We start from the raw sequence: 129,019 nt of genomic DNA, 5'->3' as shown, positions 1-129,019 counted from the left end.
ATGTAAACATCAACAAAAATAACTTAAAAAATCAGAAACAATTAAAAAAGAAATAATAATCATGACTAAATATATGTAAATGAAATGATTGGGAAAGAAATTAGGGAAAACCATAAAAGGAGTTCCATTGTTCATTTTCTTTCCTCTTTTGCCTATGACATCCAGATTAGAAGGAACCTAAGGAAATCCTTAAGGAAGAACACACAGAGCCCTTGGGATATGACATCAGGGCTCAGTCATCCTGTGGACCTATTGTCATATACTAGAGACCCAAGCCTTTTTTGACCTGTCCTTACATCAGCAACAGAAGGCAAGTCCAATTGGAATTTCTTTCAAAATAAAGTTTTAAAAATTTAATCTATTTGAGAGGCAAGCACCTTGAAAAAGAGATGTCCTGTCAGCTGGCACATTCCCCCACAACAGCCAGGGCTGAGCCAGGTAAAAGGTTAAAGACAGGAGCCAGCAATTCAATCCAAGTCTCCCACATGGTGGCAGGGACTCAGTCACGTCAGCCACACCATTGTCTCCCAGGGTGTACATCAGCAAGTAGCTAAAGGCAGAAGCAAGGGCCAAGGATTGAACTCGGGCATTCTGATAAAATCCAGGAATGACGGAAACACGCAAGGCCATTTGGGAAGATCTTACCACCCACCCTCTTCTCAATTCATAAACAATTTTCCTTTTTTATTTTTTATATTTATTGGAAAGGCAGATTTCCAGAGAAGGAGAGACAGAGAGAAATCTCTTTCATCCACTGGTTCATTCCCCAAATAGTCAAAATGGCTGGAGTTGAACCAATGCTCAGCCAGGAACCAGGAGCTTCTTCTGAGTCTCCTACATGGGTGCAGAGTTCCAAGGACTTGAACCACGCCTGCTCTTTTCCATTAGTAGGGGAAGCAGAACAGCCAGGACACAAACCCGGTGCCCATATGGGGATCCCAGTGCTTGCATGGGGATGATTAGCCAACTGAGTCATTGTGCCAGGTCCAAACCAACTGTCTTGCCATCAGTGTTATGTAGAAAAACTGCCTCAGGTGTCTCTCATGGCCTGCTTCCCTCTGGTTACCATAGGAGCAGCCCCAACTTCTGCTGCACTCTTGGGAACACAAACCAAGAATAAGAAAACTCACCTTATCCTTGGTTATCTTGCCTCGGCCTATGTAATCTCTCATAAGGAAGACCAATGAAGACACATCAGATTTTATCAGATCTTCATCAATCTCTGTCATTAGTACCCTATAAAACAGAGAAGTTTCTTGGGTAAATTCAGACAGCAGTCTTCCTGAGAACTCCAACAGCCCATGCCTCCTCCAAGCTAAAAACTAATGAAGAGAGATTAGTTCTTTGCCCTTCTAATGCACTAGTGCCCCACCCCCCTAAGCAGAAAGCCTAGATCACCCCCAGAAAGACATCTTAAGGAGACTTAAAAAGAAAGTTCATTCTTTCCTCCATGTCGAACAGGAAATGACACCTCAGTTTCTAATTAACAACTCTAAAAACACCTCCGAGAATGGAAACTTCTCTGAACATCCCCAGTTTCCCCAAAGGTTACAGAGAAATGAGCTGAGAACCCAAATGACTAACATGAAAGACAGAAATAGAATTCAGAGTAGCCTTGTTTTCTGGTTTTAATGAGCTCGCAGGTGATGTGGGCTCCAGGGACCAAACCTTGAGCTGCAAAACTCTAAAGCAAAGAGACACTTTGGAACACAGGGAGTGAGGCATCCGGGTCATGATGATTCTGGCCTTAGACTCGCAGAATCTTGAGGATGGATGATTACTCCTCTATTTGCCCTACAGCTGACCCAAACACCTGGCACATGCCAAAACACTTGAGAGCCCTGATGAACAGGCGAATCTAGCCTGGCCTCCATCCAGAGGGCCTATAGAATGATCTTGGCTCATCACAAGAGGAAAGAGGAAATCGAGAGAGGACCCTCCTTCTTTACTATCATCCTGCCAGTGCCTCCCCAAATGCTGGACAATTACTGATCTGTGATGAAAACTGAACAGGTGCAAGATTGATAAAAAGATGGACTACCAATGAAACAGTTAACTACATCTTGACAATGGGATGCTGGACTCTGCTATTGTCCATATCTGCTATGATGGACATATGACTGTTTATGAAGAACTATACTATAGTAATAATATAGGGGAACTCAGTTGGGGTTAGGGGACTTCAGGTGAGGGCAGGGGAAATTCCAAGGCCTATGGAACTGTATCATAAAATGATCATAATAATTTTAAAATAATTAATTAAAAAGAAAAATTAGCATAGCAAACACTTGCATCTGTTGAGTATCTCAGTTTTTTGTTTTTTATCTTTTTTTTTTTAACATTTCACAAAGAAACCATCACAGTTAAAGCTCAAAACAACTTGCAAAGTTGGGTATAGCCTTTGTAAGTAAAGCCCTGGCCAAGGTTAGGGCCTGCTTCTGTTTGCATGGCCCATCACTGATAGGTATTACACACCAACAAGCCCATCCTGCTTACAGCTATCTGTAATACAGCTCTTAATGACATAATCATCTTCAAGCACAGATGATCAGTGCAAGAGAAGAAGGCTGAGGTCTGCAGAAAAAAAGATTTATCAATCCAAGCTTACAAGTTCTCTTTTCTTTCTCCCAAAACCTTGGCTTTTCTAGTGGCTTCTAGGTCCACCTGAATCTTCAAGACAGAATCCTGTACTCAGAAAAAGGGAACACCTCAAAAGCTGTCTGAACTATAGGGGATCCCGGTGTCTGCTTCCTTTTTGAGCTGAGGAAGCTCACAGGTGCTTCACTGAGATTTTTAATTTGGTCTTCCCTGGTGGCACAGGATGGGATCCCACCCTGCTAAACCTAGCAGCCAGGACACACTGACAAGGACTTAAAAGGGATCACAAAGTTCTGAAAAATACTAGGAAGCTTACTGTCAGACTGGTATTTCCTGTTTTGGTGACTGGAAATTGCCAAAACGTCATAACAAGTTAGCAAACTCCTCTGCAGAACACTGTGTCAGAAGCCAGTAACATTATCATCTCTAAATTCTTCTGGTCTATCTTCATATCTTTCCACTCTTACCCCTCAGGCCAACGCATCTGTGCCTTCCACTTTTGCTGTGATCTTCTACCCTATTCCTTTAAACAAGCTCATTTTAAGAGGTCACAGAATTCAAGGGGATGCAGTGCCATCCTATAGCAGGTCAAGAGAACGCAGTGTGACCTCTCTTACCATCCTCATTGTTATCATTCAGTGATGTCCAGAGCCCCTCCTGCCCCAAGCTCAGCTTTGGGAGGAGCTGAGGAATTACCTGTAGTCTGACACAAGGTGAGGGTGCCTGAACAGGTGCGCCTCCACAGCTGCTTTGTCCATCTTCAAGATCTGCTGGAGCAGGTCAAAGCGCTTCACTCTGTACAGCAACTCTGCCAAGTCCCCGACAGACAGCTTGCCTTGCTTGCTTAAAACATCTAGAAGGTCCCTGACATTGGGTGCAACCACATCAGCGGTCACATCCCGGCACAAGAAAAGCAGTGTCTCCTTCTCCTCTTCATCCAGTGCCTCTTCAACTTGATGGATGACTTGGGCAGACATCTCGTGCAGGGTCATCGCAAAGAGCCACAAGATCCAAGCCCTTATGTCATCAGCAGGAAGCCAAAAGGTTGTAGTTTTCATTGCTGAGGATCCTCTTCATGTCTCAAAAACTTTGCTGTAGTGTTCTGTGGTTACAAGGGAACTTTTTTAAACCCTCTCACCCAGGTAACTGATGGATAAGCGTTAAAGTCTGGGCAGTTCCTTTGTCCCTGGTCTCATAATCTCGTGGAGGACATTCACCCTGTCAAGTCTCCAGATCCTCAGTCAACAAAACCAAAACCCAACTCTACTCCAATAGACCAGATATGCACAGAAGACCTACATTTTAAAGAAATGAAACCAAAGACAAAATCACCTCCCAAAAATCCCACATGCTTAATTAAAATATAACAGAGTAACTTCCCCAAGCAGAGCAGGGGAAATCACAAAGCATCAGCTCACAACTGCATCACCAGCATGTCCTCAGTGGGAGGAAGGGAAAAAAGCCAAGTGACTAAGCAGCTGACAAGAACAGAGAAGCACGAGGTTAGTTCCACCTTCTACAATGCGCCCAAGGGAGCTTCTTTGGTTTTCTTTTCTTAAGATTTATTTTTTTTTTATTATAAAGTCAGATATACAGAGAGGAGAAGAGATAGAGAGGAAGATCTACTGTCTGATGATTCACTCCCCAAGTGACCACAACGGCTGGTGCTGTGCTGATCCGAAGCCAGGAGCCAGGAACTTCCTCCAGGTCTCCCACACAGGTGCAGGATCCCAAAGCTTTGGGCCATCCTCAACTGATTTCCCAGGTCAGAAGCAGGGAGCTGGATGGGAAGTGGAGCTGCCGGGATTAGAACCGGCGCCCAGATGGGATCCCAGCATGTTCAAGGCGAAGACTTAAGCTGCTAGGCCACGCCGCCGGGCCCCCATGGGGGCTTCTTTGCAGGACATCATCCACAGTGGGAAAATGAGACTTCTGTCCGGGCTCACCCCTTTTATCCAGCTTCTCTCCTGAAAACAGGAGTTTCTGTCCCACCAAAGCACCAAGGCCCTGTCATCACAGCTTGCACACTGGTCTTGTCAAATTCTGATCAGACTTCTTCACCGGGCCCCACTGGGTCTCAGCGCTCTGCACCTGCCTCCTGAGGGTGTCTGATGGGTAGGATCTCACTTCTGGAATAGGGCCTCCCCAGTAGGAAGGGGAACTCAGATCCTCTGGGGTTTTCTGGACTTCATTGGAACTCAACACACTTTCTTTTCAAATTCAACTCACAAGTAGTAGCATCTCTTAGCTACAACGTATGTTAATAAGCTCTTTAAGGTTGTGGTGAGCAACCTAAATTAAAACCTAATCTTGGGTCCAGCACCATGGCCTAGCGGCTAGGCTAAAGTCCTCGCCTTGAACGCCCCGGGATCCCATTATGGGCACTGGTTCTAATCCTGGCAGCTCCACTTCCCATCCAGCTCCCTGCTTGTGGCCTGGGAAAGCAGTCGAGGACAGTCCAAAGCCTTGGGAGCCTGCACCCACACGGGAGACCTGGAGGAGATTCCTGGCTCCTGGCTTCGGATCAGCGCAGCACCAGCCGTTGTGGTCACTTGGGGAGTGAATCATCGGATGGAAGTTCTTCCTCTCTGTCTCTCCTCCTCTCTGTATATCTGACTTTCCAATAAAAATAAATTAATCTAAAAAAAAAAAACCCTAATCTTAGTAGGAAATGATTGGAAAAACAACCCAACTCTAAGTTGCTAGTGGTTGCTTTGCATTTCTATGCAAATTTATTTAACTTATTATTTGTATCTAAATATCCATGTGCTTTTGCTGTGGCTGTCAATTCCTCCACCAGCCATTCAAACTGGATTTACATATGGCAGTCTGTAAATAACCGAAGGACTGAAATTTGCTAACATGATAGCTCAGTGACAGGAGGAAGACCAGTACTCTTAAAAACAAACACACACACACAAAAACCTCTGAAAGCTAAATGCTACTTTTATGTGTTTTGGAAAGCTAAAATCTGAACTCCACTCACAGGTAAACAGGACTTTAGACTGCCAGTTTTGACAAAAAGGAAATCAAGTCCCTTTCCTCCACAACTCACCAAAGATCAATTTGCAATATTGTTCACAATTATGGTCATCAATCAGCCCTACAAAATATATTTTTATTATCTATATGTACATATAGATATTTATACTTCTCTATATTTTTTATATATCAGATACATATACATCTGAAAGAGAATCAAACAGAGCTATTAGAAATGAACATCTGTTCAATTCTCTGTTTCTAATGTCATCTTCTAGTTTGTTAATGTTACAGCAAAGCCTTCAAGAGTTAACACAAGTCAGGAATCGCTTTACAAAAACATTTTCTGCTCAGTTCATTTCTTCCAACCATTATACCCACAACTGCTCTCTGCCAGTCACGCACACTCTGCAGGAGCACTGTGCCCAGCTGTCTTCTTCTCTGGTATTACTTGGCAGCCAAATCCAAATTAATTACTCAGTGGCAGCATCTGCCACACTAGGAGAAAAAAAAAAAACTATAGCAAGTGCAGCAAAATACTGTGAGTATGCTGGGGGTGGTCAGGGCAGTTATTTGTGGCTAGAGGGGGCTGGCATTTGAAAAAGGAAGTCATGCAAAGACAGCATTCAGACTAGGATTCAAACAACCACTGCTTCGAAATTAACATAAACACCACTCTGATATTAGGAAAGTTCATAAGATCTTCAAGGGCAAACCCAAAACCACTCCCATAAAACTCCCATCAAGACCCAGGAGCCAAGAGTCATCGAGCGAAGAACTTCACTGGAGGTAGGCTCATGCTTAAAAATGACTACGCACAGAAACAGAGATCACCATGACAGTAGACAAAGCAAACAGTATTCACGTCGAGGAATCTACATCTGAAATAAACTTATAATAGTATCTTGGTCAGCGTTGTGGTGTAGTGGGTAAAGCCACAGCCTGAGAAGCCCACAACCCATACAGGTGCTGGCTCAAGTCCCAGCTGCTTCAGTCCCCACGCAGCTCCCTGATGCACCTAAGAAGGCAGTGGAGGATGGTCCAAGTGCTTGGCTCTCTGCATCCAAGTAGGAGACACAGATGAAGCTCCTGGCTCCCGACTTCAGCCTAGCCCAGCCTTAGTTGTTACAGCTGTTTGAGGAGGGAATCAGCAGATGGTACGTCTTTCTGTCTCTCCCTCACTCTGTGTAATTCCGCATTTCAAATAAACAAAACAAAGATTGCTCAAATAAAAAAAAAAACTTATAATTAGTCCAAGGAAATAAGGGAAAGTTCTGTGCTGTGACAGGCCAGATCAAAGGTTTTCACCCAAGGGAGATTTTTACTGCTCTGGGACCAAGTGACAATGTCCGGGAGTGTTGTTGGCTCTCATGCCTAGGTGTTGGCACCCAGTGCAGAGTGACCAGAACTGCTGCTGAACATCCCACCACACACATCCCTGACCGCCAAGAATTATGCAGCCAACAGTGTCCACAGAGCTGAGGTTGAGACAGCTTGTCTGGATGATCTGAAAAACTGGTGCAGATAGACAGAGATGCTGAGTAAAACCTACAGAGCATTTGCCCAAATACACAGCTGAGAGGTAGGAAAGTGAGCAAGATAGTAGAGGATGCAGGAAGGAAGGGAGGGAGCAAAAAAGGAAGGGAGGAGCGAGGGAGGGAGGCAGGGAAAGGTTAAAGTCACAGTGACAGTTAAGATTGATTGTATATAACAGCATCTATAGATACAACAAACAAGAATGACCCTAGCAAAAGATGCTGTAGACTTTAATGGTGAAAACAAACAAACAACCCTCAAATTACTGAAAAGTTATTGCTAAGGACCTAGAGAAACAGAGAGCTACACTACATTCCTGAAAAAGAGATTCCAAATAACAAGACTTGTGAGTTTCTGCAAAAAAAAAAAAAACCCAACATGTGTAGATTAAAAGCAAAAGACTTAATTTACCAGACAGCAATTTACAAATGGCCTAACTGATTGTAAAAAAGAAAACTATAAAAAGGAAAAAACTCAGGGCCCAGCACGGTAGCACAGTGGTTAAAGTCCTTGCCTTGAATGCACCAGGATCCCATATGGGCTCTGGTTCTAATCCCGGCAGCTCCACTTCCCATCCAGCTCCCTGCCTGTGGCCTGGGAAAGCAGTCAAGGAAGGTCCAAAGCTTTGGGACCCTGCACCCACATGGGAGACCTGGAAGAAGTTCCTGGATCCTGGCTTCGGATTGGCGCAGCACTGGCCATTGCGGTCACTTGGGGAGTGAATCATTAAATAGAAGATCTCCCTCCCTGTCTCTCCTCCTCTCTGTACATCGACCTTTCCAATAAAAATAAATAGATCTTTAAAAAAAAAAAAGAAAAAGAAAAGAAAAACTTGGGCTTGGCACAGTGGCCTAGCGGCTAAAGTCCTCTCATTGGAAGTGCTGGGGTCCCATATGGATGCCAGTTCTAATCCCGGCAGCTCCACTTCCCATCTAGCTCCCTGCTTGTGGCCTGGGAAAGTAGTCAAGGACTGCCAAAGTCTTGGGACCTTGCACCTATGTGGGAGACCCAGAAGAAGTTCCTGGACCCTGGCTTCGGATCGGCGCAGCGCCAGTCATTGCAGTCAGTTGGGGAGTAAATGATTGGATGGAAGATTTCCCTCTCTGTCTCTCCTCCTCTCTGTATATATGCCTTTCCAATAAAAATAAATAAATCTTTAAAAAATAACAAAAAAAAAGAAAAACTCAAAGCAAATACTGTATTTACCAGTAACATGTTAGAATCATTCACTTAAAAAATAAAACATGAAGCAAAGATACAGGTGCTTGTCTTTCCTCTTCTACAATGTATGGACAGATAGAGTCAGCACAGAAAGCAAAGAAAACCAAGTAGAGATCAAGTGCTGAAACCAAAACCGTATTCTCCCAAATACACAGGAGCTAAGACTTTAAAAGCAAAGAAAAAAGAAATGTCTGTGTAGCTGCAAGTACAGTTTTGTAAAATTTTGTTTTATGCCTTTGTCAAATCAATGGTTAAGAATGTTACTGATCTTTAAGGTAATCACTTTAAATTTCACTTATGAGTCATTTTTCCATTATTGTTTATAGCCATTGTCTGTATTCCCACTAAAATAAGATCTTTTATTTTTGACTTGGTAAGCTTCTTATTTGGTGAAATACTATGCCTTTTTATTGTAACATACATTTAGAACATGAAATCTGAAAAGAAAAAAAAAAGGCAAGAAGAGGGTAGAAAAAGGAGGAAGGGTGGGAGGGAGAGAGGAAATATGTTCTTAGAATTTGATCTATAAATCACATTGAATCTGTTAAAAAATAATTTAAAATTAAATAAAATACAAAAAAGGGATTTTCCTACACTAGAAAACAAAGTATATTGACAGACAAGATTTTGCACAGAGCACACTCAAGAGTGTATTGACAAACAAATGATAAAAAGTTGAAGTTTGACATACATGATCAAGAAATAAGTCAGCTATATTTCTATATATTATCAATATGGAGGCAAGAAATGTATATTTCAAAACAATACTATTCACAATAGCACTAAAATCAATAAAGTATACAGAATTAAGGTAACAAAAGATGATTAGGATATTTCAAGAAGAAATTCACACAAATCTATTTAAGGAAGAGTTTAGCAATAGCTAGTAAAGTTGAAAACATACATTATTCCATGACATAAAAATTTTGTTTCTAAGAAAAACTTGCAGACAGATTTATGAAACAAGTCCAAAATGTTCCTGCTAGCAGTGGATGCTATAGCAAAAAAAAAAAAAAAACAAAAAAAAACAAAACAAAACAGTGTGAGCCAGAGGGATGGGTGTTGTTTATGGCACAGGGGGTTAAGTGACAGCTTGCACTCCTGGCATCCTGCACCAGAGCACCAGTACCAGTCCCTACTGCTCCACCTCCAATCCAGATCCCTGCTAACGTGCCTGGGAATGGGGCAAAAGATAGCTCAAGCACTTAGGTCACTGCCATTCATGTGGGAGTCCAAAATGGAGTTCCAGGCCCGCTCCTTGGGCCTCTCTTCACTCCTCATCTCCCATGATAGGTTCCACCTTCTTTGCACTCACTTTGGCCCAGGACCCCTTCCTCAATAACACCCACTCCACACACTGAACCTCAAGCAAACCTCAACAAGAAGTCCTTGACCAGATCTCTGCACCTTGCCTGAGTTATCCTCTGCCCTTCACCTGCCCGGCAAAGGCCTTCTGGGCTTTCATTGCAGGTGGACATCTCCCACACTGACTGAGCAGGAACCACCATGTTCTGCCACTGTATTGCATACAAACCTCTTGGAAAGTACCAAACACACCTCCCAACACCCTGCCCCAACCCTAACAAGTAACAGTGAAACTGTTGTAGCATACAAGAGAGATCATACCAGACTTGTCTAGAATGTATTAATGAGTCTTTTATTAACCAAGCTTGGTGATAACAGGACACACTAGAAATGAGCAAATGACAAGTCCATGTGGCAATCTAGCCTGAATCAAAACCCTGAGAGGAATAAACGGTCATTGCCGTGAAGTGCATTCCATTAAACTGAAAACCTAAGTTCCAGCTTCCGCAGCAATAAGTTATCTAAGAGACATGCAGCAAACAACGTGGACACAGTACAAAGCTGCAAACACCCACCTTTTCCTGGCTTCTCTGTCCACATTCTATTACTGCTAGCCCTCATCTCTCCTGGAACTCTTGAAAATACACAAGTTAGAAATACAAAGCATCTTAGCATTAGCATCTTCACTGACTCACCCAAGCAGTGAAGAGAGGGTGAGGAATACAGACTCACAAGGTCCATGTTCAGGGATTACCTGCCCTCTTGGGACCTCCAAACCTGCTGGAATCTTGGCCACACATTCAAGTGGGTGGCACAAGCATTGCCCACCCATTTCTTAGTTGGTTAAGAGACCACCAATGAGGAATGTTTTACCTGAAGGTTTCTGACCAATAAGGACATGTCAGGGAATGCTTAAAATCCCAAGACCCTCCCGTAAGCCTTGGGTGTCGCTCCCTCTCTCCTTTCAAGAGGCAACCCACCTTCCAGCTCTCTCTTGGGAGGTGCCTCCCTTCCCTCTTCTTTCCAAGTTCACCTGGTCACTTTGCAACTAAAACTGTTCTGTCTGTAACCTGGTCCTGGCTCCTTATTCTGGTATTAAGCTGAGGAAAGAACCTACCAAGCTTTTCTGGTAACACCCAGAATCTGTCTGCTGGAAGCCAGAGAGTAAGAGCGACCTAAGCACGTGACCAAGACAGCGAGCCCCTATCATGTGCCTTTAAGGGGCTTGTGAGGGTTATGCAACAACACAATACTGCCCCCTCAGGACCAGGTGATGACAGGTGAGCGTCACAGGTGGGCAGAAAGGATTATGTGGGTGAGAGAGGCGTGGCTTCCAAGCTTGTGACCCTGAACTAGCTGCCTAAGACCACAACAAAACATGGTTTATGTCAGCCAGGTTTCTCAGCTTTCCTCACAAAAAGTCAATGTTGCCTCAAAAGCCTCTGGCACTTGGTGTTCCCTGTAATCTCCACTTCAGCCGCCAAACACATACTGAACATTCCATTCTTAGTATTGCTCTCCACCAGGAGCAGTCACCTCCACTGAGCCACAGCAGGAAAACAAATGTGACTTTCTTGCAAACCACCAACTGGGACAGCAGCGGAGAAAAGCCTGTCTTACAAGCTGCAGAAAGTATGCACAAACCTGAACTATTACCGGACCTGGGAAGGCCCAGAGAGATATCAATACGGAAGTACTTTAGAAAGTCTTTCAGGCAGCGAAGTTGGGGTGTGGTGGGTTAAGCTGCCACCTGTGATGTTGGTATCCCATAAGGGAACTAGTTTAAGTCTCAGCTGCTCCAGTTTTGATCCAGCTCCCTGCTTATGAGCCAGGGAAGGCAGTAGGGGGATGGCCTAAGTGACATGGGAGACCCAGATGGGCTTCCAGGCTCCTGGTTTCAGTCTGGCACGGCGTTGACCATTAAGGTACTGGGGGAGAAAGCCAGCACTTTGCTCCCTCGCTCTCTCTCACTTTCTGTCTGTGACGCTACCTTTCAAAAAGTAAGTAAATCTATTTTTTAATTTTTTAAGGTTTATTTATTTTTTAATTGGAAAGTCAGATATTCAAAGAGGAGGAAAGACAGAGAGAAAGATCTTCCATCTGATGATTCACTCCCCAAGTGGCCACAATGGTTAGAACTGAACCAATCTGAAGCCAGGAGCCAGCAGCCTCTTCCAGGTCTCCCATGTGGGAGCAGTGTCTCAAGGCTTTGGGCCGTCCTCGACTGCTTTCCCAGGCCACAAGCAGGGAGCTGGATGGGAAGCAGGGCCTACCAGGGTTAGAATCAGCATCCATGTGGGATCCTGGGCCCAAATATATTTTTTAATTTATTTGTGTTCACTATGAACAATACAGACCTATCTTTCACCTCAATTTGTATGTCAACCTGTAGATACTGGCTGAATGTGCAGCAATTGGATCAGCTAATATAATGTATAGTAAATGTCTCTTTCCTCTTCCATCCTCCTTCATCCTAAACCTAAAATTGCATGATATGCCATTCTAGTCCTCTAAAATATTTAAAATGAAGTTAGAAAATAAGAGAATCTAATATGGGTTTTCATTTCTATAATGATTCAGATACAAACTCAGCATCATATAGAAGACTCTAGGCAATAATAACTGAGGCCAAAGCATAAATACAACCCAGTTTCCAATGCTATGATTAATAAAATGTTTTAGCATAAAACATATTTTGTAAAATATGTTTTAGCTAAAAATATGCATTAAGAATATTTGGCTTCCCAAGTAACACATTTTTATGAATTTTTAAAAAAGATTTGTTTTATTCCATGTCAGCCAGGGGATTCTGGGAAGATTTCATCAAGCTTGGAATGGCGAGATTGGCAGCAATTCAGAAGTGTTAAAGATCAAAACCACTTGAGCAGGACCCACCGAGCATGCTCCACACTGGGGACCTGGGAGGGGTGGGAGGCTGGGTGGGGCTTCTTTTATTTCTCCCCTTACCCCAAATACATACATACATAAGCAAATAAATAGAGAATGTGGAAACAATGGTCTTACCCACTTTCCTGTAGCCTTGACCCTTTGTGCCCTAATCAACTATATAAAGATCATCAAAATAAAATAACTGCAAATTAATTTATTAATTAAAGATTTGTTTTATTCATTTAAAAGACAATGTTAGAGAGAGACAAAGAAGTGGAAAGGGACAGAAAGAAAGAAAGATCTTGCATGTACAGCTTCACTCCCCAGATGGCCACAGTGGGGCTAGGAGCCAGGAGCTCCTATCACGTGAGTGCAGGGCACTTGGACCACCTTCTGCTGCTTCCCCAGGAAACTGAATTGGAAGTACAGCAGCCAGGACTCAACCCAGTACCTACCCACAGAGGATACAGGCCAGGACTCAACCCAGTACTTACCCACAGAGGATACAGGCCAGGACTCAACCCGTACCCACCCATAGGATATAGGCCAGGACTCAACCCAGTTCCCACCCACAGAGGATACAGGCCAGGACTCAACCCAGTTCCCACCCACAGAGGGTACAGGCCAGGACTCAACCCGTCCCCACCCATAGGATACAGGCCAGGACTCAACCCAGTTCCCACCCACAGATGATACAGGCCAGGACTCAACCCAGTACCCACCCACAGATGATACAGGCCAGGACTCAACTCAGCATCCACCCATAGGATACAGGCCAGGACTCAACCCAGTTCCCGCCCACAGAGGGTACAGGCACCACATGCAGCAGCTTTACCAGCAACACCACAGCACCTAATTTTGATAAACAGTTTATCTTCCATGAACTGCTGCTGTGAGCACTCTTCAACAAGGTAAAATCATAGGCAAACATGAGATATCTGCAGAGCTCATCAATTTACCAAGTTTTAAATTTCCATGGCAAGAAAAACAGCAGCAGGTCAAGCTGCCCCAGTTCAAGCAATAGTTTAAATCGCCGTGCATCAGCAAAGCTGGAACTCAAGGACCAGATCTTAGTTTCAAGCTTGGCTCACTCACATTTTTTCTAGGTATTTAAATCATGCGGTATCATCTTCGGCTACATACCCTCAGGTGACAGTGATAGGAACAGGAACATTTCTTCATCACAATATTCTGATCAAGCCTGAGTGGTGGCCTAGCCACTAAAGGACCTCACCTTACATGCACTTACATCCCATTTGGATGCTGGTTCTAATCCCCGCAGCCCCACTTCCCATCCAGCTCCCTGCTTGTGGCCTGGGAAAGCAGTCAAGGATAGCCCAAAACCTTGGGACTATGCAACTGCATGGAAACTCAGAAGAAGCTCCCGGCTCCTGGCTTCAGATCAGGGCAGCGCAGTTCCAGCCATTGCAGTCTTCCTCCCTGTCTCTCCTCCTTTCTGTATATCTGCCTTTCCAATAAAAATAAATAAATCTTTCAAAAAAAAAAAAAGGATTCCGATCATGTGGCTCAAGAAACATCCTATCTATCTAAAGTAAATATCAGTTAAGCCACGTTTAAAAAACACATTTATTTATTTATTTATTGGAAAGGCAGATATACAGAGAGGAGAGACAGAGAGGAAGATCTTCCATCCAATCATTCACTCCCCAAGTGAGCACAATGGCCAATGCTATGCCGATCCGAAGCCAGGAGCCTCTTCTGGGTCTCCCACGTGGGTGCAGAGTCCCAAAGATTTGGGCCGTCCTCGACTGCTTTCCCTGGCCACAGGCAGGGAGTTGGATGGGAAGCGGGGCTGCCAGGATTAGAACCGGTGCCCATATGGGATCCCGGGCGTGCAAGGTGAAGACCTTAACCACTGCACCATCGCTCCGGGCCCTAAAACACATTTAACAGATATTCCGTGAAATGTATCAAGACAAAACTGACTTAAATTGACCACTGGAACCTGGTAATGCATTTTCTCTGTTTATACAATGGGCCCTACCATAGCCAAAGGGTCAAGTCCTTCACAAGATAGCTTTGTTGAAAAATCACAATATGTGTATAACTGTGGGAATATAAAGCTTTTAAAATTATTTTAATGGCATTTTTTTCTGATTCTAGAAACAACTTCCTATTTGCCATGGGAAAATGCAGACCAGTAGAAAAGAAACAATTTCTTTCTCCAGTTACCTTGCCACTCCTGGCACCTGTTTACCTGCTACCTATTTCTGCTCCCTTACCTGGTTCCTCCTTCTAGTTCCTTGATTCCTGGGGCCTATGTATGTTAGGTACATAGGGTGCTAAAAGGATGCACTGATTCTCATTGAGGTTAAATCATATCCAACTAGGTTATAACAAGCCTAGCTCAACAACAGCTGACATACATTCTTTGGGTTAAGGGGGTAAAGCTTTGTGCTATATATATTCTCCATGTTCTATCACAAGATTTTTATTAATAACTTTTTAAAAAGATTTTTATTTATTTTTACTGGAAAGTCATATATACAAAGAGGAAGAGAGACAGAGAGAAAGATCTTCCATCTGATGATTCACTCCCCAAGTGACTGCAATGGCTAGAGCTGCGCTGATCTGAAGCTAGGAGCCAGGAGTTTCTCCCAGGTCTCCCACAGGAGTGCAGGGTCCCAAGGCTTTGGGTCATCCTCCACTGCTTTCCCAAGCCACAATCAGGGAGTTGGATGGAAAGCTGGGCTGCGGGGATTAGAACCAGCATCCATGTGGGATTCCAGCCACTAGGCCACTGAGCCGGACCCAGGAATTTTTTTTAATTCAGCTCTGAACTTAGTCTGTCATTGTCACAGAGAATGTGGTTCTCTCACCAGATGTTAGTCCAGCAAGAGGTTTGTCTCGTGCCTATTTTATGGTGAAGACTGTTGGCTTTGAAACTACTTCTGAGGGGCCAGCACTGTGGCACAACACATTAAGTCCCTACCTGTGATACAAGCACACATTCCAGTCCCATCTGCTCCACTCCCTATTCAGTTCTCTGCTAATGTGCCTGGGAAAGTGATGCAAGAGAGCTCAAGTCCTTGGGTTACCTGCCGCCCACAAGGGAGACCCAGATGCAATTCTAGGCTGCTGACCTCTGACTGACCCAGCTCTGGCTAGAGCAGCTAGTTGGGGAGTAAAATGGCAGATTAAAGATTCTCTCTCTGTAACTCTGCCATTCAAACATACACAATTTAATAAACAAAGAAATAAATCTTGGACCAAGTAGCTAGGAGAGGATTTTTTAATTTCATTGAAAAACTGAAGTATATTGATAAATGGTGACAGATTCGTTTCTCCAATGAAGAGTTCACTGCAAAGAAAAAAGCCATCTCGAATCCGCTGATGAATATGGTACTCAATCAGCGGAGTTTCCTGGGTATTCAATAACTGAAGACCACAACTCAGTATGGCTCATAAAAGGAAAATCATGAAGAAGCTGTTTGCTTTGACCCAAAAGTTAAATGACCAAGTGGCCAGAAACAGAGACCATGAAAAAAGCACAAACATAGAAAACAAGGGACTAAAGGTGGGAGAACAAGCCAATTTACCTAGGAAGAATGCACATTTCACACGTGCATGAGGCCAAAGAAACACTTCTCTCAGCCAAAAATGGATGAGGCAGAAAAAACAGAGAGGGTCCCCGGACAAGCAGATGAATGAAACACACTGCACACATGCATTCTCAAAGTGAGTGGTTACTACAAAAATAAATCTCTCTGTAGAAACATTGATGTCAGAGGGGGACTGAGTTACAGGTGGGAGCAGCAAGTGCCTTCTGCAGCAGTCAGCTCAGCCACCAACTGGGATGTCCACATCCTATGCTGGGTTCCTGCGTTGGAGTCCCAGCCCTGCTGATTCCAGCTTCCTGCTAATGCCCACTGGAGAGGCAGCAGGTGATGGCCGAAGCACCTGGTTCCCAGACACCTACCTGGGAGACCTGGCCTGACTTGCCAGCCCCTCTGGGGCATTTGAGCAGTGACCTAGGAGATGAAAGAGAAGTCCATCCATCAATTTCTCTCTCCCTCTGCATCTGAAACAAAGTTTAATATAAAAGAACAAACAAGACATATTGGTAGAACACACACAGGTTCTGAACCACAGTTTGTGGAAGGGAGCAAACTATATTTGAGTGCACAAATGTAGAGGGGAATAAAAAAACAGTAAACTATTGGTTATCTTTAGGGAAATGAACTAAAAACTGGATGGGAGGGACGCTGTATTTACCCTCGCATGAGTCTGAGTCCAAGTAATTCTAATAAAAACGGTCACAAAAAGCAGCGTGAAACTGGCCCTGTCAAACAGCTACTGAGCGGACCCAATGCAGAGAAGCTCAGCTGATGCTGGTAGGATTATACTTCCAGCTAAGAACATGGGTTTAAATAATCTTTGGGGCTCACTACAATAGAAATAGCGAGACTTCCATTCCGGGGATCCCTCCCTGGAGTTCCTTCCTGGGATTTAAAAAGAAACAAGAGTCGCAGTACCTGCAGTGCCTAGGGGGATCCACTGGAGGGGCAAACAGCGGGAGACCTAATCCTTCCCGCCCAGGTAGTGGAAGGTAGCACAGACCTCCGGGAAAGGGTGGGAAGCAGGGAGCGGAGTGGGGGGTGGGCGAGCTCTACCCGGAGAACTGGGGCTGGTGGTGAGAGAGGACAGCTAGCTACTCACACCGGAGCCGCCGGCCGCCGGTTCTTCTGGCCGGTTCGTGCGGCAGGACGACTCCCACCCTCGCCGCACACGCTGGCGACCACGGCTGAAGCAAACCAGCATACCAGAAACGGGTCTGACCAGAACAGAAACTAGGAAGAGGCTTTGCATGCTGCAACCTGCTGCCTCGGGAGGCTGGGTCCGGAAACCTCCGCCTGCTTGTGAAGCCACGTACTCCTCCTCCGCGCAGCCCCACCGGGTGACGCGGTTGCCCAGAAGAGGCGCCCAGATCTGGCCAAACTAGACACTCCCCGATTCCCACGCCCTGGCGTAGGAGACCCACGTGGCCGTGCGCGTGCGCCTCTCGGTGTCCAAATTCCCCTGTGTAGTCAGGGGACTTAGGTGGCACTCAGGGAAGCTTCATTGTGATCTACAGGCCACCCAGACAGTGCGTGTCACAGACTGGCCAACTAACTTCCTTTTCGGGTTCCTTGAGGCGTTCTGACAAAGTTTTTTTAAAAAAAGAGAAAAGTTCCCCGTGACTTTCCAGGCCAGGTCTGCCAGACTTTCAACCAGCAGGTGGATTCACCTGGGAAAGGGCTTTTGGGAAGAGGGCTCACAGGTCGGTTGCAAACAAAAACGGAAAGCACACACACGTGCTCAGAAAAGAGCATAGGACCCATAACTCCGAAAGGTGTAAATAAAGCAAGTACAACCAAAACATGCGGCAGGAACATTCAAAATCCCCTTTCTAATGGCTTTTTTTTTTTTTTTTTAATTTTGTACTTGAGCCAAGAAATTTGTTCCACGGAACTGTTTGGTAAGATGGTCTCGGGGAACCATCAGAGGAGGGGGTAATACTCAAAGTTCCATTGCTCTCCTCTGCGACCTGTTTTCTAAAGCACACCAAGCATGCCAGAGCCAGGGTGGTGGGGAGCCGGGGTTGCACCCCAGCGACGCAAGCCACTCAGGCCACGGTGCGCAGCTGCTCAGGGTGCAGGTGTCAGCAAGGCCTGGGAGGGCGTCCTCGTCTGGCAGGTTCATTAGCCTGGAGTGTCAGCTGCCTTTGTTCTACTGCAACACAGGAGAATGACAGAGTAAAACTAACAGCGGGCGAATGCCCTGTGCCGGGCGTCTCAGATAAACCTGGGTCAGAGACCGGCAGACAAGAACATCTTGAAACCACATTGCATTTCTTTGTCCTTTTAACGGGGATTGGAAAAGGGGAGGGGACGAGGGGAGTGGCAAGAGCAGCCTTAAAATAAGGCTTTGAAAACGTATTGCCAAATATCCCCAACTTCCCCATAACTTGACAAAGTCCACAGGAAACTCTCTGGGAAACACCCTGTCGCAAAACAACAGGACTCTGGCTAAGGTCAGGGCAAAGGTAAGAGCCTGCCTGGCTAATTTAGAGCTAACAACAACTACAGTGAAAACTTTTTTCCTTTTCACTTCTGCAAGGAACCCTGGTGCAAGAGCTCCAACAGTCCACCCCAGGGGCAGATCAAGGCTCGGGGTAACCCCAAACTAATCCCGCAGAGGATCTGGTTCATCTCCCTCGCAGCCCCACAGCCCACCAGCGTCTGGGAATCAGGGCTGGGGGCGGGGGCTAGGGCCCGGGCGCTCCGCCCAACCTGGTGCCTAAGGGGCAAACCATAGGTAAGGCATCCTCAGGGTTGCACAACCTTGCGGCAGGCCCACCCCTACCCAGCTGCCCGCCCCACAGCGCCCGTCAGGGGACCTGTCTCCGGGACCTGCCTGCTTGCCAGGGACCAGACGCCCCAGAAGAGCTAGCAAGATGGAGTCGAGGAAGTGAAACTTTGTAGGCAGCTGTGGGAGTTGGCGAGGGTGATCTGCTGAGCCTCCCTGCCCACTCGTGCACTGTGATCTAGGCTGGCCCTCCCAAAGTCTCACCCTTGTCTGAGGCAGGGTTCAGGTGCAGAGACCCCCTCCCCTCCAAACACACACATACGCACTCACACTCACCGGCCCCGGAGTCCCTGCTGGGCGCTGGCTCTCTCAGGAAGGCTGCCGCCCCAGCTTCCTGTTGACAAACCGTTGACTGGCTGGGTGGTGCCGATCCAAGCCAGTCAAGGGCTTAGTGTCCAAGGGCGAAGACAAAAGCTTTGTTCTGCTTTTCAGCGTTTTCTTAGGATTTTTTTTTTCAGAAGAACTTAATTTTTCTCCAACGTTTACACTTGCAAAATAATAATAATAATAATAATAATAATAATAATAATAATAATAATACATAAAGCTTAGCTGCCAAGACAGAGCTGGAAAGGTGACTCCAGGTAAAAACTATCTGAAAATAAACGCAGGGGCTGGACCCAGCACGGTAGCCTAGCAGCTAAAGTCTTCACCTTGCACGCTCTGGAATCCCATGTGAGCGCCGGTTCTAATCCCAGCAGCCCTGCTTCCCATCCAGCTCCATGCTTGTGTCCTGGGAAAGCAGTGGAAGACTGCTCAAAGCCTTGGGACCCGGCACCTGTGTGGGGGACTCAGAAGAGGCTCCTGGCTCCTGGCTTCAGATCAACTCAGCTCCTGCCTTTGCTGCCACTTGTATTTTTCTTCTCTCTCTCTCTCTCCTCTCTCTCTCTATATATGACTTTGCAACAAAAAAATAAGCAAATATTTAAAAAGTAGTAAATAAATAAACACACATACCTGGAAAAGGTTCCGGGGGCCAAAAAAAAACACGTCAGTTCAGAAAAATCCTTATCAAAAAAGGCTATGGGGGAAATGCCAGAGTCAGGTAAGCTTTTACAGCAACACCTCTCCCGGCTCTGCTCAGAAACTCCAGACTCTGCAGTCACAGCACAGAATTTCTCAGCTTCCCAGTCCGGAGCAGGATCTCAGGGCTCCCACCCTCCTCTGGCGCTGGAGAAATCGGCATCCTAATCTCTTCCCAGAGGAAATGACATCTCTCGAAAAATTAACCAAAGGAAGTTCAAGCCCAACTGGCTCCACTACAAAAATCCTGGGGGTGGTGGCCATAGCCTGTTCCAAACACATTCAAAATAGCGTTGGCCCTGCTTCTCTTTGAATTCCACATCTACGGAGCGAAACAGGGGCTGGAAATATTCAGGGGATGTATCCATGCCTGTGCTGAATGTGTAGACTTTCTTTGTTGTCATGATTCCCTAAATAACACAGTGTAGGCCTGGCATCCAAAGCGTGCACATCATATTAGCTAGACTATGCAATTCTAGTTGTAAGCAGTCTGGAAATGATGTAAACCATGCATGCATAGGCTGAATATAAATACGATGCCATTTAACAAAGCAGTTTGGTCATATGCAGATTATAATATGCACAGGGAGTCAGGGAAGCAATCCGCTATGCATGTCCCAGGCGGGACCGTAGGGCCTGAACTGGTTAGTTTGAAGGAAAGAAAGCGGAGAGGAAGACAGCTGAGAACAGGGGCTGCCTTGTGGTGCAGCACATTACCCCGCTTCTCACCCAGCTTCGTACTGTGCCTTGGGAAAGCAACAGATAATAACCCACGTACATGGGCCGCTGCCACCTGTACGGGAGACACAGTCATTTAGCAGCAAACCAACAGATGGAAGAACTCTATCTCATCTTTCCCTCTGTGTCTGTGGCTTTGCCTTTCAAATAAATAATATGGCTTTTTTAAAAAAAAAAAAAAGATAGTTCAGGGGAATGCTTCTTGGGTAAGAAAAAATAAATTATTCCTTCATAGGAGTCAAAACTCAGTGTGATTTATTTATGTGGTGATTTCCATCTAGGGACTGTTGACAATAGAAGAGTCAGCCAACAGTTAGTGGAGTTTTACAACTGGAGGTCGATCAGGGAACCACGGGGAGAGAGCTAGCTGGAAAACATACCTACCCCAGGGGGACAGCTTAAGAAATGAATACGCGTATGGTGGTGGGGATGTGCAGTGATTTCAGTCAAGTAATTCAGTCAGTCAATAAACAAGCAAAAACAAATGTTCCTCGACTTACGACGGAGTTTTGCTTAAAAGAAAAACAGCAAAAGTTGAAAATATCAGTAGTCAGAATGATCTAACTTACCAACCATAACTTCTCAGCTACCAACCAGCTTAACAAGCACTCCTTAGCCCACAACAGTCATGAGCCATTTCTGGATCCCTTTATTTATTTATTTATTTATTTATTTATTTATTTATTTTTAAAAGACTTACTTTTATTGGAAAGGCACATATACAGAGAGGAGGAGAGACAGAGAGGAAAAGCTTCTGTCCAATGATTCACTCCCCAAGAGGCCTCAACGGCTGTACCTGAGCAAATCTGAAGCCAGGAGCCAGGAGCCTCCTCCGGGTCTCCCACGTGGGTGCAGGTTCCCAAGGCTTTGGGCCATCTTCGACTGCTTTTCCAGGCCACAAGCAGGGAGCTGGATGGGAAGCAGGGTTGCCGACATTAGAACTGGCGCTCACATGGGATCCTGGTGTGCAAGGCTAGGACTTTAACCACTATGCTATCACACCGGGCCCAATCCCTTTAAATGTATTCCTGGATTCCCTGTTTGGGTTAGTTCCCCGACCACATGACCAGAAAACAGCATTCTGGAAGCATAAAGGGATAGTTGGGGGTCTACCTCTTTATTTATGAGAACATTATCTTCTAATGCAATTCTGCATGCTGTCACACTCTGAATGGGTTTTTCTGGCTCAGGTACATAGAGCTTCTCGTCAGTTTTACCCATAACACCCAGAAAGCCTCAGTGATTCTAAGGCTGCCAGAACTCAACTATGAGTACGTATTAAGTAGTTCCGTGGTGTCTAGGGAACTGAAAATGGAACAGGAAAATCCACATGACAATTCTGCAGAATACTTGGCTTTCATCTTGACAGTGATAAGGTGCTCTACACAAGAAGAGAGCTTTTAAATTGCTTTTAAATTGACACTCCTGAATCAAGTTTCCACACATACAAGCTTCTGTCCTTTCTCTTTGATATGGCTTTGGCAGAACAGAGGAGGAGGTGGTACAACCTGGAACTCTTGCTTGGCCTTTAAAGCGATTTCCAAAGCCATCTTCAGCTTCTTCCTGAGGGTCACTGGGTCAGGGAGGACTGCAGGCTCCGTTGGACTATTTGAGGGACTCCATTAAATATTGTGCTCCACTGCCAACTCCACAGTTGCATTCCTCCATTGTAAATCTTCCAGTGATACTGTTCTGGGCGTCTCTCCCCAGAGCCGAAAAGGAATCACTGGTTCCCCGTTTCTGCCTGGTGCTAGGGCAATAGCTGCATACACTGGTGCAACAGACTGTATGCCCTACATAGCTCACCATCCAGGAAGCCGCAGGGAAGCACTACGCAGAAAGACCTCCACACATGTGTGGTCTGGCATACACCCACAACCAATTACATTACTGTTAACTAATGCATTAAAACTTACACCAATCTTTTTTGTTGTTTTGCTTTTGTTTTTGTCTCCCTTTTTCTCGTTTTTGATGTTCCACTTGTCCTTGTTTGGCTAATAGAGCCCCTCTCAGTTGGCTTCAGTGCAATGATGTATCCTAAAATTCTGTGAACACTTTTTTTTTTTTACTGTCCAGAACAAACAGATATTTCATGTACAACTTATACTTTCCCTGCCCTGGTGGTAAAATCAACCATTTCTTTCAGGAATCACAATTTCTTTTAGTGAGGCGCTTTGAATTTAGAATCTAAGACCTGAGTGCTATAAATGTTGACTGTTACAGGGTTAGCTGCTCTAAAACACTCTCAAAGGGACAGAAGTATGGAACACACACATTTACATTTATATTTATTTTTCTTTTCAAAAGTAAATATTTATTTATTTGAAAGACACAATGACAGAGAGGGAGATTGGGACTTTTTAGTTTAGAAATCCATGGGGCTCCATTAAACAACTCCAATTCAAATTGAAAACATTGGAATTTTTTTCTGCTTTTATTTATGTAACTCCCTTCTCCAATGGTGAAATAATTATTTAGTTGAATAACTATCTGATATATAAAACCCCACCTCTGCATTGGCAGCATCCCCAAACTGCTCCACTTCTGATCCCCCACATCAGGCAGCCATTCTATTTAGATACTGATTTCTTAACACTTTTTTTTTTTTAATTTAAAAAGTAGGTTTCCAGAGAGAGGAGAGACAGAGAGAGAGAGAGAAAAAAAAATCCTCCATCCTCTGATCACTCCCTAAATGGTCACAATGGCCAGAGCTGGACTGGTCAGAAGCCAGGAACCTGGAGCCTCCTCTGGGTCTTCCATCTTCCAAGGACTTGGGCCATCTTTCATTGCTTTTGCAGGGACATAAATAGGGAACTGGATCAGAAATGAAGCAGCCAGGACTCTAACTTGGCACTGCAAGTGGAGCCCCAACTCACTATACCATGGTACAGGACCCTAGATGCTGATTGTGACCTACCCCTGACTTTAGAGTGGGGTTATTAGGAAGAGAAAAAGAAAGAACTTTTGGGTCTGGCATGATAGCCTAGTGGCTAAAGTCTTCACCTTGAATGCACCTGGATCCCATATGGGTGCCGGTTCTAATCCTGGCAGCTCCACTTCCCATCCAGCTCCCTGCTTGTGGCCTGGGAAATCAGTTGAGGATGGCCCAGTGCCTTGGAACCCTGCACCTATGGGGGAGACCCGGAAGAAGTTCCTGGCTCCTGGCTTCGGATCAGCGCAGCACTAGCAGTTGGAAGATCTTCCTCTCTGTCTTTCCCTCTCTCTGTATATCTGACTTTGTAATATAAATAAATAAATAAATCTTAAAGAAAAGAGAACTATAAAACATTCATGAATGGGGAGCTGGCAATTTGGTCTAATGGGAAAAGCCATGACCTGCAATGCTAGCATCACAAATGAGTACCAATTTGAGTCCCTACTGTTCCACTTCTGATACAACTTTCTGTAAGTATAGCTGGGAAGACTACAGATGATGCCCCAAGTTTGGGAGACTCAAATGGAGTTCCTGGAATCTGGTTTCAGCTAAGCCCAGACCTGGCTGTTGTGGTACTTGGGGAGCGAACAAGTAAACAGAAGATCTCTGGTTCTATTCCTCTTTCTGCAATCCTGCTTTTCAAAAAAATACTTTAAAAACAAAAAAGGAAAAGAAAAAAAGTCATAAATGAAGACAGAGAATTGGCCAAGCAATAAAGCTGTCCAAAAGCCATGATCACAGTGCTAGGATGTGAGTACATACTCTGCCCCTCATTCCAACTTACTGAAAAAGTACATTATGGGAGACAGCAGAAGTGATGGCTCAGGTACTTGGATTCTCGACACTCATGTGGGAGACAGGACAGAGTTCCTGCCTCCTGGCTGCAGCCTAGCACAGTGCTAGCTGCTACAGGTTTTTGGGGTTGTAATCTTTCTCTATTTTTCTCTTCCTTTGCCTATGAATGTTTAAAAGTTACATTCCAATCTTTATTAGATTAACCTCTTGTACTTACACTTTCATAATCATGGAACAGTCATAGTCAAGTTATATAACAAACTACAATCACCTTTCCCTCCGTGCACAACTTGTAGCTTCTCCTAGAGTTAATGATCACCTTGTTGACTCAGTCTTCAACTCTTGCCAGTTATCCAAGCCAGTGCCAGGAGTCAGTGGTTTTTCCTAGGTCTCCCAGGCGGGTGCAGGGTCCCAAAGCATTAGGCAGCCCCTACCGTTTTCCCAGGCCATAAGCAGGTAACTGGATGGGAAGTGGAGCAGCCAGGACATGAACCAGCACCCATTTGGGATCCTGGTGCAAGTAAGGTGAAAATTTTAGCCTCTGAACCATTGCGCCATGCATTCTAAACTTGTTTTGAATCGTTGTTGGCATATTTTTCATGACTTTGTCTTTTTGTTTTATTATCAGGATATTTCCTCTAGCTCCAATCTCTTTGTTGACTTTTCTTAATATCAAAGTGAAGAATTCTAGTGAAATTGATTTTTAAGATCATGGAATATAAGAGGCATTCAGAAAAGTACATAAAACACAAATATAGACTTTAATAAAGAGTTATAAATCAATCATTCACGTAATCAGCCCTCAAAACATGAAACTGAAAGGTCTCAATGGGCACCTGTGTGTCCTTATCTGGTAGTAACCCAATTCCTCCCCCTAGAGGTAATCTTTACTTTGGAGACACTAAGCTCTTTGAATTTCCATATATGTTTTATCACTTATGGAGGCATCTCTAAACAGTATGGCTTAGTCTTGACTGTTTCTGAACTTTATCTTGAACTGTATTCTTTCTGTAATTACTTTTCTTCAAAGATTTATGCACAGAAGAGACAGAGAGAAAGCACTTCCATCCAGTGGTCTCCCCAAGAGATTGTCATGGCCAGAGCTGAGCTGATCTAAAGTCAGGAGCCAGGAGCCTCCCCCAGGTCTCCCACACTGCTGCAGGGCCCCAAGCCTTTGGGGTATTCTCCATTGCCATCCCAAACTATTACTAGGGAGCTGGATAGGAAGTGCAAGAGCTGGGACACCAATTGGCACCCATATGGGATTCCAGCGCTTGAAGGGGAAGGATTGAGACAATTGAGTTATTGTGCCAGGCCCTGAAATGTGGTCTTTGGTGTCTTTCATTCTGTGCTCCATATTCTGTTCACGGGACTCACTGTGTCACGTGTTAATGTGGTTCATTGGTGTTTCAGTATGGCATTACTATAAAATTCTTGGAAAAAAACACAGAGAAATCTTCAACATTATGCTGGGCAAATATTTCTTCTTTTTTTAAGATTCACTTTATTTATCCTGGAAAGTTAAATGTATAGAGAGGAGGAAAGAGAGGAAGATCTTCTGTCTGCTGATTCAATCCCCAAGTGGCCGCAAAGGCCAGAGCAGAGCCAACCCAAAGCCAGACTCCAGGATCCTCTGCTGGGTCTCCTGTGCAAGTGCAGGGTCCCAAGGTTTTGGGCTGTCCTCGACTGCTTTCCCAGGCCACAGAGAGCTGAGTGGGAAGTGGGGCTGCTGGGATTAGGACCTGTGCCCATATGGGATCCCGGTGCCTCCAAGGCAAGGACTTTAGCCATTAGGCTATCATGCCAGGCCCTAAAATCTATTCTTTAAAAGAACACAGTTAGGACCTAGTGTGGTAGCCTAGGGGCTAACGTCCTCACCTTGTGTGCACTGAGATCCCATATGGGTGCCTATTTGTGTTCCACTTGCATCTAGCTCCCTGATTGTGGCCTGGGAAAGCAGTGGAGGATGGCCCAAAGCCTTGGAACCCTGCACCCGTATGGGAGACCTGGAGGAAGCTTCTGGTTCCTGGCTTCAGATTGGCTCAATATCGGCTGTTGCAGCCACTTGGGGAATGAGTCATTGGACAGAAGATCTTTCTCTCTGTCTCTCCTTACCTCTCTATATCTGAATTTCCAATAAAAATGGACAAATCTTTTTAAAAGAACACCATTAACAAAATGAAAAAAGGGGGGGCGGATATTTCAATGCCCGCGTCACAATAGCCACAAAACTAGAATACGTGGGGTTATCACCTGGCATATCACATTAAGCAAGTAGAACATGTACGAATAGCTTACAACTGAACACAGCAAATGACTCGTTTTCAAAATTGGCTAAAAGTTGAACAGAAACATCATAAAACACCCATGAGTACAAGAAAACGTTCTCAGTATCACTAGTTATCAGGGAGATGCCAACTGGCTAAAATCAAGAAACTGACAAGATGCCGTGTCAGTGAGAATACGGAATACCTGCAGCCCTAACACATGGTTGCCAGAAATGAAACATGGGAGAACACCTTGGGCAAAGATACGACTGTGCAAGCTTATGTAAATGGAATTTTAAATTCGTTTATTTTAGTGTAAATGAATTTTGAAAACCATGCATCACTTTTCAATAATACATATCCACTTTGTTTTGAGAGGCAGACAGAAAGGGAGTGACAGAGGAGGATAGGTCAACAGACAGAGCTCCGCCCCCAAAGGCAGGTCATGGCAGGGGGGCGGGGTGCTGATACAGGTGGAAGCCAGGAATCAGGATCTCAACCCAGATTCCTGCCACTAGCTCCGGTTAAACTTACCGCTGCTGCTTCCCAGGGTCTGCATTAGCAAGAAGCAGGAATTGGGAGCCGAAATCAAGATGTGAACTCAGGTAGTCTGATATGGAGAAGCAGCTAAACACATGTCCCTCCATGAACTTTTAGAAGACACTTGCTCCTTTCCATGTGATCCCACAAAAACACTCGTGGTTACTCACTCATGATAAGTGACAGCGTACAGCTCCTTGTACACATAAATGTTTATGACAACCTGATACACAGCAACCAGGATCTGGAAATATCCATGAATGTAATTTGCCAGTTATAGGAAACAAATAACCGATTTATATAACATTTAAAATATTCTTAAAATGCATGCACAAAATTTAGAGGACATTTTTAAAATACATAAAAAATGAGACTGCTTCGGATTAAGCCATTGCCTGTGATGCTGACATGCCAGAGAGCCAGTTCAAGTTTCAGCTGCTCTGCTTCCAATCCATCTCACTGGTAAGGTAAGGTACTGGAAAAAAAGCAGAGGTTTGAATTGATGGATAGATAAACAGATGTGTCAGAGAAATTATAGTAGAAATTACTATAAATCTAGTGTCAAGTATATGAATATTCACTGTACTAATCTTTTATATATTTTGCGGAGGACAGCCCAGTAGCCTGGTGGCTGATGTTGTTGCCTTGCATGCATCAGAATCCCGTATGTGCACTGTTTTGTATCCTGGCTGCTCCATTTCCCATCCAGCTCTCTGTGGCTTGGAAAAAAAGCAGAGGATGGTCCAAAGCCTTTGGACCCTGCACCTGTGTGGTAACCCCAGAAGAAACTCCTGGTTCCTGGCTTCAGATCAGCTCAGCTCTGTTGTGGCCACTTGGGGAGAACCAGCAGATGGAAGATCTTTCTCTGTTTCTCTCCTTCTCTCTGTAAATCTGACTTTCCAATAAAAATAAATAAATCTTTAAATATATTTTTTAAAATTTTTTATTTATTTTAAAGTCACAGTTTTAGAGAGAGCAGAAAGAGAGGGAGCCCAAGAGGGAAAGAGATCTATTCACTAGTTTAATCGCTAGCTGATAGCAACAGCCAGGGCTATAGCGAGGATTTCATTCAGGCCACCCACGGGGTTACAAGGACACAGACAATTAAACTATCTTCTGTTGGTTTTCCAAGACCATTAGCCAGACCAGAAGTGTGGCAGCCAAGATTCAAAACAGTGCCCACACTGGATGCTGGTGGTGTGGGTGACAGCTTTAGGACTAAGCCACGGTGCTATGATCTTCTCATAGATCAAAATTTAGTGATTTGTTTGCCTGAGTCCACACCCTTTTCAGTTTCATTTCTAGTTCACATGGTCTGTTAGTGTACTGTTACCTTCCTTTCTGTAGCATTCAAAGCACATGTTGAGCCTGGCAGAGAGAGGCAGTCAAGGTCAGGGGACAGAAGTCCTCAGAGCCTGCAAGCCTGCAAGCCACCAGCTGGCTCAGCAAGGCTCGAGACACAGAGGGAGCTGCGAACACAGCTGGAGGCCCAGCTTCAGCACAGATGTGGCATTTCTGCATGCTGTGCTGTTGCTGCTCTGCGCTTGGCATGACCTACTTCCACTCTGCAGGTCCACAGCAGAGGAGTCCTTGCCCAACACAAAGTCAGTACTCAGGCCCTCTGGTGTTCCTGTTTGAGAATGAAAAAAACAGGAAGAAAACGTGCTAATTCAAAGAATCTGCACACAAGAACGCTAAGTATGACCTCTGTGCCTAAATCGGGGACGTGGCAGATAGCTCAGGGGCCAGGCTCCTTGGGAGAATTTCACATGCACATCTTCCCTGCTGGGGCTATTTTAAGTAAAGGAGATACCATTTGAAAGTAGGCATGTAGTGAGTGGTAGCTATCATTAAATCCTAGGAACATTATTAGGTACTCCATATTCTCTGGTAGAGGCATTATGCTCATCTTGTGTTGTGAAAACTGAGGTTCAGATAGGCTAAATAATTAAGTAAACACAGCTTAATGTCATCCAGGTAATAACAAGCAGAATTTGTGTTCAAATTTGGAGCTTGTGCTATAGGAGAAAGCTGTTTGTTACTAATTGTTTGCTGAAGAGGTGGGCATGTGGGAGTTCCACATTGTCATCCCATTTGGCAGACCAGTTGAGCCGGGCATTTGGCTCCCTGTGTCCTGTGCCATCTCCAGCCCTGATATCAGCAGCCCTCAAACAATGACTATGCATATCTTTGTGGATAGGTCAGGCTGCAAGTTCATTCTCTATTCAGGTCCCCCTACAAACAACCACCCGTTGGGCTGCATTTTCACCATATAGTTTGCCCTCAGAGCCTGAACTTTGGAAAAAGGCTGGTGTAGGCAGAATAGATCCTATCTTGGGTACAAAGTATCCTCAAGGGATAGCCTCTGTTTGGACATACCCTCTTGGTTTCATACACTCTGCCTGGCTCTTTGGCTATTGTCTCCACAGGGGGAAGGACACAGCCCAAGAAAAGCTGGAGCAGAGCCAGGGCAGAGTCCCCAGTTTCCTGGGCCCAAAGGGGAGATCACTTAAGTCTCTCTCTCCACTTAACAGAGAACCAACAAATGTTCATATTTTCATCTATCTTAGCAGTTATCAACTTTGCCACACATTAGATTCTGAAGAGTTTTAAATCCTCAGGACCAAATGGCATCCCAGACTAATTAAAGCAGCATCTCTGATGTTGAGTCTCAGGGATTAGAAGTTCTTACAGCTCCCAAGATAATTTCAATGTGCAGCCAAGATTCAGAATGATTAAATTACTCTAAATATTTGCTCTCTGCCTCCTGCCTCTGCCCCTACAACCCAAATGAGGAACCCAAGGCTTAAAGCAAACAAACAGATTGAGAAATCTCACAACTGTTCAGTGGCAGAACCAAGACAAGACCCCAAGCCTCCACCAGTTTATCCAGTGCCTTTCCTTCCAACACAGTGGCTTGGGAAGTGGAAACTTCACCATCACAGCAAAGATTCTATACCTGTTCTGCCCAGTCACACATCCTATCTTGATTTCTCTGATGTTCTGGAAGTCCAAACTTTTGAGAAGGATAAAATAGCCACCTAATTCTGATATGCTAGATTTCTATAGGAGTCATACCATCAGTCTTCATAAGTAAAGCAAGGTGGGTGCAGAAATTGCACCTGAACTTTTTTCCCATGGCTAAATGCACAGCAGCAAATGAAAATATAATCCTACTGTTAGGTTTTGCTATAATATCCATTCATTCTTTTACCATTGAACAAACCTTTTTAAGCCTTTTACCATGTGCCAAGGTACTACTATCTAAAGAAATTCTTGAGTTCTTTCAGACTTTGTTTCCAAAGAATTCCTAGGGAGGACATGCAGATTTGAAACTTTCAATATCATGAACTTAAATGTGTAATTATGTAGTTATATATTACATACCACATATTTCATATATGGTAATAATTCATTTATTAGGAAATACTTTTAAACCAGCAAACTAATCAAGAACTATAAAGTTTAAAAGAAAAAAAAGGTGCCACCAAAATCAGTTCAGCTTATTTATAAGATCCTTGGGTTCTTGCTATTTTTATCACACATATTAACAAGTTCATTTGTCTGGCTTCCTAGGTTATTAGGAGCTGACAAATGGGAAAGTGACCAGAGTTGGACCAGGAGCAAGAAGTGACAGGTGGTTGTGGTTACAATGAAAGAATATTTGACAAAAATGACAGAAAAAGCATCTGGAGCCAATCTAGCTTCTGGGTACCATGTACCACAGATCAAGGCGATAACAGATGCCTTTAATCAAAACCCAAGTCAGATGTCTTGCACATGCTGATTTAAGAAAAATCTTAGTGATTGTGAAAGGTTTCTTTTTTTAAAGATTTATTTATTTTTATTGGAAAGTCTGATATACAGAGAGGAGAGACAGAGAGGAAGGTAAAGTTCTATAGGTGGGGGTCACCTCCTGAGTTCCCAGTGTATTCCCTTTCCCATCTGACCACTGGTGGAGCTCCATTCTCCCCTGGCATATCTGTGTACTGCAGCGCTGCTCCACTGGGTCTCCAGGAGTCCTTCTGCCATCAGCCTGTCCTCTCCTATCTCCTGGGATTATGCCTCTCTGCTTCTCCTCAATCCTTCTCCATCCATTTAAACCTGTCCTCAACCTATGCCACTGTCTTGTATTCCTGGTCTTTCTTCTTATCACCATTAACTTCTCACTATGAATTTTATAGTCCCAAATTAAGAAATCAATTTAGCAAATATGCCTTATATATTTATTTTGAGTCTGTGAGTTCATCCAGTAGGGGTTCACTGAGTACCTGCAATGTGCCAGGCATCATTCTGGGTCCTGAGGATGTCTCCAAGAATAAGACTAACCCTGCCCTAAGAGTTCTAGCATGTCAACAGAGGAAATACCAACACATGCATGTTTGTTAATCCTCATGTAAGTAATAAGTGTATGTCTCATTTAAATAAAACAAAAACCTACCACAGTACTAGACAGAGTAATCTGATTTCATACAGTGGACAGGGTAGAAAGAACAAGGATTTTGAAATCAGAATTCAGATTTTGATTCAAACATAATAAATACTGGTGTGAGATCAGCGAAGTTAAGGACTCTGAATTTCACTTTCTTAATATTAAAGATAATGAATGCGTTGTTGTAAAAGGAGCAAATGGGGTGCTACGTGATGATGGTGAACCAAGGTTATTACAGAGAACTGGACAATCTTTGCTTTGGGGAATTCACTGGATTGGCTTTGTAGAGGGCCTATACATATTGGAGGACAGGAGGAAAAGGCATTATTTTAGAAATAAAAGGATCATCATCAAATCAATCACTAAAGACCAGTTATGAGCAAATGAGAATTTCAGAGACTCTACAGATAACCTGGGTGCCTATGGTTTCACGGGTAGATATACCAGAATAACAGAAGTTGTGTGGCTTTTGAGCAACAGAAAAGTTTTTCTCACAATTCTAGATTGGGAAGTTCAAGATGAAGTCACAAGCAGAGTCAAGGTCTCAATTCCTGGCTGGTCGTTGGTATTCTTATCATATGCACACATGGTGGAAGAGGAAGAGCTCCCTGCGGTGTTTTTTATGGAGGCATTGATCCCTATTTAGGAGGGTTACACTGTCAAGATGTAATCACCTCTCAAAGTCCCACCTCTAAGAACTATCACCATACGGACTGGGTTTCCACAACTGAATTTGGGGAGAACATAACCATTCAGTTAACTTCAAGTTTGATAATGATCTTTTGAGTATGCAAGAAAACATTCTTGCTCACGAGAGATACACCCTGGAGATTTTAGGGGTAAAATATCACTAAATAGCTTAAAAGTTAATTTTAAATGATTTTGTGGCATGTGAGAGGGTGTGTGTTTCCACAGGAAACAACTGTGGCTAAATTTGAATAACTGATATCTCCTAGAGAAGGATGTGTGTATATTCCTTAAATTCATCTGTTTCAAAATAGAAAGTTGGGAAAATACCTTCATGTGAATCTGTAGTCTATCAGTTGTACTTGGAATGCAATGCAAAACTTCTTATATCATTTTGTTTACAGCTACTGTCTTGAAGGGTTTCTGAAGAAGGGATTAGAAATATAGACATATCTATATATAATATAGAAAATATTAATCAAAAAACACCATCTGAAGAGACAAGTGTATTTTCTGAATTGTGGGTTTGAAAATCAAGTCACATCCTACTTGGAAGACTTTAGTAAGAGAAGTGACTACAGGTCATGACTTTAAACTAACATATGTATTTTTAAGATTTATTGATTTGAATGAAAGGCAGAGCTAAAGAAAGAGAGATAGAGACAGATCTTCCATCCATTCAACAGCCTGAGCTGGATAGTCTGAAGGTGGAAACCAGGAAATTCTTCTTGGTGTCCTATGTGAGTACAGAGGCCCATGACTTGGGTCTTCCTCTGCTGCCTTCCCAGGCTATTGTCATGGGATGCTGGTGCCACAAGCAAATACTTAGCTTGCTATGCCACGACACTGGATCCATGAGGTTTTCTTTTGTTTTGTTTTCACTTGTTTATTTTTTTTTCTTTCTTGGCTAATCAGAACAGATCTTTGTAGGAATGCAAAAATATTTGGAATATAACAAAGATCAGTTTGCAATATCTGGCAAAAAACAATAAATTGCAAAAGATCCAGGAAATGTGTAGCATAATGGCTCGATGGCTAAATATTCACCTTGCAAACCCTAGGATCCCATATGGGTGCTGGTTCATGTGCTAGCTGCTCGACCTTCCATCCAGTTCCCTGCTTGTAGCACAGGAAAGCAAGGGAAGGTGACCCCAAACCTTGGAACCCTCCATCTGTGTGGGATACCCAAAAGAAGCTCCTGGCTTCTGGCTTTGAATTGGGTCAGCTCTGGTCATTGCAGCCACTTGGGGAGTGAACCAATGAATGTAAGATTTTTCTCTCTGTCTCCATTTCTATCCACAAATCCTATATGCCTTTCGAATGAAGGTGAGTAAATGTTAAGAAAAAAAAACTATCCAGGTTGGGTTGAACTATAGGCTTCAATGCCCACTGACATGTATGAGAGCTGAATGCGATGTGGGACAGACTGGACTAGTCTACTGTACATACTGGCAAGCACGGGAACTGGAGCAGGGGCCAGGCCTGGTGGGGGTTATTGTGAGTCACTTCGACTAGACTGCAGTTCCCACTGGTTTATGTGAGGGCTGAGTGTGTGTTGGGCAGAATGAGGCTGGAATGCAACATCTATTGGTTCCAGTGGAAGACAGGGCTGGAAATAGAACCAAACCAGCAATTGCTCCAACTACCAACTGATTGGGGCAATGGACTGTGCCGGGCTCTGTACTGGCAAGCACACACAAGAATCTGGTCTGGGATCACCTCTGACAAAGTTTCTTTGGGGATCTCCCCAACTGAACTACCAGACTGAGAACCATAACCATGAAAAGAAGTGCAGGTTCCATGGTCTGCCATGGAGTGCAAATGCCAGAGCTGAGCCTTCTCAGTGGCTCAGACAGAGCAGTGGATAACACAATCAGGTGCGCATGGAGGATATGGCAGTCTATTGGAACCTGCAGAAGACACCTGGCACCACAACAAAGGACAGAACTAACTCTAGTCATATATTGGCCATGAAAAACTGGGCAAACCGACTCTAAGATGGACTCAGTCTACAGATTCTGCAGTGACTTCATTGTGCTTTGATTGGCAAGATTGGCAGCAATTCATAACTGCAGAACTATCAAAATCACTTGAGCAAGACCCTCAGAGCATGCTTCACATCAGGGGCCTGGGATGGGTGGGAGGCTGGGTGGGTCTTCTCCCTTTATCTCCCCATTTACTCCAAAGGCAGAAAAAAAAAAAGCAATGCGGAAGTAATAGTCTTACCCACTTTCCTGTAGCCCTTGAACCTTTGTGTCCTAATTAACTATATAAAAGACTGCCAAAACAAACAAACAAACAAACAAATGATGCAGGAAAATAGGATCTATTATGAGTATAATAATCAATCACTAGAATTAAACTCAGAAATATCACAGATAATGTACTTAGTAGGCAGGGATATTTAAAAAGATACCATAAATGCAGGCCATAGGTTCAGTAAGAGATTGAACATGTTGAGACATGAAAAATACAAAGCTCAAATTGAAACTAGACATAAAGTGCAACGAAAAATGCACTGCATAATATCATCAGAAAATTAGATACCAAAGAAAGAATAGAGAATTTGAATACACAATATTAGAAATATCACAAATGAGACAGAGAGATAAATAGTGCTGAAAGAAAAAAACAGAAGATCAGAAAAGCTGTAACACATTAAGCAGCCTAACCTATGTTATTGGAGTGCCTGCGTAAGAAAATGGGGGACAGAAAAACATATGGGTAAACAACCACTTAACATTTCTAAATTAGATAGAAATTTATACATTCATAGATCAAAGAAGTTCAATGATAAAAACCATAAATACAATAATGCTTACAAACATGAAAATCAATTTACTTAAAACCAGTAACATGTCCAGGGATTAGTCTGACCTTTCAGTGAGTCCTTTAATTTTTCTTGGAATAGGTACTGACTAAACTAAAAACATAGTAACTCTGGAATTTTATTAGCATAGGAAGCTTGGTATCCTTCCATTCCAGATTTTTTTGATGAGTTCTCTAACACAAGCTTTCATCTAGACATTTACTGTCCTATTCCTTTTCTTTGCTTGCCTGGGTTAGTGGTCACATTTACTTCTACTCTATGCTCATTCCCTTTCACAATCATACTAGTGTAACTCATTTGGATGGGTTTTCTGGCTTTGGCTCACAGCAGTTTCTCTAGACATAATTTGGCAAATGTCTGATGTCCAAGTCTCAAGACATATGTTACAGATAGGCCTGCTATAATTTCTATCCACTGGTTCACTCAGCGAATGGTTAAGAGCTGGGTCAAGCCACAGCAATGCGTTGGGAACTCCATTTGGGTCTCCTACATAGGTGCAGGTCCCCAAGCATTTGGGCCGTCTTCTGTTGCTTTCTTAGGCACTGTATCGGGGAGCTGGATAAGAAATGGAGCAGCTGGTACATGAATTGGTGCCCATATGGGGTATTAGCATCACAGGCAGTGTTGTGCCACAAAGTTGACCTTCCCACAACCAATTTCTGACTATGTATCTGAAATCTAGACAATTCTGGAATCTACCTGGGTGCTATGAGCTTCACCAAATTAAAGATTGAGAATTTTGATTGTATTTGTATTTGGCATCTACATCTGGAGCCTGCCTTTGTCCTAGTAAATGCTTTATTTTAAGCTTTTATTTATTTAAGGCAGAGTTACAGAGTAAAAGGGAGAGATGGAGAATCTTCCATGTACTAGTTCACTCCACAAACGGCCACAACAGCCAGAGCTGAGCTAATCCAAAACCAGGTGCCAGGAGTTTCTTCTCTGTTTCCTCCAAGGGTCCAAGGACTTGAGCTATCCCGCCCTGTATTCCCAAACATTAGTATGGAGCTGGATTGGAAGTGGAATAACTGGGACAGAAACTAGTACGCATATGAGATGTTGGCATGCTATGCCACTGTGTCTGCCCTTGTAGGTGCATTTTGGTTGAAGGAAGGTTGGTTTAGCAGGTATTATTTGCATGTAGTGATTCTGTTTCTTGTAGTGTAACAAAAAAAGTCAAACCAACAAAAATGAGCAGTTTTATTAAATGCAACCAATGCCTGGTTGTATTATGTACAAATTATTTTAGACCTTTGATGGTTAGTATTTTGTGATCAACTCATCAAGAAAGGGAAGGTTACATGACAGCTGTTAGAATGCTTAGTCAGACTCAAATTCTAATGCCCTTGCCCCATGACCGAGGCAGTGCCTTCCAAGTATGGAATTTGTGGCAAATCACTACCACCGCAGGCCTTTGGTGGTATCATCAAAAATAGGTCAAGAATTAAAGAGAATAATATTCTCACTTAAATCTCACCATCGGTTAAATATACAGATTGTCATGTTTAGTTACTGGAAATTGTTTACTTTCTAATTATGTGTCACTAGAACATCTTGTCTGAATAGAAGACCTAATTGTCAGCTTGTACTAAATGCTCATGCTATTGTGTTCTTTTACTGTCATGTGGATTCCCAGGTCCAGGTGATACCACTGCTGGTGAACCTGATTCTTCCTCAGTAAGATGATCCCATCTGTGCTGACAAAGGCACTCCTCTATTTTTAGTACACTCATTGCTATGGTTACTGTGAACCACAGAGTTGGCCATCAGGACTGTGTCCCTGAATAGTCAGTGTTTCCCATGGAAATTTTAAAGTAAGAGAATAACTAAAATAAAATGTATCATACATATATACCATAAGAGCTGTGACCATAAACTAGCCATTTAAAAGCCCAACTCATTTAAATGTAAAGCTTTTTAAAAAATCTTTTTGTTTTATTGTAATAAGGTAAAATACCTGACCAAGGTATTTAAAAGTAAATTTAGAGATGCTTTGGTAGATTAGTTACCAAGTTAGCAGATATATGCATGCAAAGCCAGACATACAGAGGAGAGGAGAGACAGAGAGGAAGATCCTCCATCCAATGATTCACTCCCCAGGTGACCACAACAGTCAGTGCTGTGTTGATCCAAAGGCAGGAGTCCAGATCCTCATCTAGGTCACCCACATGGGTGCAGGGTCGACGGCCTTCCCAGGCCACAAGCAGGGAGCTGGACGGGAAGCAGGGCTGCTGGGACCAAAACCAGCGCTTACATGGGACCCTGGTGAGGACTCCAGCCGCTAGACCACCATGATATATGCATGCTAATGCTGTTATTTTAAATTTGGCTTGGGGAGTTGAGTAATTCTAATGAAGGCAGTGTAACATTTGCAGTAGTACTAACATTTTACTTCAAAAGGATTTTAATTAATAATGTATAAATAGTATAACTGGAAAAAACCTAAAAGCAAAACATTTCTTTTTAACCATAATGTACTTCAAAAACAAAACAAAGCAAAACAAAAAAAGGTTCCTTTTCATCGCAAAGGCAGATTCTTACAGAGATTTTCTATCTGCTGGTTCACTCCCTAAACGTCTGCAACGGCCAGAGTTGAGCCGAACCAAAGAAAGGAGCTAGGAGTTTCTTCTGGGTCTCTCGCTCAGGTTTTGGGTCATCTTTTACTGCTTTCCCAGGCCACTAGCACGGAGCTGCGTGAAAAAGTGGAGCATCCAGGACAGCAACCAATGCCTAATGGGATCCCTGCGCTCACAAGGTGAGGATTTAGCCATTGACCCACCACAGAAAGGCTATCCTCTGCCTCACAAAGCGGGGCTGGGCCAAACTAAAGCCAGGAATCCAGACCTCAGTAAGTCAGCAGGGACTGAGGTACCCAACCCATTATCTGCTGCCTCCTAGGTGTGTTGAAAGGGAGCTGGATCAGAAAGGGAGCAAGCTAAGGCTTGAGCCAGCATTCAGATATGGTATGCAGGCATCACAAGAAGTGGCTTAACCCACAGCACCACAATGCCCATCCTGCACCTTTTTTCCCACAAAGATTTATTTTTATTGCAAAGTCAGATATACAGAGAAGATCTTTCATCCATTGATTCACTCCCCAAGTGGCTGCAATGGTTGGAGCTGTGCTGATCCAAAGCCAGGAGCCCGGAGCCTCTTCCAGGTCTCCCAAGCAGGTGCAGGGTCCCAAAGCTTTGGGCCGTCCTCAACTGCCTTCCCAGGCCACAAGCAGGTAGCTGGACGGGAAGCAGAGCTGCCAGGATTAGAACCAGCGCCCATAATGGGATCCTGGCACATGTAAGGTGAAAACTTTATGCACTAGGCTACGGTACCAGGCCCAGTATCAGATATTTTTAAGAGTGCTATCTTATTTCCAAATATCTTTCAGATGTTAATTGTTAAATTCAGTTTCCTTGTGATTTGAAAATACTTTGTGTAATTTCAATCCTGTTAAATTTATTGAGCCTCACTTAAAATGTTTGTTGTGGTAAATGCCCCAGGTATTTAAGTGCTTCACTTTGTTCAGTTTACAGATTACAAGTCAGGTGATAGTGTTATCTGAGTTTTCTACAGACCAAATGATTTCTCATCTACTTGTCACATCAATCACTGAGAAAGGAGTATTGAAGTCTCTGAATGTTAATTGTATTTGGCCTATTTCCCGTTTTGCCTCATATATTTTGAAGCTATGTTCACACAGTTAAAATTCTGTATGCTCTCCCTCTGAATAAAATGACCCTTCTACTATGAAATGTTCCTTTTTTATCACCAAGTGATACTTATTCTAAAATCTACTTTGACTATTTACATAGTCACCTCACCACTCTTTTCATTACAGCTCACATGTTAAATGTTTTTCTTCTTCGTTACAATGTTTATAACATCTTGCTACATTGAGTTGCCCACTGCTCCTTTTCAAACTGTTTAATTACCTTTTTTGAAGTGAATTGCTTTTGTGATTCCTCTTACCACAAGCCAACAACTACTATCAGCTTATTAGGAATCCCTGTGTCTCATTTACTTCGTGATTACTCCAGTGTATATTTATAAATAAGACATTTACAAAGAAAAATTCCCCTGCAATTTGTTTCAATAATCATTTCCTTCTCAACAAGTCATTTTGCACTTTTTGCTTAAGTAAGACTTTTAATTAAAAGTGTAGAAGTCAATGATACGGAGCAAACGTCTAGTTTCTTGTTAGAGACACAAAACAAAAATCCATCAAGCTTGTTACCACAGGGAAACAACCAGGATTAAAGCAAGCATAGAGTCTGCCATCACAAATGAAAACACAGATGACATACCACGCAGCAAGAACTTTACAGTACAATCTAGGTAATTCAAACCATCTTCAGAGGATGGGTAAAGCAGCAAGGCTAGCTCCCATTTTAAACATGCTAGAGCACATCCATTTGCTCAGTCATGTACGTGCTCGCCGCCTGCAGAATGCCCTGCTGCTAATACCGAACCCATGCTAGGTGCCAGCTAAATCTGATTTGGCCTAAGATTTTTTAAGACTAAAAAACCGATCAGTAATTTTTAAAGTTACTTTATTAAATCTTATCAGCATTCTTTAGGGGATAAGCATATTGTGTAGGCTACAGTGAAGAAATCTTATTTTCACATGAGTCAGGAAGCCACCAAGAGACTTTGAGGCACTACCTTCAGTGATGCTTCTTGTCTTTACTCTGGGACTCCAGGTAATATTCAGCCCCCAAAGCCACCACGAACGCAGCAAATCCCCACTTGAATCCTTTCAGTATTGCACCAACAAAGGAAACATTGTGCGCAAAGCCACCCATGTATCTCCACGCTTCATTGCTAGAAGAAAGGAAAAATTATAATCACACACCAGCTGTGTACACTCACTGAGTAAAATCAAACTTAAGTTTTATCTTTCTAACACGTATAAATGCAAATTTATATGAAGATAAATTCAGGAGTTTCTGTGGCAAAGGTTAATTAAGAATGCATTTCCAAGCTTCATGTACAAAATAAACTAAAAAGCATTTGATGATTTTATATTTCCTACACATTATTACTCAGAATTTTTTATAATTTTCAATTTTTATTATTATTATTTTATTATTTTTTTTTTATTGGAAAGGCAGATATACAGAGAGGAGAGACAGAGAGGAAGATCTTCCGTCCGATGATTCACTCCCCAAGTGAGCACAACAGCCGATGCTATGCCAATCCAAAGCCAGGAGCCTCTTCTGGATCTCCCACGCGGGTGCAGAGTCCCAAAGCTTTGGGCCGTCCTCAACTGCTTTCCCAGGCCACAGGCAGGGAGCTGGAAGGAAAGCGGGGCTGCCGGGATAGAACTGGCGCCCATATGGGATCCCAGGCGTGCAAAGCGAGGACCTTAACCACTGTGCCACCGCACCGGGCCCTATAATTTTCAAATTTAAAAAAATTTTCCCTTGAACCCATCTGTCACATATCAGTTAGGTGGCACAGCCAAACCTGTCACTGCATGACTGAAAGATGAAATTAGGAGACAGTTTTAATCTTCTCTCTGCTTTTACTAGAATCACAGCCTTTCAGGATGGGCAAGATACTTAACTGGTCAGGATTCACACCCTCTCTCTCTCTCTTTTTTTTTTTTGGCAAGATACTTCCTTTTATCTCTTTTTTTTTTTTCTTAATGCCATGGATTGTTTTTTGTTGTTGTTATTATTATTATTAATATTGATACAGTTCTATAGGCTCTGGGATTTATTTTCCATGATACAGTTCTGTAGGTATGGTGATTCCCTTCTGTCCCATGCCACCACCTTCCCCCATATTACAGTAGTACAGTCCTTTGCTAACAGTTACAAGTTTAACATTCTGCTATTTAAGTACATCATGGCACTATTGACTTACTCTTTTATTTAGTGATTAATTTTTTTTTTTAATAATCTTACTTAGTTGATCAGGGTACAAAGGGTCAAGGGCAAAGGAAAGTGGGTAATACCATTGTTTCCACACTAATATCATCCATTTTTTCCCTATATCTGGGGTCAGGGGCAAAGATTACTTTGTAGTTTACAGGGTTGTTGTAAAGATTAAACATGCTTATGTGTCAGATATTTTGGCAGAGGAAGGTAAAACACTTGATAGCACCATTACTATTCGAGAGCTTCACACCTGGTCTCTGGCACAGCAGTTTAAACTTTAGAAGTCAGCTTTTTCTGCTTTGGTAATCATTTGTCTAAGCACTCTCGACAGCGAAGTAAATACAGGTCAAAAAAATGTCATGTTCTACAGGTAAAGATAAATCAGTGAAAAAAAAACACTGTCAGGAAAACCAAAAAGTTTTTAATTTAAAAATATGACTTACAGAAAATAAATGTTAATTAAACATAATTTTAGGTGTAAAAATCAAAGATGTTAGAATAAAACTACTGCCTTTTCCTTAAGAAGATAAATGTAAACATTCTTAACAAAATTTCCGAAAGTGAAACCCAGAAATATCCCGAAGAATAACACATTATGAATTAGGGTCTACCTCAGGAATACAAGCAGTTGAATATTCGAAAGTCAACATAAGTAACAGAATATAAAAAGAAAAAAACAACAAAACTATGATACTCTCTCTACACTGAAAAACCACTTGACAGAATTCAATACTCCTTTGACAGAATAACAATGACAATGAAGCAAAAAAAAAACAAAACACCCCCAAGAGCAAAAACTTCTCTAGGAGTAGAAGGAAAGTTACTCATTTTCATATATTATTCATTTTATAAACCTCAATATTACCATAATGATCATATTTACTAGAATGGCTAGAACAGAAACTAATAATACGAAGTGCTAGTGAGGACGCTGAGCAAATAAAATCCTGACGGAATGCTGGTGGGAACACAAGACAGCACAGCCATTTTGACTTTTTTTTTTAAGGTAGAGGGAAGCAGAGAGGGAGAAAAGGTGAGGAAGAGTAAAAACACAGTGAGTCTGCTGGTTTGCCCCAAAACATGTACACCAGTCAGAGCTGGGCTGAGGTCAAAGCCAGGAAATCAAGCCAAGTCTCCCAGCACGTGCATCCGTCAGAAGCTAGAAGCAGGAGCCAGAACTGGAGCCAGAACAGAAGCCAGGTATTCAGAGAGGGACACAGGCATCCCAACCAGCGTCTTAATCACTAGAACATACGCTTTCCCAGACAAGTCAATTTGTTCCAAAGTTAGCTAAACATTTATCATATGATCCAGAAATCCCACTGTTGGGTATTTACCCAAGAGAAATGAAAATATTCTTTCACACAGACTTCTACTTGAATGGTTATAGCACCTTTACTCATTATAGCCAAAAGCCAAAAACTAGTAAATGGCAAACAAAATGAGTCATATCCATGGACAGACCTCATATAATGGATATGAAAAGCACTAGAAAGGCAGGATTAGGCATAGAAGCAACACATGTTCAAAAACATTACGTGACGTAAGAGAACAAAACAAGAACTCTTACGGCTGATTCTAACTGTATAAGCTTTAGAAAAGACAAACTATAGAGATTGGATTTTACCATAAATAAATGATACCTCAAAAAGCTGATATTGAAACTCTGTATTAAAAAAAGCCATTTTTTCCATGACTGTTAAGAGAATACATTGAAAAGGAACATACATATTAATCCTATAAGGTAAACACTATCTAAATGAATTCCTCTTACCGGGCCCATGGATCCCTCAGCCCTTGCGCAGCCAGCCTCTCCTGGACGATCTCTAACGGTGTCCCTTCTATCTTCCATTGCCTATAATCTGGAAGTTCCATTTTACCGTGACTGTGACCATGTTCCTGCCCATGCCCATGTCCATGTCCAGGGGCCATGCCTAGGAAAGAGTTACATTAAGGGAGAAAGGCAGATTATAGACCTGAAAAAGCCCAATTTGCTCTTTACATGTGAAGTCAAATGGTTTATATTTTCAAAAAAAGATAAATATGTAAAAAACCCGAGTTGACAGATTTTATAAAACACTTTGACAAATCAGTATTTGTAGACCGGAAATTTGAAAACCTAACCAGTAATTTCAATATGCAGAGATTACCATTTACTGTTTTTTTTTTCCCTTCTTTGTTGTAGTAACAGGAAATGTTTATTAGGACCTATGTGACAGGTACACTATACTGCACAAGTACTAACTCCACTTCTTCTTTTAAACATTTATATATTTATTTGAAAAGCACAATTGAGAAGAACGGAGAGATCTTCCAACAGCTGGTTTATTTTTAAATGGTTACAATGGCTGAGGCTGGGTTAGGTCAAAGCCAGAAAATAAGAACTTCACTGAGGTTTCCTACATGGACAGTAAGGGTTCAAGCATTTAGTCCATCTCCGCTGCTTTTCCCAGGCCATTAGCAAAAAGCTGGATTAGAAATGGAGCAGCTGAAGAATAAATAAATCTTAGAAAAAAAGAAAAAGGTGGACCACCTGGACCCAAACCGGCACCAACATGGATGCCATTTTTTAATATGGCGGCTTAACTCACGAGGAGAAAATGCCGGCTTTAGCTCCAGTACTAACACATCAGAACTTAAACTCAGACCAACTTCATTTTACGAAGACAGTAAGATTTCCAGAAATTGAGTAACTCTGTGAAGGTAACAAAAACAGTAAATGGTATAATTAGAATTTCACATTCTTGCAATTTGGTTTCAGCACCATCGCTCCTAACTTCTAAGTAATACTTTTTCTTCATTTTAAAGTCCTAATACAAAATTATGTGTAACATGGATCCTGGCGTGGTAGCCTAGTAGCTTAAGTCCTCACCTTGCACACGCCAGGATCCAATGTGGGTGCTGGTTCTAAGCTTGGCGGCCCTGCTTTCCCTTCCAGCTCCCAGCTTGTGGCCTGGGAAAGCAGTAGAGGACGGCCCAAAGCCTTACAACCCTGCACCCATGTGGGAGACCTGGAAGAGGCTCTGGGCTCCTGGGTTCAGATGGACTCAGTTCAGGCCAGTGTGGTCACTTGGGGAGTGAATCAATGGATAGAAGATCTTCCTCTCTGTCTCTCCTTCTCTCTGTATATTTGACTTTCAAATAAAATTACAATGTATCTTTGTCTTTTTTTTTTTGAAAGATTTATTTATTGGAAAGGTGGATATACAGAGAGGAGAGACAGAGAGGAAGATCTTCCGTCTGATGACCTACTCCCCAAGTGAGTGCAACGGCCAATGCTATGCCAATCCGAAGCCAGGAGCCAGGAACTTCTTCTGGGCCTACTATATGTGATCCCAGGCGTGCAAGGTGAGGACCTCAACCACTGCGCCACCGCGCCAGGCCCACAATATATCTTTAAAAAAATAAAATTACGCATAACAAAAATGTACACAGTTTTGTTATCTCCTTTGCTAAATGATTCTTTTAAGAAGCAACACTACTGGGCCCAGCGTGACCCTTGCACGCCCAGGATCCCATATGGGCACCAGTTCTAGTCCCAGTAGCCCCGCTTCCCATCCAGCTCCCTGCCTGTGGCCTGGGAAAGCAGTCGAGGACAGCCCAAAGCTTTGGGACCCTGCACCCGTGTGGGAGACCCAGAAGAACTCCTGGCTTCGGATTGGCTCAGCTCCAGCCGTTGTGGCCGCCTGGGGAGTGAACCACTGGACGGAAGATCTTCCTCCCTGTCTCTCCTCTGTATATCCGCCTTTCCAATAAAAATAAAATAAATCTTAAAAAAAAAAACCATTCTTAGGGGGCAATCACAGGGAGTTAAGTTGCTGCTTGCCACTCGGGCATCCATTCTGCTCCTTGCTAATGTCCTTCAGAAAGCAGCAGGTAAAGCGGCACCTTTGTAAGAGACATGGACAGAATTCCTTGCTCCTTGTCCTGACCAGGAGTACCAACTGCTGAAGTCATTTGAGAGTAAACTAGCAATGGATGATTTCTCTCTGTTTCTCTCTCTGTAACTCTGCCTTTCAAATAAAGACATAAATCTTCAAAAAATTCTTGTGGGCTAGTGTAGTGCTTTGGGTTAAGTCACTGCCTGTGACTCAGACATTCAATGAGTTTCCTGCAAACATGCCTGGGAAAGTAGTGAGTCCTTGATACCCACATGGGAGAGCAGGATGGAGCTCCAGGAACCTGGCTTCAGCCCCAGCTGCTGGAGTCATCGGGGAATGAATCAGCAGATGCAACTCATTCCCTAACTCTGCCTTTCAAATAAATGTCTCAGAAAAAAATTCTTTTTTTCCCCAAGATTTATTTATTTTTGACAGAAAATCTGATCTACAGAGAAGAGACAGAGAGAAAGATCATCCATCCACTGATTCACTCCCCAAGCAGTCTCAACAGCTGGAACTGAGCTGATCTAAACCCAGGAGCCAGGAGCTTCTTCCACGTCTCCCATGTGGGTGCAGAGTCCCAAAGCTTTGGGTTGTCCTCTACTGCTTTCCCAGGCCACAGCAGGAAGCTGGATGGGAAGTGAAGTAGCTGGAACACAATCGGCACCCATTTGGGATCCTGGCACATGCAAGGTGAGAACTTTAGCCACTAGGCTACCTTGCTGGGCCCAGAAAAAAATTTTTAATAGAGGCCCAGCATTGTGGTACACATATTAAGTATAAGCTGTGATACCATCACCCCATATAGGTGCTGGTTCAAATCTTGGCTGCTCTACTTCCTATCCCTCTGCTAATGGACCTAGGAAAGCAGCGGAAGATGGGTCCTTCAAGTACTTGGAGCCCTGCCATCCAACATGGGAGCCCTGGATAAAGTTTTAGGTTTCTGGCATCAGCCTGGCCCAGTTCCTGCCATTTCAGCGGTATGAGCAATGAACCTGTGGGTGGAGGAAAGATCTCTCTCTGTAATCCTGCTTTTCAAATAAATAAATAAAAATCTTAAAAAAAAAAAAAAAACCCTTCTGAACATTCTCAGCTCATGAACAAAACAAAAATAGACAGTGGTGAAAGCTTTGCTTATAGACTGCAGTTTCTTATTCCTGAATTAGACCAATTTTAGTCAACAGGTTTGTTTCCTTAAAGTATGTCCTCAAAGGGGAGACTTCAGTCTTACTAGTGTTATTTTATAGGCAATATAAAAGTACACATCTCAGCCCCGATTTAGATGATGATGAATTTCAAATTAAGGGTATGAGTTAATTGGAAAGCCATACCACACTCTGTGTGATGTTAGCAACACCGTTTCTATAATCACTGCTCTTCTGAAATAAAGTCAACCAAGTGATTTCAACTATATCTGCACTAATGAGCAGGCTCAATATTCAGAATATTAATATTATTCTACTTCATTTTAAAAGATAGTAAAGATATAGTTGGTGAAATGTTTATTAAACAGTTCCAAGATGAAAAAAGTACACACTGACACATCAATCTACTTAATATTAATAAACGTGTTAAGATAACCAAAAACACACTGATTTGCATATTTAACATAGAATGAAAAGACAGTCGCCAACACACGTTATAACTACAAAACTCATTTAAAAAGATTATTTGGGGGGCCCGGTGTGGTAGCCTAGTAGCCTGATATCCAGTGGTTGCCTTGCATGAAGTGGCTCAGCTCCAACCATGGAGCTTTGTCTCTCCTTTTTCTGTAGATACGACTTTCCAATAAAAATAAATCAATCTTAAAAATAAAAAATAAAAGTGAAGATCCCTTTACAAAAAGATTTGGTGCGTTCAATAACTTGAAGGAGAAAAATTACGGTTTCAGATTTCAGACTGATTTTTGAGATTCAATATAGGGCAAAACACAGAAGCACTGATTTAGAATGATAACGTCTTGGCTTATTTATGTCATGTTTTTAAAGATCTCTTTAATTAATAACATCTTATTTTAAAAATATTTAAAAGGGGTACTGTGGTGCAACAGATTAAGTCACTACTTGCAACACCAGCATCCCATATTGGAGGGCCAGTTTTGAGTCCATGGCTGTTTCTGATGCAAGTTCCTCATGTCAACGTCCCTGGGAGAGTAGCAGTTCATGGCTCAAAAGCTGAGTCCCACCACAAGGAAGACCCGAATGGCGGCCCAAGTTCCTGATCTCAGCCCTCACAGACCCAGCCACTGTGGTCATTTGTGAAGTGAATCAGTAATGGAAGAACCCTCTTTTTCATTTTGCTTTTGAAACAAAAAACAAAAATATTTTTTAATGTTCAAAGAGATCAGAAGACACTTTCATTTTGACAAATATGAGTTCTAGAATTTTGATACAGGTGAATATCTGTGTACAAAGAAGATGGTACAAAATTAAGGATCCAGATTTTTATAGTGAGCTATTGAAAGTCAAAGTTGAAGCATTAGTATGATGCAAACACTATTTTTAGGTTATATTATTATACTGAAAATAAAATGCTAACTATACTTATTTATCATTATACCTATTAATAGAATCATAAATAATGATTTGGAAGATCTTTGAAAGAAAACCTGGAAGTAAACATAGCCTTATTTCTCCTACACAGACATCTTTCAATAATTTCATATGTTTATTACCTAATTAAAATATTTCAGAAAGGATCTATTTCTATAATATAGATAATATAATATAATATCTGAGGCACTTTCATTTTTTTTCCAGAGGATAGTAAAAATTTATCTCCCTATTTGTTTTATGGGACTGATGAAATTAAAAAACTTTTTTCAACATATTTTTTTGAAATAATTCTTTTATGACATAGTTCCAAAAGCTCTGGGAAGCACTTTTTTAATGTTTAATATTTATTTGAAAGGTAGCATAACCAAAAAGAGACAGATAAGTTTCTTTAAACTGCTGGTTCACTTTCCAAATAGGCAGAATGCTGGAGCTGGCAAGGGCCAAAGGCAGAAACTCCATCTGGGTCTCCCAAATGGATGCCAGGGGCCCAAGAAAACCTAGTATGATCTAAAAAGTTGAATATTTTAGTACCATGTAGCCAGCAACGCTACTCTACATCTGCAGTGCCCAATATGTTAGCTATGGACATGGGAAATGTGAAAGGTCCAATTGCAGAGCTGGGAAACAGAATTAGTTTAAATTTCAAAATAGGTTCTCAAATCAGTTATTAGAAAATCTTAAAATATATTTAGAGCAATTTAGGGATAGGAATCTATTCTTTTTTAAAGGAGAGTGAGAGGCTTCCCATTTGCCAGCTCACTCTTTTTTTTTTTAAGATTTATTTTTATTATGTTTTTATTGGAAAGGCGGTTATACAGAGAGGAGAGACAGAGAAGAAGATCTTTCGTCCGATGATTCACTCCCCAAGTGAGCGCAACGGCCGATGCCATGCCGATCTGAAGCCAGGATCCAGGAACTTCTTCCAGGTCTCCCACGTGGGTGCAGGGTCCCAAAGCTTTGGGCCGTCCTCTGCTGCTTTCCCAGGCCACAGGCAGGGAGCTGGAAGGGAAGCAGGGCCGCCGGGATAGAACCGGCGCCCATACGGGATCTCGGGTGTGCAAGGCGAGGACCTTAACCACTGCGCCACTGCGCCGGGTTTAGGAATCTATCTTTTTAAAAAAAAAATTATGACCTGGCATGCATCCACTGGGATAACATGGGTGCCGGTTTGTACCTCAGCTGCTCTACTTCCCATCCAGCTCCTTGCTGTGGCCTGGGAAAGCAGTAGAGGACAGCCCAAAGCTTTGGGACTCTGTACCCACATGGGAGACCCAGAAGAAGCTCCCTGGATTGGCTCGGTTCTGGCCACTGAAGCCACTTGGGGAGTGAATAAGTGGATGGAAGAGCTTTCTCTCTATCTCTCTCTCCTATCTGTAAACCTGACTTGCCAATAAAAATTAAATTTCAAAAATTTATTAAAACAGATAGAAAAGTCTTCAAGCCATTAATTCAGGCAACAAATGCTTGCGATGGAAAAGAGCTGGACAGGCCAAACAGTGGCTGGGAACGGAGGGGCCTCATACGCCAGCAGCAGGAGACCAGGCTCTGAGACCATGATTTGTTGCCTTCCAGCTTGAGTGAACAGCAAGGCAGAGCAGACTGCATCCCAGACACCTGTACATGACCCATGGTGTTTCCAATCAGAAGCTTAACTCGGTGTGCCACAATGTTCACTCCATGAATCTACACGTTTAACTGTAAACTACAAAATACAAACACGATTGGGTGTACAAAAGCGTAGCACACAAACTGACACAGCTTGTAAGCATGTATCTTATTTTGTGTAGCACATTATTTTTGAAGACAGTATGAAAACAAAATATTTCATTAATAACTTATTATTCATTATATCTTTAAATGGTATTTTGGACATACTTGGCTAGATGAAATACTGTTGAATTTTTTAATGTGACTACTAGGAAATTTAAAATTGTATGTGATCTGCGTTGGATTTTTATTGGATAGCACTATTTTGGAAGAGCCTTTGCATGTGTATAACAAGTGATTAATCTTTTCTCAAGAATCCAAACTGTAGGCAACCCAAGTGTCAAATGACAACAGAATCATGGCAAACATCATAGGATGCTGTACAGCAAAAGAAAAAAGACAAGCAAAAGTATGAATCTCCCAAATATAAGAACGAGCAAGGGCATGAGTCTGACAACAAAGGCATCCCAATTGTATTTACACAGCATGGTGGAAACACCCTGAAAACTCATTTTTTAAGGAATATACCACAGGTGGAAAAACCAATCAAATGAAGGGTCGTAACCCTCCTGGTGGACCAGGAGCTGGAATTACAAAAGTGAACACAGGTGGCTTCTAAGCAGCATTTTAGAGCAAACTTTACTGTCCCTCTAAAGGAGCTTCTAGATATTTCCCCCAAGCGTGTTCCACCACACCCTTCCCAATGACACTTTACCATCATACATACTTTACCCACATGCTCAAGAACTGTGGCCTCCTCAACTAACTGTCACCCCCTCAACCACCCCGTAACGAAAGCAATGCCTTATTTATTAACCCGAAGTGTGGTTGTAGGAGTGTACATACAATCCCTTCAAGTATTCTATATAGACCCTTCTGTCATGCACACTTGATTGTAAAAAATACAACATGTACTGTGTCAAGGACTCAACAACGGATGACTAGCTCAAGGTCAAAGCGATTCTAGTAAGAATAGTAGCTCCACAGAGAACATGCAATCGTACCAGAGTCGAAGATGGAGCGGCACGTTTGGTGGGCACGGTCACACTGAAGGGGGACGCCTCCGGCCTGGACACTGCAGCTAGGAGGACAGGCAGAGCACGAGCACACCTCGCCACACGCCACCGTACAACTTAAGACTGCCCAACACACACTCCAAACCCCTCTCTATCTGAAACACGGAGAACATTACGGAAAAAAAAAAAACAGAGTTCCTTCCTGTCTCTGCTCTCACCCCCTTAGTAGCCCGCCCCCCCAGGAGGACTTCCTAACGCTAGACCGCCAGTTCTTCCGGCTGCCTCGGCTCACCGCCCTTCTCCGCCTTCTCCCTCCCTTTCTGCAGTCTCCAGAACAAACTCTTACCACGATTTAAGACGTCGCCCAAGAACCCACCCGACTGACCGGGCCGCAGCAACCTGACCTCTCCGGACACAACAACCCAGCCACGGCCAACCCGGAAACGGAAGTTGTCCCCTCGAGGTCTTTACGGCTGGAAACCGGAGAGGTCAATGATCGTTCCACTCCTGGGTCGCAGATACCTGGGTCAGAGGGAGATGACAAGAGGAAGCCTGGACGTCTGAAACTTTCCCTTCACACAGGGGCACCCTCAGTCTGAATTCGATAGCTGACCTGTCGGGAAGAAAAAGGTGGGAGGAGGAGACGTTGCCTGGGCTTGCAGGCCGGACTCTTTAGGCGCTGCACAGACGAGGGTAGGGGCAGACCACGGAATCGCTGCAGCCACTGAGGGAGGCCGTTGTTGTGAGCGTGGGCTCAGCCAATGAGAGGGCTGGGTGTTGCGCTGCAGTTGGCTGGCTGCTGCGGGAGGCGGTGGCGGCAGGAAGCCGGAGACAGCGGGGTGACAGGTAGGCGGCGAGGCTGTCTGTGGGGGCCGCCGAGTCTAGCTGGAAGGGATTCTTCGTTTTCCCCGGCGGCGGAGATTGTAGACAGGGGCTGAGGCGGGTTGTGGGGGAACGCGGTGTGACCGGATTCGTGAGGGACTCCCGAGCCTCTCCGTCAGGCAGGTAGCGGCCGCTCGGGAGGGTCGTGAGGAGAAGGCAGCCTGTGAGGCGGGGTGAGGGTGAGCTCTGTGGGACTGCGTGAGGGCCTGCCGCTGGGGAGAGAGAGGCGGGGAGAAGAGACAGGCGCGAGCCAAGGTGGGGTAGCGAGGGCCCCGGGCGAGGAGAGGACACGACATTGCACACAGCCTGCGAGCAGTGCCAGGGATGGCTTCTTGGAGCCATTTCCCGGACCGGGGAGGGGTGGGGGTGGGGGGGATCGGAGAAGCCAGATCTTGACTGGTGGTCGGAAAGATCCTGGGAGCTATGCAGTTATATCTTATGTAATCCCTGGCTGGTAGTTCTTCCCACCAGTGAGGCTGTCCTTGCTGGAAGGGGGGGGGGGTCCTCACACCTTTGTCCGTTGGCTTGAGTGCTCACTCTCCTGGCAGGCTCGAAGCTTGAAGGATAGAGTAGTCACGAGGAGCTTATGCCAAATATGGGTTGGGGTGGAAATGATCGCGGCCAGCTTCGCGTTTTGTAGTTGACAAGGGTTGTTTCAGGAATCCAGGCTGATTGCAAATCCGTACTTGTTCTTTTTTGGTGCTGGTGGAGTTGGAGGGGCGAATAGGACAGGGTGCGGGATTCAGTCAGGCTAAGTGAGGGGCCTCAGAAATTAACAGAAGCACGGAGAGTGCAAGTTGGAAAATGACTAGAAAACCAGTTGTCTATTATTATTATTTTTTACCCACTACATGTTGTGGCTGTTAAGGGCTGTGAGAATAAGATCGTGGTCTGAATTGGGGAAGGGGTAGATGTCAGCTTGCAATTAGTTTCCTTTATAGGCATTGAGAAGCTGATTATGAATTATTTATTTCTTAGGTTTGGAACGTGTATTGCTCGAGCCTCTTGGACTGAGGTAAAATGAATTTACAGATATAGTTAACTGCAAATTGTCTTGTTCCTAAGATGTTTTTATTATTCATTATTTGCACGTAAAATGTGGACTTAAAAGAGGAATTACAGGAGGACAGTCTAAGAAAGACGAGTTTACAGCTCAGGGAAAGGCAGTTTTAAAAGAAGCATCATAAATTGATAAAGTGTAAGCCATTTGAAATGTTGCCTGGTTTAGAAGATACCAACTAATGTAGTATTAGTAAGTTTATCATTTTCCTGAGCTGCTTTTAGCACTGCACATCAGAAAAACTTTCACAGATGTGATTCTTTAAATTAATGATAATTTACATTAGTATATTTAAATCTTCATGCATACATAAAATTTCACTTTTCCCCCTCAAAATACCATTTGGGAAAGAGAAGGGAGAGCATTAGAGTTTGCTCTGAATTTTCAGAGTTGTGAAATATTTGTGCTTTAGATAAACTCATAGTTGCTGTTTCGTTCTTTGTCTTTTATTTTACAAGAATAATGACCTCTCAGAATGAAAGCTTCTGGTTCTGTCTTAAATGCAATTCTGTGGAGAACTGAGTGCCTGTGAGCAAACTTTTACCTGTAGGTAGGATGGGGTGTGTATGTGTGTGTTTGTGTGTGTATGTGTTCCTTCATTTGTTGGGTCTTATTATGTAACTAACCTACTGGAGACGTCTTGGAGAACTAATGGTTGGTTTGAGCTGCCAGTAGGTGTCATTGTCGCCTAATAAGCTGAACATTGGAGAAGGCACCGAAGAAGGAAAGTCCCAACTAGTTAAGGAAATGCTAGGCTAAATTAGCACTCAGTAGTCATTGGATGATTTCTAATACTTCAGTGAAATTGATTCTGAAACATTTCAACATTCTAGATATTTATCAGGAATTTGTGTATTGGTGTTTTTTTTCATGCAGTTTTATTGTCTTTATTATCTAGAATGATTGTCAACTTGACTGAGCTTTACCATAGAAAAATTAATGCTAAGGAATAAGCTAAAATGCTAAAAATATGAGTAGAAATCTAAAAAAAAAAAAGTCGTCAGCTTCATGGAGTAGTTCTTAAATGTCAGAACAGAGAATTTTTGTGTTTTTTTATAGCTTCTTAATTATTTTTTTCTTTCTTTTCTTTTCTTTTTTTTTTTTTTTTTACAAAGTTATCTGACCAGTAAACTGTTTTTCTTAGGATGATGAGCTGAAATTTTGTGATGTCTGAAATATAATGCAGTGAGTTCTGGTGGGAGCTAGCACAAAAGCTTTGAAGGTGGCTTGTGTTTGCTGTGTATATGGCTTCACACCTATACTTTTCTCTGAACTTTTGCCATTTTGTAGCTCTGTTTTTTGTTAAAAAGGAGGTTGGACCTATTTCAAGAATTTTCTATGAGGTTGGTGATGGATATCTTAAAATAATCTAACATTTTTTTCCTCTTTTTTTTTTGACACAAACATTATCTGTCACATCATCTCCACTTTCCTTTAGAATCTTAGTGATGAGGGAATAAAAAGGGAGTTGATTTATTTTGGAGAAAATTCCTTGATGATTTGGTTCACTGCTGGCTTCCTCTTATTGAATTACTAATCTAATTCAAGACTTTGGCACTTATGATATGAGCCAGTAACAACAGTTTTAGCTTGAGACAAAAGACTGCTAAATCTACTAATATTTTTATAGCTCAATACATTTATTATCTTATGATACAGTCTCATAGGCTCTAACATTTCCCCTTTACCCTTCTTAAATCTTTTCCTTAAATCCCTCCCCTACTCAACTGATTTCCCCGTATATTATTACAATAGTATTGTCTTTCATAAACAGTCATAAGTCCATCAATCTGCTAAACACACATCCTGACATTGTAGGTATGAACAACTGCAGAGAGTCCAGCATCCTATTGTCAAGATATATTTAACAGTTTCGTTGAGAGTTCTTTGATTTGGCAGTAGAGATGTAAACTGCATTGTATCTTCGCATCTGGGTATGATACTCTCTATTGCAGTTATTATACATTCCCTTAAATGAAAAGCCATAAAACAAAATTAACAACAGGAAGAAAAATAGAAAATTTACAATATGAAGTTAAATGGCATGCTACTGAATGACCAGTGTGTCGCTGAAGAAGTGAAAAAGAAAACCGATCTTTTTGAAGATCGTATAAGCTATGTGTCACTGAAGAAATTAGTAAGAAAAATTTTGAAGAAATGAAAATAAAAACAAAAGTATCAAAACTCATGCTGTGGGCCCGGCGCGGTGGCACAAGTGGTTAAGGTCCTCGCCTAGCACGCCCGGGATCCCATATGGGCGCCGGTTCTAATCCCGGCAGCCCCGCTTCCCTTCCAGCTCCCTGCCTGTGGCCCGGGAAAGCAGTCGAGGACGGCCCAAGGCTTTGGGACCCTGCACCTGCGTGGGAGACCCGGAAGAGGCTCCTGGCTTCGGATCGGCATAGTATCGGCCCGTTGCGCTCACTTGGGGAGTGAATCATCGGATGGAAGATCTTCCTCTCTGTCTCTCCTCTCTGTATATCCGCCTTTCCAATGAGAAAATAATAAAAATAAATCTTTAAAAAAAAAAAAAATAAATAAAAAAAAAAAAAAAAAAAAAAACTCATGCTGTGTAGCAAAAACAGTGTTGAGAGGGACATTGATAACAAATAAGTGACCTAATAAGGGTTTACTGAAAAAGAAAAAGTGAACAGGAAGCAAGAAATAATGAAAATCACAGCAAAAATAAATAGAATTAAAACTAAAAAACTATAAACTGCAACAAGAAATAGCCATTTTTAAAGAAGATGAGCAAAACAGACTAGCTCAATACATTTTCACCATTTTGTGTCTTAATGACGTTTCTAGCCAGAAGCTGAAATTCCCAGATTTTAAATTTTCAAGTACTGCATATCTTGGTTTGGATCTGATTTTATTTGACTCCTACCTGCTTTCCACAAATCAAGTTAATTTTTTTCATGATTCAGGCATATGCTAATTAATTTGTGCAGATGCTTTTTCATGTCTTGTTCTCAATGCCTCTGGGAGATATTTAGTTTTTAAATTAAATTAGAAAAATAACAGGAAGTTTTGTGGATTAAAGGTCCTTTTTCAGTAATGCCATAATGCAGTGATCTGTACATTAATTAATCATTGTGCAAGTTTTCATGCAATATTGTATATTAGAACTTGGACTTGTGAGTTTTGTTTAGATTTTTTTGTTTAAGTATCTGTCTGCCATGGACTGAAATATAAAATAAAGGAAATAAATGAACTTTTTTTGGGGGGGGGAAGTAAAAATAGTTATATAGTAAAGAAATGTGACTTTTGGCTGTTTATAGAATTACAGTTCTTTCTGCGTTTGAAATATAATCTGCCAAAACAATAAGTCATAAAACATAGTAAGTGGAACAAAGTTACTAAATAACGAAGGATGAATTACCAGGTAGTTAACATGCTAAACCTTGAAAAATGTTGGAATGAAATTTATGTATTACTTTCATCATTAGGGCTACTTGATTCCTGATAGTGCTGATTCTTATAATGTGAATTATTTTATCTATTTAGATTTTTCATTTAACCTCTTTAATCCCCTCCTCTTCTTTTTTCAAAATTTGTGACAGAGTATTGGATACTGAACAGAGAGTAGAACTGAAACTTCTTTGCATATTTTTCTGTATCAAGGCTTTTAAAGCAAGTGTATTTCTTTTAAATCAGTACTTGAAAACTACAAGTAATTATTTTAGTGAGAAAGGCAGTGGGAATGGGAGAATGTGCTGCCTTCTAGTCTGCTTTGTAAGATGATTGGAAATCTCAAAGAGAAAGCATGAAATGCTTATAAAATATGACAGTTCTATGAACTTGCAGTATTTCAGACTTAATGGCTTCCGTTGTTCAGGATTCTTGTTGTCATGGCCCTCCATGCTTTGTACACCATGACCTTCTCTGATTGTTAGCATCTCAAATTTCTGTCTCTAATCCAGAGTTTTTCTTGGTCTTTAGTACCTGTTACACACATCTCATTGCCTACTTGAGTAAAACGATCTGCTATCTCTCAAATAGAATATGTATAAAAGTGAACTAGAGGCTGGGGCTCTTGTACAGTGGGTTAAACTGCCATCCATGATGCAGCATCTCATGTGGGCACTGGCAGTGGCATCAACTGTTGCACTTGCAATCCAACTCTCTGCTAATGCACCTGGGAAAGCAGTAGAGGATAACCCAAGTAGTTGGACCGCTGCCAACCTTGTTAGAGACCTGGAGGAAGCTCCTGGTTTCTGACAGCTGGGTGCAGCTCAACCCTGACTATTGGAGCCATTTGAAGAGTGAAGCAGCTAATGGAAGATTTATTTTTCTGCCTGTCCCTGCCCTTCATAAATAAATAAATAAAAATTGAAAGTTTGAATTAGCATTTTACTTTTTAAATTTATTTATTTATTTTAGTATTTTACTTTTTAATAGCCACATTGATCAAGTTAGAACTGTGATGTTATCTTTAGATTATTGATTTATTTATTAGTTTTCTTTTTGGGAAGGCAGATATACAGAGAGAAGTGAATCCAGAGAGAAAGATCGTCCATCTGCTGGTTCACTTCCAAATGGCCACAGTGGCTAAAGCTAAGCTGCTCCAAAGCCAGGAGCTTCTTCCACATCTCTCACATGGGTGCAGGGTCCCAAGGGTTTGGGCCATCCTCCACTGCTTCCCAGGCCACAAGCAGGGAGTTGGAGGGAAAATAGAGTGGCTGAGATACAAAGTGGTGCCATGTGGTATCCCAGCAGATGTAGGGCAAGGATTCAGCCACTAGGTTATATTGCGCTGGACCCTAAATTATTTATTTTTATTTATCTCAAAGTCAGCAGGAAGAAGATGCCATTTTCTAAATAACTGCAGCAGTTGGGTCAGGCTAAGCCCATGAGTTTTGTTTTTTTTTTTTTTTAAGATTTATTTTTATTTATTTTTTTTTTTATTGGAAAGGCAGATACACAGAGAGGAGAGACAGAGAGGAAAATCTTCCGTCCGATGATTCACTTCCCAAGTGAGCGCAACGGCTGACGTATGCCGATCCGAAGCCAGGAGCCTCTTCTGGGTCTCCCACGCAGGTGCAGGGTCCCAAAGCTTTTGGCCGTCCTCGACTGCTTTCCCGGGCCACAGGCAGGAAGCTGGAAGGGAAGCGGGGCTGCCAGGATAGAACCGGCGCCCATATGGGATCCTGGGCGTTCAAGGCGAGGACCTTAACCACTGTGCCACAGCGCCGGGCCCAGCCCATGAGTTTTGTGTAATTCCCATGTGGTTGGCAGGGACCCAAATACTTAAGCTGTTACCTTCTGCCTCCCAGGGTTTGCGTTAGTAGAAAGCTGGCTCAGGAATGGCTCAGCTTGACCTTCAACTCAGGCATAATGATATGGGTTGTAGGCATCCCAAGCAGTATTTTAACCACTATACCCAATGCCTGTTTCTGATGTTATTTTTATATATTTATTTTTTCCTTTTTTTTTTTATTGTTGTTTACATTGTATTATGTGGTACAGTTTTATAGGCGCTGGGGATTCCCCCATCCCTCCCATACCCCTCCCCCCATGGTGGATTCCTCCACCTTGTTGCATAACCATAGTTCAAGTTCAGTTGAGATTCATTCCTTGCAAACACATGCCTAGCATAAAGTTCAGCGTCTTATTGTCCAGATAAGTTCAGTGGCCTCTTGGGGAGACCTTCTCTGGTCTGAAGGTAGGGCTAACAGAGTAAAGATCCGGTCAGTTAAAAGCCCCAACAACTTAGTATTGTGTTGGGCCCGGCGCAGTGGCACAGTGGTTAAGGTCCTCGCCTTGCATGCCCGGGATCCCATATGGGCACCAGTTCTAATCCCGGCGGCCCCACTTCCCATCCAGCTCCCTGCTTGTGGCCTGGGAAAGCAGTTGAGGATGACCCAAAGCTTTAGGACCCTGCACCCGTGTGGGAGACCCGGAAGAGGCTCCTGGCTTCAGATTGGCTCAGCTCCAGCCGTTGTGGCCGCCACTTGGGGAGTTAACCATCGGACGGAAGATCTTCCTCCCTGTCTCTCCTCTCTGTATACCCGCCTTTCCAATAAAAATAAAATAAATCTTTAAAAACAAAAAAATAACTTAGTATTGTGAGCAATACTAAGTTTTGTTGACTTTTCCTTTTTTGAAATATTTTTCAAAATCGACAGTTATGTGTGTTTATGTGATGTTTCCATACCTGTGTATGTTGTACATTGTACAAATCAAGATAAGCATATATATCTCCTCAAATATCATTCCTGTGTGGCGAAAACATTTCTTTTGGCTTTTTAGATATGTACAGTATATAATCCTGTACAGTATATAATCACAGTATCAGTCACCCTACTGTGCAGTAGAATGCTAGAACTTGCGTCTGCTGTCTGAGTGTATGTTATTAGCACCCAATGCCCGTCTACCCATCTTTCCTGCTCTTCCTGCACTCTGGTAACTACTATTCTGTCGGCTGCTGCAGGATAGACTCTTTTTAGATTGCACAGGCAGGTATGAGTAAGATCATGTAGTGTTTGTGTTTTTATATCTGGTAAAATGATTTATCTGTTTTTCATGGTTGAGTGAGCAGCTCCTCTCTTGGTTTCATTTGCCTTTCTTGTGTAGTTTAGTTTTATCTGAGGAAATGACTAAATTGGAAGATCCAAGATGGTGTCATGTGTGTTTGCGGTTGGCGTTTGCTGGCCACACTTAGTTCATCTAAGTGTGGCTTTTCACCTTCGAGCAAGCTAATCTGGCATCCTAACATAGCATTTTCAGGGTAATTTTCTAAGAGAGTGAAGGTATAAGTTGTAAAACTATAAAGCCTCTTTGAGATATATGTTGTAAAACTATATAAGTTGTAAAACTATAAAGCCTCTTTGAGATATATGTATACAGTCTTTAGAACTTACTTCATGGCCATTCCACAATACTCTGTTAGTCAAAATAAGTTAAAACCTATCCCCAAATTAGGAGAATATAGAAATTCCATTAGTAAGTGAGAGGAATCCCAGGCAACACTGTACAGGAATATGCATAAAAGATTGAAACTAATGTACGGCCTCTAGTGATCTACCTATAGTTCCTGACAAAATCCTCTAACTTGTAATTTTTCAAAAAAAAAAAAAATCTGTTGCTTCTGGGCTTTTCTTTTTGTTTCCCACATAGTGGAACACAGATATTTCTTTGCCATCTTATACCCTCTTCTATTTTTCTTTTCTCTGTAAAAATGTGTAAAACTTGGACACAGGAATTTACTGATAAAGATATTATGCTTTTTTAGTTTGTGCCAGAGGGAGAAATTGTCTTGGATAACCTTATAAAATAGAGATCTCTGCTTTAGCTAGCTGAATCATGTGATACTTTTTCACATGTTTAACCATAGTCTCTAAAGGTAAACATCTGTTGGTAAACATTTTAAAGACTTATTTAGTGTTGTCTATGAGATTATTACAGTGTCTTAGGCTTTAGTCCTCTGCTTTTCAGTAAAAGAAAGTTAGAGTACATGTCATAGAATGATTTCTGTTATGTATTTAGTTCATCTTGCAGTTTATGTGTACACTGTTTTTCAAATATCTGTTTGTTTAAAAAAGAGGTGGGGACTTAGAGTGAGAACTGAGAGAGAGCAAAATCTTTCATTCTGTGATTCATTTCCCAGGTGACTCCATGGGCCAGGGCTGGTCCAGGCAGATGCCAGGAGTCAGGAACTTTGTCCATGTCACCCATATCGGTGGCAGGGTCCCAAGTACCTGGGCAACCTGCTGCTGCTTTTTCTGGACCATTAATGGGGAGCTGGAAGTGAGGTGGAGCAGCCTGGATAAATAACTGGTGCCCAGATGGGATACCCGATATACCACATTGCTGGCACCAATGTAAACTTTTATATACTGTGAGATTTCTAATACAATTATTTCCTCCTACCAGTTATGCCAATTTATTGATTTTATTTGTAATTGCCATCATAATCATATCTATGGGATTCAGTGTGGTTTAAAAAATTATTTGTTGATTGAGTTTTATGTTATTTTAGTTGTTGTTTACATAATTGACAAGAATGAAAACCTATGAAGACCACTTTAGGAAGGGGAGGGTCGAGGTATGGGGAAGGTGGGTGAGATAAATGCTTCCAATTTTCCTTTTCTTCTCTTTTCTCATATATGGGAGGAGGAAGAGTTGTAGGGGAAGGAGAATGCTTCCAGTTGCCAAACTACATTAGTACCCAGGGTTGTGTATGTTCACTGGATATCATCTTAGAAACCCCAATGTGGAAAAATATGTTCTAAGAACACTACTTGAATTTGTACTACTTGTGATTTTTTTTTTAATTCCCCTCCCTCCCAGTACATTTATACAATGTGTAATGAAAAATTCAGGCTAGTGAACATATCTGACACTTCAAATGTTTATTATTTCTTTGTGTTTGAAGTGTTCAAATTCCTGACTTTTTTTTTTCCTTTTAAAGACTTATTTATTTTTATTTGAAAAGCAGATTTATATATAGAAAAGGAAAGACAGGGCCCTAGTGGCTTAAGTCATCGCCTTGAACGCCCCAGGATCCCGCCGGTTCTAATCCCAGCAGCTCCACTTCCCATCCAGCTCCCTGCTTGTGGCCTGGGAAAGCAGTCGAGGACGGCCCAAAGCCTTGGGACCCTGCACCTGTGTGGGAGACCCAGAAGAGGTTCCTGGTTCCCGGCTTCGGATCGGCATGGCATTGGCCGTTGCAGTCACTTGGGGAGTGAATCATTGGACAGAAGATCTTCCTCTCCTTATCTCCTCCTCCTCTCTGTATATCTGACTTTATAATAAAAATAAATAAATCTTTAAAAAAAAAAAAGAAAAGGAAAGACAGAAGGAGAGATCTTCCATCTAGTGGTCACTCCCCAAATGGCTGCAATAGCTGGAGCTGGGTTGGTCTGAAGCCAGGAGCCTGAAGCTTTTTCTGGGTCTCTCATGTAGATGCAGGAGCCCAAAGACTTGGGCCATCCTGTGTTTTGGATCAGATGAGGAATCGCCAGGACTTGAACTAGTGCCCATATGGTATGCCAGCACTGCCGGTGGAGCTTAAGCTCATGCCATGGTGCTGGCCCTCCATTTGTTTGTTTTAGTGTTTTTTTTTTTGTTTGTTTTGTTTTTTTTTGTATCCCTTCCCTGCCAGATGTGTACGGAAGGGAGTACGCCTACTAAAGAACAAAGTAATGAAAACAGTGATTACCAAAAATCATGGTTAGTCAACCACCAGTCCTGGATGTCAGTAGTTTAAAAAATTCTCCACTTAATTTTAATGATGATTATTGTCTTTCCCCCTTTTTCCCTTATGGATATTCTTGAGGCTCTGCCTGCAAGTTGTTACTGAAGTAATTAACCACATCTTCTGCAATTGCACTGGAATTAGCGATTTTTTTTAAAGTGTTATTTTAATTTTGTTTGAACAGAGAGGTAAACAGAGATTTACCAAAAGGGTGACTCCTGAAATATCCCATTAGCTGGGACTACCTCAGACTGAGGTCACGAGCTTCCTGTGTGGGCAACAAATATCTGGGCCATCACCCCTCCCTCCCAGGGTGCACAGCAGCTGGAAGCTGTATCAGAAGCAGAACTGGGACTTGACCAAGGCACCTTCTATGATTACTTCATGTTTATATGTTATAATTATTTTCAATGTCTTTGCTAATTCTGGCATCTTTGTTAATTTGGGGTCAGTGTTTATTGATTGCTTTTTTTCCTTCATTATTGTTCCTGTTCTCATTTTTTCCCATTGTAGGTAAATTTTCTCTTTTCTTTTTAAATTTATTTTTGATGATGTTTACACAGTTGATCAGGGTGGGAAGGGTTGAGGATTAGGGCAAAGTGGGCAAGACCATTGTTTACACTTTTTCTTCTTCCTGTATCTGGGGTAGGCAGGGATACAATGGAGAGGCCATGTCCAGCTTCCCAACCACCTCAGTACCCAGGAATAGGGATCAACCACCAGATGTCATCCCAGGGTCACTGCTGTGGAGCATGTTCTGTGGGTTCTCAAGTGGTTTTGATAGTTCTGAGGTACTGTTGATATGGCCTCTCCAAGGATGAAGAAATCCTTCCAAAGTCCATTGAATGACATAGTCCACCTTAGAGTCTCCATTTGCCTGGAAATTTGCTGAGAAATTGTTGGTTTCATTGCACCAGTATTGAGACAATCTTTCCAAGGTCTATTGGTTGACAGAGTCCAACCTAAGTACATCCATAGACCTAGGAACATGCTACACAGCTTGGCCGGAGAGTAGTCCAACCTGTTCTGCTTTCCATCTGATGAGCCATTGGACATCCCCTGCTGGCATAGATGAACTGGCCATCATGTCCCCCATGAGCATCTGGGCATACAGTCCACTGCACAGGCATCAGAAATTAGGAGGCCCAGTCTTGATTGTGTACTCCCAAGGTTGAACCACCAATATTGCGGTTATCCCTATGGGCAAGGTTTGAGTCCAACCGCCTTGTTGGAGATTCCCCAAGAAACCTTGACTGGGGTGACCTTAGACTTGACTTTAGAGTGTAATAGTCAGTGTAGGGACAGGCATGGTTCATCACCTGCACCAGCCAATGCACATACCAGGGCGTGCAGCTGCCTGGCTAGTTCTGTCCCCACCCCATGGGTATGACAGATGTTGTGACCTGGCTCAGCTTGCCACAGGTAGGGTCTTCACCCACACCAGTGGGTGCTGTATCCTGATCAGGGTGACCCCCAATACCCTCAATAGGCCTGCCCCTGGCCTTGATTTTTACATGTGCTGGTATGTGCTGCAGCCTAGCCTGATCTTTCCCGCATCCAATCTGGCTCTCGTGTACTCCCATGGGTGCTGCAGCCTAGCAGAGAAGTACTCACAGTTACTCTCAGCCCCAGATCTTGTACCTGCCAGGGGGATACTGCACTCTAGCCTCACACGACTTGCGCCCAGTTCTGGCATTTGTCAGTAGGGTGCTGCAGCTTAGCCCAGCCAGCTGTTTAGCCTAGTTATTCACTGCCAACACTTGACTGGGGTAGTTGATCAATTTGTCCTGTCCTCCATCCTCTGTTGTGGTACAGGTGTCCTCTACCGACTCCAATGTACTGCCATGTCCTCCATGTGCACCTGTGTATACTGTCCACTGCTCTGTCTAAGCCACTAAGGAGCCCAACTCTGACACATCCACCAATTCTCTCCATCGTTAGGGTTCTGAGTCCAGCAATTCAGTTGGGGGGATCCCCATAGAAACTGCATCTGAGGTGATCCTAGATCTGGTTCTTGTGTGCGCTTGCCAGTACAGGGTCTGGCTCAGACCGTCACCCCAATCAGCTAAGCATATGCTGGTGGTTGTAATTGTTGGGTCAGTTCTGTCTTGCCCAATGGGTGTTGCAGCCCAGCCCGATCCTGCCCAGCACACACTCAGCCTTCATGTACACTAGGGAGAGCTGCAGCCTAATTGGAGCGACTCGCAATAATCTCCACCAGGCCCTCCCTGTCCTGGTTCCCATGCTTGCCAATATGTACAGTAGATTGGTCCAAGTCTGTCCCACATCCCATTCAGCTCTCTTACATATCAATGGGCATTGAAGCCTAGTTCAACCCAAACAGCCCCACTGTCCAGCCCACACACCTGCTGGCAGATGCCACTCTGTCTAGTCATGCCTGCCCCATTCCTGGTTCTCATGCTCACCACACAGAGTGCCAACCCAACAGGGAAGTGCCCACTATTTCCCTATTGGGCCCACTCCCACTCCTGGATCTTGCACTCTCCAGGTGTTTCTGCAGTTTGGCTTGACAGAATTTGCTCCCTGTGCCCACATCTACCAGCAGATGCTGTGGCAAGGCCCCTTCAACCCATGTTCACTGTGACTTATGCATGCACCAGCAGGAACAGCCAGCCTAGCCTGGCTTGCCCCTAATCCAGCCCGCATGAGGCCAACAGGTGTTGTAGCCCTGTCCAGCCTGGTCTGCTCCCATCCCAACTTATGCTCTCCAGTGGGAGTGGTGGTCCAATAGGGGAGCCCCAGGCCACCCTTCTACCGACTTTGCCCCCTCCCTGCCTTGGTCTCACCTGTGCTGGTTAGGTGCTGCATGCAGCCCAGTCTGGCATTGTCCATCTTACCTCAGCATTTGCCAGTGGGTGCTATTGCCTGGCTGGGCCCATCTCCTCTGCCCAATTCCAGCTCATGCTAGTTGGGGTTACAGCCCAGCCCAGCCCAGCTGGCCCCAAGTCCTGACCCTCAGGTGAACTAGCTTTTGTTGTGACCCAACCCAGCCCAACCCACACTCCATTCTGGTGCTCAGATTCGCCAATGGGTAATATGAACTGGTCCAACCTGTTCACCCCCAACCTGGGCCAACTGTATGCCAGTGAGTACTGTTCCCTGGCCTGATCCAGGCTGCTCCCATCATGGAATTTACATTTGTAAATTTTGTAGGTTGGGATCATCATACCTTATTCTCTGTAATATTGTTCAATTGATTCAGCATCTTTTATTGAAAACACTATCTTTATTCAATTTAGTGCAATTTTGCATGTCATGAAGTAGTCTTATTTGTAAATGACTTAACTGTTTCATTGGTAGGTTTTAATTACTATATTTATACATCTTTATTATAGCATTATAACAGGTCTTAATGTCTTAAGAGTATAAATGTTCCAATTTTTATTGTTTCACAGTTTCCTTAGTTGATATTGACTGCATTTTTGTAGGAATTTTAGAATCAGCTTGTCAATTTCTCTTTAAAAGTACAGTGAAAATGTTATTAGGAATACTTTGACACTACCAATTAATTGGGAAAGAATTGCCGTTTTTACAATGTATCTTATTGTATATCCTTAGTTCTCTTTATGTGCCACATAATGGCATTCTGATCAATTATATACTACATATACAATAGCAATTCTCTTATGATTATAATGGAGTAGAACAATTTTAATTTCATAGTGATGTAGTACTCTCCATTATAATGTCCTTTTAGTGCAAGTTTCATGGTTGTATGAACAACCCCACTGTGCTGCCATTCATAAAAATTATAGTAATACTAAATTATGTAGAATACATAATGTTTGATGATAACTGGTTTATGTATTACTATACTGTATACTACACTGTTTTTGTAATTTAGAATGCACTCCTACTTATTTAAAAAATGTGCTGTGAAATAGAATGCCTTGTTAATAACTCTGCCAGAAGCCCCATGCTTATACAGCCCACATTTGCTGCATCTCTTGACTGCAGCAAGAGACCATGTCAAGTGACTGAACTGTACCAAATTAGGTTTGTGTAAGTACACTCTGTGATGTTTCACAGTGTGAGATCACCTTACACACATTTCTCAAGAATCTGCATCATTAAGTGAGGCGTAATGCATTTAGATCTTCCTTAATTTCTCTCAAAAATTGTTTTCTAATTATGTAGAGGTCTTACACATGTTGTGTTAGATATTATTTTTTGCATTTTAAAATGCTGTTGTGTTTGTGTTTTTTTGAAATTGTGTTTTTTTAAAATTTGGTTAAGTTGCCAGAAGCATAATTGATTTTTGTATGCTAATCTATTGTCCAGAAATCTAGACAAAGTCTCTAGTTAATCCTAATTAGTGGGCAAAATCTTTTCGGCTTTGTTGGTAAATAATCATATCTCTGAATAATGACATTTCTTTCTTCCCTGTCCTTATTCTTCTGGTTTTTCTTGCCTTACTTTACCAGCTAGGCCCTGCAGTACAATGTTGAATAGAAGTGCCGATGATGGTCATCTCTGTCTTGTTCTAAACCTCAGAGGGTAAGTTTTCAATACTTTAATATTGACTGTAATGTTTGCTCTAAACTATTGTCTGTGAATTTCCCAAAAGGATATATGAATGAACATTGAAATTGGGCACATGCTTTTTCTGTACCTATTTGTAGTGTGTCTGGAATAAATGTTTTATATATTTTGATATATAGTGGTACATTTTACATACTAATAGATTAATTTCTTTTGCATCAGTATTCTGGAGAGTGGTTAGTCTGTGATTTTCCTTCTTTTTAAAAGCCATGTCAGTCATGGTTGTACTTGTAATTAAGAAGAATTAAAAGAATTAATTAAAAGAATTAAAAAAATCTTCTATTATTTTATGGTCTGGAAAACCTTTTTTTTATAAGATTTATTTTCATTGGAAAGGCAGATTTACAGAAAGAAGGAAATACAGAGAGCAAGATCTTCTGTCCACTGGTTCATTCTGCAAGTGACCTCAGTGGCCAGAGTTGGGCTGATCCAAAGCCAGTAGCCAAGGCTTTGGGCCATCCTCCACTGCTTTCCCAGGTCCTAACAGGTAGCTGAATGGTATGTGGAGCAGCCAGGATATAAGCTGTGCCCCTCTGGAAGACTATGCAAGTTTATTATTTCTTTCTTAATTGTTTAGAGGAATTCAGCAGTATGGGCACTGGAGATTTTCTTCAAAGAAACAGCTTTAATGGAATAGTGTTTTATACATTTTTTATGGGTATCAGATATTTTTTTCAGGATTATGATTTGGGTTTTTTAAGAAATGTGTTGATTTCATGCTGTCACATGTATTGGCATAAGGCTTACATTACCTTTGATGTCTAAAAATTCTGGAAAAATTTGTGTTTGCTTTTCCTGATAAGTATTAGGGTGTTGTTAGTTTCATCTATTCAAAGAACCAGTGTCCAGCTTTGGTGATTTTTCTTGACTTTCTGCATCTTTTCTGTTTCATTTGTTTGCTGCTCTGACTGCTTACTGAGATGCAGGGACTGCCTGCATTTGCAATTCAGTCTTTGGCTGTAACTCGCAAGTTTTGATATGCTGTAGTAGCACTCGGTTCAACATTATCTTCTTTCTTCTATTTTTATTTTTCATTTGATCCACAGACTATTTGGAAATGTAATTTTAAAATTTTCAGGTTGTTGTGTTTTTCTAAGTTGTTATTTATTAGCATTGTTGTTGTCAGTAACTTCTAGCCTTGATTGTGGTTGGAGAATATAGTTTTTTTAAAAAATATGTTGGGTATTTCCTTATGACCCAGTATGTGTTTGGTTTTGATTAATGTTCACACAATCTTAAGAAGAATGAGAATTTTTCACTCCTAGGTGCAATATTCTGTTTTTGTTTTTGTTTTTGTTTTAGGTCTCATTGTTCAGATCTTAGCCAGTTTTGATTGTGTCAGCCACTGAGATGTTAGGTCTCCAATTGTGATTATGGTTTTGTCTGTTTCTCCCTTAAATCTAATTATTTTCATGCATTTTTAGGGTTACCAGTTTCCCTTTTACTGTTACGTAACAGGCCTTTTATTTGTGATAATTCTTACCTTAAATTAATTCCTCTTTGAAAGTAACAGATTTTCTTTTAGTTAATGTTGCATGTGTGTTTTCTTCATGCTTTTTTTTAGTCTTTCTGTGAATATATTTAAGGTGTTCTTTTTAAGAAATATGCTTCTTTTAGCTTAATTCAATCTGGCAAGCTTAGTCTTTCATCTATAGAGTTTAATTACTGTTTTGGTTGAGTTTATACGAATACTGTTGTTTGCTATTTGGTTCATCTGGTTTTTGTTTGTTTGTTTTTTCTGCTTCCATGTCTGTATTCAGATTAAATGTTACATTTTCTGTAACTTGCATATTTGGTTTTAATGGTTGTCCTAAAAGTTATAACATTTATACTTACAGTATAATACAAAATATTTTACATGATCACTAAAATTTTAGTACCTTTTATGGTACCGGATATTTCAGCTATTGTTTTGAACAATCACCATTAAGTTCCTTGTGTAATTATTCTGTCTGACACTGTTCCTTCCTGTTTGTTTTGTATGTGTGTCTGTGTGTATAATCTAGGATGATTTCCATTTGCCTGAATAACTCTCTTTAGTTTTCTTTTAGTGCTGATGTGAACTTTCCTCACTGTTTTGTTTGCTTTGTTGTTGTTTGTTTGCAAGCATTTTTATTTCACCTTCTTGTTTTTATATAACAAATTTATTTTTAATGATATTTCTGTGGTTAAGAAGGATGTACGCCCATGTGGACCACTGATTAGGGTAGGGAAGATCGAAGAATGGAGGAAAGCCATGAGACACATGTTTCCAGTCTCCTTTTTTTCTTCCTGTATCTGGGGAAAGTGGGAAGAGATGGCGATAGGGCCGCTCCCAGCAGCCCAACTTCATCAGCATGCAGGGCTGGAGGACAGCTACCCACTGTCATCTCAGGGTCCCTGATGTGGAGCATGTTCTGAGGACACTCACCTTAAGTTTTGAAGCATATTTTGTTGGGTATGGTCTTGTAACCTACCAGTTATTTTCTTTTTGGCATTTAACAGTATCATTCTGTTGTATTTTAGCTTCTATTAGAGAAATCTATGCGATTTTCTTGAGGTTAGCATTTCCCTCTTCCCATGACTACTTTATGATTTTTTTCCTTCCCTCTTTGTCTCTGTTTTGATGGTGACTTTCTTAAGTATGGTTTTCTTTTAATGTACTTGGAGCTGGCAAAACATATTGAATCTCTGGATTGATTTCTTCCATCAGTTTTGGGAAAAACTCTCAGCTATTCTTTTTTGATCTTTTTTTTTTTAAGTCTCTCATCTGACCTGAGATTATTACGTGCATATTAGATATTTTGAACATTTGCCACATTTCTCTTAGCCCCATCCGTTATCTTCCCCCCACCTGCTCGTTCTCTTTCTTATTTCTTTGGCTTTCTTTTTCTCTTATGCTTCTGTTTGAATATTTTTGATTACACCAATTTTATATTGTTCTATTTCAATTCTGTTGTAAAACCAATGTTTCAGGGTTTTATGTTGTTTCATATATTGTTTTGCCATTTCTAAAGTGCCTAGTTTCAAACAGGGGTAGGTGTTATGGCACAGCAGCTTAAGCCGTCACCATTTTGGGTGCTCCCATCCCATATCAGAGTGCTAGGGATCAGGTCCTACTTGTGCCTCCCTTCCAACTTCTTGCTAGTAATACCTCTTGGGAAGTAGTAGATGATCGCCTAGGTAGTTGAGTCTTCACCTTGATTGTAGAAGACTCAGATGGAGTTCTGACTCTTGACTTTGACCTGGCCAGCCCCAGATGTTGTGGACATTTGGATGGAAAACCAATGGATGAAATTTCTCTACCTTGACCTTCTTTCAGAAAAATAAAAATGAAAAAATAAACAAATTATTTTCTCTGATCCTAATTCATTAGTGAAATAGTCTTTTTTCATCAGTTTTCACTCTCACTCTGTTTTCTTACTTTTTTGTTTTTTAAAGATGTATTTGTCTTTATTGAAAAGGCAGATATATACCGAGGAGGAGAGACAGAGAGAAAGATCTCCTGTCCGATGGTTCACTCCCCAAGTGACCTCAACGGCTGGAGCTGCACCGATGCAATGCCAGGAGCCAGGAGCTCTTCCGGGTCTCCCACGTGGGTGCAGGGTCCCAAGACTTTGGGCCGTCCTGGACTGCTTTCCCAGGCCACAAGCCGGGAGCTGGATGGGAAGTGGAGCTGCTGGGATTAGAACTGGCGCCCATATGGGATCCCAGCACGTGCTAGGCGAGGATTTTAACCAGTATGCTATTGCTCTGGACCCTTCACTCTGTTTTCTTTAACATGTTAACTAATGTTTTAAATAATTTCCTTTGTATGTTAACTTATAACCGGATCATCTGTGGTTTCAATTCCTTTGTCTAATTTTCTCTTAGTAATTAGTCATATTTTCTTAACCCTTAAGAAAATCTGCTTAATTTTTTATTGTGTACCAGACTTTATAAATGAAAAGTCCTCTAGGGAGGGACTCCAGACAGTGCTGTACTCTTGACAGAACTTTTGTTTTTATCTGTTACACAAATATGTAAAGAACTGATTATTTCCTATAACTCAGGAATTGAGTTGCTTTAGTGTTGTAAAAGTTTAATGAAACTTAGTTTCCCTGTTATTTACTTTATTTTTATGTGTATTAATTGAGATCCCAGTGAGTATCCATCTCCTTAACCCTAAAAAATTGTGGAAGACCCATTTCTGGACCAAGGCTCTTTAGTCTATATATCTTCTTTACTTAAAAATATCTGGTGTTCCCTTCTTGTTTCAGCAGGATGGTCAGTTTTCTCCACCCAATTTTTTTCTGTTTGCTTATTTATTTGCTTGTTTAACCTCAAGTGCCTGTTTCCAAAATGTTACCTGTCTTTATTGTTCCAGAGGTGCATTGTTAGTCCTTTAAATAAAAATATCATGGGAAATGTTAACATGTAAGAAATAAAAAGTTAGGGCTAGATTAGTGGTACAGTGGATTATGCTGTCACCTGTGATGGCCAGTATCCTGTGTGGGCAGTGGTTTGAGTCCTGGTTACTCCACTTCTGTTCCAGCCCTCTGCTAATGTATCTGGGGAAGTAGTGATGCTGGCTGCCACCTGTGTGGGAGACCCAGATGGAGTTCTTACTCCTGGCTTTGGCCTGTCCCACATGTGACCTTGTAGCCACTTGGGGGCTGAACCGATGAATTTCAGCAATCTGATTTCTCTTCATCTCTACCTCTCAGATAAATAAACTTTAAAACAACACATAGGAGATAAGAAGTCAGCTGCTATGGCTAGAGTAGGGAGGACTGACGTTATCTCCAGTTTAAAAAAATATTGGAAGCTTTACAATGGTAATGTAATTTATTTGTTAACGAACATTTTCACTAGTGTTCATTTTGGTGTTACAGACTTTTTAAAAAATGATACAACTTTGAAGCAAAGAAATAGAACAAAATGTGGTCAGCAAAGTCTCTAGTTTTAGCTATTTGAAAGAGATTTTCTGACCAGAATACTTATTATGTTTTTGTGTTTGGTATTTGGTACAGCAGTTAAGTTGCTGCTTGGGATGACTGCATCTTGTATCAGAGTGCCTGGTGTAGAGTTCCAGCTTTGCATTCCAGCTTTCTGCTGATGTTTAGGCATTCTGGGAGCAGTAGGTGATAGTTGAAGTACTTGGGTTCCTACTGCCCATGCAGCAGTCCCAAATTGAATTCCTGGCTTCTGCCTTTAGCATGGTCCAGTCCCAGATGTTGCAGGTTTTGGGGGAGTATGAATCAGTGATTGGGAAATCTCATTCTCTCTGCAGTCAAAGAAGTTTTAAGTCATAGGATTTTTTTAAATAATAAAATTTCTGTCATTTGAATTTGTTGAAAATAATATATAGCCTTTGATACTTATTTCAACTTGATTCTTACCCTGCACATTGAAATTTTAGTGAAGCGTTTTTTTTTGTTTTTTGTTTTTTTTTTTATTATTTTGTTTATTGGAAAGGCAGATACACAGAGAGGAGAGACAGAGAGGAAGATCTTCCGTCCGATGATTCACTCCCCAAGTGAGTGCAACGGGCCGATACTATGCCGATCCGAAGCCAGGAGCCTCTTCCGGGTCTCCCACACGGGTGCAGGTTCCCAAAGCTTTGGGCCGTCCTCGACTGCTTTCCCAGGCCACAGGCAGAGAGCTGGAAGGGAAGCGGGGCTGCCGGGATTAGAACCGGCGCCCATATGGGATCCCGGGCGTGCAAGGCGAGGACCTTTAACCACTTGCGCCACCGCGCCGGGCCCTAGTGAAGCGTTTTTTAAAAAAAATGATAATGTGTTTGTGTGAGAGAGAGATCATTGTAAATTGTTTCAAAGGTTATTCATGATTTTTGTTTATCAGAGACTACGTTTTATAAATTATTCAAGTGATTCTCTAAAAAATTTAAATAAATAATCCAAAGATATTTCAGTAACTTAATGACAAATTTGAAATAAAGTTCAGATTTTTTTGGCTCTAAACTATTTTTGATTAGATTTAATAAAGATGTGTATTGCTCTTGGAAAATTTTTGTTCCATAATTATTTTTAAAAACATGTAAGTTGTATTATAAATATCTTATTTAAACTGTTTATTTTTAATATTACCTTCTTGAGAATACTATTTCAATATTGTGCAGTTTTTCATTTTTGTTTTTTATAGAGCTGGAAAGTATTTAGCTATCAACAAATGAATTCCACACTTGAACCCTGCCTCATTCCTGTGCCACCTCCTCCTCTAGAAAATTGACCTTTAAAACAGGTAAGACTAAGTCTAACTTTTTAATAGATAGTCAGTTTCTCATATAATTAAATGCATTAGCATTTTTATGTTTTACTTCCCCCATTTGTTAAAATTTAAAAAAAAATTAACCTAAATGGTCGAATCTTAAATATTGCCTTTGAATTTTATTGTTGAACCCATTTCCCTTTTCAAAGTAGTTGTGTTTTGTAAAACTGTGTTACCTAAGCTTTATTGAATTATTAAGTTAATTTGATTAGGGCTGGCTCAGTGACACAGTAGGTTAAATCATTGCCTGAAACACCTGCTCCCATTTGTGCACTGATTGAATCCTGATTGCTCCACATCTGGCTCAGCTCCCTGCTAATGTGCCTGGAAAGATTTGTTTATTCGAATGGCAGAGTGATAGAGAAAAAGGGAGAGACAGAGATGGAAATTTCCAAAACATTGCTATAGCTAAGACTGAGCCAAGAAGTCAGTAACTTGGAACTCCATCTGGGTCTCCCATGTGGGTGTCAATGTCCCAAGCGCTTGGGCTGTCCTCCACTGCTTTTCCAGGTGCATTTGCAGGAAGCTGGATGGGAAGTAGAGCAGCTGGGACTCAAACTGGCTGATCATATGTGTGATCATATGTGACCAACCTTGACTTTACCAATTGTGGCACAATGACAGCTCCTAATTCTGCCTTTGAAATGAATAAATCTTGAGGGGAAAAAAAAAGTTGGAATGGAGCACAGAGGAAGGACTCAAATGCAGCCTCTCCAGTGTGGAATGTCAGTGTCTTGAGCAGCTGCCCAAGACTATACTTTCAGGGATCATTTCTATAGTCTGAGCAGCTGACCAGCTTTTTTTATACCAACATCAGATCCTGTAAATGAAAATTGTTTAAGAGTCCACATCTGTTAGTGGATCATGTGAATTTATGAACTCCTTGAAGTGGATTAAAGAACTGTGTACATGTAGATTTCAAAATCATCATTTTCTAAAGTAGGGATCCATAAGTTTGCTCTAATCTCAAAGGGTTCTGTGACTTTCCACTTAGCCCCTTCACAATGAAAGGTGAGGGAATATTGATTGATATTGTTTTCATCAGAACTAGTATGTAATGCTAACTCATCAAACCTTTTTAAAAATGTGTTTGCTGTTCACTGTGAAACATTTCAAGCTGTAACAGAGTTATAGTATAATGAAACTTGCATATCCATTAGTGAACTTCAGTGATTATTAATTCATGGCTGCAGTTATATTTCATTTATATCCACTGTACTGTTCCCCTCCAATTATTTCAAAGCAAACCCAAATCATTTTACTAGTATTTTAGTGTTTATCTCTAGGAGATAAAGACTATTTTTAAAAAGCTGACCAAGCACCATTACCAAATGTGTGGGTAAACTAAGATATGTCTTAATGTCATCAAATAATCAATTGTGGTCAACATCTAGCTTTATCATACTTTTTTTAATGTTTGACTCAAATTAGAATCACATTTCAATGTGTGTGTGTATGTATATATGTATTTACATATATGCACAAATATATGTATTTATAAGTTATATTTTGAGAGTTACCTTGCTTTCTATATTGCAATTTATTTGAAGAAGTCATTGGTCTATTTAAAAAATTGTTTATTTGAGAGAGAGGATAAGCTCCCATTTTCTGGTTCATTCCCCAAAGACCCACAGTGATGAGGACAGGGATATACCAAAGCCAGGAGCCAGCAGCTGTAGCCAAGTCTCTTGTTAATGACAGGAACCCAGTTATTTCAGCCATCACCACTGCTTCTTAGGTTCTACATTAACAGGAGGTGGGAATTGGAGACCAGACTGGGTATCGAATCCAGACTGTATATCAAAACCTGGTTTTGCCACAGCTCTGGCTCTCACATTTACCAGTGGGAGCTGCAGCTCAGCAGGGGAGTCCCCAGAGTTCCCCTATCAGGCCCAATCTCAGCCCTGGGTTTTGCAGGTGTTGGTGAATGCTTTGACCCAGCCTGGCAAGACCCACTGGCACTCTCAGATTTTCCTGTTGGGTATGGCCCACATACTGTCTTGGCTCTCTTGTCTGTCAATGGGTGCTAAGGCCTGGTGCAGTCCAACCTGTTCCAAGACTTGGCCCTCACAAAGGAGGGTGAGTGCTGCAGACTTGCCTATCCCGTCCCCAAGTCCTGGCTCCTGTGCTCCCAGTGGGAGCTGTGGACTGGTAAGAAAGTTCCCTAAGTTCCACTACCAGGCCTGCCCCAGCCCCAGCTCATGCATGCCTGTGGTGGCAGTGGCCCTTTGGTCCCAGCCCTTGCATACACAAGTGGGTGCTGCAGTCTTGCCCCACCTGGCCTTCTCCAAGCCCCAGCTCTCTTCCCCATGAGTATCAGGTGGGTTCCTGTCAGATGAATTCTGTGGTCCACCTGGGCTCAGCCCATTACCACCTCTCCACATAAACTGGCAGATGCTGCAGTCCCACAGAGTCAGACTGACAATTTCCCTACAGAATCTAACCCCAGATCTGGTTCTCTTGTGTTCTTGTGGGTGCTGTGGTCCAGCCTGATTGTAGTCCATAACCTGCTGTGACACTCATAGTTGGCTAAAGGGGCCTAGTCTAAGCAGGCATACACCACAAGTCCCAGCTTTTGTGTCACTGGGCAGCAGGCAATGCTGTTTAGTCCAGCCTAGGTCTCCCAGTTGGGCGGGTGCCTTGGCCTGACCCAGATGTGCCCTCTGGTTCCCCCCTCTAAATCACTCTGTCTCCCTTGCCTACCTGCGAGTGCAGTGGGCTGGTCCATGGAAGACTCTGGAAAATCATTCCTTCTCTGTCAAACATGCCCTTAGCTGCCATGCCATTCCATGTCCCCAGACTCCTTCCAAGGCAAATCTGCCACCCGTCACCAGGGGGCCTGTGTGGCACAACCAGGTCCACAGTTTCCCACCTTACCTGCTTTAAAAAAAAAAAAAAAAAAGAAGAATAAGCAACCATGTTGCTGGCATATTGGTATAGTTAACACAAATTTGGCTTTAACCAGACCCAGTTGGGGCAGAATTTTTTTTCTTCTTCATATGATTTTTAATATGAAATTACACTTTATGCAGTGTGTATGACTTATGTCTTCTAATTGCATTTTCTCCATTTCTTGAAAATATGTAATACTATCTTCAAAGGCTTTTTTATATTACACATTGCTTATATCCAGTCTGAATATACAACCCTTCCTTCTTATCCAGTTTGCCATTTATAATTGGTCATATTTTCTCTATGATAGTGATGTGTTTTATGATGTATAGCTTTCTGGTTACATATTTCATAAGAGCTTCCAGCAGATACTTTGAATTTGTCCTGAATAATGTACCCATAGTTTGATTTCACTCAGGGCACTTATGTTTGCCACTTTAAAGTATAGTTGCTGGAGAAAATAGGAAAGCATTAGGACGATAGGTTTGAAGTGAAAAAATGCTGTTTTAGTCCTGGTGCTATGGCTCAACGGCTAAATCCTTAGCTTGCAAGCACCAGGATCCTATATGTGCACTGGTTAAAGTCCTGGAAGTTCCACTTTCCATCCAGCTCCCAGCTTAAGGCCTAGGAAAGCAGTAGAGAATGGTCCAAAGACTTGGGATTCTGTACCCGTGTGAGAGACCTGGAGGAAACTTCCGTTTCAGCTCCAGCCATTGTGGCCATTCCATTTGGGGAGTGAACCAGTGGATGGAAGATCTTTCTCTTTGTCTTTCCTTTTCTATGTAAATCTGATCTACCTTTCCAATAAAAATAAATAAATCTAAAAAAAAAAATTGTTGTAATTGCACTCAACACTAAAATTAAGATTTATTATCCAAATGTGTGTAGTAAATGAATGTTTTAAGTGAAAGGAACACATAATTTACCTGCTTCTGTTAGTAATGACCATTCTTAGATTCAGTGTATTTTTCTTTTAGAGGCAAATAAGGATTAGACCATAAAAGAAGATGCTGGGTTCTGACCGTGGTGTTGTGGAAGAATGGCTATCAGAATTCAAGGTAAGTTGGATTGGGAATAAGATTATATTATATAATTCTGTATGTTAATAATTCAAGTAGAAAGTATGTGTTCTATGGAGAAACAAATATGATATGAAATAGAAATGTCACAGTATGAAATTATGTGTTTCGGGCCTCCACAGTAGCCTAGTAGCTAAAGTCCTTGCCTTGCATGTGTTGGGATCCCATATGGGTGTCAGTTCTAATCCCAGCGACCCCACTTCCCATCCAGCTCTCTGCTTGTGGCCTGGGAAGGCAGTCAACGGCACAAGGACTTGGGACCCTGCACCTATGTGGGAGACCCAGAAGAGGCTCCTGGCTTTGGATTGGCTCAGCTCCGATTATTGAGGCCCCTTGGGGAGTGAATCATCAGATGGAAGATCTTTCCTCCTGTCTCTCCTCCTCTCTGTATATATGACTTTGCAATGGAAATTAAAAAAAAAAATCTTACAAAAAATTATGTGTTTTTAAAAAATGTTTTAAAATGGTCTAGTTTATCTCATTTTAAAGGAAAATTTATAGAAAAAGAGATCTTCCATCTGTTGGGATTCACCCTTCAAATTGCCAAAACTTGGGCTGAATCCGGGAATTTCATCCTCCTGCGTGGGGACAGGGGCTCAGTTGCTTGTATTCTCCTCCCCTGCTTTCCCAGGTAAGTCAACAGGAAAGCAGCCGGACGTAAACTAGTTGTCATATGGGATGCAGGCATTAGAGGGAGTGTGGCTTAACGTACTATGCCACAACGATGACCCCTAGAATGGCAATTTTTTTCTTTTTAAAGGCACTAAAGTGAATAAGGGTTAAAAGGTAATGTGTGAAAGCAAGGAATTGTTAGGATTGTTGAGTGAATATTTAGATTTTATAATAATATTCAATAAAAGTGGGGAACTTCACTTTTTTCATAAAGCACAAAAATTAGGTTTGTGCTTTACCATTTTCCTCCCTATAATTAAAAGTCAGATTTTCATTCAAACTGTAATTTGTGAAAAATTGTGGAAATAGGTGAACAAAACTATAGCTGCAAGGGCTGAACTACAGGCTGTATTGCTTTTAGATTAAATAAAGTAGGTTAAGGTGGCTAACTTAAGTGAATCTAAGTACATAGTGTGACTTCTTACCATTTTCATGATTCAATATTTAGAAGACTTAAATAATGTGGCATCACAATAATTTAACTTGTTTTATTTACTCTGGTAATGGTTATATTGTTTTTTGTTTAATTTATTTTTTTATTGTTATTAACATTGTATTATGTGATACAGTTTTATAGGCACTGGAGATTCCCCCCGGTTATATTGTTTTTAACTTTTCTCACTTGGTTCTATTAAATTTTTTTTAAAAGACACTTTTATAAAATAAAGGCCCAAAATTTTCAGATATGAAATTCACTTTTTCCTTTGATGCTGTCTTATTTTAGGCATTACCTGACACTCAGATCACAAGTTATGCAGCAACCTTACATCGGAAAAAAACACTTGTACCAGCCCTCTATAAAGTTATTCAGGATTCAAATAATGAGGTAGGAGAGTATGTAAGAAGACAAAGTTTCTCATAGTAAAATGAAATATGTGTATTAAAATGCAACATGTAAATTAGTTTGTAGTTTTCTTTCGTTATGAAACTGGACGATTTTCTTTCTGCTGTTTTTTTTTTCTGATGGTGCTTTGGCTTTCCCCATTTCCTTCTTTTCTGTATTTGAAAATGTTTTGGTCAATTTCCCCTGACAGCAGTGTTTTAATTCTTGATTTGAGTGACCACCATCTCAATGTATTTTAGTAGAATTTGTCTATTTTCTGTTTTAAAATGTTTCCTGTTCTGGAAGCCAAATTTTAATTGTAATATTGAGCCAGCTGTCTTTTAAGTTTTATTTACTGTTATTTTGTTGATAATATAAAACTGTGTATAATCACTCTAATCAGTAAAATCAATCTCATAACACAAAATGATACTGCTAGTAAATTTAGCCTGAAAAATAATCAGAAGAAGGATTATAATTTTGAGTCAAGAAAGTAAACCTAGGTTATGAATTTCCTATGACTCAGCCTTGTCATAGGAGAAAAAAACGAAACTATGAATCTATGTTACCTTATGTCACATGCACACATTTTCTTTCCATTAACACAATAGTATAACATGCAATTTTATCAGCACTGGAATCATGAATGCTTAAATGAAAATGAAAGGAACACACAGGAAAGTAGCTTCTTATCTTCCCAGATACAGCCTCCAAGAGTGCCTCTGCTGTGTACTGGAGTGAGTTTGAAGAAGTTCAGGTAACCATCTCCTAACCAGCAGCTTAACTTAAAGTGCATCTTCATTTTTGTCCTATCACTAAAAGCTTGCTTATTGACTTCTTTCCTATCTCCTAAGTTTGGATTGGTTTCCAGTTAAACTTGCGCCTGCTGCTATTTGTGTAGCAGCAGCTGCAGGATTCATTAGTTTCTTTTTCTCTTGCTGTGTATACTGTATGTTTTGTAATTTTTGGATGAGAAATGTACATATATACAAATCCTTCTTCATCGGGAGTTTTCAGAATTCTGTGTTTGAATAATAAATGTGTGTATATCTTACCTGTTTTGTGCTGTCTTAACATTTAAGCTTTGCTTATTAAAATTTGGCTTGCTTCATGCTTTTTTTTAGATTGTAAGCTCTTAATGGGCAGTGGTCCTATATTCTATGTTTATTATTTCCCTACAATCTGGTAACTTATCACATATATAATGAACATGTAATAAATGCCGGTCAAATAGTGAGATATAAAAATATTGTACAATGCTGTCATTTCATTAGTCCTCCCCACTTTTAAAGTACTTTGAAAGCTATGGCATTAAAAGATTATCTTCACTTTTATATTGTCTTACTTCATAATAGTATAGGACTGTGGGATACTGGCTAGAAATAAAAAAAATAAATTTAAGAGACTCAGACTTAAGATCTGGCATTCATTATAATCAATCAGTTATTAATTAGGTCTAAATTTCCATCTTTATGTCCTGTAAGTCAGAAGGTTTTAGCTGTGTGTTCAGATTTCAGAATAACAGTATGTTAAGTTCTGTTTTATCTCAAAACAATCCAGACTTCAGTAATAGGATATCGTTTTAGTCTTGATTTTGTCATGTTCTGAAAGAAACATAAATAAATAAATAAATTTGTTTAGCATGTTTTATTTATCATAAAATAGGAATACAAATTTCCTGGAATTTTGATGTAGTAATATTAATAGTAATGGCTGACCTATGTTGCATCTTCTGTTTTCATCTTTAAACCAACAATATGACTTCATGTTTCTCTTTTCCCTTTTGTTAGAACATGTAGATAGTCTAGAGTTTCTCTCACTTCAAAAAAAACCTTGGAATCTGTTAACATTTTTTTTCTGCTTATAATTTGAATGTCAGTCTTTGCTTATTGTCTCACTTCTCCCTTTGACTAGCTAAGTTATTGTGGTTCATCCTTACAGTTATTGTTTTTTATTTTATTTTTTAGATTTGTTTACTTTTATTGGAAAGGCAGATCATACAGAGAGAAGGAGAGACAGAGAAAAAGATCTTCCATCTCCTGGTTCACTTCCCAAGTGGCCACAATGGTCGGAGCTGAGCCAATTTGAAGCCAGGAGCCAGGAGTTTTCTCTGGGTCTCTTCTTTGGATACAGGCTCCCAAAGCTTTGGGCGACCTTCTACTGCCTTCCCAGGCTACAGGCAGGCAGCAGGATGGGAGGCGGGGCAGCTGGGACACGAGGCAGCATCCATGTGGGATGCCGGCACTTGTAGGTATAGGATTAGCCATTGCAGTGTCACACCAGCCCTTTACAGTCATTGTTTTGCATTCTTAGCTCTTTTGCCTCTCATTCTGAGTAAAACACATCCATTTATTTCATGCCTGTACCTGAACAGCTAATGAACATGCTTGCAGAAAACAGTTTTGTTGGCTCTTTTCACTTTAAATTTAGAACTACATATTTGGGCTGGCTTTGTTGTCAATTGGTGGCTGAAGCTGCCACGTGCAGCACCTTCATCCCAGATGAGCACTGGTTTACAATCCTGGCTGCTCCATCTTCAAACCAGTTTCTCCTAATGTTGGCCTAGGAAGGGTGGAACAAGTGCTTGTGGCCCTATATCCATATGGGATTCACGATGAAGGCCCAGCCTGGCTGCTGCCCATTTAGGGAGTGAACCAATACATGCAACTTATTTCTTTCCCCACCTCTTTTTCCTCCTTCTGTCCCTCCCTCCTTCCTTCCCAGTAACTGTGCCTTATAAATAAGTAAATATAAAGAAAGAAAAGAAAAAAATTTTAAAGAGCTACACATTTCAAATAGGCACCTTATATGTGGCGTTGCTGTCTTACTCCCTTGGTGTGCTCTCCTACTGTTTCTTTTCCACATTCTGTTTCATTGCACACCCACCCTTCTTCCTCTTCATTTCCAGCTCATTTATTTTGATCATGAAGAAGGAAGAAAAAAGCAGTTGGGGACTTTATTCCATTCTGTCTCAGATCTGCCACCCTGCCATCATCTGAACCCATATTTCTTTTTTTTTTTTTTATTGATTACATTGCATTATGTGACAACGTTTTATAGGCACTGGGATTCCCCCCACCCCTTCACAAACTCCCCCTCCCATGGTGGATTCCTCCACCTTGTTGCATTACCACAGTTCAAATTCAGTTGAGATTCTTTCATTGCAAGCATCTACCAAGTATAAAGTCCAGCATCTTATTGTTCAGATAAGTTCAATGGTTTCTTGGGGAGACCATCTCTGGTCTGAAGGTAGAGCTGGCAGAGTAACATCCCAATCAATTAAAAGCCCTGACATTACATCAGTAACAATTTATAACGTTATGGAATTAGTTGACATAGTATTGTTAAAAGACAAAAATATGTTAAAAGAGAAAAAAAAAGAATGTGAGTTCTGATCCACATCCTGTGACTTCTACATTGACATTTCAATTATTAGTTTATGTACAACCAGTGAACCCATATTCTGTTGCCTTTTGTGCTTCTTAGTGGATAAAGCATCTTGAGTGGTATCAAAGGCTATCTTTTTGATTTTGCCCTCTATCCTATTTTCTCTAGCCACCTCAAAAATGATCCTGGACTTTAGTCTTAGGAGGACTCTTTCAGTTCTGCTGTGTTGTATTATAAAAAAATTATTATCATTTGAAACCTACATTGCCATTGTGATTAATTAAAATAATTTGTCTTATGCTAGTATGCATATTACTGCTGAGGAAAAGAGGTTTTTTATAATAAAAACTCACTTTAATTGCAATTTAATTTAATTTCAACATGATCATAAATTTTAAAGAAGTTTTGGAGATTCTTTGACTAAAGAGTCAATTTGAGGGGTCTGCATGGTGATATAACAAGCTAATCCTCTGCCTAATGTGCTGACATCCTATATGGGCACCAGTTCAAGTCCTAGCTGCTCCACTTCTGATCCAGCCCTGTATCAATGGCCTGGGAAAGCAACGGAGGATCATCAGATCCTTGGGACCCTGCTCACACATTGAGACCCGGAAGAATGGCTCAACTGGCCGTTGCGACCATTTGAAGAATGACCCAGCAGATGGAAGATCTTTTTCTCTCTCTTTCTCTTTGTAACTTTGATTTTCAAGTGAAATAAATATATGTTAATTTTAAAAACAGGAGGGGCTGGTATAGTATAGGCTTCCAAGCATGGTACTATGACACTGGCATCCCATGTGGGTGTCTATTTGTTCTACTAACAATCCAGCTCCCTGTTTATACTCTGGGAAGGCAGCTGAAGATGACCCAAATGCTTTGTCCCCTGCATCCATGTGGGAGACCTGGACTCTTTTACTTGAAAAGCAGAGATACAGACAGAAAGGGAGAAATAGGAAGAGAGACATGTTCTGACTGCTGCTTCACTCCTCAAATGGCCCACACAGCCAGGGCTGGACCAGGATGAAGCCAAGAGCATTCATCTGGGTCCACTTGTGGATCCAGGGCCCCAAGAATTTGGGCCATCTATGCTGTTTTCCAAGATGCGTTAGCAAGGAACTAAATTCAAAGTGGGGAATCCGGAGCTCAAAACAGCATCCATGAGGAACACACATTGGTTCAACTGGCTAATCCTATTGCCTCCAAGCGTAGCATCTCATATGGACACCAGTTCATGTCCTGGCTGCTTCACTTTGCTTTCTTTTTTAAGATTTATTTTTATTGCAAAGGTAGATATACAAAGAGGAGGAGAGACAGAGAGGAAGATCTTCTATCCAATGATTCACTCCCCAAGTGACCGCAGTGTCTGGAACTGAGTCAATTTAAAGCCTAAGCCAGGAGTTCTTCCGGGTCTCCCACATGGGTGCAGGGTCTCAAGGCTTTGGGCCATCCTCGCCTGCATTCCCAGGCCACAAGCAGGGAGCTGGATGGGAAGTGGAGCTGCCAGGATTAGAACCGGTGCCCATATGGGATCCCATTGCGTTCAAGGCGAGGACTTTAGCTGCTACACTATCATACTGGGCCCATGGCTACTTCACTTTCCATCCAGCTGCCTACTTGTGGCCTGGGAAAGCAGTAGACGATGGCCCAAAGCCTTGGGATCCTACACCCACTTGGGAGATTTGGAAGACGGTGCTGGCTCCTTGTTCCTAGTTTTGGACCAACTCAGCTCTGTTCCAACCATTGTGGCCATTTGTGGAATGAGCCATCAAATGGAAGATTTCTTGCCTCTCTATCTCTTTCTCTCTGTAACTCTGTCTTTCAAATAAAAATAAGGAAAATTTGTTTAAAAAAAAAAAGCCCATTTGAATCATAAATATATTTTTTATAAATAAATTTACACTTGATCTTAGCCGAAAGGCTGAGAAACGATGGTGATAAATAAATTTAAAGACCGACAATATTTAATTCCTCAAAAGAATTGAGTGCTTCTGTCAATATTTAAGAAAAATGCCAGGAATTTACTATATTTGAAAGCTTATTACTTGTTCATAATTGACACTGCATTAATAAATGTATTAGAAAGGAGATATCAGTTTGTTGTCAGAGACCTTATTTTAATGTCTTCCTATACCACTAACTTCTGTAACTTTTGGCAAATTGACTAATTTAGGCTTCAGTATGAAGGGATATTTGGAATGTTGTCTTCTAAAAATTGTTTTTCAATTTTTATTTGAATGACATGGTTACAAAAAGAGCTCACTCTTCCTTCTGCTGATTCACTTTCCAGCTGAACTCTGTGGCCAAAGCTGGGCTGGACTGATGCCAGGAGCCAGGAGCTTCCACAGGATTCTCCATGTGGGTGCAGCAGCTCTAGCACTTGGACCATCCATCTTCTGTTACTTTTGCTAGGCACATTAGCAGGGAGTTGGATTTTAAGTGGAGCAGCTGGAATGCAAAGCAGTATCCATATTGGATGCTAAATCTGTAGGTGGAGACTTAGTGTACTATACCATGGCACTGGTCCCAAAATTTGGCTTAAATATTTAAAAATTATTTGATAGTTATCATGTAAAGCATTCACATATATAGCTTAGTATCTGCTGGAGTGTGTACATGTATGTAATTTGTTTTTAATCTTGAAAAGCAGAGATATAGCTCTCATCCACTGGTTCACTATCAAATACCTGCAATAACTGTGGGTCAAATTTGGGAACTAGGAACTCAAACCAGGCCCCTCGTGGATGGCAGGAACGCAGTGACTGAACTAGCACATAAGTAATTACAGTAACAGGAAGTTGGATCCAGGAGCTAGAACCCAGGGACACTCTGATATGGGATGCTTATGTCCCAGCTACTAAGCCAAATGTACATCCCTGAGTGTAAATTTTTGAAGCTTTAGATTTGATCTTAAGCAACTAAGTTTAATCCACCTAAATATTATGAACTCTACAATTTGCATACATTTGTTGAGTTTTAATTTTAATTTTGTATTTGGGGAAATATGATTAAATATTAAAGTATTACAATATTAAAGGCATGTATGACCTCACTCAGATTTCCTAATGCATATGTTATTTTGCTCATTCAGAATAGAGGTAAGCATATGAAATTATTGAACCATTATTCATGTTTAAAGAGTTAGTTTTACATATTAAAGTGAAAATGATGTATAATTTCTTATATTTCATATGAAATTAAAAATCATAGTCAATTTTTTGCACATTACAGTTCTAGCTTTGTAATTTTTCCAATACATATGTAGGCAAAAGTGGAAAAATTTAATTGCTCGTTTTCTTCAAATTTCTAGATCATGAAGGTCCTCATCAGTCATATTCTGTGATAAGTGAAATATTAGCCACTTAAACATTGGAAAAGATATTTCTGTATACTTCTCTTCCCTTCAGATTCTTTCAAATAAATATAAATAGTGAAATCTAAGTCAATTTTAAAACATAAAGGTAGGGCCTGGCACGATAGTGTAGCAGCTAAAGTCCTTGCCTTGAACGCACTAGGATCCCATATGGATCTAATCCCATCCAGCTCCCTGCTTGTGGCCTGGGAATACAGTCCAGGGTGGTCCAAAGCCTTGGGACCCTGCACCTGCTTGGAAGACCTGGCAGATGCTCCTGGCTCTTGGCTTTGGATTGGCTCAGTTCCAGCACTTGCAGCCACTTGGGGAATGAATCCTTGGACGGAAGATCTTCTTCTCTCTCTCTCTTCTCTCTGTATATCTGCCTTTCCAATAAAAATAAATAAATCTTTAAAAAAATAAAGGTAATTAGCTTGATGTATTCAAATATATTTAAAAGATTACCCAGAATTTGGATGCTTCAGTATGTACAGCAAAATCCCTTGTTCTATTAGTAGTATATAGTTTGTTACAGTGTATTGTCTAACTGGACATTTAAAGTTTTTTTCCACAAAAACTATTTGAAATTAATTTTATTCTATTGAAAATTTTTAACAGTAATAGTTGATAAGAACAGAAAGGAAAATTCACCAAATATAAATATAGTACCTTGGCTGAGAAAGGAAAAGGATTAAGTATATGGTAAATATTCTAGAATGAGCTTTAGAAAGATAAGTTATGTGACACAAGATACTTCTTAAAGTTAATGTATTGGGGCCCGGCGCAGTAGCCTGGTGGTTGGGGTTATCATCTTACATGTGCCAGGATCCCATGTAGGCACCGGTTCTGATCCTAGCAGTCCCGGTTCCCATCCAGCTCCCTGCTTGTGGCCTGGGAATGCAGTCGAGGATGGTCCAAAGCCTTGGGACCCTGCACCCGCGTTGGAGACCTGGAAGAGCTCCTGGCTCCTAGTTTTGGATCTGCTCAGCTCTGGGCATTGGGTGGAGGGTAGGTTGGTGGATGGAGTATCTTCCTCTCTGTGTTTCTTCTCTGTATATCTGAATTTCCAATGGAAGTGAATCAATCTTTAAAAAAATAAATGAACAGTGGACTGGTCAGTTTATTATGTGATCCAGTTCTGTCCTTTGATATTAAAGATTTTGGTTGAATTAACTTAATATAAAAAAGTATCGAGAATATTTATGAGACATCATGTGTAACTTGTAACCACAGAGTAGAAATAACTAATGCACTTTATTTTCCTTTTAGCTCCTGGAGCCTGTCTGCCACCAACTCTTTGAGCTGTATCGCAGCTCTGAAGTTCGACTTAAGAGATTCACATTGCAGTTTCTGCCAGAGTTGATGTGGGTTTATTTACGGCTTACAGTTAGCCGAGACCGACAGAGTAATGGTTGCATTGAAGCACTTCTTTTAGGAATTTACAATTTGGTAAGTTGAAATTGATGATTTGAAAAATTGTGTTTTTAAGGTTCTCTGAAATCATAAATAAAAACTGTGCAGAGAAAAAAATGTTTATTAAGTAATTTTTAAATTAATTATGTCAGTACAATTGTAGCTTTTTAAATTTTTTTGTATTACTAATATTTCATGAGTTTATATCTATTTTATTTGACCAACATTATAAATTCTTGTAAGATATTGAACTGGGCAATGCGAATACAAGAAATCAGATATGGTGCTTGCTTTTAGAACACTTCTGTTCTTCTAGAAGGCATGTATTTAGATAATTAGGATTGTAAAATGCCTGTGGTAAGAGGATTTCAGAGAGAAACTCAGTTGCTGGCTGAAGTTACAGCAGGCTTTACTGAGGAAATGCTATCTAAGCTGAGCCTTATGCAGAGGTATAGTTTTGACTTAGAGTAGGAAGAGGTGAGATTTCAGAAGATAAGCAACTGAGCATAAGAAAAGAGGCAGGAAAAGTCATGTATTAGAAAAAATATAATTCTGTTTGAATCATAAGATATAAATGCAAAATGTAAAGATTGATTTCTTGTCAGTCTTAGAAAGTCTTTGAAGTGAAGTTTAGAGTTCCCTAGTAGGCACTGAAAAAGCAATAATAGGCAGTTATAACTTTAATGACCATTTGTGAAGTTCTGACGGTTATGTAAACTATTGAAAAGAGTAGGCAAAATAGACATGGAATTTCTGTCATCTAATGGAATGACATCTGTTAAGAGGGAAAATATACAGTGTGTGATATGGCATATGATTTTAAAATTCTGAGTAAGAATAGAATAGAAAGTAGAGGATGAAAAGAAAACTGCTAATACTTCTGAAAGATGCTAAGTTCCTACATAAAATTGGAAGCCTCAGACTTGATTATTTCTGCAAGGTGACAAAGGGAAGAAAGATTAGTGAGGACTATCAGAAGCACGAAGAAAAACTGGGAGAGAGTTTGGGAACATCTGTGTAGGCCTTTACTTACTTACTTTTTTTTTTAAGACTCATTTGTTTATTTGAAAGTCAAAATTACAGAGAAAGGAGAGGGAGGGAAAGAGATAGAGAAAAATCAATAGAGAAATCTTACAACTACTGGTTTACTTCCCAGACAGCTGCCAGAGCAAGGACTTGGCCAAGCGAAAACAAGGAACCAGGAGCTTTAGCCAGTCTCCATGTAACTTTTAGGGGCTCAAACACTTGGGCCATTTTCTGTTGTTTTTACCAGGCTGTTAGCGAGGAGCAGCCAGGGCACAAACTGACACGCATGTGGGATGCTAGTGTCACAGGCAGTAGACTTAGCAGCTGTGCTACAATGCCAACCCCTATGTAACACTTCTCCAAAGACGCAGTGAAGCTCCTTTTCTAGTGTGATGCAGAGAACAAAGTAACACAACATCATATTTCAAACTGTATGTTCCTCTTACTAGCATTGGACAGTTACCTACATTCACCTATAAAGAATCAGTTTTATGAGTGTGTCTTAGAGTTGCTGATGAGAATCTACCAGCATAAAATGTTTGCTTCTGTTTAGTTTTAGGATATGGAGCTGGGTTGCTTAACTTGCCAACACCAGTAGTTTCATCATATAAATTTGATATATCGATCTGTAAATTTACTAACAGTTATTTGATATATTATGGATTTGATAATAAATTGTTGTGAAACTCTTCTAAAGAATTCCTAAGAGCATTCAATTATTCTGTTGCTTTCTCATGAAGACTTCTTTAGCACATTAGTATTGAAATTCCTGACCTTTGAAATTGTATATTCTGTGCATTTGGCAACAAATACTCCACAAAATAAACTTTAGGATTTTTTTTAGGATTTTTGTTTTTAAAGATGTATTTGTTTGAAAGGCACAGTGACCCATGAGTGGGGAGATTGAAGGGGAAAGAAGTAGGGAAGGGAGAGATATCTTCCATCCCTTGGCTCACTCCCCAGCAAAGCCAGAAGCTAGAACTCTTTCCGTGTTTTCCATCTGGGTTCCAGGAACCCAAGTTCTTTGGGCCATCATCTGTTGCCTTCCTAGGTTCATTAATAGTAAGCTGAGTTGAAAGCAGAGGAGTTGAGATCCAAACTGATACTCTAAAAAGAGGGTGCGGGTGTCAGAACAGGTGGCTTACTTTAATAGTTGAGAGGTAATAGAATGGGTCTCATGGTAATAAATATTCTTCTGTACTAGTGCTCACTACTGTTAGTGTTATCACTTTAAAAAACATTAGAAAACATTTCCGCCACTCAGAGTCTGAAGCAGGGAGTCAGGGTTTCAGAGTTACTTGTATTCAGTTGAAAACAATATCCTGTTACTGGCTATTCTAAATTTGGACAAGTAACTTAATATTTTGACTTCAGTTGTCTCATTTGTAAAACAGAAATAATATAGCATATTGCCTCAAGTTTAATAATAAGTGTTTATCATTTTTATTATTATAATTAAAACCTTCCTTTTGTGGGACTGGCACCATGGCATTGAAGGCTAAGCTTCTACCTATGACTCCAGCATCCCATATGGGCACTGGTTCAAGTTTAAGCAGCTGCACCTCAGTCTAGTTGCCAGTTAATGACCTGGTAAGGCAGCAGAGGCTTGCCCAGGTTCTTGGGCTCTTGCAGCCCTATACTCATGTCGGGTGTCCAGAAGAAGCTCCTGGCTCTGGGCTTCATTTGCACCAACTCCAGCTGTTAGGCCGTCTGGGGAGTGAACTGAACCAGCAGGTGAAAGATCTCTGTTTCTTCTTCTCTCTGTATAACTCTGCCTTTCAAATAAAAATAAATTTTTTTTAAGTTTCCTTTTAATATAAAGCTGATAAAAATTAAATTCACTGTTTCATTAACTTTCATGACTGCTTTTTCTTTTAAAGCAGGATATTTGTTAGATTTATCATTGTTTCCTGTAGTGCTTAGCAAGACACATAGGAAATGTTGATTTAACAGTAATTTAATGTTTTAGATTATGTTTAACATAAAGATAGTGTTTTCATTTGTTAGGTGTAATAAAGTTCAGTGATGGGACAAAATAAAGCAAAAAGTGTTGTGAAGCAGAGTATTTGACAATTGTTGGTAGTACTTGTGGGTGCTACAGTTTAATTATCTTTCAGTATCATAAAAAAAGTGTATACTATAAAACATGCCCGGTTACATGTCAGAAATAGATAACCTTGGTTTTCTGACTTCTTTTAATTCCTGGATATCTATGTTCTCTTTTTTTGTGGTTCTGTTTTTCTCGCTATTCTGAATTTCTTCTACATATGGTTCTGTTTTTCTTACTATTCTGGATATCTTCGATATACTCATTTCTATTTTTTCTTTCATTCACTAGCACTTCTTTGCCTTCAACAAAATTCGGCATACCCTTCTGCAGGTTTACCTTGCAGATTTCCTGGGGAGAAGAGCAACCCAAAAGAAATGGGGGGACAGTGCTCTTTTGGGCAACTGACTAAAGTTTATTTCCAGGGTTCCATTTTTTAGTATGTGTGCTGCCAAAGTGAGCACTCCAGGATTTCATTTTTTATGCACTCAACAAAACAATAGTTCAAACACAACTCAGACTTAGATCACATCTGTGCTCTGTCTAGCCAGCTAACCAAGGACAGTCAGTGTTCTTTATCTACTCCCCATTTCAACAGTGTTGATCAAGGCACTTCGTTAGCTTTCCTTGAACTGTCTGTGGTTAGCTGGCTAGACAGAGCACAGATGTTCACCTTGGATCAAGGAGAGCTGGAAAACTCTTCCAGGGACACACTGAGGGGCAGCATGTACTCTGGATGAGGGGACTTTTGCCTCCTCTTCCTGAGCCTCTTCTCCGCAGGTTCCCAGCCTTGCATCTGCGCCCCCCCAAGCTTATCTTGTTGGAGGCATTCCAACTCCCTTCTCCACAATAAAAATAAACAAAGTATAGCTTTAATTTTAAAATGGGAATAAATATTACAGTCTTTCTGCGTAACTTTAATTAGATCCTTTCTTCTTAACCTACATGACCTTTCTCTGATGTATAATGGCCCAGATGTGGTAGTCATTAGTATGACTGACTACCAAAAGGTTATTATGTGAGCTTTATAGGAACTTTTAAAACCAGTTTTCCTTCCAAAATTAAATATATGGTTATTATGTAACCGGTACTCTTCTATGACATAATCAACTTAGAAAAGGATTCTGTAGGGAAGCTGTCTGTGATTTGTGTTTTGGAATAATAGTTGTGGGTTTTACTGTTATTTCTTTTAGTTTTCTGTAGCTATCTGGGTCAACTTGTAAGCATTCTTTACTATATGACCTTTATGCCAGTAATGTATATTAATAAGCTTTGTAAAAAAAAAAAAAAACAGTCAAAAGTAAGACAGTGGAAGTAAACAAATGTTGTAACATTCACCGCTGTGATTGCTGTCATCTGTAGGAAGTTTGTTTTTTATTTTAAAGCCTGAGGATTAGAAGTGTCATAAACTGGAGAAAAAAGGGTATCATTGACCTTTTTGTGAAGAAATAAATTGCTTTTAAAATTTACAAGAATTTACTTGTATCTCAGTAAAACTTACCTAGATTTGAATTTACTTTTTTGAATGAGTTATTTATTTGAGAGGCAGCGTTACAGGAGAGAGGTTTTTCATCTGCTTGTTCATTTCCAAATGACTGAACCAGACTGAAGCCAGGTGCCAAGAGCTTCTTTGGTGTTTCCCACATGGGTCCAGAACCCCAAGCAGTTGAACTGCTGCTTTCTCAGGTACACTGTCCGAGAAAAGATCAGAAGTGGAAAATACAGGATTTGAACTGGTGCCCATATGGGATGCCAGCACCGCAGGCTTTGACTTAACTTGCCTTGCCCCACAGTGTTATCCCCTGCTGTGTTTGTATGTAACCTAGTTCATTAATTTGTTGCTAGATGATTGTAAGAATTTGTTTTGTTTAAAAATCATTCTTAAACGCATTCCCCATAATGCAAAAATGTAACTGAGGTATTGGATATGTTAATTAATTTCAGTTTGGTAATCATTTCACAACATATACATAAAAGAAAATGTGAGTTGTATGCCACTTCGATATGTAAGAATAGCTTGTTTTTCTTTTAGTAACTATTAATCTCTTGCCTGACACCTTTGTTTTAAAAAAGAATTTTCTTTATTCGAAAGACAAAATTACAGAGAAGAGAGGGAGAGATTTTTCATCTACTGTTTCATTCTCCAGATGGTTGCAAGAGCTGAGACTGGGTCAGGCTGAAGCTGGGAAATTGATCTGGGTCTCCCATGTGGGTGGCCAGGGCACAGTTGTTTGGGCCATCTTCTGCTTTCTCAGGCACATTAACAATGGTCTGGATTAAAAGTGGAGCATCTGAAACTTGGTCTGGCTATCATGTGAGATGCCTGTGTCACAGGTAGTGGCTTAACATACTGTTCCACAATGGCTGCCTCAATTCTTTTTTTTTTTTTTTTTAAGATTTATTTATTTTTATTGGAAAATGAGATATACAGAGAAGAGGAGAGACAGAGAGGAAGATCTTCTGTCCAGTGGTTCACTCCCCAAGTGACTGCAGCAGTCGGAGCTGAGCCATTCTGAAGCCAGGAGCCTCTTCCAGGCAGGTGCAGAGTCCCAAGGCTTTGGGCCGTCCTCGCCTGCATTCCCAGGCCACAAGCAGGGAGCTGGATGGGAAGTGGGGCTGCCGGGATTAGAACCAGCGACCATATGGGATCCCGACACGTGCAAGACAAGGACTTTAACCACTATGCTATCGTGCCAGGCCCTGCTCCAATCATTTAATTATTATTATTAATACAAGATATATTCAAGGATAGAGTTGGCATTACATAGGACAGTGAAGATATGGCTTCAGCTCAGTCTAAGCTAGCTGCCCGCTTGTCTTATTCCCTTCTCAGAGGCCTCTGATCCTTATTCTTTAACTAAGGGGTATTGAAAGATACAGATTCATCTCATCTTCTGTAGCTGCTCCCTACTGGTTAGGGGTATAGCCTTTGCATTTATTTCCTTGTTTACAAATCTCTCCCTCTGGGCCCAGCATGGCAGCCTAGTAGCTAAAGTCCTCGCCTTGCAAGTGCCAGGATCCCATTTGGGCACCAGTTTGTGTCCCGGCGACCCCACTTCCCATCCAATTCCTTACTTGTAGTCTGGAAAAGCAGTTGAGAACAATCCAAATCCTTGGGACTCTGCACCTGCATGGGAGACCCGGGATAAGCTCCTAGCTCCTGGCTTCAGATCGGCTCGGCTCTGGCCATTGTAGCCACTTGGGGAGTGAACCAGTGGATGGAAGATCTTCCTCTGTCTTTCCTCCTCTCTGTATATCTGAGTTTCCAATAAAAAATTACTCTTTAAAAAAAAATCACTGCCTGTGTCATTTACAGGGCCAAAAGGTCCATCTCACAAGTTACAGAAATTCAATCTTGTACCAGTGACTGTCTCCCGTATTATCATTGTCACTCTAAAAAATTGCTGGCTTTTTTTGCCTTTGAAGCAGCATACAGGATCCTCAACTGGTTCACATAGTTGTATACCTCGGCATGGTCATCATTCATGTGTACTTGGGCATGATCCTCTTCCCTACAGAAATGTCAACGTAAGACAGGCATTGTGTGTTTCTATTCCAGGACACATAGCCCCTGGTTCTAGTACCTTGGATTGGAGATTCTGCTGCTTCTGAGATCAACTGGACATAAAGTCTTGGTTTCTTGGTTGACCAGTAGCCATCATTAGCTCGCCCCAGTACACTTTTAGTTTTTTCTAAGATTTATTTACTTTTAAAACTTTATTTATTTTTTAATTTTTTAAATTGGAAAGATTCACAGAGAGGAGAGACAGAAAGAAAAATCTGTCCACTGACCCACTCCCCAAGAGGCTACAACAGGTGGAGATGAGCTGATCTGAAGCCTTGAGGCTGGAACCTCCTAGAAGTCTCCCACACGGGGGCAGGGTCCCAAGGCCTTGCGTCGTCCTCCACTGCCCCTCCCAGGCCACAAGCAGGGAGTTGGAAGGGAAGTGAAGCAGCTGGGTTACAAACCGGTGCCCATATGAGATCCCAGCCTATAGGCTACTGTGCCAGGCCTTACACTTTAATTTTGATGTCAGTAATTTGCTCAGATGTTTTCACTAAAAGATCTAATAACTTACAGCTCTCTGTTCATATGAAAATTGATTTGTGTGCTTTTTTTCACATCTTCATTATATTTAATTCAATATAATATTGTTCTCAATATCTGCCTATAGGTAGTAAGTCTGCTTCCAAATTGTGTAAATTAATAAATTGGAAAAGGTATCCAGGACAGTCAGTATTTTTGTGTAATATTTCTAGGAATCTTTATTACTATGATAGTCTATAAATTAAGATGGATATTATTTCTTACAGACCTTTGATTATTTTGTTTGCTGTTTTTGTTTTTTTGACTCTAGGAAATTGCCGATAAAGATGGAAACAATAAAGTTTTATCTTTCACTATCCCTTCCTTATCCAAGCCTTCAATATACCATGAAGTAAGTAACAGTAAAAAGTGAAATTGTTTTTAAAAGAGATTAAAATTCTATTTTTCCCATATTAAATATTGCATCTTGGATGATTAAAAAGAAAAAAGCAAGATTTATTTTATTTTACTTTAAAGTGTTACAGTGAGGTCGTCCTTCTGCTGGTTTACGCTCCCGATAGCCGATAGCCATATCAGCTGGGCTGGTCTGAGGCGTGGAGCCAGTAGCTTCCTCTAGCCAGCAGTCTCCCACTTGAGCATAGGGGACCAAGGCCATGAGTCAGCCTTCAGTGTTTTCCTAGACCCTTAGGAGAAAGCTGAATTGGAAGTGGAACAGTGAGGACTTGAATTGGGGCCCGTGTGGGATGCTGGTGCCAAAGGAGAAGTATTGACGTACTACACCAGCTATCTTTGATTTATTTCTTACTAAGTAGCTGTTACTAGTTATGTGTAACACTCAGCTGTGTCAGAGGGGGCTGGAAATAATTGTTGTAAAATTATCCTGTAATTTTTTATTCTGTTAGTATATTACTTTTTAAGGTCTTCATGTTAATTAGAAATTACTTAAAATACTGGTTTTTGTTATTATTTAGGAAAATTAAATACTGTTTAAGAATGTTAACACCCTGATTGATATATTTCAGTTTGAAAGAGTATAATTGATGCATTTTAGTGGTTTAAAAACATACTTTGTTGGTTATATTTATATATTTAGTAGTGAGAACACTGGTAATTGCATGAGCAGATGACTCTTATTAAGCTGAACTCTGTATCTACTCTATTTAAGTAAAACCCAGGAAAGAAACACTTAAAGCATTTAAGTCAAATGTCTGCATGAAGTTGTGAGGAAAACATTTAAAGAAACTTTACCAGTCATTTAAAAATTATATTCTATTTGCCTGTCAACACACAGTAGTGCTTTGTTTATCTTATTGTTCTAAGCAGTTATTAATTTTCCTAATTCCTCTGAATATTACAAGCAATACAAGTGGTTATAATCTATGATATATCATTGGAATATATCTATTTAACTTTTAGTCATTTCAACAGCTTTCCTTATTCTCTTTCTTACATATAAGTTCATTGCACAGTTTTTGAAAAGCTAAAACATTGTATTTTCAATTTTCCCTATATATAATTTCCAAAAGGAGTTGTAGAGTTTTTATGATTGAGAAATGGAAAAAAATTTGGAAAGAGAAGGATAAATAATCTGAAACTATCTTTTATTTTCACAGAATTTGTTTACTTCCTTTGAGAGTCACTGTTTCATTTTGTACTTTATCTTTGTAGCCCTCAACAATCGGGTCCATGGCTTTGACAGAAGGGGCACTGTGTCAACACGATCTCATCAGAGTTGTTTATAGTGATCTTCATCCACAGAGAGAAACATTCACTGCACAAAACCGGTAATGGTCAGAACTGTGAGCAGTAACAATTTTAGTTTATGTTTGATTGTTAACTGTAATTATTACTTCAGTTAAAGTTTAGTATCAGAATAGTCAAAAACTTAAATGTATCATGCTAACAAAATATATTTACTAAGGTTGAGCATCCCTGACGCCAAAATTGAAATGCCCCCAGCATCTGTAAACATTTCAAATCTGAAACAGTTGTAATGCCAGACATTTTGGTTAAGAGATACTCATCCTGTAGTGAACTTCTTTTCTCTGTAATGCTTGGTATTATGTTGTGCTCATCTTCTATAAAATGACAGGAAAACTCAAAGTTTGTGTATGGTGTCTGCTAAGGCAGGATTCATATTCTGGTACTGCCATTTGGAAACTTTCCCCTTCCGGTAGTCTTTATACTGTCTATAACTTGCTTTGTCTGTGGTAGAAGTTAGTATAACCTTAAGTGCAGTATAACCTTAAGTGAAGTTTGATGGCACAATCCTGAACACCACCCTCATTTCTGACACCAACAGAAAGTTGCATGGAATCAAGTATGGACAGATTCCAGACGCAAAAGCTTCTGTTGTCCTCTCCCATGGAGTCAACACACATTACCCTGCAAGCATCGGGGTGTGATAGCACACAACAGAGTATTGTTAAGTAGGAAAGCTCACTCATTTTTCGGTTTCCAGAGCTTTTATTGAGTCTTCATTACGTGGGCATGATTGATTAAATGATTCCAGCATGGTTGATCTCATGCTCTGGATTGACTTTATATGTCATAAAATTATTCACCTTAAATCACATGTAGTTCTCTCTAGTATGATCAGCCTTTACCTGAAAATGTCACATGTGGCCAGCCCCATGCTAAGTTCTAGTGACAACAACCCCCACCCTAAACAAAACACTCCTATTTAATATGACATAAATTACTTCCTGGAAGCAAAGACCAGACTTCCCTTTGGGCAAGGTCATATTTACTAGATAGACATCCCCTGGTTTTTACTTCTAAGATGAAATAGTCATGTATAGGTGGGGATCTATGCTTAGTACATGATAAGCATAGTACTACCATTATACATCCCTCCCCTTGACTTACTTTCTGATAAACTTGTATGAAACTGTCATAGAAATTAGCTGAAGTCTAGCTAAATCTAGGGGTGTGTGTGTAGGATGTGTGTGTGCGTGTGTGTATATATATGTGTGTTTCCTGGCCCACAACCAGTAGCCACAAACTCCATTTAGGTCTCCCATGTGGGAAGTAGGGGCCCAAACACTTGGGCATTTGCACTGCTTTTCCAGGCCCATTAGCAGGGAACAGGATCAGAAACAAAGTGGGATTGAACTGTGCTCTGGTATGGGATACCAGCATTCCAGGCACGGCTTCACTCACTTGCAAACTGCCTGTCCCAGTGCCATTATCTTCTGATTTTGGAGTTTAAACATCTGCATATGAGGTTGGGAATGAGAGCATATCACACTATAGCAATAGGTGCAAATCAACTGTTTCTCTTTATCTGTGAACTGCATACTTATGTTCTGTGTCCATTTTTCTTGTTTAACTGTATATTTTTTCGCTAGTGATTTGTAAGAGCTTTTTTACATGTTATATATTTCCAGTTAGTTGTTGTCTCTGTTTTTAATTAAGATGTAAAACATATCCTAAAATTTATTCCTTGAAAGTGTACAATTGAATAATTTTTAGTATATTCACAACCACCACCACCATTTGAAAATATAACATTTTTTTTCTTTCCCAAAGCCGTTACAGTCACCCCATTTCCCTTCCAACTCCGGTAACCATTTAGTTATTTTTTATCCCTGGTTTTGTCTCTTCTAGACATTCTTTATTAATTGATTCTTATAACATGTAGCCTTGTCTTCTTTCACTTAGTATGTTTTCAAGGTTACTTGTGTGGTACGTGTTTAAGTATTTCCTTTTTATGACCAAATAATATTCCATTGTATTGCTATGTCATATTTTGTTTTTCCATTTATCATTTGATGAACCTTTGGGTTTTTCCACCTTTTTTTTTTTTAACCCCCGCCCGCGTTTGGCTGTTGGGAATAATTGTGCTGTCTTACTCCATTTGGGCTGCTAAAACAAAATACCTTAGACAAGGCAGTTTATAAACAACAGTGCTTGCATTTCTGTAGGCTGTGAAGTTCAAGATCGGTGCACTTACATATTTGTGTCTGGTAAGGGCTTACAGCCTGTGCTTTGTAAATGGTAGACAGTATAAACAAGGTTTTCAGGTTTTTTTTCAGTTTCAAAGGACTAACCTCTTCCTCCTACTACATTGGGAATTAGGTTTCAGTATATGAATTGGAGAAGCAATTCACCCTGTCGTAGCTGCTATAAACATTCAATTACAAATTTGTGTATATGTAGATATTTTCAATTATTTAGGAGTGAATTGCTGGCTGATATAATAATTCAATGAACTTGATACGGTTTTTCACAGTGGGTGGACGCACCATTTTGCATTTCCACCAGCAATCTGAGAGAAACAGTTTCTTCTATCAACAAGTATTTCCCATCTTTTTGATTGAAGACATCTTAGTGTGTGTGAAGAATGATACTCACTGTGCTTATGTCTTATTCTTGCCATTTTAGATTTTATTAATAATCAAGTATATAAAGAATATAGACACTTTTTTACACCATTAAATGTGCATTAACTGTATAAGTTATTAAGAAAAACTGCAAGTGCAAGTGTTTTTAGTACACTGGTTAAGATGCTGCTTTCTTTGGCATGTCTACATCCTATATAGGAGTGCCTGGTTCCTATTTTGTTTTCTTTTAGGATTTATTTGCTTATTTTTAAATTTAAAATATATTTGTTTGAAAGGCAAAGTAATAGAGAATGGGATAGAGAATGGGGAGATCTTCCATCTGTTGGTTTACTCCACAGATGGCCACAATGGCCAGACCTGGACCAGTCTAAAACTGTGAGTGCTTCTGCCAGGTCTGTCATATGGGTGCGGGGCCCAAGGACTTGGACCATCTTCTGCTGCTTTCCCAATTGCATTAGCAGGGAACTGGATCAGAAGTGAGGCACTGGGAATCAGCCTGGCCTCATTTGGGGGGTCGACATCTCGGGCAATGGCTTAACCTGTTAAGATATAATGGTGGCTCCTAAGACTTACTTATTTAATTGAAAGAATTACAGAAAGAAAGGGGCAGTTGAGAGAATGAGAGAGAGAGAAAGGGGGAGAGAGAGAGAATCTTCCATGAGCTGGTTAACTCCCCAAAAGGCTAACAACCAGAACTGAGAAATCAAGATGAGCATTAAGGCATTATTATCACTAGTGAATATGTTATTTACTATGGTCTCTAGTAGAAATTGTGTGTAATCTTTTTCTGTTGTTTTCTTTTTAGGTTTGAAGTCCTGAGTTTTCTCATGTTGTGTTATAATTCTGCTATTGTGTATATGCCAGCCTCATCTTACCAATCTCTGTGTCAGATGGGTTCCAGGTGAGAGAATACTTACTACAACCTTCATAGTCATTCATTTATTTGACAAATACTTGTTGAACATTGTCTGTGTTCTAGGCTTTGTTCTAACTCCAAGTGGTAGATCACAGACAGAGTTCATAGAGCTGCTTTCCAGTTGGAATTCTTATCATTCCTTATGACTTCGGCATAAACTAGTTTCTAACTGAACATGAAGTTAAGCCAAGATATCTAAGTTTAGGGTTGTTTAGTAATAATACCTAGTCATTTCCAATTAATTGATAAATAACTTTGAGTAGAAGATCAGCAGCAACAGCGGTTAGCCATGTGTTCCAGTTGTGTGTGTGTCTATACGGGTGTGTCTCTGTGTGTCTCACAGAATATAATATATATTAAATAAGAATTGTTAGTGATTTGAACAGATGTGGGCTGAAATTAAAATTTGCTCTATAAAAATGAATAAGTGCTATAAATTGGTTTGGAGACAGTGGATGGAATTACAGAATTTCATCGATTAAGGAATTAATTTTCCTAATTGGGAGGAGGTCAATCTGAATTAGTTGTAATTCTGATTTTGTATTTTTGATTTATAATTATTTTTTTCTTGCTTATAATGACATGATTAGTGCCCTTCAAAGTTCTTGTCTAACTCAGATGCTGTTTCTGAAAACAATACACTCTTTAAGCATCTACCACCTCTTTGCAGATACGTTTCTTTGTAAGTGACTGTTTTTTGGCTCATAAAAAGAAATCTGCCAGCTCTCTTATTGGTAATACTATTGTGGTATTTAACAGAATTTGTTAATTAAAAAAAAACTAATGGCAGAGATTAGTAAGCCTCAAATTTCTGCTCACATATTCTCTAAAGAATTTTGAAAAAAATTTACCTTGCTCTTTAAAAAAATTTTTTTTAAAGATTTATTTATTTGTGGGCCCAGCACGGTGGCGCAGTGGTTAAGGTCCTCGCCTTGCATGCCCCAGGATCCCATATGGGCGCCAGTTCTATCCCGGCAGCCCCACTTCCCTTCCAGCTCCCTGCCTGTGGCCCGGGAAAGCAGTCGAGGACGGCCCAAAGCTTTGGGACCCTGCACCCGCGTGGGAGACCCGAGGAGGCTCCTGGCTTCAGATTGGCATAGTATCAGCCGTTGCGCTCACTTGGGGAGTGAATCATCGGACGAAGGATCTTCCTCTCTGTCTCTCCTCTCTGTATACCCACCTTTCCAATAAAAAAAACTAAAAAAAAAATTTAAAAAAAGATTTATTTATTTGTATTGGAAAGTCAGATTTTATATGGAGAATGAGAAACAGAGAGGGAGATCTTTCATCCACTGGTTCACTCCCCAACTAGCTGCCATGCCCGGAGCTGAGCTAACCCAAAAGGTTTTGGGCCATCCTCTGCTGCTTTCCCAGGCCACAAGAAGGGAGCTGGATGGGAAGTGGAGCAGCTGGGACAGGAACGGGCACCCATATGAGATCCTGGTGCATGCAAAGTTAGGACTTTAGCAAGTACGCTACCGTACCAGGCCTGAAAAAAATTTTTCATCCTATCATAAATTATTGTAAATGATATAATTTTCAGAATGTAAATGTATTGACATAATAAATAACTTTTGGATTACTATTTTAAATATATGTAATATAAATGCCACAGTGATCTGATATCTGTCATAGGCCATTTCAGGAATAAATGACCATGATCTTTAATGGTTTCATGTATTTTTCCTTTTTTCCTTGAAAGGCAATTTCTATTCCACTTTGCTCACATATTGTTGTCACTAAAACAGTGCTATTTATTTATTTATTTTCTTCAAGATTTTTTTTTTTTTTATTGGAAAGTCAGAAATACAGAGAGGAGGAGAAACAGAGAGGAACTTCTTCCATCCGTTGATTCACTCCCCATGTGGTCGCAATGGCCAGTACTGATACGATCTGAAGCCAGGTTCTTCTTCTGGTTCTCCCACATGGATGCAGGGTCCCAAGGCTTTGGGCTATCCTCCACTGCTTTCTCAAGTCACAAACAGGGAACTGGAAGGGAAGCCTGGAGCCAGGAGCTTCTTTCTGGTCTCCCACATGGGAGCAGGGTCACAAGGACTTGGGACATTTTCTGCTGCCTTCACAGGCTCTAAGCAGGGAGATGGGTCAAAAGTGGAGCAGCCTGGAAACAAACCAGTGCCCATATGGCAAGTGGAAGATTGGCCTGTTTGAGCCACCACACCAGCCCCAACATAATAAATGCCATTTTCAACTTGTCTTTTCATCACCACCTAAATTTACTGCATTACTATAAATAAATATACAAATTGAATTTTAAAAAAATTTCTTCTAAATTCAACATTGCAGTTCTAATGAATTAATTAATATAGTAACTTTGATAATCATTCATTATTTTTTAAAGATCTGTTAGTGAAATAAAGGGTAAGGAATTGTTTATGATGCTTTGTTTTAAAATGGTCTCACAGTATTTTGAAATGCCTGTTTGAGATTTCTGTGTCTCCGCTAATACAAATTGGAATGAATCATATGTGTGTGAAGGAAAAGGATGATTGTTGAAAAGGTGCTTAACTTTTTAAAAAGTTTATTTGGTTGGGCCCAGCGCGATGGCGCAGTGGTTAAGGTCCTCGCCTTGCACGCCCAGGATCCCATATGGGCACCAGTTGTAATCCTGGCAGCCCCGCTTCCCATCCAGCTCCCTGCCTGTGGTCCGGGAAAGCAGTCGAGGATGGCCCAAAGCTTTGGGACCCTGCACCCATGTGGGAGACCTGCAGGAGGCTCCTGGCTTCAGATTGGCTCAGCTCCAGCCGTTGCGGCCGCCTGGGGAGTGAATCATTGGACGGAAGATCTTCCTCTCTGTCTCTCCTCTCTGTATATCCGCCTTTCCAATAAAAATAAATCTTAAAAAAAAAAGTTTATTTGGTTGATGTGGTCTACTAGGATACCTATTTAATTAGAAAACAGGTTTTATTTTTAATTTGTCTTTTCATATTTTAAGCACTGAGTAATGTACATATATATATCAGGCACTCAGTAAATTTTTAAGAAATGGGCAATTTGAATAAATTTACAAGAGAAAAAGATTTAGTGCATCAGGAAATCACACTTGCTAACCAGTGTATTTTCCTAGGGTATGTGTGAGTGGGTTTCCACGGCAACATGAAAAACACTGGAAAGAACTCTGTGGCCGAATAGTATTGGATCCTGAGTTTATGGTGCAACTTCTCACAGGCATTTATTATGCCATGTAAGTAACTTCATCGACTATAAAATTATATAATTTTTTTGTAATGATTGGAAAATCATTGTCTTCCTTATTAAACAACACTGAATCTTGAGCTGCATAATGGGTCAGTGATCGCGTTTCTCTTTCTGTTTAGTACTTTGAAAATAGCCACATATGACTAGTCATTAAAATTGCAGTTTTCTTAGAAATTGTCTAGTTTTCTGTGTGGAAAACTACACACATGCATATCTCTACAGGTTCATAATCCAGATTTTCATGCATGCATCAAATGTATCACTCTGAACATCAACACATGATAAAGACCAATTAATATGAAGAGACATCTTTGAAACTACTTAAAATATATTATTTGAAATCTTCATCTTGTTCTTAAAACAAAAGTGAGACATTGGAAATGGAATAATTAAAAGTTGATATGAAAATCTGATCTCACACCCAAAAGTAATAGAACTTTGAACAATTTTTAAATGGGAAATTAATTAATAATAGGACAGTTAAATAATGGGAGATTAGAGGTATTTGCTCAAATAGTTAATATGCTTCTCTATAGGTATAATGGACAGTGGGACCTTGGTCAGGAAGCTCTTGATGACATCATTTATAGAGCTCAGCTAGAACTCTTTTCTCAGCCATTATTGGTAAGTTTCTCTATTCTCCATTATTTTTATTTTATTTTATTTTATTTATTTATTTTTTGAGACAAAGAGGACAGAAAAAGCTTTCAGCTGCTTGTTCCACTTCCCTAAAAGCATGCAAGAGCTGGGGCGAGTCCAGTGTGAAACTAGAGGCAGGAACTCAATCTGAGTCTCCCCCACTGGGTGTCATTAGCTCTCAGTGCGGCCTCCCAGGGCCTGCACCAGCAGGAAGCTGCATTCTGGAGCCTCCAAGCTAAGTACTGGATCTGGGCATTAAATATGCGATGTATTTCCAGCTAGCATCTTCTTAACTAGGTGTAACGCCCATCCCAACAATCTGAATTCTAAACCATGTTTTGTTTTGTTTTGTTTTTTAAATCAAAGCATACTGTGTACAAATGGAGAAAAATAATCTTAGCAGGTATAGAAAAAAAAAGCCAGTTAATACTTTACTCTATAAAAAATGATTTCTTACTCCCCATAAACTATTTTTTTTAAGATTTATTTTATTTTTGTTGGAAAGTCAGATCTACAGAGAGAAGGAAAGACAGAGAGAAAGATCTTCCATCAGCTGGTTCACTCCCTAAGTGCTGCAACTGCCAGACTTGAGCTATTCAGAAGGCAGGAACCAAGAGCCTACTCAGGATCTCCCACAGGGGCTCAGGTCCCAAAGCCTTGGGCTTTCCTACATTGCTTTCCCAGGCCACAAGAAGGGATCTGGAAGGGAAGTGGAACAGCTGGAACACAAACCAGCAGACACTAACACCCACATGGGATCCTGGGCACATGCAAGGCGAGAACTTAAGCCAGTAGGCTACCATGCTGGGCCCTGCAATAGTACTTTAACTGCCAAAGATTAACAACAGTCTGTGAGTTTAGTGATAGACATCTGCCTAAATTCTGTATTTGCCAGTTTGTGTAAAGAACTTTTTTTTAATTTATTTTATTTGAAAGGCAGAGTTAAGAAGAAGGAAGAGAGAGAAAATCCTTTGTCTGCTGGTTTACTCCCCACTTGGCTGCAGTGGCTAAGGCAAGAGTTATTTCCCATATGGGTGCAGCACCCAAGCACCTGGGCCATCATCCACTGCTTTTCCGGGCATTTAGCAGGGAACTGGATTAGAAGTGGAGCAGTTAGAAATGGAATCAACATTGATATTGCATGTCAGTGTGTCAGGCAAATACTTAGCTTGCAACAACAATCCCACATCTAATTAAATCTAGACAGTGTAGACGAAACAATCCAAAATGCTAATAGTTTTCTAGGTGATCAATTTGTGATTTTTATGTCTCCCAACCTCCTCCCCTTTTTAAAACTTTTAGTAGTATTTTTATGCTGATATTTTACTGTTTGTTGACTTAAGAACTAGAAACAGATAGATAGTGATAGCTCCTATTTGCTGTTTCACTCCCCAGGTGCCCTCAGTTTCCAGAACTGGGATAGGCTGAACCAGTAGCTATAAATTCAATCCAGGTCTCCCATCTGGGTGACAGGAATTCTCTTGCCTGAACCATTGATATTGCCTTATGTGGGAGACTAGCATTTAGTGATTGATGGACCAGACACTTTGCTCTGTTCAAGTACTTCTATACTATCTTTTGCCCATAAATTTATTTAAATTTTACTGGAAAGGCAGATAAGATTTAGAGAGAAGGAGAGACAAAGATCTTCAATCTGCTGGTTCACTCCCCATATGGCCACAAAGGCTGGAGCTAAGCTGATTAAAGTCAGGAGCTAGGCGTTTCTTCCGGTTCTCCCACATGGTTATAGGGTTCCAAGGCTTTGGACCATCTTCAGCTGCTTTCTCAGACCACAAGCCGGGAGCTGGATGGGAAGAGGAACAGCTATTAATTTTATATTTTAAACTAAATAGAAATGTTTTGAAGCAACATTTGCAGTAATTCTTTGGTATTTGCATTCCCAGTTTCTTTTTTATCAACATTCCTAATTTTACCCCTAAGGATTACAAGGATAACAAAATTTAAAAATTATGTCATTATAAAAAAAGAAATAACTTGTATCTTTGAGACTATTCAAATCTATTTTATTCCTGCAGCAATGTTTTTAAATATTTATTTATTTTTATTGGAAAGTCAGATTTTTTTACAGGGAGAAGAAGAGACAGAAAGATCTTCCATCTGCTGGTTTACTCCCCAAATAGCCACAACAGTTGGAGCTGAGCTGATGTGAAGCCAGGAGCCAGAAGCTTCTTCTGGGTCTCCCACACAAGTGCAGCATCCGCAGGCTTTTGCATCATCCTCGACTGCTTTCCCGGGCCACAAGCGGGGAGCTGGATGGGAAAGTGGAGCAGCCAGGATATAAACCTGCACCCATATGGGATCCTGGTGCATTCAAGGCAAGATATCTAGATACTAGGCTACCGTGCTGGACCCATCCTGGAACAATGCTATGCTTTAAGTAGAAGTAGCATTTTCCAGGCAATATAGATTGAGGTTAGTAATCTCTGGTCTTGGAATAATCTTTTATTAATGGCAATTTCTAAAGAATCTTTTATGCAAAATGTCTTTTATACAAAATTGTTTTTTTATTGAGTTCAAATGAAGAGTTTTTTGTTTGAAAACCTTTTTTTTTTTTTTTTTTGAGTTGGTGCCATCACTTGACAGACTGATTATCTACCTGCAAGTGTGGAGAATTAACATAACATCCATATGAGTACCAGTTCCGGTCCTGGCTGCTGCACTTCCCATCTAACTCCCTGCTTTTAGTGTTGGGAAAACAGCAGAGGATGGCCCAGGTCTTTTGGACTCTGCACCGTTGTTGGTGATCAGGAGGAGGTTCCTGGTTCCTGGCGCCTGTCTTTGGATTGGCTCAGCTCTGGCTGTTGCAACCATTGGGGAGTGAACCAGCAGATAGAGGGTCTCTTCCTGTCTCTCCTTTCTGGAAATCTGCTTTTCAAATGATAAAGATTAATAAACCTTAAAAAACAAAAAAAGAAAGAAAGAAAAACATTTCTCTTTCAAAGTCAACTACTTTAAGCAAGTAGTGGAGTAAATGACTCACATATTTATACCAATAATCTCTCATTTTAAAACCTTTTAGAATTCAGAATAAGAGAGACAAGTATTTCTAATACATTTATACTTTTAATAGAGTAGGTTTTACATACATTTTCAAAAATTATGGATACAAAACATATACAATAAACAAAGATTATATTGTCTGTAAATGTGCATGAATTTCAGGTTGCCAATGCAATGAAAAACTCATTACCATTTGATGCTCCTGACTCCTCACAAGAAGGCCAGAAAGTACTTAAAGTAGAAGTCACTCCAACAGTGCCGAGGATTTCTCGGACTGCAATTACAACAGCTTCAATACGCCGTCATAGATGGAGGAGAGAAGGTAAGTACAAAATTGTCTTACTCATGGATACAAATACACTTAGCACTGTTTGGACAGACTGTTTTAATACAGGATATCAGGGTACTGTTTATGATTAAAGCAAAAATATTAATTTTTAAAATAGTGCCAGAAATACTAAATGCTAAAGTTATTTCACTATACGTATCCATCAAACAGAAAAATGTTATTTAGATTGCCCTAAAATGTTAAAGCAGAAAATAAGATCAGGTTGAATTTTGTCTTTTTTCTGAACTAATGATAATCGGAAAGTTGTTTTAGGCTTTTAAAACGTATCGGGGGGAGGGAAAGTGCATGTTTGAGCATTGTGGGAGGAAACAGTGTAACTGGCCAAGCAGTATGGAAGTTATGTGTGAAACAGTTGGTTCATAGTTTTGGGTTTTTATCTTTGCTGTTCCTTTATGTGAGTGCTGAATCCAGCAGTGTGTCATAGACATGGTACTTGAATAGTTAAGCTGTCTTGCCTAAGTAGATATTAATTGTCATTTTAATGATTCTTATCTTTCTGTTATATTCATTTGCGAACCTCACATTGTTCATTTACCGTCTAATGTGTGTGCATGCTGTGCACACACATGTAACTATACAAATAGTGTTTGTGTTTATATCATGTCCATATATACATTCTCTTATCTGCCTGGGTCAAAATGCTCAAAAAAGAATAGAACAGCACAAAAGCACTAAAATTTTATATGTTGAATCCCAGATGGCTTTGACTTCTCAAACGAGGCTGACTCGAGTATTCCTGGCTCCCCGATCCAACACGGCTCCACTGACCTAGGGATCAAACGTGTGCAAGAGGGGGAGGTGCTGGTGCGCAGGACCTCTGAGCCTGGCTCGCCGGAGCCCAACTCAGCAGCAGCCACAACAGAGGGTAGGACAGAGATCAGGAGACAGAAGTCAGTGAGGCAGTTGCTGGAGAAGGATCCTGGCTCTCTAACCCCAAGCAGAACATCTTTCCATTCTAGTGTGTGTTTCCACTGCCTCAGGGTGTATTAGCTCTTCCTTGCAAAGCACCCCACCCCCTCCCTATGTGCCTAGCACCAGGTCTGGTACAATCTTTAGTTACCATTTGTGCTGGCCTGGAGTTTGCATCCCTATGTAATCAGAAACAGCTTGGCATGGCTACTAACAAGGTGGGGTGGGGGCCTGTCTCCAAAAATCCTGCAAATGCTTTGAATTTTTTCATTACTGAGCATGTTTAGTCTAAGGAAACAAACAATGCACCCAGTGGACATGAGCCTGCTAGTCAGTATACATTATTTTATTTATATAATAATTTATTTCTTTAAAAATCTGTAAAAAGAGCTTTGCAACAGTAGCATATAATCTCTGAGAAACTGAAAGGATGATTTTTCTGTGATACTAGGGTGTTAAAATTAACAAGAATTTCTAATCTCTTTGACAGAGTGCACAGTATTGGTAGACTTTATAATCTAAAGAATAACTTTTCTTTGTCTAACCACTGAACTGCTGGGCTCTTTTCTGTGTGCTATTCTGGTGCACACTAGTTAATTTTAAATAATGGTTATTTTATAAAGTTCCTAGCTGGGATTGCAATGTAAAATTTAGAAGGCAGATAATATAATAGGTCCTTATTTCTATAATGTAGGTATCTCAAATGAGATTTTTTTCACACACCTACCATCACTATCACTATCTGTAAAACCAAACTTTGTTTTGCTAGATAAATACTTGCTGCTTTACATGAAATGCCATAGGAATTGACTTTGTGAAAAAAGGGCTACAACCAAATAGTTTTTTCACTATTTTATATATTGGTACTGTGAAACCTCTACACTAACTTATTAAATAAACCATGTGATTTTAAAAGAGGTTACATATTTTAAAAGACCAAACCAATTAAAGCAGTCAGCTTCCACCTTCGGGAAGCCTCCTGCTCTTTGGTGCATTAGGAATCTCAGCATGCTCAGTAAGACTGTAAATCTACCCTCTGTTCCCTTGCTGATTTGCCCAAGTGGACCTTACTTCATTTAACAGTGTTGCATGTGCATGATGTAGGGACTTAGAGAAGTTGGTACTGTTTAAGAAATCTTTGTTTAAATGTCTATGTAAAGTGCACTCTCCCCTTTTTGCTTTTCCTGTATCTCTTTATGTTATTCCTAGGACTCAGTTTTTATTTTGTATAAAATGCATAAAAATTTTAAAAGGGGAATAGTTCTAGAAATCAAAGAATTGCCTTAAATTGATCAATAGCTGATTTCTCACCATGCTTGAAAATTAAGTGAACTACTTAATAAACGTCTACTGTTTTTAGAATGTGGATTTATCCACACTGAACAGCTTTCTATTGAAAGTGTAGGATTAGGCTTAAAGGCTTTTTTCCAGTTCATCAAAGGTCTGCCCTTTGACAAAGGAACCAGAATAATATCCTTATTAATATCTCATTACATTCTGTTAAATATTTAACATTAGTGATTAAAATACCCTATTTTAATATCTCTTATCACTGGTGAAGAGTTAGTTTTAGGGAGGGGGTGGATGCATAGGCACAAGGAAAGGGAAATAAGTTTCTTATCATAATTGCATTTGTAAAAATTATTTTCTCTTCTAATTGAGGTTAATCGTAGTTTTAAAACCAGTATTAGTAGAAACTAAGTTGATAAGCAACAGAATTCATGAATAGAAAAATTCTTAAAAATATATTTTTTTAGATATTTCTTCTTTGTATCATGATTGGTACTATCAACTAAGGAGAAAATGTAAAGGTTGCTTTAAAATTTTGAGAAATGTTTGCCTTAAGACAACCTGTTTTTATGTATTATGGTTTAAAACAGTCTTACAAGTAAAATTGTGTTTGGGGAAAGTGTTTGGCATATTGGTTAAGATGCTTGCATCCACATTTGGAGTGCCTGCGTTCCAGTGCTGGTTACACTCTGAACTTCGGCTGCTGCTTGTGTGCCTCTGGCAGGCAGCAGTGGTAAATCAAGCAGCTGAGATCCTGTCATCCACATAGGAGACCCAGACTGAGTTCTGAGTTCTCAGACTCAGCTGCTGCACTGGTTCTGAGTGCATTTGAAGAGTGAATTAGTGGGTGGGAGATCTCTTTCTTTCATTCTGCTATTTAAACAGAAAAATGAAAATTTATAAACCATTTGAAAAAAAATTTTTTTTTATATGTTGAAATTCAAGGGGGAATATTAGACTATCACCTTCTTTTCTTCTGATTATCAGGTAGTATTCTATTTGTGAGCTTTATAGGTGAGGTTAAAATTATTAGTGAACTGAGGCTGAAACCTATGATTAAAGTGAATTCAGTATTCCATTACATTGAAACAGCATTTCTTAGAATATAGGTGCCAGTGGATTGTCCTGCATGATGCCTTTTATGTTGTTACCATCTTTTAAAGCCATGCTGCTTGGGCATCAGGTCTGCATGTAGCCAGATTCAAAAGCCAGCACTAAGTCTCTCAATGTCCTTTCCTATTTAAACAGATATACCTAATGATGTGTTTCTGTTCCCTCCCAGTTTTATATTGCTAATTCTAACCCTCAACCTGTAACTATCCTTTCCTGGACATTTTGGAGTTCTTTATAGTAATTCTAAGTAAATTACTAAAATAACATGAACATAAAATTTTTATATTGAGGTAAATGATATAGTTATTTTAAGGATGTTGAGAGAAGTGGTGTCAGCTACTACTATTCTTAGTAAATGCATTTTCATTGCCTTTGCATGACAGTTAAAAATTATTAAACTGCTGGATATAATAAGGTGCCTTTGCTTTAAGGATAGTCTGTTTCATTCTTCTATAAATATAGCTAAGAATATATTTTTATTTTTTCAAGTACTGTTAAAGATTGTGTTTAAACATTTAATATTACCTTTTGCTTATGTAATACTTAATTTTTTTCCTAACAATTCACCCTAACTATAATGTTGATATCTGTTTTATAGATTCAGATTAAATTTTCTTGCAGTTTTAGGGAAATATGTAATGATATAACAAGATAATTTTGAAAGAAGAAAACATATTACTTTCTTTTTTATTAAATTTATTATTTTATAGTACAATTCTATAGGTTCTGATATTTCCCTTAATATATAATTTCTAAGACAATATTTCACATACTTTAAGATAATTGGGTTTCTGGAAAACACAGCTCAATATACTAATATATATTTCTCTTCTTCACACAAAAGCCAAGATGAGGATTCTTATTAAATGCAGTGTCTGCATGAGATGTGATGGGACATTCTAGTAGTTTGTGATTATGATAACAATATGTCAATGTGCAGGCTCCAGAACAATATAGAAATATGCAATATAGAAAATACAAATTGTTAAATATTTCTGCTAGCTTGCTACCTTTCCTGTTTGATAATATTTTCTTCAAATTAATTATCAAGAATATATACAAACCAGTGAATGGATTGGTTCATAAGATAACTATGAAATTACTGAAAGCAATGTAGTTTTTTAAAGATTTTACTAGTTCTGTCTTCAAGGCTTTAGAACTGTGTACAAGCAGTTAGCAATTGTGAATATATTTTTATTGTATTTAAAAAGAGTTTGGCCTACTGGCATGAGTGAACTTTTGCTATAAGGCTGGGTAACTAAAATTGATGGAGTATCTATTACAGTCTGCCTTCTGGTGGGTTCAAGAAAACATGAGGAAAAGGCTGTTTGTTTGAATAGCTAGATATGGTCACTTCAGATGATGACAGTATATCACAAAGATTTATGAAGACTTTGCCTAGTTTTATGCGCCTAAATAACATCAGTATACTTTATAGTAGTTTTATAAAAGCTGGATTAATTAAATTGCCAGAATATGTAGCAATATAAGAATTCAGTGTAGATTTGATAATAGGGCTATTGCCAGTAGGTAGCAAACATTACCCAAGAAATAAGATCAGTGTTGATAGTCGCAGCTGTTCAGTTTTTGTTTGTTTTTTTTTAAATTTTAATTAGGCTATTGCTGAGTTTGTCTGATTTCTATTTTAGGTGCTGAGGGTATAAATGGAGATGAACCCGTAAACATGAATGATGCAGATGAAGGTTTTTCATCAGGGGCTTCCCTCAGCAGCCAACCAATTGGAACTAAACCATCCTCCTCGTCTCAGAGGGGAAGCCTGAGGAAAGTAGCAGCGGGGCGTTCCACCAAGGACAAAGAAACAGCCTCTACCATCAAGTCCAGTGAGAGCCCTCGAGATGCAGTAATTCGCAAGCAGTATGTACAGCAACCAGCTGATCTTAGTGTAGATTCAATAGAGTTGACACCGATGAAAAAACACCTGAGTCTTCCTGCTGGCCAGGTGGTGCCAAAAACCAATAGTTTAAGTCTAATCCGGACAGCCAGTGCTTCCTCAAGTAAATCATTTGACTATGTAAATGGTGGTCAAGCAGGTACCAGCATTGGGGTTGGCACTGAGGCAGTTACTAATTTAGGAGCCAACAATGCTAATCGATATTCAACTATCAGTCTACAGGAAGACCGGCTGGGTCAGGCTGGTGAAAGCAAAGAGCTCCTTAGTCCAGGAGCCCCCTTAACCAAGCAATCTCGATCCCCAAGTTTCAATATGCAGCTAATATCCCAGGTGTAGTTTTGAAAGCCTCTCTCCTCTCTCTGCTTATCTTTTAAAGTGAACATTTCATTGTTCAAGAACAGACTTCATCCCCTTTGTGAAAATATTGAGTCATCACAATCAGATTTGGTCTAGGTATCTTCATATACTGTATTTTGTATGGAAACAGCAATAAGGTTTTCTTTCCCCCTTGTCCCATATCTTCTATTCCTTGTAAATGTGGTTGTGAAACAGTGTAAAATCTTTGCCTTTTCCATGCCTTCCTTTTTCCTTGGGTGATGTGCAATCCATCGTAGGCTGATCGGTCCCATTTCAACACTGTGAGACTGTGGACATGTCAGAGGAAATGGTGTATATGATCCCTATGAAATGATTCTTTGACTTTTGTTTAAAAACAAAACGGGTTTGCTCTCGTAATCTATAGAACTATGAAGATTACTGGATCATATTTTTTTCTCTCGTAACCAGGAGTGCCTCAGAGATTCTGCTATGACTTTGGACTTCTCTGAGTCTGTGCAATCATTTTCTTGAGAAGCATGGGGGAAAGATGGTAGACTACTGCACTTTTAATTAAAATGAGGTTGGCCACTCCATCATCTCCCTTATCCCGAGGACATAAATGTTCATTTACTGAGGCATGTAAATCAAATTGTACCCACCTCCTTTGGAGGGAGATGCTCTAAGTTGGTTGTGTAATTGATAATGCACTTTCTCAATGGCTCTGTAGTCATTTTAAGATGTCTTCCCTCTTCCCCACAAGGGCACAGGTCATTTCTGTCCTTAAAGTTTGAACAGTTAGCAAATCAGAGAATCCAAGGAGCATGTTTAGTTTTCCAGGAATGATTGACACACTTGGTGCTGGGGTTTTGTGGGGGGAGGGGTGGTTTTTGTTTAGCTTGTGTGTGAGGGAAAGTTTTGACTGGGTTTTTTCTTTGCCTTTGTGAGCTGATGACTGAAGTAGAGCAGTACATCTTCAGGTAAAGGGAGGGATTTCTTAGTCCACTTTCTGTGATCTCAGACAGTTGGAGAAACCCTTTCAGCTGCTTCCTAGATGTACTTAAAATTCAGTCAGATATTTTGATTAGGAAACCTAAAGTCCTACGAGATCATATACTCCAAGGAAATACATCAGGGACAGATAATTGGCTGAAAACACTGATGCTTCAATGTGACACATTTTTATAGAACATTTTTACCAGGGGGTACTGATTGATTTCTCCTACAAGGACCACACTGCCTTTGTGTTTAATGTAATGCAATTTGTGAATCTTCTGATCATATATCTGCAAAGTTTCTCATTTTTATAAGACTTTGAAATCATGCCAGTAAGCTAGATGTTGAATGTATGTAAGTAGCGTTTGGTAACTGCTAAGAGGCTGCAAAAATACATTATTGGTAAAAAAAAAAAAAGTTTTTATTTGGTTGTATGCATTTTATTATAACCTCTTCTGAGTCTCAGGCTCTAAGAATTGAAAAAGAAGGGAATATGTTGTGTTTTTGAAAATCAGTATTGTGACTTAAACTGCTGTAAGTTATCCTTCCATGAAATACATTAGAGCTATTAATGCTCTTTATATTTAGGTGTTTTTATTTCACTATTGTGAACGAAAAATACAAAGTTTATAGAAAGCAAGTATTCTCCTAATTAACAACCTTTAAAATTTTACCTCTACCAGTTAAAACTGTAGTATCTTTTGATAAATAAATTATCCAGGAAAATGACTTTTTTAAACTGACTTTTTTTAGTGACTTCTCCTCACCCTTTATTGTTAAGAGCAATTTTTTTTTTAAATAAGTGACTTTCTGTTAGTGTCTTTATAAGAACAACAAAGTGTTTGAATTTGGCAGTGTGTAATGGTTTTCAGCTTATATGAAAATGGAAAACTAGAACTAGTGTGAACAACATTGCCAAAGTCCAAGGTAAAACTAAAAATTGGTGAATAGACAAATTTATTGGTGTGCGTGTGTATGTCTCACAAAGTTGTATTTTATATATCCCTTAATTTAAGGGCAGATAAAAATTAGAAGATAGCCAAAATTAAAGGAGATCTGAAAATTTGTAACATACCAGGTATAGAAAAGAAGTTTCAGGTATATAATAAAAGCAGTACTGTACTAGGGAATAAGATTTAATTTTTAAACTTATTTATTCAAATGACAGAGAATTGGAGAGGGAGAAGGAGAGACAGAGACATCTTCCATCCACTGTTTCACTCCCTAAAATGGCCACAAAGGCCAGGGCTGGAGCAGACTGAAGCCAAAGCAGCTTCCTATGGGTCTCCCACATGAATGTGGAGGTCCAAGCCCTTGGCGCCATTCTCCGCTGTTTTCCCAGCGCATTAGCAGGGAGTTGGGTTGGAAGTGAAGCAGCTAGGACTTGAACCAGCACCCATATGAGATGCCAGGCCTCACAGGCAGTGGCTTTACCCCTGACACTGTGTCAGCCTGGCTATGGCTGGAGCTCAAGTCACTCTGTAAAATACCTACTTTGTGTAAAAGGTTAAGAGATTTAAAATTCAGCAAATTATACATGATTGGCATAAGATAGCACGATTTTAATTGGAGCACCAAAAAAAAAAAATAACCAATAATGTACCAGCTTTAGAGTATAAATTATAGTAAATATAAAATTTTCCTCTGGTTGGAAATGCTGTTAGTACCCAAAAAGTTGGTGACTGAAAATTTTCATCTTGTAAGATTGAATTTATTTATATGTGTAATGTGTGTATACAACAATATTTTATACCCATTAATGTTTCATGATCATGCTACTTTTGCTTCAGATTCTTTTAGTTGAACCTAATGAGGAAGCATTTCATTTAAATTTGGTGTTCAGTGTCTTAAAACAGATTTCATGTGTGAGATATTGTTAAGGTGGAATTGAGCTTAATAAGCTATCAGTCAAATTTTCTAAGTTTTTTTGGAATATGTTTGTATTACTCTCTGGCATTTAATTTAAATTTAAATAATTTAGCTTTATTTCAGATACACAGCAGCTATTATGTGCTAGATGTTCATACATTAGTCCTCTGACAACTTCCTAACTTTCATTTTAAAAAATACACTCAGCTATGGAAAAGACCCGTAAGGAGAAAATACTTGTTTTCTATAAAAACATAATTTGACTGATGTCTCCTATGCTAGGATAGATTAAGAGATACAAGGAAATACATGAAGGTCTTGCAGTTCTCTTCTATGACATTAATTAAAATTCTTAATGTTACCAGAAAACAAAATGTAAAATAACAAGTTAAACTGGAGGTTTTTAAAATATGAAACTATTTGAAAAAGCTGGAGTGGGCTGGAGGTGATGACTACCATTTTAAGTCCTGATCCCTACCATCGTTCTTACCTTCCCAGTTCACTTTTCTGTACCTGTTTACTATGGAATCAGAATTTCTGTGCTGGACACTTCTCTACCACCACCCACCATCCATCATCACCAGACACATTTAAACAACTGTTCACTCTCAGGCAATAGCCTCAAAGAGATTGTGATGGATTAAGGTTTCATGATTAAGAAGCAGAGCCAGAATCAAACCTCATTCTCCCCTCTCAAATGTTATGAAGACCTCACTGCTTCTCTTTTGTACATACTAAGATACATGTGGTGTGTATCACTCTCTCAATTTTTCTGGTCTAGTAGTTGGTGAATATAGCACATTACAAAACACTAAATCTAGAAAAATGTAGAGAGTTAAGTATAGAAGAAAAAGTGTTGGAAATGTAGGTATCTAAACAGATATAAGGATGAATAGATAACATTGTTCATTAATTTATGCCTTACTGTTTTCTGCCATGTAACAATTGTATGCTGCCATTTTGCGGTTTATTTTATTTGTGGGAATTTATTTAAATGTAAAATAAACCAAATAAAAAGGCTTGGATCAGTGTTCCTAGCTACTCTCAAGTAATTTGAATCAGCCAGCTTTTAGTCACCAACGTGGCAAGTTAATTGTATTGCACAGTGGAGTACTGCAGAATAAAGATTAAATAAATTCATTTTCATTCATTTCTAATGTAAAACAGATTGAACCTTATGCTGAGAACAGATAGAAGCAATATTTCGGTATGTGATTAAATAAGGCTTATAGTGTGAAGGTTTTGGTTCCATAATGGATCAATGACCATGTTGTCATTTAAAGTGTATATACCATATAAAATGTCTTAAATTTGATCATCTCGGCTATATAAACTTAATATTTCCAACCTGTATTCTCAAATTCCATTTAGTAGCTTTAAACTAATTATTATTTATTAGACACTGGAATACTGAGAATAACATCTTTTGTAATGTTTTGTTTGCAACTACTTTTGTGCATATTTTAATGAAGTGAGGCTTTTTTCCTGCCTCACTTTATGAGGTTTGTATGAGTCTGTTTTTGAGTAATTTAATTGTTGACAGTCGTCTCATTTGATTCCCTGCATGTCCATTTGTAAATAAAAAATAGTATGTCTTTATGGGTAGTACACCATATAAACACTGGCAAGGAGGATCTCTCCTTTTGTGATGTTGAATTTTCATTTAAAAATTTAAAAAATCAGCCTTCAGTTCCATTGTTTTTTAGTTTAAAAAAGCTTTCATAAGTCATGCCTGTGAACAGAAAATTTAAGAATTTAGGGCAACTTTTCTATACTATGCCTCTATGTTAGACAGTCTACACAGATTTTTAGCTTTCAAGGTGAATGATAAATTGTCCTTGTTTCAACACTATGTTGGGTTGAGACACTTATTTGTAATACTTTAATTTTTAAAAAATGGTTTTTAGAAACAAGAGTTTAAAAACCAGTTATAAGTTGATAGCTTAAACTCTTAGGAATTAAAATATCTGCCAGATTATCAGATGGTATGCAATGTAAAATTGCTAATAGTGCTAATAAAGTCAAGATGAGTCAATAGACTGGTACAATTATTCATGTCAAAGTAGTCTTTCCCGATACTGGGAGACGTAAATTTTAATATTTTCTGCATTGTTTGGGCCTAGTGGGTATATTATATTGGCACTGAGACAATTCATAGGAAATGCTATACATAGAACATTATCATCTTTCAATCTCTCTGCCCATGTAGGCACATTCTTTCCAAACTTGACCACACAATCACAAACTTTTGGTAACTTCAATCTATTCAGTATTTTTTAATTTATCTATTAGTATTATCATTCCCTTGAGAAATACACACAGCAGCAAACAATTTAGGGTAGAGTTATCACAAAGCAGAGAAAGATATGAAAAAAACTGGCAGTATAGTACAGAAATCTAGGTTCAGTGTTTTCTCAGTTTTGAGAAAATGTGTTAGTAATGTTTACAGATTGACATATTCACATGTCTACTATTAAGTTTAATATAGATTTTTACCAAACTATAGAATTAAGTATAGCTTACGGTATAAGTCCTTTTTAAGAATGTGTGTTTGGTATTAGACCTAATAAGGAAATCTTATTTTCAAAGAGAAAGATAACTGGACAATCCATCCCCAACAACAGAATTGATAATTAATTTGTACTTTCAATTTTAATCTTATCAGGAAGTTCTTTATGTCATAATTGGATACACAGTTGACCAAGGAAAATGTTACTAACCAAATATAATCTTTTAAAGTTTGTAATGGATTGAAGCTCCTTTAACACAGCTAATTGCTATCTGCCTTGGAGGAAATAAATATTAAAAAGATTTATTTGGTCTCAAAACCCAGTATACAAAAGCTACAAAATCCCATTTGAGGCTTTCTGTCAGTAAAATGTCAATTTTATACTTTCAGCAAAATTACCAGTTAAATGTGAAGTCTAATTATTCCTTATAGCACATTTCCATGTCTCCTTAAATTAAGGCATCTTAATACTTTTAGTACTCATCAGTATTGAATAGGGGAAATTTGCTAAGATATGATATTGCAAATTTTTTAAATCAAGTGGAAAGTAATAGAAATTATCTATTATGAGGGCAATGGCAATTATCTCTAAGTTTAATATTAGTTAAACTGGTATGGTTTGTTTACATAATTTATGTATATGGCTATTCTGAGTACTTTTTTTCTTTTCAGAAAAATATGACATAGATAAGAAAAGCTAAAAACTCATTTTTAAAAAATGTATAGAACAGTTAAAGATTAATAAATTTATTTAAACTATTAAATAATGATTTGATGGGGGTGGGAAATGAAATACAATTGTATATTAATTAATGTTCCAAACAGGTTCTGTGTATTAATTTAAATATCAGGTAACAGTTAAAAATGATTGTATTATGCTATCTTGGAAAGAGAAACTTAGCTTTCTAACACTCACTGATCATAGTTTAGTTGTTTTTGCTGTTGTTGTTGTTCTAATTTAGTCTAAACTGAAGTGTGCTCTATACTCCAGATGGTATTTTAAAATATTTGTAATTAATTTCTAACATACTTCTACATCAGCTGTTCTGATTCTTACTCTAAAAATTATGCTAGCATTGCATTTAACTGGTTAAATGAAATGGTTTTTGTGAGATAATGATTATGTTCCTACTATTTTTGTTACATTTGGCTCTCTGGAGATCGAATTTCTGAAGGATTTCTACCACTTTGATTTTATGTATGTCACTGTAGACAGATAAACAGCTATCATCCCACTTTTGTATGTTTGATCCATAAAAGGACATGGAATGTATAGGTAAGCTTTGTTTATACTAGTATAAACTTGAGCTTGGTTCCCAAGTTTTCAGGGTGGTGCTGGTAAAAATGTAAATGGACAGGCATTAGGACTGGTGAAAGCCTTTATTTTTTCAAAGCTAAAGGGTAAAAACATCCACACATTTAAGATCATATTTATTGGTGCATGTAAGCCATTATCTTGTCTTACTAAACGGATTAATGCTGTTGATTGTTGAAATGTGAAATGTAGTTACTGTTGACCTTGTAAATATCTGCCAGAGATGAAAAAATATTTTAAGTTATTGTAAATAAAGATGTATAAAATTCAATATCAGTCTGCAATGCAGAAGCATATCTAAGATGTTATATATTGTGTTTCTTGAGAGATGTGTAATATTCCTTAGATGTATCTAGTTACATTAAGACTGTAAATTTTTTGTACAGTATAAAAATACAGCTTTTAACAGTATTCCCTGGAGTTGGTTTTTGCTTTGTTGTTAAGATATATTTCTTTTACTAAAAAGTCAAAACTATAGAGAGGAACTTCCTCGGTTCCCAATTGCTTGATTCTCAGTAGCTTCAGCTGATCAGTGACATAACCGTGGGCCTTCCTGAGCTGTGAGTGGTTAGTTGGCAGGTACACTGTGTTGATCCATTCTTTGTCTTGGAGCAGGCAGTATAGCTTGTACTGGGCGGTGCCAGAGATACTGTGGAAGTAGCCAAAGGAGCACACAGCAGAGGCCACATCCTTGTGGGTGTACAGAGTGCCGAAGTGGAAGCCATAGATGCCAAAATCCTTACTAGTTCCCCAGATCACATGGGTTCTGTTGGGGTCAGGCAAGCTTTCTGTGCTCAGCACACTGTGGAACAAAGAGATCTTCCATCTGCTGATTCAGTCCCCAGATGGCCACATCGGCCAAAACAGGGTTGATCTGAAGGCAGGAGCCCAAAGCCTTGGGCCATGCTCTACTGTTTTTCCAGGCCATTAGCAGGAAGTTGGATCAGAAGTGGAACAGCCAGTACTTGAACCACCATCCATATGGGATGTTGGCTCTACAAGCAGAGGCTCAGTTGGGTAGGCCACCACTCTGGCCACTGAAATTTATCTTACTAAAATTTTACATCTTAAAATGGTCTTTTTCACTATATATTTTCCAAAGCATGACATTTTTTAAAAAAAAGATGTATTATTTATTCTATTGCAAAGTCAGATATACAGAGAGGAGGAGAGACAGACAGGAAAATCTTCCGTCCAGTTGTTCACTCACCAAGTGACCAGAGCGCCTGGAGCTGTGCTCATCTGAAGCCAGGAGCCAGGAACTTCCTACAGGTCTCTCACGTGGGTGCAGAGTCCCAAGGATTTGGACCATTCTCAACTGCTTTCCCAGGCCACAAGCAGGGAGCCAGATGGGAAGTGGAGCTGCCAGGATTAGAACTGGCACCCATATGGGATCCTGGCGTGTTTAAGGCAAGGACTTTAGCTGCTAGGCTATTGCACTGGGCCCAACGGATGACATTTTATTGATGTACTTTTAGTTTCTATCCTCTCACTAAATTAAGGTGATGTCTCAAATTACATATTCTGTCACAAAGAAAGAACATAAAGGCAGGAATGAAATTAATATACACAGCCCGGCACAATAACCTAATGACTAAATCCTTGCCTAGCATTTACTGGGATCTCATATGGACACTGGTTTGTATCCCAGCTACTCCACTTCCCATCTAGCTCCCTGCTGTGGCCTGGGAAAGCAGTAGAGAATGGGCTAAATCCCTGGGATCCTGCACATGTCTGGGAGACCTGGAAAAAGCTCCTGCCATTAGATCCACTTAGCTTTGGTTGTTGCAACCTTTTGGAGATTGAACCAGCGGATGGGAAGATCTTTCTGTATCTCTTCTCTCTGTAAATCTGCCTAATAAAAATTTAAAAAGAAATTTACATACAGCATACCATGCATTTTTGTAAGTTAATTATAGGGACACAATTTTATATGTAAACTACTTTTTTTTTAAGGACAGAAAGATCTTCCATTCCTTGATTCACTCTTTGTATGGCTGTAGCAGCAGATTTGAGTTGATATGAAGCCAGGAGCTTCTTCTGTGTCTCCCACATGGCTGCAGGATCCCAAGGACCTGAGCCATCCCCCATTGCCTTCCCAGCCACAAGCAGGAAGTTAGATGGGTAGTAGAGCAGCTGGGGTGCAAACCAGTGTCCATATGGGATGCCAGGACTTGAAGGTGAAGAATTAGCCTGTTGAGCCACAGTATGGCCCATAGTATTAAACTTTAACTCATCCAGATATAAAGATGGAAAATTAATTACTTATTTTTGGATATGCTTAACATTAGTTTGAACAAATCAGATTTTCAGGTATTACACAAATGTTTCTAGTATTGAAATGTAAAATTTTTCTGTCTTTGACCATTATAAAGAGAAGTCAACATTGTGACAGTACAATTCACACTTCAGCAAAGTATGAAGGCACTCATTTCACCAGCAATTCCTTTTGCAAATATTTGGTCTTTCTTGCATGAATTTAATTTAGGATTCAGCACCAGCTTTCTTTTCTTTTTCCCTTTCTTTACTTGTATTTCCTATTAAAATATCTTGTGCCTCTTTATGATTGTTATTTCTTGCTATCCACCAAACGTTTCTCTCCTTTTTACTTCAGATCCAAGCAATTCAAAGTACATAATGTTTCTGGCATCTTGCTTATGCCTTAATCCAAAGACCAATAGTTCAAGGGAAGAATGCCTTAAGGCAACTCAAGGCTGAATTTTTACTTATCTTTCAATTGAAAGGCTGATTTACAAAGAGGAGAAAAACAGAGATCTCCTCAATCTCACTAGTTCACTCCACAAATGGCTACAGTGGCAGGAGCTGAGCTAATCTGAAACCAGGAGCTTCCTCCACATGGGTATAGGGTCCAAGGACCTGAGCCATCCTCTACTGCTTTCCCAGGCCATAAGCAGGAAGCTGGATTGGAGTTAGAGCATCTGGGACTCGAACTCGCACCTATATGGGATGTTGGCACCTCAGGAGGAGGATTAGCATGCTATGCATCACTCCTGCTCCCGAATTTGTTTTTGTCTCAGGACCTCCATTATTTAGAAGGCTTGAGACCCATCCGTCAACAGTTTCATTTTCCCCTCTTTATTAGTAGTATACAGAGTATAAAGGGTAAAAGCTGTTTTCCTTTGAAGTTGGAAAATTTAATACAGCTGTGGTATTAATAGTGGAAGCATCATTTCTCCATACATGTGTAACCCTTGTACAGGTAAATCACTTTTGTGACTCAGCAGTTCTTTCCTCATGAATCAGTAACAACTAACATGTCTTTGAGTGCTTAGAATGTCCCCAGGCACTTTTAAACACTCAAGAAAATCTGGTATTTTACTTAACAAAACAGCCATTAGGTAAGTACTGTTAACCTCCTTTTAAATTTATTTTGAGTCAGAATTACAGATGGAGGTCACACACACACACACACACACACACACACACACACACACACACACAGGTATCTTCCACCCCTTGGTTTACTTCCCAAATGGCTGCAATTTGGATCTGTTAGAAACTGGGGGTTAGGAGCTTCTTCCAGGTCTCTGGATCTGTTAGAAACTGGGGGCTAGGAGCTTCTTCCAGGTCTCTCATATGGGTACAGTGGCTCAAGGACATAGGAGAGGGTAGAGGCATACCATTTTGTGTTTGGGACCCCCAAAAGTCTTAATCTAGGCGTAGGTCATAATCTAAATATTGTGGCCTTAATATGTGGTAATGTCCCTCTCTATCTTGTTCAAGATGTTATAGCAGAAAGGAATGGGAGTGGTTTCTTCTAAAACCCACCTGAAAGACTTCCCTTCTGTCAGTTTGCTTTAGGGAACAGCATTTAACACACATTAGGAAGAAAAGATATTTTTATGGCCAAGTCATGCTGATCAGTGCACACTGAATCACTGTGTAATCTAACTACAAAAACTTAAAATAGTTTATTCTCTCCTATACGATAGGGAAGTCCCAAAACATAGGCTTTCCCTGTTTCCTCAAAGTAAAATAAAAACAATTTTAAGAATCCTATAAACGTGGTCCTGTCGGCCACATGGCTCTGGCCAACAGAACCTGTGCCACTCTAGGCTGGGGAGACCTGGGATTTTCGCCCACCCACCATAGGTGGCAGCCAGCAGAACTCAGGTTGGCTGCTTTGGGGACTTGAGGTGTGGGTTTGCAGGGTTCTGAGGAATGGCACAGATGGAGGTGCAGGAGGACCCAAGGGTAATGTCCATGTGAGGAATCACTTCCGAAGGACTTCCACAGACAAGGCCACCATACTTGCAGGGCTAGATCACGGAACCCACCAGTGAGAGTTGGAAAAGAGAACAGGTAATGTGAGGCTAGGCCATTACACTAATCATCATGTGAGTGATTTAAGTCTGGGGACAGAATCCGGGGGTCGAGGCGGAGGTTATATGGGCTCACCCATGTGGAACAGCAATCTCCGTTAGCAAATGCAAGACCTGTGGCTGAGAACAGGTCTTGTTGGGGAGCAAAAGGGACACCCCAGCAGGGTTGGGGATCCCACTAGTGAGCATGAGCACTGGAATGGGGGCACTAAGCTAAGCTGGATATAGCTGCAGTCTCCATTGGCATGGATGTGGACTGGGTCTGGGCTAGTCTTGGGCTAGACTCCAGCACCCACTAGTACTTGTGAGAGCCAGGATGGGTGCTGAACATGCTGGACTAGGTCTCTGTTCCCACTAAATTGCAAGAGAGCTGTGTCTGGGTGGACCAGGTGTGGCTAGGCTGTAACACACAACAGTAAGAACCGGATCTGGTGTGGGCCAGTTGAACAGACACTGTTCTTGCCAGAACAAGAGGTAGACAAAGTCAGCCTAGGCCAATGACCCAGGCTGTGTGCAAGATCTGCCACAGAGAGTGTGACCTGGTACAGGAGCTTGCAGAATTCCTTTGCCAGGACTCAGTCCCTGCAGGAAAGCATAGGAACCAAGGCAAGAACAAACCACGCCAGTTATAGTATCTGCTGGCATACATGTGGGTCAGGTCTTGGGGCAGGCCAGGCTAGTCCAGTTTATAACATTGACTGGCACATCTGAGAACCAGGACAGGGTGCAGGAGAGCCCAAGATGGGGTTGTAACACCAGCCAGTTCACACTGGGGCCATGAACGAAGTCTGGCAGGGCCAGGCTAGGTTGAATACCCTGGAAATTGGAACTGGGGGCAGGCTACAGCATCTGCTGGTGGATGCTAAAGTGAGGCGAGCTGTACCAGACTGGGACAGTGGGTACCGGGTCCATGAGCCCTGTGATTGTGGGTCTGGTGGAGCCTGGATCACCCAGCCTGCCTACCTGTGTGGCGGTGTCGAGTTTGTGAAGCCCAGGGTTGAGGTGTGCAGTGGGGCTCAGGTCTGTGGACCTGCCTGTGAGTACCAAGTCCATGAGCCCCAGGGGTGGGGGTCTAGCAGGGCCCAGGTTGACTGATCTGGGTCTTTGGGTCCACCTAGGAGAACTGACCTTCCTCAATGGAAAAGACAGAGTAGTGGACAGCTGGCCCTGATGCACATGGAGGATATTGCAGCCCACTGGGGCCTGCAGAGGACATCTGATACCATAGCAGAGGAAGGAGAACAGAACAAATAGGACAATTATCTCAGCCCAACAATGACAGCAGATATCTGGATAAGACTCTAAGTTGACTCTAAGGTCAACTGTGTCAGTCATTGGACATTGGAAGAATTTTCTCATGGAAATCCATGGATCAGTGAAATCAACAGCATTCAGAACTATGGAAACCACCTGGGCAGAACCCTTGGAGAGTGTACCAACCCTGGGTTGCTATTCCATGGCCATTCCCTATCCCCGGATACTGGAGCAGGTGGGAGGCTGGGTATGGCTTCTCTCTCTTTATCTCCCCCTTACCCACTGAATCAGGCAGAAGAAATAGAAAATTCAGAAATGATGATCACACCTACTTTTCCCTGACCCTGGATCCTTCCCACCTGGTCAACTATGTCAATATCTAAAACAAATAAAAAATGTTGTCTATAAAAATACTGTGTTATAAATAATATGTCTATACATATCAAAGAGTATTAATTATTTCCTAAAGGTAATTACCTATTATTTTAATTGCTATGCACATATTTAGGCTTATTCTAAATTACTACTACTTTGATGAAGTCATACTCTATGTTGTTTTACAACAAACTCACTGCTTTACCATCCCTGGTAAGAGAAAATCCTGAAGATAAACTAGCTTCCAACTACCATATTCTTTCATTCCTAGATACTCAAAAGTAATCACATTTAACTTATTGTGCACAACTGACACCACATTGGCAATTTAGGAAAATTTGAGTAGAAATTGTTGAATCACTGTCACTGATAGTGTGAATTAAGTTCCTATCAAGTGTGTTTAATGTATAGTATGTAGGTATTTTGTATCTGACAAAATCTTTCATTCTCCATAATTCATTAGCTTTAAGGCTTCACTGCACATTAAATTCAACTTTAATCTTTTTAAAGATTTCTGGGGGCCACTGTGCTGGAGTAGCAGGTTATGTCAGCATTCCATACGGGCTGCTCCACTTCAGAATGATCTATCTGCTAATGGCCTGGGAATGTAGTAGAAGATGGTCCAGGTGCTTGGACTCCTGCAGCCACGTGCAGGACATGAAGAAGCTTCTGGCTTCAGCCTGGCTCAGTCCTGCCTGTTGTGGCCATTTGGGGAGTGCACCAGCAACTATCTTTCAACCTCTGCCTTTCAAGTAACTTTTTCTTTTTAAGGAATTCTGATGACCAGGTCATATTTAGAGAATAGTAAGTAGTTCCGACATCAGTTTTAAAATTTCTCATGTACAGTCAGGATTGAAGACGATAATCTTTTGTGGGGAGCGGTGTGCTGGGAGCCAACCCCACGTGTATGAGGGGCCACTGCAAGATGGCGGCTGGCCAAGGGCAAGGAGGTGGGATTTGTCTCACCAGCAGATAAACAGGAAGTCACAGGGATAGGCTAGTGATTATGTCATAGCTACTGGCCTATCAGGTAGTGCCCAGTGGACCCATAGGGAGAAGTGATTGGTGGAGAACTGTATATAAGCAGCCCGCTTTCAGCAATAAATCTTTTTGTTCGCCCTGCTTTTCGTTCGCCTGCCCGTTTTCATTCGTCTCTCCTTTCTTGTTCACCTGTTCGTTTGTGTGTGTGTTTGTGTGTTCATTCAGTGTGTGTGTGCCAGTTGCGGTGGCAGTTCCAGGCCCTCGAGATTCCTCGTCATTTTAGTGTCGCCGCAGGACAGCAACATCTTTGGCTTAACTATATTTTTTCTCCATGTCCAGAATCATTGACTTGATCTTTTTTTTTCCTTGAGAAATCTATAAAATAGTAAGTACAATGTAAGTATTAACCTATCACATATTTGTACCTCACTTATAGACTTTCTTTTTAGTGCTCCAGTCTGCCTTTAATCTCTTATCTATAGCTACTGTAAATATTGTGTCAATACAACTTCTTTGGCCTTAATTTTAGGCCCCTAAAACTTTCAGGTCTTTATATTCCTTTAATATTTGTCTATTTGAAAAGGCAGAGTAATACAGAGAGGGGAAAAGAGATCTGTCTGTTATTCACTGCTCACATGGCCGTAACAGCCAGCACTACACCAGGCCAAGAAGTCAGGAACTCTATCCTGGTCTTCCACATGATTGCTTGCATACTTGGGCCATCTTCCTGTTTTTCTGGGTACATTAAAAGAAAGCTGAATGGCTAGCAGATTATCCAGGACTCAAACCACTTGCCAGCAATCACTCAGAAGTTCTAAACTATGGGGGAGGCATTGGCATATCATTAAGACCCTGCTTGGGAGGCTGACTGTTATGGTGGAGCAGGCATCCCGTGTAGGAATTGGTTCAAATGCCAGCTGCTCCACTTATGATCCAGCTCCCTGTTAATAGCCTGGAAAAACATCAGAAGATGGCCACTCAGAGGGGAGACCAAGAAGAAGCTCCTTGCTCCAGACTGAACCAGCTCCAGCTGTGATGGCCATTTAGAAAGTGAACCAGCAGGTAGAAGATATCTGACTCTCTTTTTCACTAACTCTTCCTTTCAAATAAATAAACCTTGGGGCTGGTGTGACATGTTACACCTCTGCTCGCCATGACAACATCCCAAATGGGTGCTGATTCCAATCCCAGTTGCTCCCTACCAATGGCCTGGGAAAGCAGCAGAGTTTGGCCTAAGTGCTTGGGCCCTTGCACCTATGAGGAAGACCCAGAAGAAACTTCTAGTAGCTGATTTTGGACTGGCTCACTTTTGGCCACTATGGCCATTTAGGAAGTGAACTAGTGGATGGAAGACCTTTGTCTCTCTCTTTTTCAAATTAATAAATAAATCTTTAAAAGATTAACTTTGGTGTAAAATATTTTCACATGTGTTATTTTTTCCTGACATGCATTTTCCATGAACCCTTTGAAAGATTCCTTATATGCATGAATTACAAGTTTTTCTGCTCCACAATAAACTTAAACTCCATTTTTCATGAAGTTTTAAATTTCCCTTATAGGCGTGTTTCTCCTGGTTTTGTTTTGTCTTCGTTTGTTTTGTTTTGCCTTTGTATGTTTTTTATTTGAGATTCAGAGAGACAAAGTGAAAGCTCCCAAACACAGGTGCACTTCCCAAATACCCAATAGTCAGTTGGACCTGATGACAGCTTGCAGCCAGGAACAAAGCCAAATCTCCAGAACAGGTGTAATGGACCCAACTACTTGAATGATTGTCACTTGCTGTCTCCTGACATTCTATTGGAAAATTTAGTGATGGCTAAATTTGATTGGAAGCTCAGCTAACAGTGGCAGAACTTCCCAGCAAGTGTTAATGAAGGTAAAATGGGAAACTGGCTTTTTTAGGGCTGCATTGTGATACAGCCCTGGATGTTGCAGCTATCTGGGGAATGAACTAGTGAATGAAGGATCTGTTTTTCTTCTCTCTGTAACTCTGTACAATAAATAATCTTTTTAACTTATTACTTATTTTTATTGGAAAGGCATATTTAGAGATGGAGGGAGATAGAAAGATCTTTCATTTGCTAGTTCACTCCCCAAATGTCTGCATCAGCCAGAGCTGATGAGCCAACAGCTTCCTCCGAGTCTCCCACACAGGTGCAGGGTCCCAAGTCCTCGGGCTATCCTCTACTGCTTTCCCAGGTCATAAGCAGGGAAGCAGAGCAGTTGGGACACAAACCAACATCCATATGGGATCTCGGCACTTGCAAGATGAGGATTTAGCTACTGAGCCATTGCTCTGGGCCCAAGTAAAAAGATTTTAAAACACAAACTGGCTTTTTTGATTGTATCCTCTAAACTGGCTTTTCTGATATGATTGCCTGGAGAGGAAATCTGTAAATTTAATATCTAAGGGATGTCTGACTGGTTGCTGAATCCTACCTATTTTTTGTTAATCTCAGTATGATTTCATTTTCCTACTCTTAGCTATGCTTGATGATAGTCTAGATCCTTCCTTTGCAGTTCACCAAGTTCAACTCCTGATCCTCCACTAAGTAGGGAAGGAAATCTAGGAATTAACTGTCAAACCTACACTGCACTTAGCAGATTTCTGAGACCACCTGGATTTCTGCAACGGGAATAGTTGTTTCATTGGTTTTCCCCTCTGCAAGCCTGGATTTCAGTCTGATCTCCTTTGCCTAATCACCACATACTTTCCAGACTTTTCATTCATCTCATCTGCTTTCCCATTCTTTTGTGAATATATGCTTAAAAGATTATTCTTAGACTTCAGTATTTCAAGACAATATTCAACTCATGATTAATCAAATTGCATTAGATCTAAATTTTTAAAGATTTAAAATTTATTTGAAAGATACCAAGAGAAACAGAAATCTTTATTTAGTTCACTGATGGGCTCCTCAAACTTCCTTATCAGCCAGAGTTAGGTCAAAAACAAAACAAAAAACTGGGAGCCAGTAACTCCATCTTTGGTCTCCAGCATGGGTGGCAGGGAATTAAGTATTTGAGCTATTACCTCCTTTAAGGTCATACATCAGCAGGCAGCAGGAAGGGGCTCAAGAAGAGTTGGGGGCTCAAACCCAGTCACTTTTGATATGGGATGCAGACATCCCAAACAGGAGCTTAATCACTATGCCAGACCCTACAGATAGAATAGTGAGGTAAACAATGTAGCATCATGCTTATTCCTCAGCTATACTCTCTGAACACTTCGGAGTGATGTGATTTTATTTCTTAACACTCTCCTGTTTCCAGACTCTTTCAAAGCAAGTAGGATGAGTGCCTGGGTGAACCAGTCCTTCCTAACAGCAAATCCTTTAGCCTTATCCACCTGATTTGGATCTTTTAGGTGAAAAAAACATCTGTGTGTTTGTGTGTTTTAAGTCAAAAGGCAGAAACATCAATCTTCCAGTCACTGGGTTACTGAAAAAGTCAGGCCTGGACAGTCAGAAACCAAGAAGCAGGAACTCCCTCAGTGTCCTCGACATTGTTGGAAACCATGTGGCAGCAGAGGATCTGGGAAGCCACTGTGCCACACATTCCTATGTCTTGTTTCCAAGAAATTGTAATTCCTGGCTAGTAACCACCACGCTTGCATGCATTCCCCTTTTTCCTTGTTATCATCTTCCCTGTGGAACATTCACTGTTGGGGCAGAGAAAAACGTTCCCCTCATTCCACATAGTATCTTTATTGTCGGGTACCCAGGGAACCACCTCTGTAGTTTTGTTGGTATAAATGAAAGAACAGTTGGACTTTTCTCGTTCCGTTCATGGTATTTCCCTGAGCTCTTTATCCCAGGAGTTGTTTGACTCCATTGTAGAGTTGAAATCAAAATGGAGTAAACATGGCTCATTGCTAACTGCAACTTTTCATTTCATTTTTGTAACTTTGCTAGCTTGGCTAAGAAATTGTGTGAGCTTGCAGGCCTAATGGCCTACGTGACCTTGAATGCTAATGGCCCTCAATCCTTATAAATCAAGGCCCCAGCCTTATTAACCCATAGATAACTCTAAGATTGAAGTCTGGTCGTCACAGGTGGTGCCAAGACTGGAGCCCGGATCGGAGAAGAGCCAGGTATTGCAAACTGCAATCTATTGTACACTGCCCCTATAAAAACCCTGTGAATGTGTCGTTTGGGACCGCACTCTGGTAAGGGGTGCCGGTCCCAGGCAGCTGACCAGCCGTCCGTTTCCTTGCCTCTCATAATAAAACTTTGTTGTGATTGTCACTGGTGAATGTCACACTCTGTTTTAGCGGTCGAGTGGATGCAACACTCTCTCCATAGTGAGGGCTCCAGCCCTACTTTTCCTTCAAAGAAAGAACGGTCTCCCCTTCCTACTGGGAACCTTGAGATGAAATCCTACCTTTCCAGACCAGTAAGGAAATAGAAAAATAAAATTTCCGTTATTTTTTTCTTCAGAAAAGTAGCTTAAAAAAAAAAAGCAACAACAACAAAAAACA

At 40.5% G+C, this 129,019-nt stretch overlaps 3 protein-coding genes across 14 annotated transcripts; 1 reads left to right on the top strand and 2 right to left on the bottom strand.

Moving 5' to 3' along the window:
• Positions 1-920: 920 nt before the first annotated feature.
• On the bottom strand, positions 921-19,257 carry CFLAR (CASP8 and FADD like apoptosis regulator). 3 transcript variants are annotated; one of them, XM_040971979.1, is made up of 4 exons: positions 17,212-19,163; positions 16,092-16,523; positions 3,295-3,700; positions 921-1,236 (listed from the first exon to the last, which is right to left on the bottom strand). In XM_040971979.1, exons 3-4 carry the CDS (start codon positions 3,654-3,656, stop codon positions 960-962), a joined length of 639 nt encoding a protein of 212 aa, XP_040827913.1. In that variant the 5' UTR covers positions 3,657-3,700; positions 16,092-16,523; positions 17,212-19,163; the 3' UTR covers positions 921-959. The 3 variants fall into 3 exon arrangements, with proteins under 3 accessions (XP_040827913.1, XP_040827914.1, XP_040827912.1); XM_040971980.1 differs by lacking the exons at positions 16,092-16,523; positions 17,212-19,163 and adding an exon at positions 19,177-19,257; XM_040971978.1 differs by lacking the exon at positions 17,212-19,163 and having other exon boundaries at positions 16,472-16,715.
• A 20,429-nt stretch (positions 19,258-39,686) lies between these two features.
• On the bottom strand, positions 39,687-50,651 carry NDUFB3 (NADH:ubiquinone oxidoreductase subunit B3). 8 transcript variants are annotated; one of them, XM_040971975.1, is made up of 5 exons: positions 50,532-50,604; positions 50,174-50,340; positions 43,618-43,721; positions 42,801-42,960; positions 39,687-39,965 (listed from the first exon to the last, which is right to left on the bottom strand). In XM_040971975.1, the coding sequence occupies exons 4-5, from the start codon at positions 42,956-42,958 to the stop codon at positions 39,809-39,811; spliced, it is 315 nt and encodes a 104-aa protein (XP_040827909.1). In that variant the 5' UTR covers positions 42,959-42,960; positions 43,618-43,721; positions 50,174-50,340; positions 50,532-50,604; the 3' UTR covers positions 39,687-39,808. The 8 variants fall into 8 exon arrangements, with proteins under 8 accessions (XP_040827909.1, XP_040827908.1, XP_040827910.1 ...); XM_040971974.1 differs by lacking the exon at positions 43,618-43,721 and having other exon boundaries at positions 50,174-50,250; positions 50,562-50,623; XM_040971976.1 differs by lacking the exon at positions 43,618-43,721 and having other exon boundaries at positions 50,174-50,250; positions 50,571-50,623.
• Positions 50,652-50,737: 86 nt separating this feature from the next.
• Positions 50,738-117,626, top strand: FAM126B (family with sequence similarity 126 member B). 3 transcript variants are annotated; one of them, XM_040971966.1, is made up of 15 exons: positions 50,738-50,815; positions 52,046-52,082; positions 65,769-65,841; positions 72,010-72,108; positions 76,005-76,085; positions 77,503-77,604; positions 85,607-85,786; positions 93,182-93,262; positions 94,540-94,655; positions 98,023-98,118; positions 101,219-101,335; positions 101,886-101,973; positions 105,172-105,331; positions 106,056-106,223; positions 110,320-117,626. In XM_040971966.1, the coding sequence occupies exons 5-15, from the start codon at positions 76,035-76,037 to the stop codon at positions 110,916-110,918; spliced, it is 1,758 nt and encodes a 585-aa protein (XP_040827900.1). In that variant the 5' UTR covers positions 50,738-50,815; positions 52,046-52,082; positions 65,769-65,841; positions 72,010-72,108; positions 76,005-76,034; the 3' UTR covers positions 110,919-117,626. The 3 variants fall into 3 exon arrangements, with proteins under 3 accessions (XP_040827900.1, XP_040827902.1, XP_040827901.1); XM_040971967.1 differs by lacking the exons at positions 50,738-50,815; positions 106,056-106,223 and adding an exon at positions 50,996-51,031; XM_040971968.1 differs by lacking the exons at positions 50,738-50,815; positions 52,046-52,082; positions 65,769-65,841; positions 106,056-106,223 and adding an exon at positions 50,972-51,031.
• The last annotated feature ends 11,393 nt before the right edge of the window (positions 117,627-129,019 follow it).

The sequence above is a fragment of the Ochotona curzoniae genome, unplaced genomic scaffold (genome assembly GCF_017591425.1).
Source record: "Ochotona curzoniae isolate NIBS_2020 unplaced genomic scaffold, NIBS_Ocur_1.0 contig_2210, whole genome shotgun sequence".
In the NCBI taxonomy this organism is placed as follows: domain Eukaryota; kingdom Metazoa; phylum Chordata; class Mammalia; order Lagomorpha; family Ochotonidae; genus Ochotona; species Ochotona curzoniae.
This window is presented reverse-complemented; position numbering and strand designations above follow the sequence as displayed.

Excerpts from the sequence above, each read along its gene's own strand:
- CFLAR (XM_040971980.1), bottom strand. The coding sequence starts at position 3,656 with ATGAAAACTACAACCTTTTGGCTTCCTGCTGATGACATAAGGGCTTGG. Across the intron at positions 1,237-3,294 it reads CACCTTGTGTCAGACTACAG|GGTACTAATGACAGAGATTG; the intron begins GTAATTCCTCAG and ends TCTGTTTTATAG.
- NDUFB3 (XM_040971970.1), bottom strand. The coding sequence starts at position 42,958 with ATGGCCCCTGGACATGGACATGGGCATGGGCAGGAACATGGTCACAGT. Across the intron at positions 39,966-42,800 it reads CTGAGGGATCCATGGGCCCG|CAATGAAGCGTGGAGATACA; the intron begins GTAAGAGGAATT and ends CCTTTCTTCTAG.
- FAM126B (XM_040971966.1), top strand. The coding sequence starts at position 76,035 with ATGCTGGGTTCTGACCGTGGTGTTGTGGAAGAATGGCTATCAGAATTC. Across the intron at positions 76,086-77,502 it reads AATGGCTATCAGAATTCAAG|GCATTACCTGACACTCAGAT; the intron begins GTAAGTTGGATT and ends GTCTTATTTTAG. Across the intron at positions 93,263-94,539 it reads AGCCTTCAATATACCATGAA|CCCTCAACAATCGGGTCCAT; the intron begins GTAAGTAACAGT and ends TTATCTTTGTAG.